General features: G+C 31.4%; 9 protein-coding genes and 2 long non-coding RNA genes across 21 annotated transcripts; 7 read left to right on the top strand and 4 right to left on the bottom strand.

Annotated features, from left to right (window-relative positions):
- Positions 1-6,127: 6,127 nt before the first annotated feature.
- LOC126683066 (uncharacterized) lies at positions 6,128-6,939 on the bottom strand. The gene is made up of 2 exons (XR_007641594.2): positions 6,600-6,939; positions 6,128-6,416 (listed from the first exon to the last, which is right to left on the bottom strand). It is a non-coding gene; the product is annotated as an uncharacterized LOC126683066 (long non-coding RNA).
- An 8,792-nt stretch (positions 6,940-15,731) lies between these two features.
- LOC130015579 (uncharacterized) lies at positions 15,732-16,581 on the top strand. Its single transcript, XM_056105977.1, has one exon. It carries the CDS (start codon positions 15,876-15,878, stop codon positions 16,119-16,121), a length of 246 nt encoding a protein of 81 aa, XP_055961952.1. The 5' UTR covers positions 15,732-15,875; the 3' UTR covers positions 16,122-16,581.
- A 6,506-nt stretch (positions 16,582-23,087) lies between these two features.
- On the top strand, positions 23,088-24,003 carry LOC126683091 (uncharacterized). Its single transcript, XM_050378924.2, has one exon. The coding sequence runs from the start codon at positions 23,230-23,232 to the stop codon at positions 23,494-23,496; it is 267 nt and encodes an 88-aa protein (XP_050234881.2). The 5' UTR covers positions 23,088-23,229; the 3' UTR covers positions 23,497-24,003.
- A 6,566-nt stretch (positions 24,004-30,569) lies between these two features.
- Positions 30,570-34,439, bottom strand: LOC126679807 (DEAD-box ATP-dependent RNA helicase 1). Its single transcript, XM_050374791.2, has 9 exons — positions 34,276-34,439; positions 33,952-34,186; positions 33,599-33,859; positions 32,980-33,137; positions 32,465-32,642; positions 32,039-32,226; positions 31,688-31,892; positions 31,387-31,492; positions 30,570-30,871 (listed from the first exon to the last, which is right to left on the bottom strand). Exons 1-9 carry the CDS (start codon positions 34,395-34,397, stop codon positions 30,759-30,761), a joined length of 1,566 nt encoding a protein of 521 aa, XP_050230748.1. The 5' UTR covers positions 34,398-34,439; the 3' UTR covers positions 30,570-30,758.
- Positions 34,440-45,703: 11,264 nt separating this feature from the next.
- LOC126680898 (uncharacterized) lies at positions 45,704-57,264 on the top strand. Its single transcript, XM_050376166.2, has 22 exons — positions 45,704-46,597; positions 47,159-47,221; positions 47,477-47,548; positions 47,651-47,758; positions 47,905-47,985; positions 48,121-48,174; positions 48,250-48,375; positions 48,789-48,878; positions 48,993-49,112; positions 49,187-49,318; positions 49,650-49,766; positions 49,914-49,970; positions 50,058-50,132; positions 50,285-50,369; positions 50,572-50,582; positions 52,047-52,147; positions 52,454-52,661; positions 53,136-53,259; positions 53,634-53,980; positions 54,111-55,893; positions 56,163-56,416; positions 56,870-57,264. Exons 1-22 carry the CDS (start codon positions 46,397-46,399, stop codon positions 56,939-56,941), a joined length of 4,281 nt encoding a protein of 1,426 aa, XP_050232123.2. The 5' UTR covers positions 45,704-46,396; the 3' UTR covers positions 56,942-57,264.
- Positions 57,265-63,285: 6,021 nt separating this feature from the next.
- Positions 63,286-64,351, top strand: LOC126680900 (transcription termination factor MTEF1, chloroplastic). The gene has a single exon (XM_050376172.2). It carries the CDS (start codon positions 63,332-63,334, stop codon positions 64,232-64,234), a length of 903 nt encoding a protein of 300 aa, XP_050232129.1. The 5' UTR covers positions 63,286-63,331; the 3' UTR covers positions 64,235-64,351.
- Positions 64,352-65,112: 761 nt separating this feature from the next.
- On the bottom strand, positions 65,113-68,313 carry LOC126680896 (uncharacterized). Of its 2 annotated transcripts, none has more exons than XM_050376164.2 (6): positions 67,775-68,313; positions 66,180-66,747; positions 66,010-66,066; positions 65,738-65,836; positions 65,454-65,630; positions 65,113-65,250 (listed from the first exon to the last, which is right to left on the bottom strand). In XM_050376164.2, the coding sequence occupies exons 1-6, from the start codon at positions 68,269-68,271 to the stop codon at positions 65,206-65,208; spliced, it is 1,443 nt and encodes a 480-aa protein (XP_050232121.1). In that variant the 5' UTR covers positions 68,272-68,313; the 3' UTR covers positions 65,113-65,205. The 2 variants fall into 2 exon arrangements, with proteins under 2 accessions (XP_050232121.1, XP_050232122.1); XM_050376165.2 differs by having other exon boundaries at positions 66,180-66,738; positions 67,775-68,312.
- Positions 68,314-81,999: 13,686 nt separating this feature from the next.
- On the bottom strand, positions 82,000-85,023 carry LOC126680901 (uncharacterized). Its single transcript, XR_007641296.2, has 4 exons — positions 84,875-85,023; positions 84,701-84,776; positions 83,537-83,620; positions 82,000-82,304 (listed from the first exon to the last, which is right to left on the bottom strand). It is a non-coding gene; the product is annotated as an uncharacterized LOC126680901 (long non-coding RNA).
- A 20,669-nt stretch (positions 85,024-105,692) lies between these two features.
- On the top strand, positions 105,693-116,363 carry LOC126680899 (putative hydrolase C777.06c). 4 transcript variants are annotated; one of them, XM_050376168.2, is made up of 11 exons: positions 105,693-106,089; positions 106,178-106,319; positions 106,431-106,558; positions 107,584-107,731; positions 107,848-107,953; positions 108,162-108,220; positions 108,669-108,704; positions 108,775-108,884; positions 109,026-109,087; positions 109,192-109,229; positions 109,363-109,586. In XM_050376168.2, the coding sequence occupies exons 1-9, from the start codon at positions 105,875-105,877 to the stop codon at positions 109,081-109,083; spliced, it is 1,002 nt and encodes a 333-aa protein (XP_050232125.1). In that variant the 5' UTR covers positions 105,693-105,874; the 3' UTR covers positions 109,084-109,087; positions 109,192-109,229; positions 109,363-109,586. The 4 variants fall into 4 exon arrangements, with proteins under 4 accessions (XP_050232125.1, XP_050232126.1, XP_050232128.1 ...); XM_050376169.2 differs by having other exon boundaries at positions 109,310-109,586; XM_050376171.2 differs by lacking the exons at positions 109,192-109,229; positions 109,363-109,586 and adding an exon at positions 116,148-116,363.
- A 3,015-nt stretch (positions 116,364-119,378) lies between these two features.
- On the top strand, positions 119,379-121,726 carry LOC126682415 (uncharacterized). 2 transcript variants are annotated; one of them, XM_050378096.2, is made up of 3 exons: positions 119,379-119,657; positions 119,905-119,970; positions 121,159-121,726. In XM_050378096.2, the coding sequence occupies exons 1-3, from the start codon at positions 119,619-119,621 to the stop codon at positions 121,657-121,659; spliced, it is 606 nt and encodes a 201-aa protein (XP_050234053.1). In that variant the 5' UTR covers positions 119,379-119,618; the 3' UTR covers positions 121,660-121,726. The 2 variants fall into 2 exon arrangements, with proteins under 2 accessions (XP_050234053.1, XP_050234052.1); XM_050378095.2 differs by having other exon boundaries at positions 119,380-119,792.
- A 10,999-nt stretch (positions 121,727-132,725) lies between these two features.
- Positions 132,726-135,325, top strand: LOC126680317 (uncharacterized). Of its 6 annotated transcripts, XR_008790663.1 has the most exons (9): positions 132,726-132,840; positions 133,092-133,267; positions 133,466-133,634; positions 133,733-133,849; positions 133,943-134,046; positions 134,160-134,217; positions 134,534-134,570; positions 134,856-134,915; positions 135,039-135,325. XR_008790663.1 is itself a non-coding variant. In XM_056105672.1 (7 exons), the coding sequence occupies exons 1-4, from the start codon at positions 133,083-133,085 to the stop codon at positions 134,199-134,201; spliced, it is 438 nt and encodes a 145-aa protein (XP_055961647.1). In that variant the 5' UTR covers positions 132,854-133,082; the 3' UTR covers positions 134,202-134,217; positions 134,534-134,570; positions 134,856-134,915; positions 135,039-135,325. The 6 variants fall into 6 exon arrangements, 2 of the variants coding, with proteins under 2 accessions (XP_055961647.1, XP_050231378.1); XR_008790665.1 differs by lacking the exon at positions 132,726-132,840 and having other exon boundaries at positions 132,858-133,267; positions 133,953-134,046; XR_008790664.1 differs by lacking the exon at positions 132,726-132,840 and having other exon boundaries at positions 132,861-133,267; positions 133,496-133,634.
- The last annotated feature ends 8,553 nt before the right edge of the window (positions 135,326-143,878 follow it).

Below are 143,878 nucleotides of genomic sequence, written 5' to 3'. Positions count from 1 at the left end.
CAGGAGTAAAGGGTAGTATGAACTAAGTCAGGCATCCTACATTTGAGAAGAATTTTTGTACCAATCAGATCCTTCAATTTTGAGTCCATAGTTAGCCATCCTCCATTTGAAGAGATCAAAGAGAGTGGTTGGACTGATTTTTTTATTTTGTTGACGAGTAAGCCGAAACCCATGATTACTATTAAATTCCGGGATGTGGACTGCCTGCAAACCCACTTACCCCATAAATACGGGCTACAGTGGCAGCAATTCAAACTCAATCACTCCATTTTAAAAAAAGGTGTAGCTAGAGTTTCAATCCGCGATCTTGACGCCTAAGATTGCTGAGACTTATATCCATAGACCAAACCGTGCGGGCTCATAATGATATTCTCAGCCTATAAAAATTATAAGTCTCAAATTTGGGTCTTTATACCGCCACATTCATCTGTTTAGATGAGAGTTTATCACTTTTATAGTGAGCATAAGGCCATCTCGAGTGATACTCTTTATTTTAAATATAATCTTTTATAAAATAAAAAACATCTATAAAAAAATATTTTAAATTTTAATCCAATTAATTCTCTATTATTGACTCTTTATGTTAATTTATTTTTACAAAATAATAATAAAAAGAATATTAATATTAATATTAATTTATTATCATTTTTGGCATATTTATTTATTTAGTTTTTCTATTAAAAATAAATAATATTATATTTTAAAGAGAAAATTTTGAAATTTGACATTTTAGCTTTTAAAAAATGAAGTAGAGCGTGGAGTAATAAAGAGTTCATTAGACTTTTTATTTATTCTCAAACTTTTTAAATTAAGGAGTGTGACAATTTTAAAGAGTTTTTTGGAGATACTTTAAGAGAATAACAACCTATCAGACCTCCAATAAATGAAAATATATTATTTTATTTACATATTAAATTCCAACATTTCACGTTTGTGGCGAATTAATTCCATCTTTTAATATGCCGCATCACACATCCCAATTTTTCACGCTAAATTATGCATTATGTAGCCTATAATCATTTTCCATCAAAAATAAACTAAAATGTGCACAAAAATGGCGTCGTCTTATACAAAACAACGTCATAATATGCTACTCAACGCCAAAAATTGAAAGATTGGAGTGTGCGATGCGATGTTTTAAAAAATAAAATTAAATCGATATAAACGTGAAATGTTGGGATTTTAAATAAAAAGAACCCTATTTTAAAAAATATAACTATAAGTAAATGTATATTTTTCTTATATATTCTTATCAATGATTATCTTGTAATTCTTGTTCAAAGTAGTAATAGTTAATTCTAAACAATTAGGGATAAACAAGAATTTTTTAACTTAAAACATTACTAATAATGTTTAAAATGGAATATACAGAAAAGTTCCTCTTAAAATGAGGAGGGAGTAATTATAAATTTATAACTAAACTCCTAATGAAAATTAACTATGTACAAATTGTACAGACTAAATTAAGATTAAATTGCATAAAAGAACAACAATTCATGTAATTCAAAAGAAAAAAAATTGTTCTTCCAAATCATAAACAACTAAACCAACTATTTAACCAAAAATAGCAATTTAGACTTCCTTAAAGTATCCAAACTTCTTAACAAGACAAAAAATAAAAATTCTCCTTTTACCAAATATAAAAAAAAACTACTAGGTCAAATCTATGTTTTAACTATAAATACACCATTAATTTGTTACAAAACATTAGCAAGACTATAACTTCCATAACCTAATTTCCTTCCCTTGAAACCTTAATATAGCAATCTCTAATCCCATATATAAACACAATTACTCCTTAATTAATTCCATTCTCACCCCAAATAAACCATTCCTATCTCTCCAAAAATATAATATTCCATTGACAATTAATTAATTAATTAATATCTTCCACTTCTCTTCTTCACCAATACCTAATCAATTTTTTTTTCAAAGTTTAGGTATATAATTAAATTCATTAAAATGGTGAAGGGAGTGAGATATTTGAACAACTTTGGTGAAGTGGCACCATCATTACTCACATTTCATAAGAAATCTTCAAGCATTAATCCTAAGCTTGAGACCATTATTGAAGAATTAGATCAAAATTATGAGGGTAAATATTCTTATTTTCAAAATCTTGAAATTAATGTTGTTGCTCCAAAGAGGATTGTGTTTCTTCTTCCTCTTGTTTTGTCTATGGGAATGTATTTCTTGATCAACAAGGTTGTGGCTAGTGCATGAAGATTAATGGAAGTTTTATTGGTGATGATTATTTTTGTGTTTAATTAATAAGGAGATTACTGAAAATGGAGGAATAATATCTATTACTTGTTGAACAAGTCAATGAGTATAGGGCAGATTTTTAGGGTTCTTCCTGAGCATTTGTGCTTATTGTATTGATGTGAGGTGGAGTGGTTTGATAATTATTAAAAATATATTGGCAAATGATTTTGAGTTTTATAATATATTCGTTTTCTGTTTCTGCTGCCAGATATTAGTTCTCTTAATTATAATTTAAACTTCATTATGTTGCATTCAAGAATTGACATTTTCTGTCTAATTACTTTAAGTAATATTAATCAGAGATAAATTTATAAATTAATAAGGTTTCCTAATTTTGATGCTAAATTGATTATGAAATGGAACCAAATCCAAAGTAACATTAGAGTCTAATTTGATTATATTGACTTATTTAAAGGACATTTTTCATCAGATGATGCTCAACAAACACAAATAAGCACTAGAATTTTTATTGTACCATAAATGATGTTACAATAATGGATATATATATATATATATATATATATACACACACACACACACATATATAAATTAGACAAAATAAATTAATGAACAAAAGGCGCTTCATCCCCTCAACAATTGACATAAAAAATTAAAAAGGTCATTCTTAAACAAACCGAGTCTTAACAATTTAGAAGTTTGAAAAATCGTATCAGAAGGCACTCCCCTATCTCACCTTCTTGCGTAAAACACACTCTCCATTATAAAAATGAAAAAAAATGTTCAAAACTCTTCAAATTTATTTTATTCTTTAAATTAGCAATTAATAATTTTTAAATATCAATTTATCCCTTATATTTTTTTAAATTAAAAAATCATATCAATAATTAAATAAAAAAATAGAGTATTTTTTACTTTAACTATTAAAACCAAAAGACTATTAATTCATCTAATTCTTGCCTCCGCACCTTCTTCTCCGTGAGTTCTCCACGCCGCTGTTGCCGCCATCACACCTTTTCCGTCATTTCTTTACGCCACGACCATCACATCACCACTGCTGCAGTAGAAGTAGATGGAGTGGCAAACAACAGTGGCTGTAGAGGCAACGATAATGGATGGAATGGCGGCGGCGGGACTTAGGTGGTTTAGGATTAATTAGGTTTAGAGTCAGGGTTAATTAGGTTTATTTTAAATTTAATTATGGTTAATTAGAGTTTAAGAGTTATAATTATAGTTTCAATTAGAATTTTAATTAGGTTTTTTATTAAGGTTAATCGAGATCAATTGTGATTAATTATAGTCAATTAGATTAAATTAAGTATCTCATCCTCTCTCTTTCTTTTTCATCAGAGGGGTGAAATTGATCTGATTCTGCTAATTTATAGTTTAAAATGATCCGGTTCACTTGAATATGATTCATTTGATTTTTTATGCCAAGTTGAGGAGGTGAATTGATCCTTTGTTTCTAATTAATATATCCACAACTATGATGAAATTTATAAGGGATAATTACTATTTACCCTCTAGTAGTACGTCATAATTATTAGTTCTTTCATGAGTTTTAAAAAATCAACTGCTTACTCCTTGAAGTTTGATTAGATTAATTACTAGTCCTTACGTCAGATAAACGGTCCTTTTAGTAAAATTAAAAATTCAATTTTACTTAAACTTATTTTTTTTTTATAATTATAATCATAAAGTTGTAAAAACGTTCCAAATAAATTTTTATTGTTTGTTTATACTGATTTGATAAAATATTTATATAATTATTATATATATTTAATAAAATTCAAAATTAAATATTATTATTTTTTAAAAATGAATCAGACATAATATATTTTATCTCAATTCTATTTACAATTTATATTGTACAATTTTTTATGATATGACTTGATTTTGAATAATACAAATTTAAAATTTTGAACTAAAAAAATAAATTAAATTCTAAATTTTTTAATGAAGTAAATTACATTAAATCTAATCAATTTTTCAATATTATTAAATTTATTTTGATAAAAAAGCATTTTTAACCTTATTTTAATTAATTAAAATATTTATAAAAATCATAGTTTGATAAGTAATTAAAAATTATTTTAAAAAAGTATTTAAATTATTTTAGTTGTTTTATGGACTTTTTTAAAAGAAAAATAAGTTTAGGGGTCAAATTGAACTTTGTTTTTAATAATCAGATTTTTTGACTAAGTCAAATAACGATGTTAAGTAACAGAAGGGGATATTAGTTAATTTAATCAAACGTCAAGGGATAAACAATTGAATTTTTAAAAATTATAGGAGAACTAATAATTTCTAATATCATGGGATAAATAATAGTTATCCTAATTTCTAATTATATATTGAATAAAGAAATTCGACAATTTAGTCCAATTATTTTACGTTTTGAGTCAATAATATATATATATATATATATATATATATATATATATATATATATATATATATATATATATATATATATATATATATATATATATATATATATATATATATATATCAAAAGAAGAATCTAAGTTATAAAAAAAAATATAGTTCAACATTTTCAGTTATTTTTATAATAAACCAATTCCTTTTGGAGAAAATATCATAATTAAATTATTTTATAATAATATAAAAATTTAGAAAGAGTCATAAAAATGGATAGAAAAGTCTATAAAAAGTGTGAATTTGTTTCTTCAATTATGAACTGATGTATAATAATAATAAATTAGGGACTGATACAAAAACTTATCCGATATATATTGTCAATTTCATTATAGTCATGGATATGTTGATTCTTTTTTCAAACAACGGATCACTTTACCCTCTCAATTTTATATAAAATATCAAAAAAATTTAAAACTGGAAAATCAGATTACTTTTATCTTAAATTTGGCAAAAACGGCACAAAAACACTCCTATACTGACGTGGCACCTTAATTGAAATGTGGGTTTTTAATTAATCATAATTTAATCTAATTAATTATAATTTTATCTAATTAATCACAATTAAAATCTAATTAATTTAGGGGTCTTTTTGAACTTTTTTAAAAAAATATTTCAATTTTTTTTAATTTCCGATGAGGAGGAGCTCTCTCTGCTGGAAAAGGGGAGCTGCTACTCCTCAAAGGAGCTGCAGCTCCGGTCTGTTCCATTTTTTTTAAAAAATTAAAAAAAAAATATTTTTTTATTAAAATTTAAACTTGAAGGTTTATTTGTTATATATACAAAATTTGTGGGTTAATTTTTTATTTAAAATTTTTTAAATTAAAGAATTTTTTTAATTATTAGGTATTATTTTAAAATGTGAAAAAATAAGATCATTTTAAATCTTTTTCCATCAAAAACCACTTAGGGTAAAAAAAATACCATTAAAAAGGAGAGCGTGTCTCACTCTTTTGGATGAGAGTGTGTCTCCCTCTCTTGGATGAGAGTAAAAAGGGGATTTTCAACCCAGTTTTGCCAAGTACAAACTAAAAGTGATCATTTTTCCCTATTTTTAACGTTTTTGATACTTTGTTCTAAATTAAGAGGGTACTGTGATCCTTTGTTCATTCTTTTTCTATAAAATTATTCTGTTCAATTTTTTTTATTTGTATATGTGTAATTTTTTATTATAATAGAAAAAAATAAATTAAGAGCTACATATATAATCAAAACTATATAAATAAATATACTTTGGATTGAGATTTGCATTTGAATATTTGTCAATTAATAACATTATGATGGACATCTTATGTCCTTCAACCTAACAAATATTTCCTTCTTTGGGTGTGTTAAAATATGTAACAAACAATTTATTTAAGAGATATAAACAATTGATAAGTATATCATTACTAGTTTATTATACACCAACACATTGGTTGTATATTTAATTAAATACTTTGAAGAAAGAAAAAAAAGGACAATCTTAATCAAATTTGTCATCGCCTTTCCTCATTTTCAAATTGCTACAATATTAATCAATCCTATCAATAAATGGTTCATAATAATATACAATGAACTTTGCTGACCAAACAATTTCTCGAGAATACGGACAGACAATATTAGAAATCGCGCAATCTTCGTGAGTCACACATCATATTATGAATAGATGGTTCATAATTCTACACGATGAACTTTGTTCACTAACAATTTCTCGAGAATGCGGGCATATAATATTAGAAATCGCGCAGTCTTCGTAAATCCCCATTGCTACTCTATAATTGTAAAAGCAGAAATGTGAGATAAAATGAATTCCCATATTTGGATGAATCATAGGGAAACAAATTAATTTTACATTAATGATCAATAAAATGACATATAGTAAAGAATTAGGAACATATTCTATGCACCAAAAAGTAAGAAACAAAAGATAGAACAATAGGAATGAAGAAGATGACCCTTTTTGGTAGAATTTCAAATCTTCTTGTAAATTTTTCAGATCCCTCTTCAACAATTGTTTCCAATTTAGGACAACTTGAACATCTATGTCTTGATATGAGCATGGCTGGTGCAGTTTCTTGCATGTATCTTATTTCCTTCACCATTTTTCTTTATTTTTGCTCACAATTTAATTTCTTTCTCTTTTTTGGTTGATGATTCTAGATTTGCTCAAAATTTTGGAATTGAAATTATGAAATGATTTAATTGAAGGGTTTATGATTTGTTTTTGTAATATTTGAATGTATGTAGGGATGAAGAAGGGGAGATTTATTCAACGTTTATATTATGAATTTTGAAAAAGTCTTTACTTAAATTTAGAATCTAGAAAACAGAATTTTCTATTGAAACTTCTATTTTTATTGGATACAAGTCACATTTTAAATGTAGAGGATACAAACACTATTTTTGAGGTAATTCAATAAAAATAGACAATTAAGTATAGATTTTTGCTAAGAATATATGCATACATCAACCAACAATTTTCTAATTCTTTTAAGGGTTTGGTTTCTTTTAAAGGAGTTGTCAATTAGTTGCAATTTCTTTTTATTACAATGAAAAAAATAAGGTATTGATCGAAAATTTATTATTTAAATAATATGAACTCAACAACATTATTTCTGTACAGACCATTATAAATATTTAATTTACACTAAAATTGAAACTCAAAACTTCAAAATTTTAAAAGATTTAAATAACTAAAAATTAAGTTATATATATATTCCGAGGTTATTCGAAAATAAAAGCATATTTTTTACTTTTTATAGCGATTTAAGCACAATTTATAGAGATAGGTAAATAATGGCTAACTTTTTACTTTTTTTGGTATATAATATTTACCGCTTTGAAAAAAATAGCTCATAACACTAGTCGCTTTATGATATTAAGAAATATTTATTGCTATTTTTCAAGTTTAACCTCTATTAATAAGACTAAAAGGAATAGTCAAATATAAAAATAGTACTAATTAAAATCAATAGTTTAATCAAACCGTATATAGAAATAAAATATATTTATTATTTTTTTTATCTATGTGAAATAGTCCAGAGTGATAAATATAATGAACTGGAAAAAACACTTTTTTGGTAATTTATAATTCAAAGTAAAAAATTTGTTGCCAAAATGATGTTGTTTTTGATAGTTTTTATAGAATTAAATGACGTCGTCGAATAATGATGTTACGCTGTAAAATGCTAAATTTGAAAAAAATTGTCTTTTGACTTTTCAAATTTTACAAGTCACGTTTAATTTTTTTATTTTAATTATTGGAGAGAGAAAAATATTTGTTACAAAATTAAAATCATGATCTTAACAGTATATTATTGATAAGTTATGCTTAATTAATTAGAAATATTATTGATTAGTAGGTTGGAATATTTAATTATATATAGGTGAGAATATAATAATTCAAAAATTAATATTAATTAATAGGTGGTATAACTTTTACACTAATAAATTCATATATATTAACATTTCTTAACAATACAAGATTATCTTTAATATTGTTATTCAAGTGTAACCGTGAATGGATATTTGATTGTCACTTGAAATGGAAACTCCTCCTTTAACCGAATATTCTCAGATAATTGTGAGCTGAAGTATTAATAGCAGTACGGATATCATAACATACATAAGAAATAAAATGCCAAAATAATTTTAGAAAATTCAAAAGGAGTGTATTTGTGCTGTGGAAAAATATGAACTTCGTGCTAAAATGTTTTTCCAGAAGCATTGACCAACATATGAAATGACATTTTTCAATCATAATCATTTTTATATTTTTCTTCGTGGATTCTTTAATCATTTTTTTTACAAAATACTGTTATATATTTCATGGATATATTACAGAAGTAAATCTGAATTGTTATTAATAAAATATTATTTTTGATATTATTTTAATCAAAATTAATTTATAGTTTGAATAATCAGTAATTGAAAAATATAAATATAAATTTCAGTTTCTCTTTTTATTTTTATTTTAGTGTCTTTTTTTTAATATAATATATGAATAAACTATACTTTTGCTTTTTTATTAATAAAATATTCACTATTATCCAAATAAATAATACAATTTATATATCTTAAACAATAGAGAAGAAATAGTCCAATTTCAAATTAATAAATTTAAACAAATTATTTTCTTTACTAAATTGTATTTGTAGAACTTATTATATATACTGCTATTACTTTTTTTTTCTTTTTTAAAACAATGTTTTATGTACAAGTACATCATCGTCCAAATAAAAACTTCTGCTGAGATGGACACCATGCATTGTCTAGAGAGAATTAAAATCCCCTCTCCTACGAATTATGAATTTTCTTTTTCTAGAAAAGGACGATGATGATAAGGTTTGGATAAACAATATATCCACGAATGACATAGACCATCTTGTCCTTTTCATTGGAAGAATAATAGTATTATCGCCGACCAATTCAGAATATAAAATAATCACATCTCTATTTAATAAAATTTTAATTTCTAAATATATTTAATATATAATTTTAATAACTTGACTGATTAAAATTATTAGATGTACAAAAGTTCTGTTAAATAGATGACCTAACATACATAATCTACTCGAGTTTTACATAAATAATCTCAAGAAAAATTCAATGAACATTGACACAATATAATTTGCAAAATATATCACCTAATCAATAAAATCCATAAACATAAAACAAACTTTTTCAAAAAAAAACCATGAGCTTAATTAGATAAATATTTCATGGATTTTGATACTTAAGCACATGACCCCAAGGTGTGAGTATTACACGACGATGAAGGCATGCGATATTGCACGAAACAACTAGTAGAAAACAGAGACGATGAAGATGAAAAATTCAAATTACGGCTCGTGGTCTCCATGCATTTTTCTTCTTCATCATCTTCTTCTTCTTCTTCGTTAATGGTTTCCAAGTTTATCCGAATATGTAGTTTAGTGATTCGGGTAAACCGGACCGGTGCAACTGCAGAGAATGGTGACTTGTGAGAGGGTTTGGGATGATGAATGTTGGGTTGAATAGAGGTTTTTGGATCAGTTGATTCATTTCTTGCCATATTTTCTTCTCTTTCTTTTAATTTCCTCTACTAAGTAGCATTCAACAATTTTTGCATCTTCGCCAAATTTAGGGTGTAAATAATATATATAGTACACATATGGTGCATCTTATTTCTGATTTATTTAATATTGGATTTTCTTTTTCTAGAAAATGGATGATCATAATAACTATAATGCCCTTAGGTTTTCTTTTATCACAATATTGCCATGTATCCATAGTGTTTCGGCCTTTACAAAAATAAAATTTCAAACTTTTTTTTAATCGTAAAATAAGAGATTCAGTATTCTTAAAATTAAACAATACATATGTATGTTCATAATACTAAAATTAATAGTAATGTAATGCAACAGTTGTGTAATGTCATTCGTATTACAAACAAATGGGATGTTTGATAAATTCATACATAAATATATATAGATGAACAAAATCAATAATCAAAAGTGATAACATAACATCTCGAACATAACTACAAATCTTATAGAAGATTATAAGGCCAACAAGTCAAACCCGATAAATATACTAGAGAAAGACATGCCAAACAAGTTCATAAGATTGAGATAGAATCAACTCGATCCGATAAGCAAATGTAGCCATCTAAGATGGGAATAGGTCGGAGAAAAGCAGAAGCCTTCGAATGAGGAAACGTACGACAAAGTTCATAACCGAATTAGGATAAGTAAGTATGTAAACTAGCTCCCATAAGGACTTGAGACTGTTTTTTTTCTTTCAAATTTAGGTAATTTTATCTTCTTTATTTAATATTTAAAAATATAGAATAGTAAAATGCACATTTGAGCTACTGAGGAATACCTTGGACCAAAACCGAACAAGAAGATTGGAGGAGACCATATAATTCTTTCATATAAAAATGTTCCTCACATCACACACATTTGCTGCATTTTCCAAAAATATAACAGAATCATTTAACTTTGCATTAGCATAGTGATCAGTGAGAAAATTTTATTGTACATGTCAAAAGATCACATATAAACCAACAGAGTTGGTCCAAGTGATAAACAGATTGGTATCGCTTAAGTAAGGTCTCGGGTTCAATACTTGTGTGCAGAAAATCTCCGCTAGCAGACTCACTCACCATGTCAGGTGCGCGACGCGGTTCGGATCCGGATTAGTTAGGGCGAAGTCTCGAAAACACGGAAAGAACTCCGTCCGTTGAGAAACTTAATAATCGGTAAAATAATTAGTTGTATTGGAACTAAGAAAGATGCAATTGAATACGAAGGATCTATTGAACAAAAATTGAATAATCCTAAAAAATTAAGGATACACATGTAATATGATTCATGGTTCAATTTAGCATACCTCACGCTGACGAGACGAATACATAAAGAGTGTGAAGAGAAGCAAACAAAGCTAAAATGCAAAAAAAGTTCATAGTTCTTGAGTTTATCCTTCCATCTACATCAATTATTAAAGAAAAAAAAGGTTTTTCCTACCCTGTACGGCAGGCTTCAGTGTCAGATGTAAGCCGACCAGCTTTTAAACTACAGCAAAAATTCATAATATGATTATCTTGATAATGTGTAATTCAGAATTGCATACATGCAAATGATCAGTAATTGTATTGAATCAATGTTATATACTCGTTCGCTGTAGTTAAAAAAATTGTTTCGCCCTCACATAACAATTCTAAACAGTAATATTTTTATGGGATAATTTCATAAAGAAAACCATGACGTTTATACGAAATTTTATTTTAATCATAATCTTTAAAAGTTGCCATATAAAGCCATAATCATTCTTTTTTTTCTTTCAAGTCTATCATTTCAGTCATGTATTTTTGTTGGCTAATTTTCTTCACTAAACAATTAATGAAAAATCCAAATTATAAATCGACATCAAATATTATCATCTTTCAATTAGAATATATAGGATTAGTAACTTTTAGCTAGAAAAATACACAAAATATTATTTTGGTAATACATTTGGAACAAAATAAAAAATTGTGCCTTTACATGCAGTGACGGATACAGAATTTTTTTTCAGGGGGGTCTAAATTAACAAAATGATTTTTTTTAAAGGAAAAGCGATATAAAAGTAATAATCTTTTATTTTCTAAAATTGCCGCATAACAACTTTATACATCTTTTATTATGTAAGCAACCAAACAATCATTTAATAGTTCTTGTAATATTTTTAATTTAATCATTTTAATGGTTTTACATTTTGTATTTAAATATGATATACTGTATTCTAATTATCTAAAAGAATTAAACGAAAATCATCTTAATTTGTTGAACCAGTTAAATTGTAAATCTTACTTGATTCTTACAAATAGTTGTTTAATACAGTATATCTAGTATTATCTCAAATTGGACCGGTCAATTTGATTCATAAAATACTGTCAGAAATAATGTTTGAAAAGTTGGACTAAAATAACAGTTCAATCAAAATAAACTTTAAAGTTAATAAAATTTTATATTAAAACTAGTAAAAATTAAAAAAAAAAAGTTATTGAAATTATACTAGTAAAAATTAAAAAAAAATAGTTATTGAAATTACTTATATTTATTTATTTAGTATATTATTGTTCTTGATAATATTTTAACAACAATATGGAAATATATAATTTAATATATGAAGATAGCATGTGAATAAGTAAAACATTAGTTTCTTATTTTGAATTGTGGCTTTAATATATTTGGCATATAGTAAATTTTAATGGTATAATGGGTTTCATAGTTTGTGAAATGATCTATGTAAAGTATTACTAATATGTAGTAGTAAAAAAAAACTCAAATTCCAGGGGGGTCCAATGTCCCCCTTGGTCCAAGAGTGTGTCCGTCACTGTTTACATGACAACTTTTAAAAGTCGTGATTAAAATAAAATTTCATGTAAAGGTCGTGATTTTTTATGGAATTAACCGTATGCATAATTGTTCTAAACAGAGCCAAAACATAAGTGATAAATAGCTAACGAAAATAATTTAGTTTCTTTGACTTTTAATTTAGCTGGTGTTATGATCACACTAAATATATACATTACATAGTGAATTTTTTTTTTTTAAAGAAATTATAGAATGACTAGACTAGTCCATATAGATTTTGCATGGGACTCAAATGATTTATGAATAGATAGATCGTAATTAGAGACGGTGGATTAGTTAGCTATGTTCAGCAACTGATGCAAATTTATTAATTAGATTATGATAGCGGGGCCATGAGTTTGACGGTGCAACAAAAAGTCTGGTTTACTTTATGGATTAAATGCAACATTTAGAGATACCTTTTTCTAGGTCACTTTCCCCTTTTAGGTTGTGTTCGTTAGTTCGTTAAAAGGGGTGAGATTGTCTAAAACATAAATGTTACCACAAATAGTTATTGTATAACTAATATTAGGGACTGAACCGACGAACAAAATTGATAGTCACTCCTCCGATCACTAGTTACGGAACAAACAAAGATTGTCTCCGGTTTATTTCCTTATATTTTGTCTTAATCGTTTCACCCCATCGTCTTTTCACCTTTCTAATTGCCCGCTAAATTTACGTTTTAGTTTCATCACTCACTAGTAGGATACTACATTTTATTGAAATTAGTTTGCGTTATCGATCTTCAATTACTGGACTCCTAAACAAGATGTACAATCTTAAATCTTCGAACCACCTAGCTTGATGTTTCACTTAAGAGATTGGGTGCTCGAATAGACCGCAATCTCCATTACTCGTTCTTCATGATGGGTCAGTCACACCAAAAATACACGCTAAATGCGAGCAATCTATGAACAGACTATTATCTCTTCAGATGACTATAAATTTGATAGGACCATAAAAGTTAACATGCAATATATTTGATTTAGCCTGTATATAATAGATGAACACTATGTGTCTAAAACACATAACTCAGTCAAGGATCGACAAGAAAATAACAATTACGACATGAATTTGTTATTTATGATCGACAAACACAATTCGAAGAAGAAGAAAATAAAAGTAACATGCTTGTACAGATTTATGCCATCAAAGCAAACTTTTTGAATTTATGAAACCCTAATACAAACCCGTAGTCACTTTAAAGAGTCCTTATCGAACATTAATTCACATCGCTTTCTATTAGTTTTTATGAATAGATGCCCATGTGAGAAAATAATTTGTAATGTTGAAAGAACGTATAAAGTTTGTCAAAAAGTGTAATAAAATTGCATCTGAACTTTTGAATTGGCATGGATAAGAGGGCATTGAAATTCCGGGTTTGTCTCAGCAAAGACAAATTCAAATATATGAAATGAACCGTAGAATAATGATATGAGGGTAATGGCTCATCATCCGTATCAATGAGGGCCATAGTCCCTTTATATGCATGTGATTTTCGTAGGTCCATCAATGACCATGAGCATGCAGTACGTTTCAGACCTTCCTTGACTTACGTACCCAGTGCAAAATTGATTAACTGAACTGCAAGTTAGATTGAGCTTGCCTAGGAGTGTAAATGAGTGAGTCCGCAAGCTCGAGCTTAAATGAGCTTGAGTGTGTTAAACAAGCTCAAACTTGAATGAGCTTAAATTGTCAATTTCGAGTCGAGTTCGAATAAGCTTAAATTCTCAATTTCGAGTCGAGTTTGAATAAGTTTACATTCTCAAGTTCAAGTTTGAATGAGTTTAAATTCCCAAAACCGAGTCGACCTCAAATGAACTTATATTCTCAAGTTCGAGCTTAAATTCTCAAATCCTACTTCGAGTAAGCTTGAATTTTCAAATCCGAGTCAAGCTAAAATGACCTTAAATTCTCAAGTTCAAGTCCAAATGAGTTATTAAGTACAAGTAGTGCTCAAATAAGTTTAAATTCTCAACTTCGAGCTCTAGTTCGAATAACATCCGAGCTATTCGAACCTAACTCGAATAAACTCGAGGTCAATTAAAGACAATAAAATTATATTAGAAAAATTGTATCCGATGTGTATAAAAATATTCACTATAAATTAATCAAAAAAAATATTCACTATAAAATATAAATTTAAGATATAAAAAGCCAAAAATAAATAATTAATTTTGTACAAGAGACTTGTTTTGGGTCGCCTACTTCATCACTAGTCTCTTTATCTGATACTCGAGCTCGCATTGATAATAAATTCGAGCGTCTCGAGTTCAAGCATGACTCGAATTTTTTCGAATCAGTAACTCACGAGTGACTCAACTCTTTAACGCCCTCCTAAAATTGCATGAGTCCAATTCTACGCAAAATTGATACTCAAGAATTAAATTTAACCTCTAAATGTGCATCCTAAAACTCCATAAACTAAGATTTCAAATTCAAGTCTCTACATAATTCGAGTATGATTCGAATTTTTTCGAATCGATCTTGAATTACTCACGAGTGGGCCAGCTCTTTAACACCCCCTAAAATTGCACGAGTTCAATTCATAAACACGGAGTTGATACTCAAGAATTAAATTTAACCTCTAATTGTGCATCCTAAGACTCCATAGACTAAGATTTCAAATTCAAGTCTTTACATGTCCCTCCCCAAGATCAAATAAAACCCTTACATTATAATACTCCAAAGCATTTAAAACTCCAAGTATAATCCTAATTTAACATAAAAAAGATCAAAAATATTGACATCCATCATAAAACCTATGGTACTTATTTCAAGGAGCCAAGTTTCCAGGCAGCCAAACATGACCCTTAATTCCCTGAAGAGACAGGAAAGTCTGAAGAAATTTCCAGTTAGAATCTACGTTTATATCAGACTAGAACCCTACTTCTTCTTGAGTCCTAACTCATAGGTAACTAATTCTAAAATTAAAAAAGAATTTTTATTTCAATATACAGATGGCAAGAAACTGGCTAATCCTATCAATCAAGTAAAAAGTGCAAAATTGGAAGCTATTGGTAAAAACAAAAACCATATCTTTTTAGATAACTCAATTTCCACACAAAATGTGACACATAAGTCATAACAGAGACATGGACCCAATACTAAGTTATCTTCTAATTAATATCAAAAGTGGGGGTGACGGCATTAATTGATGAAAATTTCATTTCATTCAAAACTCTATTGATTAAGACTGCAAACTTATTTTTAGCCTTAAATTACCCTTATAAATTTCACCCAAGTTTCAGTTCATTCTCATCCTCAAATCAAGTCTCTTTTAATACACTACTTCATCAAATTCTTCCTTATTTCTTCCATTTACAATATACAAAAATACTTCTAAAAATGGCGAATTCACGCATCGCAAAGTTCATTACGGAGGTTGCACCACCGCAATACATTAGTGTCATGAGGCATAGAGCATCAAAGGTGATGGATACAATTAAGGAGGAGGAGAGAGATGTTACCTCAAGCAACTCTCTTTCTTCTTTTCCTACTTCCGCCGACACTAGTGCTGCGGCGGCGGCTTCTGCTGCCAACTCCAAGTACTTTTCCAAAAGGATTCAAAGATCTTTTAGTTTCTATCTTTGAGAACTGAATACTATTTTTGATTTCTAGATATTTGCATCTTTTTTTGTCACTATTTAATCTCGTGGCGTTTCAAGAAACAGAATATAGAGCAGTTTCTACACTCGCTTGTGAAATTCATGTCGCTGATTTGCTGCACCCTTTGATCATTCCAATAGCGGATTGTTTCACCAAGCATCTGCCATGTTTTACACTCCTTTACGATCTGTATGCTCCAGCTTGAAGGGGCGTAAATCGTTATCATTATCCTACTTAAGATAACAAATTTTCACTCTGGTGCACCTAAACGGTTACTTTTAATACCGTTTTGCATGCTATATGCTCAGTTCAAGAACATACAGTGAGCATGTGCAACTTGCACCTTTGATGGCTTTAGTAGTATAAATAAGTACGGTTTCTTATTTTCTTTGTAATCAAGATTTCATTTTCAATAATAAAATCATTCTACTTGCTCTTAACCTAATATATATGTATGGCACTTTTATAAAAAATTAATTGTTCAAATCTCCACGACCATATTTGTTTATTTAGGTGAAAATGTATCACCTATAAGAGTTAATTTTAGGATATTTTTTAGATTGTCTAAACATACCGCAAATAGTCATAGTATATTAATAGTTGTATAACTAATATAAGAACCGAACCAAGGGACAAATGGGTAGTCATTGTAGTCATTCCTCCAATCGCTAGTTATCGATTGTGTTTAGTTTTTTTATTGATTTTTCAATCGTTTCACCTCATTCATTTTCTTCGGTCATTAGCCTTTTTTTTCTCTTACGTCTCTCCCTTATTTTATTTGTTAGTTGCACAGCTCATCGGTAGGACACACCATTTTAAATGAATTAATTAAAATCTAAAATAGTAAATGTTACTGATCTCCTATAACCATGCCCCGAGTAAGTTAGGCAATATTGGATCTCCAAATCATCTAGCTCACCGTTTCACCCAGAGATCATGCGCTTGAACAGCCGACGATCCCCATTACTCATTCTTCTAGGACGTGGGATCATAGACCACTAACACATTAAATGTGAGCAATCGATGGACAGACGGTTGAGGTATGAATAACAGGAAGCAACTCAAGAGAAAAATTAATGCATTGCTCACTTATTCCTTGCAAACGAACCTATCTGACTTTCCTGTCAGAGAGATTTTCAGACAACACCTGCATGGATCCTTCTAACTGTTTTCATTATGCAGGAGTTCGCCTATCGGAGGAACATTCAAAGTTCCAGAGTTAACTGTATACACAGATTTGGGAAATTTAAATTCAATTTTATGTTCTCATAATCTCTTAGACCAAATTTTATCTTTCAGAGAAAATAATGCGTTCATTGTCTTTTTCAAAACATTATGGCTATGTTTTATTCATGAAATGACATAACATGTAATAAAATAACTATATTACGAGGAATGAAATAACTATTTTATGAGCAGTGGTTATTATATAAAATTATGTAATAGCAATTTCATGTAATAACTACTACATAAACCAGAAATAGCTATTTTATGCGGAATAGATATTCTATTCCGGACTTATTCCATGAACAAAAAGAAGCCTATGAGGAAAGGGATGTGAAATACAATCACAGGTTAACCTAATACGTCCGTCAAAGATTAGAAAGAAAGTAAGAAAGCATACGTCTAATATCCATGTTTAAAGCTGCAGATAAGCAAATAACTATAAAGCATGAATTTGTTATTTATGATTGACAAACACAATACAAAGAAGGGAAAAAAGTAACATGCATGTACAGATTTATGCCATCCAAGCAAACTTTTTGAATTTATGAAACCCGAATACAAACACGTAGTCACTTTAAGGAGTCCTTATCTAACATTAATAATTTAATACACACATTGTTTTCTTTTAGTTTTTATCGATGAATGCCCATGTGAGAAAATAATTCCTATTGTTGAAAGAGCAAATAAAGTTTCTGAAAAAGTTAAATAAAATTGCAACTGAACTTTTGAATTGGCATGGATAAGAGGGCATTGAAATTTCTAGGCTTGTCTCAGCAGAGACAAATTCAAATATATGAAATCAATAATATAATGATATGAGTGTAATGGCTTATCATCCGTATCCATGATGAATCTACATCTTTTGAAGTCAATTTATGCATTTGATTTCGTCGGTCCATCACTGATCATAAGCATGCAGTAGGTTTAGAAATTGTAAGTTAGCTTGAGCTTGCCTAGGAGTTCAAATGAGCCGAGTCGCCTGGCTCGAGCTCAAACGTGTTATATAGTTCGAGCTCAAAGGGTCTTAAATTTTCAAATTTGAGCTCAAGCTAGAACGACGTCCGAGCTACTCGAGCTCAAATTGAATAGACTCGAATTCGATAAAAGATAAAACAATTCTTTAAAAAATTATCAGATTTAAAAGTTCTTCCCCCTATAAATATAAAATTCAATAAATTAAGATGATGTAGACCTAATTTTAAGGTATAAAAAGCCGAAATTAGATTATTATATTATATATAAGAGGCTCGTGGCCCTAGTCTCTTTATCTGATACTCGAATGTTTACGAGTTGATCTCGAGTAATTATGGTGTACTCCAACCCATTTAGTCTATGAAGAAATTTCCAGTTAGAATCAGTCTTCATATCAGGCAAGAACGCTACTTCTCCTTGAGTCCTAACTCATAGGTAACTAATTATAAAATTAAAAAAGAACTTAAATTTCAATAGACAGATGGCAAGATACTGGCTAATCATATCAAGCAAAGAAAAGTGCAAAATTGGAAGCTATTAATAAAAACAAAAACCATATCTTTTGAGATAACTCAATTTTCCACACAAATTGTGACACATAAGTCATAACAGAGACATGGACCCACTATGAAGTTATCTGCTGAGATAATTATGGAAGCAACAAGGTTCTGCAATTAATATAAAAAGTGGGGGTGACGGCACTAATTGATAAAAATATAATTTGACTCAAACTCTCTTGATTAAGACTGGAAACTTAATAGCCTAAAAATACCCCTATAAATCCCACCCATAATTTCAGTTCATTCTCATCCTCAAACCAAATCTTTATCTACTAAACTTCTTCATCATCATCTTCCTATCAATCTTCTAATTTCCAAATACAAAATACTTCTAAAAATGGCAAATTCACGCATCGCGAAGTTCATAACGGAGGTTGCACCGCCCCAGTACATTAGTGTCATGAGGCATAGAGCATCAAAGATGATGGATACAATTAATGAGGAGGAGAGAGATGTTACCTCAAGCAATTCTTTTTCTTCTTCTCCTGGAACACCTACTTCCGCCAGCACTAGTGATGCTGCAGTGGCGGCAGCCTCTGCTGCTGTAAACTCCGCGTATTTTTCCAGAAGGATTCAAAGATCTTTTTCTATCTTCGAGAACTGAAAACTATTTTCGGATTCTGGATGGTTCTTCTTTCTTTTTGTCACTATTTAATCTCCTAACGTTCCAAGAATCAAATCATCATTTCCTGTTTCAGTTCAAAAGCAGAATATAGAGCACTTCCTACACTCACTTGTGAAATTCAGTGGCTCTCTGACTTGCTTACTGATTCGCTGCACCCTTTGTTCGCTCCAATAGCGAATTGTTTCACCAAGCCTCTGCTACGTTTTATCCTTTACGATCTGTATGCTCCAGCTTGAAGGGGGGTAACACAGATGATTAGTCCTTGTTAACATCCTAGTCAGTCGGCATATAGCAAACTTTCTTTCTTTCTATTACACCTAAACGGTTACTTTTAAAACCGTTTTGCATGTTATATGCTCAGCTCAGTTGATTTTATTGATGGCTTCACTCGTATAAATACATAGCTTGTTTGTTTTCTTCTTTGTAATCAAGATTTTCTTGTCCATCAATATAATCATCAATATATATTTGTGGCACTTCTATTAAATATCTTTTTTCTACTTCTACGAATTATAAAAATATGGCAGTTTGAATCCACATAACAACAATAGACTCTCTAATAATTAATATACATGGTGGATTAAAATAATTACTAGAATAATTAATTTATTAAATTTATAGAAAAAAAATTACAAGCAATTCATATTTATCGACCTAATATTAATATTATTGTGACATGTGTGTAATTTTAAGAAAGGAATATAATAAATAATAAACAATAATTTAGCCACTGACAATAAAATTACTCATTTATTTACACTAAGCTCTGCCAACTTGACAAATAAAAAAACTTACTTTTAACATTATACGAAAAAAAATGTGAAAATCACTTTAGTTATAACCATATAATTTATAAATAATTGGTGAATAATAATTAATTTATTTATATAATTTCTTTTTAAAAAAAACTCCAATAATTAATATTTATATAGAATTTATTTTTAATTTCTTTAATTATTAAATAATAGAATTATTAATTATCCTATGATTGGTTCCTGAAATTTTATTAACTATTAGAATTATTAATTTATTGAATATTAAATATAAAAGACTCAACTGTATATTTATTTATTTAGGTGAAAATTATCACTTTTACAAAAATTAGAAGAATTTTTTCTTTAAAAGGTTTATAAGAGTCAATTTTAGAATATTTTGAGATTGTTTAAAACATAAATGTTACCACAAATGGTTATAATATGTTTACAACTGTATAACTAAAATCAGGGACTGAACCAAGAGACCAAAGGGTATTCATTCTTCCAATCGCTAGTTATCGATAATCTTTAGTTTTTTTGTTTTCAAATCGTTTCACCTCATCCATTTTCTTCGGTCTTTATTTTTTCTCCTTATCTCTCTCCCTTATATTAATTTTTAGTTCCACCGCTCATCAGTAGGACACTCCGTTTTATATAAATTAACTAAAATCTAAACTAGTATATATTGATGATCTCCTATTATCACACCCCAAAGCGAGTTAGGCAATCTTGGATCTCGTTTCACCCAAGAGATTAGACGCTTAAACAGATCACGAAATTCATTACTCATTCTTCAAGACGTGGGATCATGGACCGCTCATTCCAAAAAACATACTACTACATTTGAGCAATCCATGAACAAACTGTTACCTCACCAGAGGACATTAAACAACAGGAAGCAACTCAGGTGAAAAATTAATGCATTTCTAAATGTTGAATACCAAATCTTTACATTATTCACTATTCCTTACAAAAGAACCTATTTGACTTTCCTATAGAAGAGATTTTCAGAGAACACCAGCATGGACCCTTCTAACCATTTTCATTGTGCAGGAGTTCGCCTATCGGGGGTATATTCAAAGTTTCAGAGTTAACAGTATACATAGATATTGAATTAATTTTACGTTCTCAATAATCTCTACACCAAATTTTGCCTTTTAGAGAAAAATATGACATTCGTTGTCTTTTTCAAATCATAATGAGGAAAGGGATGTGAGAAAAACAATCACGGGTTAACCTAAGATGTCCGGCAAAGACTAGAAAGAAAGTACGAAAGCAGACATCTATTTTCCATTTATAAAGCTGCAGATAAGCAAATAACTATGAAGCATGAATTTGTTATTTATGATTGACAAACACAATAGGAAAAAGAAAAAAAACAGTAACATGCATGTATAGATTTAGGCCATCAAAGCAATCTTTTTGAATTAATTAAACCCTAATGGCTAATACAAACACGCAGTCACTTTAAAGAGTCCTTATCTAACATTTATACACACATTGCTATCTGTTAGTTTTTATGGATGAATGCCCATGTGAGAAAATAATTCCTAATGTTGAAAGAACAGATAAAGTTTCTCAAAAAGTATAATAAATTGCATCTGAACTTTTGAATTGGCATGGATAAGAGGGTACTCAAATTTCTGGGTTTGTCTCAGCAAAGACAAATTCAAATATATCAAATGAATATTATAACGATACGAGTGTAATAGCTCATCATACATATCCATGAGGCATCACATATTTAAATCACGCCATGGATTCTTTATATGCATGTGATTTCATAGGTCTATCACCGATCATGAGCATGCAGTGTGTTTTAGACCTTCCAAGAATTACCTAGGGGTGTAAACAAGCCGAGTCGGTCCCGAATTACGACAAATTCAAGCTCGAATGAGCTTAAATTTTCAAGTCAGAACTCGAGTACAAACAAACCTGAGCTACTCCTATTCGAACTCGACTCAAATAAGCTCGAGTTTAATAGAAGACAAACAATTATTGAAAAAAATACAAAATATGAAATTCAACCGATTAAGACGATATAGTATAAAGATAAAAAGTCAGATAAATTAGTATTTTATGTGTAAGAGACTCTTTTAAATTCGTTTAAGCTAGTTTAGGTTCACAAATCTCACGGATCTCTTTATCTGATACTCGAGCTTGACTTGAATTTTTTGACCCGATCTCGAGTTTATTTCGAGTCGGTCTCGAATAATTTGCGAGTAGCCTAATTGTTTACACCCTTAAACTTACCTGAGTTCAATTCATAGACACAAAATTGATACTTGGGAATTTAATTAACTTATGATTGTTCATCATGAAACTCAATAACATCTCCCTTCCCGGGATCAATAAGACTCTAAAATTATAATTGTATAAAGCATTTAAACTCTATTATCATCCTAATTTAATTTCAAAAATTACTGACATCAATCATAAAGAGCCAAGTTTCCAGGCAGCCAAACATGACCTCCTACTTCCTTGAAGGGACGGGAAAGTTTATGAAGAAATTTCCAGTTAGAATCAGTCATCATATCAGGCTACAATGCTACTTTTGCTTGAGTCCTAACTCCTAGGTAACTAATTAGAATATTAAAAAGAATTTTTATTTCAATAGACAGATGGCAAGGTACTGGCCAATCCTATCAAGCAAAGAAAAGTGCAAAATTGGAGGCTACTGGTTACAACAAAAACCATATCTTTTGAGATAACTCAATTTCCCACACAAATTGTGACACATAGCAGAGAAATGGACCCACTACGAAGTTATCTGTTAAGACAATCATGGAAGCAATAAAGTTCTGCAAACTTAATTTTAGCCTAAAAATACCCCTATAAAACTCACCCAAGTTTCAGTTCATTCTCATCCTCAAACCAAGTCTTTCTTTACTACACTTCTTCTTCTTCTGCTTCCTATATTTCTTCAATTTACCAAATACCAAATACTGCTAAAAATGGCAAATTTACGCATCGCAAAGTTCATTACAGAGGTTGCACCACCCCAGTACATTAGTGTCATGAGGCATAGAGCATCAAAGATGATGGATACAATTAATGAGGAGGAAAAAGATGTTACCTCAAACAATTGTTTTTCTTCTTCTCCTGGAACACCTACTTCCGCCAGCACTAGTGGTGCTGCGGGAGCAGCGTCTTCTGCCGCTGCTAACTCCCAGTACTTTTCCAGAAGGATTCATAGATCTTTTTCTATCTTTGAGAGCTGAATAATATTTTCGGTTTCTGGATATTGCATTTTTTTGTCACTATTTAGTCTCCTGCCATTCCAAGAATCAAACCATCGTCTCTCGTTTCAGTTCTAGAGCAGAATATAGAGCACTTGCTATAGTCACTTGTGAAATTTCAGCAGCTCTCTTACTTGCTTGCTGATTAGCAGCATATTTTCATCACTCCAGTTCAGGTTTATTGTGATGCAATTCTGCTATTCAACTTACATGTAACCTTGTCTCTCATGAGAGGTCGAAACATTGTGAGATTGATTGCCATGATGTTTGTGAGAGAAACGCTTCTAGGTTATTCCATCTTCTACCGACCATTACTGATCACCAAGGGCAATTGGTGACTAGCACAAGAATAGTGTTAAGTTATTTTCTTTTGTTTGTATTAGTTGTTTTTGTTGTTTTGCATAACAAATTAGCATTGTATATATGCTTGGTGTTGTGTAAAGAAAATAAATCAATCAATTAATATAAAATATCAATTTTTTCTATCAATTTTCTCTAACTTTCTCTACTCTTCTCCTTCTCTTACTATGTATTTTCTAACTTCTCTCTTATTTATTCCTCTACTTCTATTTTCTCATCCCCTTTACTTTTCTTGGCTGCCAAACAGCCGCAACTATCCCTCGTCATGTCCAATAATCCAGGTACATGACACCGACGAACAGACTGTTAAATCACTAGAGGACTATAAATAACAGAAACCAACTCAGGTGAAAGGTTAATCATTAATGCATTTTTAAATATTGAATTCTAAACCTTTACATTATTCACTTTATGACTTTACTATCAGAATGATTTTTTAGACAACACCTGCATGGATCCTTCTACCATTATAATTGTGCAGGAGTTCAACTATTGGAGATATATTAGAAGTTTTAGAGTTAACAGTATTCATAGATATGGAGATTTTTTATTCAATTTTATGTTTCCAGTGATCTCTTACACTAAATTTTGCTTTTTAGTGAAAAACATGCATTCATTGTTCTTTTTCAAAACATTATGAGGAAGGGATAGGCATATTCAATCGGTTCAGTTTTATTCAGACAGTTAGGTTAAAACCAAACCAAAATTTCTCAAATCGACCAAACTAAAGTCCCTCAAGCTCAAAACCGAAACCGAAAATATTCTTTAGCCGTACCCGAACCGACCATAAAAATTAAATCAATACCGAACAGAGCCGAAAACCAGAGTTTTTTTTTTTAATTCCGGTCGGTTCGCTTAAAACTGATACAAAAAAAACAAAGGAAAAAATCAAATATTTGGTTCGTTGACACTTCGGTTAATTTAGGTTTGCAAAGTTCAAAACCAAAATTGAACCTGGAAAAAATTGAAAATTGAAACTAAACCAAACTATGATCATCGGTTCGGTTGGTTCGACATTTTGCTCACCCCTAGGAAGGAATGTGAAATACAATCACAGGTTAACCTAATATGTCCTGCAAAGACTAGAAAGAAAGCAAGGAAACAGACATCTATTTACCATGTTCAAAGCTGCAGTTGAGTCCTTTGGTTTTTTTTTTTTTGCCAAAGGAGTCCTTTGGTTTAAGTTTGCTTTTATAGGTCGGCTACATATTGGTGGACAGCTATAGGAGCCGTTAAAAATGTGTAAGATTTTTTAATGAACAAAGGATCATTTTACCCCCTCATCTTGGAACAAAGTATCAAAAACGTCCAAATTAGCAAAACCGGATCACTTTTACCCTGAACTTGTCAAAACCAGTACAAAAACACCCCTACGCTGACGTGGCACCTTAAATGGAGAGTGAGTTTCTAATTAATCATTATTCATTCTAATTAATTATAATTAACTCCTAATTAAATTCTAATTAATCATAATTAAATCCCAATTAATCTAAGGACCCTTTTAGAAATTTTTACACAAAAAAAATTACTTTTTTTATTTCCGGCGAAGAGGAGCTCTTCCTCCTCGCCGGAGAAGAGGAGCTGCTGCTAAGAACGGTCTCTGTTCTTGCCAAGAACAGATCCACGCGATCTGTTCTTGCCCAAGAACAGATCGCAACATCTGTTCTAGCCTCTGTTCTTGACAGATTGTTGGATCTGTTCTTGAAGGGCTGCTGCTCCAGGCGAGGAGGAGCTCCTCCTCGCCTGAAAACGGTTTTTTTTTTTCCGAAAATGAATTTTTTTTATTCCGAAGGATTGATTTTAATTTTTAGTGTATAATTTTTTTTTACGGTTTTTGATTTTATGAAATTATTGATATCTATATAAATTAAAAAAAATTGTAAAAAAAATTAAAATTGAAGGGTTAATTTGTCATTTTAAGCTTATTATTGAAGGGGTGAAATTGTTTTTTTTAATTATTAGGTATTAATTTAAAATGTTTGAAAAAAATTAGGACCATTTTAAACTTTCTTTTATTTAAAACCACCTTAAAAGAAAAATCACCTTTGAAAACCGGAGAGTGTATCTCACTCTCTTAAGTGAGAGTGGGGAGGGGGTTTTTTGTACCAAATTTGACAAGTTCAGGGTAAAAGTGACTCTATTTTGCTAATTTGGACGTTTTTAATACTTTGCGCCAAGTTCAGAGGGTAAAGTGATCCTTTGTTCATTTTTTAATCTGTAATAGTTAGGTCCATAAATAAAATATGGATCAGGTCTAGATAAGAAATTTCCACATGCATATTTATCATCTTTTCTAGTGGAAAACACATGTTAAACAAAACCAAAAGCTGAATTAGCATTAAGATATCATCATAAAAAGATCAGCCGTGTCCTCCACTTTTTGCCAGCCAGAAAATATGCATATGAATACTCATCATATTGGCTCGAAGTAACAAAGCACGAACACGAAATTTGGAGTTGAAAAATTATTTTTGAAAAAAAAAAAAAGTTGAAATGTAAGATTAGAGAAGTTACCATGCAATAGAGATTATTATGACTAAATTTGTTTCAAGTTGTACATAATAGATGAAACAAGGTACTCTCCTAGGTGTCTAAAACACATATGTAGCTCAATCAAGATCGAAAAGTAAATAACTAATTGAGCATGAATTTGTTAATTATGAGCGACAAACACAACATGAAGAAGAAAAAGTAAAATGCATGTATAGATTTATGCCATCAAAATCTAACTTTTTGAATTTATGAAACCCTAATACAAACTTGTAGTCACTTTAAAGAGTCCTGATCTAAAATTAATACACACATTGCTTTCTGTTCTTGCCGCCCTATTGTCTTCTCTAATCCAACACAGCATCGCATATAGTTTTTACGGATATTTGCCCATGTGAGAAATAATTTCTAAGGTTATAAGAACAGATAAAGTTTCTCAAAAAGTTTAGTAAATAGCATCTGAACTTTTGAATTGGCATGGATAAGAGGGCATTGAAATTTCTGGGTTTGTCTCAGCAAATGTAAATTCTAATCAACCATACTACAGTTATATGAATGTACTGGGAAATCATCCGTATCCATGATGCATCAACATCATCTTTAAGTCGGGCATTGGTTTTCGTAGGTCCATCATTGATCATGAACACGCAGTATGTTTTAGACCTTCCTAGGTCTTACCCAATGTTATTAATTAAACTGCAAGTTAGACTGAGCTAGGGGTGTAAACAAGCCGAGCCAAAACTCGAGCTCGAACGGCGACTTGAATAAGCTCGAGTTCCATAAAAGACATAATTATTGAGAAAATTATCATATTTGATGTATTTAAAAAAAAACATAACAAAGTAAGAAAATTATTTTCCAAAAAAAAAACAGAGAGTATGAAATTCAGCCAATTAAGATGATATACACCTAAATTTAGTATAAAGTCAACAAATTAGTATTCTGTGTGCGTAAGAGATTCATTTAGACTCGTTTACAATCACAAGCCTCACAAGTTTCTTTACCTGACTCGAGCTCGAGATCGACTTGAATTTTATTAGTCGATCTCGAGTTTTTTTAGAATCAATCTCGAGTAGCTCGCGAGTAGCCCAAAACTTTAACACCCCCTAAAATTGCATGAATTCAATTCATAGACGCGGAATTGATACCTAAGAATTAAATTTAACCTCTTATTGTGCATCCTAAAACTCGACAGACTAAGATCTCAAATTCAAGTCTCTATGTCTCCCTCCCCAAGATCAAATAAAAATCTTACATTATAATTGTCCTGAGCATTTAAACTCTAATGTCATCCTAATTTTATAAAAAAAAATATTAAATATTGACACCAGCCCTAAAATCTGTGGTATTTATATCAAGGAGCCAATTTTCTAGGCAGCCAAACGTGACTCCATACTTCCCTGAAGAGACAGGAAAGTTTATGAAGAAATTTTCAGTTAGAATCAGTAGTCTTCATATGAGGCTAGAACGCTACTTCTCCTAGAGTCCTAACTCATAGGTAATTGATTAGAAAATTAAAAATTTCTACAGACAGATGGCAAGAAACTGGCTAATCCTATCAAAGCAAAGAAAAGCGCAAAATTGGAAGCTATTAACAAAAACAAAAACCATATCTTTTGAGATAACTCAATTTTCCACACAAATTGTGACACATAACAGAGACATGGACCCACTAATAAGACTATTATGGAAGCAATAAGGTTCTTCAATTAATATCAAAAGTGGGGGGCGGCACTAACTGATAAAAATATAATTTCACTCAACCCCCCTTGATTAAGACTGGAAACTTAATTTTAGCCTAAAAATACCCCTATAAATCTCACCCATAGTTTTCGTTTATTCTCATCCTCAATCCTCTACTGCAATTCTTCTTGTTCTTCCTATATTTCTTCTATTTACCATTATTCTAAATACTTCTAAAAATGGCAAATTCACGCATCGCAAAGTTCCTTACAGAGGTTGCGCCACCTCAATACATTAGTGTCATGAGGCATAGAGCATCAAAGATGCTAGATACAATTAATGAGGAGGAGAGAGATGTTACCTCAGGCAATTCTCTTCCTTCTTCTCCTGGAACACCTACTTCCGCCAGCACTAGTGCTGCGACGACGGCAGCGGCAGCCGCCACTGCTAACTCCAAGTATTTTTCCAAAAGGATTCAAAGATCTTTTTCTATCTTTGAGAACTGAATACTATTTTCAACTTCTTTGTAACTTGTTGAGAATGTATTTCGCATCCTATCCCTTCTGTTGTTTTTTGGTTAAGGGAAAAGAGATGAAATGGCTTTTGCTTCCAGCGTACTTTTAATCAGTTTTAATGATGTACATAGTAGAATATTTTCAGCAATAATCATAAAGCTACTTGAACTTTTGAAATATTTGGTTTGTCTATCTACCCACCGAAGCATTCCCTTGTTTTGCTTACAGGAACACTTCATAATGATTGAATGATCATCAGCATTTCACTGTAATTTGGAGTGTCATGTTGTACCTGATAGTTGCTTGCCAATTTTTCTATGCTTTTACTTGATTAGTCTAGTTTCCAAATTGTCTCATTGAGATTTTCTTCTTAATAAAAAAAAAGACAGCTGAGAATATAAAGTCTAGATTGCCCTAAAAAATATGGCCTATGTGACTACAGTGTTCCTATATAATAGCTTAATTTCAAGTAAAAGATAAAATCACGGAGGATTTGAATTATATCATACGGCTATCATGCAATATTGGTTGTTCTAGAAATTTGAGAAAAAAGCAAAATGGTTAATTTACAAGCAAAAAATTCTACAGTTCTTTTTTAATGTCATCTCTCAGATCCCATAGCTGTTTGCACAGCGGTAAAGAGACAGTTTGACCAATTCTTTTGGTACTTTATTCCTAATTTCAACAAAATTACGTACCTAATAAGCCTGGGTTTTTGACGGAAAGGTTCCTATTGGGAAAAAAATTCTCATATAGTCCCCCTGGGCAAAGAAATTCCAGGATAGTGTCTGGGCCCATTGAATCCGCACCATTGAATTGCGGATTTCCGCAATTCAATATTGCGGATTGGTTAATCAGATTGATTAACAACTTTAATCAATCTGATTAGCACCAATTATTGAATTGCGGATTGGTGCTCCCCAATCACTGGAAGAAAAAAAACTTTTAAATCGTTTTAAAAAAAAAAAACCTTATTACAAAAGAGTTGTTGTTTTCAACCTTTACGCTTAATAATTCGAAACTAAAAATATATTGAAATTTAAATACAAATTTTACAGTCTTAATAAACAAAAAACAATAAAACATAAAAATTATGAAAAAATTTATTAATAAAAAAGTTTACAACAATATAGTATAAAATACAATAAAACTAATCTCGAAATCGGCTCGGACACCGCATTCACACCCTCATGTCGTAACCCTGTTCAGTATGTCGGTGGCGCGAGCTATCAATCACTGCTGAAGGACGATGACAGTGACAAGGGCGATGGCGATGGCAATGGCTGAGACTATAACACAGTGACTGATAGCTCGCGCCACCGACGGACTGCGCAGGGTTACGACATGAGGGTGCAAATGCGGCGACCGAGCCGATTTCGAGATTAGTTTTATTGTATTTCACACTATATTGTTTTAAACTTTTTTATTAATAAAATTTTTCACAATTTTTTATGTTCTATTGTTTTTTGTTTATTACGACACTGTAAAATTTGTATTTAAATTTCAATATAGTTTTTAGTTACGAATTATTATGCGTGAAAATGGTGAAAACAAAAACTCTTTCGGAATAAGTGTTTTTTAAAACGATTTAAAAAAGAATATTTCATGTCAATGATTGGGCAATAATTGCCCAATCATTGACCTGGATTATCTCCCCAATGATTGGGGAGACAAAAGTACTCCCCAATCATTGGAGAGCGCCAATCCGCAATAAAATATTGCGGACTGAATATTGTAAATCAATATGATTAACCAATCCGCAATATTGAATTGCGGATTGGGTATGAATCCGCAATTCAATATTGCGAATTCAGTGGGCTTAGGCACTATCCTGTAATTTCTTTGCCCAGGGGGACTATACGGGAATTGTTTTCCCCAATAGGAACCCTTCCATCAAAAACCCTAATCAGCCTTTGGGGACTCTAAAATTTCAAATTATGATTCCTAAAGACCCGTCATTCACAAAATTAGAATCTTGCTAGACAGCTCATTTTAAGTATTTGATAATGGAGAAAAATAATGATGTGAAATATAACAATGATGGTACAAAAGAAGGATTTTACACTTGGATTATGTTATGACGAATTTCCTTGTCAAAATGATAAGTTTAGCTACTTCTAATCATCGTATATCCTCTAACTGACCTGAATACACCAAAAAGACTCTGAAATATAGAACCAAGATTGATGAATAAAGCTAGTCCTTGATTGATTTTTTCCTCTTCTCCTTGGCCTGCCTTTGAGATTTTAAACCAGATCTATGTTTCCTGGACGTTTCGGATTGAACTTTCTCTTTTAGTTTCTCCATCGCTGACACATCAAAAAAGGAACAAACAACTAAGTTTCTAGGTGCATCAAATAAGATTGGATTTTATTGAGCAGAAGTTTACATGGAATCCTTGTCCACGCAAAAAAAAAACTTCTTAAGGATATCCAAGTAAATTGTTTTAAAACTTGCATCTTAGAGTACCTTGTTTCTGAAATATGCCCTTATAATGTTAAAGGGAATCACAGAAGATACAAAAAAATAAGTGCCAAATCATCATTCAGAGTGTGGTATAATTGGTATCACCATATTAGGAATGTAACCAACCAATTTATTTGGGATGAGCTTAATTGATTTACATCGAAGATTTAACTAGTCGTTAAGTTCAGTACTAGCTAAATGGACTTGTAGAGTCTTCACATTGTTCAAACTCGTCTGAACTAAAAAATCTAAAGAGTATACATCAATCATCAATGTAATTTCATTTGTATCGAGCACAAAGCTATTAATATTTAATGCCATTATTAGCTTCATATGAAAAGAAGAGCCAAGAAATTACCAGACTCGTAGCTAGAGTGAAGAGACTCGATGGAATTAGAAGGAAGAGAATAAACTGGAAAAGATTCATTGTCAGCCTTCTGTAATAATTTCCTGAAATGCCTTACCTGCATAATTGAAAAGATAAAAAAAATTATAAACTGTTGATAGATGATTATCTAAACCACGAAAAGATGAGTATGTCTTTATTATTGATATTTTATGTTTGTCTTTTATTCATCCATTCTATGTTCGAATATCAAGCAAGAGAGAAAAGGACAAAGTACATGAGCCCATGCAGGTAGTAAACCTGAACATCATACCTCATCTTTATGCAACAATGTGAAACAGCGCCCAACCTGGCTTGCTCTCGCTGTACGGCCAGCCCGATGTATATATGTCTTTATGTAAGTAGGTTTATCATAGTTAATGACATTTCTCACCCCTTCAACATCCATCCCACGAGTCATTGCATCAGAAGAAACGAGTACCTGAATCTTTCCTTCCCGGAAGGCCTTCAAAGTCTTGCTGCAGCGTGTTACTTGCATTACATTCCAATTTATCAAGTAATTTGAAACAGCCTCAAGACCTTATTACTTTTTAATTCAGCAATATAAATGCCAATACATATTTAGCATAGGGTATCAAAACTATAAACAGAATAGATAATTTACCTTCTTACGGATTGATGTTGAAGACGGGAATACTCCTTGACCTTCACTTTTAAATCATCAAACAATTTTAACAAGGTGCAAAGCCGATGAGTCGACTCCACAGATGATGCAAAAACGATGCACTTCTCCCCTCCTAAATTTTGTAGCAGGGCAAGCAGGTATAGAGGTTTCAGGTTGGGCTCACAAATCTGCATTAAAGATGGGCAAATTTAATTTCAGCAGAGAGAAAATTCAATAATAGTGTTTTGGACACCATTCCTACTGGAAACTATGCTTTCTTTCAGAAGAGTGAAGCTTTAACCAATGGAAAATTGACACGGCTAAACATTAATTGATTTTAATCGAGGAATTTAACAGCCAATCTTGAAGTGTGTAACTTTTATCACGTCTATTTTTCATATAACAGGTATAATTTTAAAATCATACCACACTGTAGGATTCCAGTTTTTCAGGCAGCTCATAACGCCTTTGCCCGGTTGTTAGGAACAAAGGATGGTGCAAATCAAGTTGACCAAGCTTGCTTGGATCTTGGGTTAATGTAGCAGATAAAACCATCTTTGCAAGTCTTGGATAGGATTTCCCCTTAAACCCCCTTTCAACACCACTGAAACAAACAGGTACAATGGTAATTAGTAGATTATAAGCATAATAAGATTAATATTTGACATTATAAGAATGAAAATTTTAAAAGAACGGAGATGCAAAATATATTCAGGAATCTAATTAATGTGCCCTGTCCCAAAGATCATATCATAGCATCATTTCCAGCATCAGATCAGAAATTATTCAATTTAAACATCAATAGATAGCAAGTATAATTGAATTGACCAAAAAAGAAAGATGTTAATTGTTGTAAAACATAATGCATAATCATGTTTGTGGCACAAGCAAGAGATGTGAAAGTGCAGGAATGGAGGATGATAAACAGAAAGAGAACTCACCATCTCCTTATGGTTTTCAAAGGACCACCAAATGTAGGAGCTATGAAATTATAAGCATGAGGCAGGATACTTTCGTCAAGAGAACTGGTCATTTTGAGCACAGTAGGAAGCCAAGATTGGTATGCCTCTCTAAGCAAACGATCTGTTTCATCGACAACCTAAAATAGCTTAAAATAAGAAAATGTCTTTGCTACAAAACCAACATATACAAACAGAAGTTTACAAGATAAAATCTTAGGTTCTAGCATGCCTGTAACCAAATAAGTCATTTAATAGTTCAATTTCGTTTCCAGAATGAGTTGCACTGTGATCAATCACAGTGAAAATCAGAAGATTTATGATCAACTTGACATCAACATTCAATCCAAAGAAGAATTAGAACGTACAAAACCTACATATTCATAAGATCATGCAAGTTCAACATCCATCACGCAAACAGTTCCTCGTCAATGAGATTTTAACAAGTGAAAACCATATACCAAGGGAAATGCACAATATATCTACAAGTATTCTATTTACAAAGGAATTAGCTTCTGCAGAGTACACTATATCAAATTAAGATAAAGAGATGACCAAACTAATGCTAACAATAATCAGGTTAGAACATTCCGAAACTTACAAGATAACGAAGGTGCTCAAGCGTGAATCCCTTCGTGTTAGTAATATGATCCATTAGCCGCCCTGGTGTTGCAACCAAAATATCAACCGAACTAACTAACTCTTGCATGAGCATAAAATCATCCGGATCATAACAAATGCCAGCCTCAAGCTTAGGTCTCTTAATAAGCTCACTAATTTCACTAGCAATTGAAGATTGACCAACAGCTAAACCAACCGATAATCCCACAGCAGGTGCAAGTTCATCAAAAACTTGCTTAACCTATACAACACGCAACACACAAAAACTAAGCCACCTGCAATGCCTACTAATAATTGACTAATTAGCATGTCCAAAAACAAATGACCAGCTACCTGTAAAGCTAAATCGCGAGTCGGCAACACAATTAATGCGCGAAGACACTGGATAGAACGAGTCGAAAGTAATTGCAATATAGGTAAAGCGTAAGCTAAAGTTTTACCGCTTCCTGTAGGTGAATTTATGCAAAGGTCTCTTTCAAAATTACCAGGTCCAATTATTTCTTGCCAAACAGCTACTTGAACTGGAAATAATGATGTGAAATTCATCTGCTCTAAAGCTTCTTTTAATCTAAATAAAAGGCAAATAATTCAAATTATACTTTAATTTCATATATAAGCATTTGAACTATGAAAATGCGTTAGGTAAGTATGCAGTACCTGTGATCAAGGCACGGAATGAGATTAAGCGAGCATTCTTCGACTTGTTTAACGTCAACTGGACATCTCATCCATGGTAAAACTGGTATACTTCTTTTCAATGTTTTCGATTCGTCGTCCATTGTTGATTATTTCTGTTTGAAATCGCTAAACCCTGGTAATCAGTAAACCAATTAGGGTTTTAGATGAAGAAGATGAGAAGTTAGTGGGCTTTATTTGGGCCTACAAATCTGATTCTTGGGCTTAGATTCAGCCCAATCGATACCTCGTGTTTTGTTTGTTTGATGTAATTAGGGGTGTGCAAGAACTAACCAATTCGATTTGTCGAACTAAACTGAATCGAACTAAAATAGTAAATAATAGGGTTAATTTTATAAAAAAATTACGAACTTTACATAAATTTTCATTTTAATCACAACCTTTAAAAGTTGACATTTAAAGGCACGACCTTTTATTTTGTTTCAAATCTATCATCAAAATAAAATTCGGTGTATTTTTTCTAACGAAAAATTACTAATCCTACATACACTAGCCGAAAGATAATAATAATTGGTGTCGATTTATAATTTGGATCTTTATTTAATGGTTTAATGAAGAATTTAGTCAAAAAAAATACACTAAAATGATAGATTTGAAAAAATTTAAATGGCATGGTTTTATATGGAAAATTTTAAAGGTCGTGATTAAAATAAAATTTTGTGTAAAGGTCATAATTTTTTTATGTAATTAACCCCAAATAATATTTAGTTGTAGATTTGGTTCAATTTGATTTAGATTTTATATATTTGAACCGAATTAAAAGGCAAATATATTTTATATGTATGTGCATGCATACTCGTCTTTCTATATCAGGTTATCAGATTTAATCTGTAATTTACACTTATAACTGTTTTGATTTTGAGTTAATATAAATATGTTGATTTTTTAATTTTTATAATTTAAAAAAAAAGATGAAAAGGAATAGGTATTGAAATGGAACATAAGTTTATACTCCCGTAAATATAGGAAAATTGCAAAAATAGTCTAAAATCAACAAAAAAAGTAGAAATATTTTTTCTTAATGTTTATAATTCAATATTTTCATTTTATATTTAAAATAGTTCAATTTGTACACTCCATATCAAATTTGGAGATATTATCAAAAAATATTGAATATATGAATAATGCATCTTTGGAATATATGTTAATTTTAATATATTTTCACATAAAAAACTGAAAACATTAAGTTGAATTCAAAGCGCATTTTTTTAAAATTAAAAGATTTTTTAAGTGATTTTACAGTTTTTGCAAAAAAAAAATCTACTCCCTTTATCTCATAATAATTTTTATCTACTTTTAATTATAATTTGCTTATCAAAATTCTAATAGTCTTATGGCTTATTGATATACAAAATCGTGGATTTTAGCGTGTTTTGCTAATTTACGCGAATTTTATATTTTGAAAAATTAAACGTGAACTATTAGTTTTTGTAATTTTAGACACCGAGCAATTTTCTGTTTGAGAAATGCTGATGCGTACACCGGTATAACCATTGTTTCGGCGTCCACGTCATCATTTTTTTAAAAAAAATATTCAATGTTAAAATTGCAAAAAAATCAAAAAATGGTGTATTAATTTGCCTACATTAAAACTTAATGTTATATTTAAAAACCATGCTAAAATTCGTGATTTTTCACGTTATTGAGCCTAGTTTTATTCCAATTTTATATCAAATAAAAATTATGTGTTTTTAAATTTAAAAATCTTATAATAAATATATATATCATTATAATTAGGCTAAATCCATTCTGAAATTCTTGTACTATTATTTTTTATTTTACTCAAACTTTGACAATTTTTTTTGCATTTAAGTGATCTTATAACTATTTATATTGTATACATGTGGTCTTTTTAAGCATAAAACGACGACCTTTTTTGGAGTTTCATCTGCAAAAGAACCATAAAGGTACAAATTAAATAGTAAAATGATCACTTAAATGTACAAAATTTATCAAGAATTAAGTGAAATACAAACTAATAATATAGGAATTTTAGCTATCTAACTACGAAAATGTATTATGAAAAAAAAAATTATTTTATCAATGATTCAAAAATCATCCATTCATTAAATATGCTTAACAAACATCATTTTGTAACTTTAGTCCAAAATTCCTTAATAATTGTTTATGATTAGTCACTATTTAAACATAATCTAGTACGAGTAATTTTTTTAATTAAAAAGATTATCTAATATTAGTGCTATCATGATTGATAAAATCAAAGGTTATATGTTAATGATTTTTGGTATTATCGGCAGTTGCTACGTGTCGATTTTAAGTAACTATATATGGACATGGATTATCCACTCTAATCAATCAAGTGATTGTATTGTTATGCACAAATATTAGAATAATCAACTTAATATTGTAATCACCACACGTCACGTACAATAACTTTTATCTATCTGCTGGCATGTACTTGTTGGTTATATTAATTTATAAATTTGTTTATTAAAATAAAAATGAAAAATAGTTCTAAATTTCTCAAATCAAATTATAATAATCTAATCCTATTATTGATACAGCTACTTGCAATATTAAGACGGACGCTTCAGGATTAAAATCCTTTTAAGTTCATTTCAATTTAAATGAGTTAAGTTTACGATCTTCAACTTTTATTATAAAATATCAAAAAAAAAATGGTCAAGTTTTGTATGTTTATCTATATTATTTATTTTAAAGCAAATTACTTTAAAAAAAATTATATTTTTATAATTAGCAGTTTGATATCTTTTATTTGAAAATCAAATAATATAATACCTCACTTTCAATTCCTTCAATGATTGGGAGTTTTTATTAGTTCCGTTAATAATTTGATATTCACTTTCAAACAATTTGATATCTCACTTTCAATTATGTCAACGATCTGATACCTCATTTTTAATTCTGTTAACAATTTGATACCTATATTTAACAGAAGATTATAAGTCTTTGAAAAACTAAAAATAAAGTACCAAATCATTTGGTTTTCAAATAAAAAAATACTAAAATAGATTATGACAAATATGAAAAGTTTTAAAGTAATTTATTTTTATTTTATAATAAATGGAGTAAACTCATTGAAAATGACCCATCAAATTAAAATGAATATTAAAAAATTGCAATCCGACAATTTAACACTCCAGTTTTTACAATTGCTAATGACTTTATTAGCATTTTCTAAAAATCTTTTTGTTTTTCTTTTTACTATTTACTACATTATATAATTGTCTTTCTTTAACACAATCTATTATTTTTCTAACTCTTTTATTTTCCAACTCTTTGATTATATCATGATTAACTTTTCCTAAAATTTAATATTTTAAATCATTTTCATTTACTAATCTTTTTTTTGGATAAATTTCATTTACTAATCTTATTAACTCATTTATTCTACAATTTCATTTTATTTGAAAAATAAATTCATAATTCAATTTCTGTATCATTTATTTGACCTATATATACAACATGATATGATACATATTACTTTTTTCATAAAACTTATAATTTTTTAACTTTAAGAAATAAAATGTTTTCTTCTCTCATATGTGTGCATAATTTTAGACAAACTATAGATTTAAAACAACCCAAAAAATATAAAATCGTACATAAATCAGACAATTATAAAATACATAAAAGTTAATCTCTCCAGTTTTTTTTCATCTAGCCAAAATAATAACGTATTGAAAAAGTGTTATTTTTGTTTTAAATTATAAATATAAATACTTAATATAATTCTATTAGTTAATATTTGAGAGTTTTAACCATCAACAAAATATAATATAGATTTAAAAGATAATGATTAAGATCATTTTAAAATAATTAAAAACAAGTTATTGTCGATAAATACAATTGGCTTGGCTACATGAACAAATAAAAGAAATGAAGAAAGTAATATATAAAATCGTGACATAGAAAGATAGTCTATAATTTTTATAATATCTTGAGAAAAAATATAAATTAATCATCACAAAAATGAGTGGACTTCATTGATAAAATAAATACTAAAATACAAATATATATGTTCAATTTGTATGCATAGAATAAGCCAATAATTCTTTATTTCATTGATTGACATGCCGTATTAACACAATTAAAGTTTAGATGTGTTGACATTAATCATTAAACATAATTATATAAAATCAAAAAAAATTTAAAAATAATACTAGTATAGATTATGTTAAAAGAGGACAATCTCAGAATATAACAAAAAATTTAGCAAGGAGTATAATAAAAAAATCAAAATCATTAAGGACTAAGAAAAGAACTGGAGTGCAATTATCATTGGTTTAGTGCAAAATATCTTACATGTAATATTATTACTATAGTACTATGTTTATAGAGAAAATTATTAATATTATCTCTTATTCAGAGCTAGATATACTTTCGCCATGAAAAGTTTTGTACTTTTAGAAAGTATATTAATGTGAGGTTTTAAAATTAGAAATTTTTGATTTAAAATTTCATTCAAACACGTCTCAGGTTAATTTAACACATTAAAAAAGCATGACATGTTCTAGAAGACTATAAGTATACTTTTCAGAAAGATTTATGGTTCAAGGTAGCAAGAGAAGAAGATGAATTGTCATCAAAAGGTGACAAATTCAAACTTTTGGAATGACCAAATGCTAGCCATAGCAATTTCAATTACTCCCAGTATTTATAATTTTCGTGTTTTAAAATGTGAAAATTATATAATTAATATAATTTTTATGTTTGGACTATATATTAAAATCCATATATTTTGTTAAATATATGGATTTTAAATAAATAAAAATAAAAAATTACTGAATTTAAAAATTATATTGTTTAAAATAAACATAAAATTGATGAATATTTAGAAATATATTCAGAATAATTAAATATTAAAAATTATAAATTTAATTTTTTCCGCTTAAAATGTGGGATTATAAATGAAATATTATGAAGCATGAATGATTTTGAAAATTTATGAATTTTCACATTATTTTTTCATACGAAAACATGAATTTTAGTTAAATTTATAAATTGTGCAAAATCTTTATTCCTCCAAAATTCTCTAATCTAAAAAGTGCTCAAATAATTTTTATTTTCATTTTATAGATGGCTGAAAAATAGTCACCTCTTACTTTATACTAGTTTTGCATTACGTGCTATGCATGTGGCTCGTAACGTAACTCGTCAATGAACATATTAGTAAATTTATTATAATTATATCAATTTTTATTTATAATTAATATTAAATTAGTTAAAAAAAATTATAAAAGTAAATATAATATAGTTCGGTTATTTTTTTTCCATACTGAATTTATATTTCTTTTGGTTTTATAATAACCATAATTAAATAATTAACTTAATTTTATTAATAATATCTTTAAAAATAATAAGATAAAAATTTAAATAATAATATATTGACCAAATACAATATGTTAATTTTGTAATCAAATCAAATTAAAAGATAGGTATTCCTACTAATTTGGAGACAATTTAGTTATTTTTTACATACTAAAAATTAAATTGGAGATAATTTAGCTACCTATTCTAATTAGGACTAAATTGGAGATAATTTAGCTACCTATTCTAATTAGGACTTTAATTATAATAGTGATTAATTAAAAAACTAATTAGTTAATGACAATAAAACCTTTATTTAGTAGTAAACTGAAAAGGATTATTCAGTAAATTTGCATGCCCCCCCCCCATCCGTGCTTTTATATATAGTACTAGTTTTTCCCCACGTGCTACGCACGTGAGCGGCATTTATATGACCCGTTATTTATATATTAACTATTATTTAAATTATTTAACACGTGAGCGACATTTATATGACCCGTTATTTATATATTAACTATTACTTAAATTATTTAAATATTCACTATAGTTTGTATTGAATTATTATAAATTATTAAAATTGATATTATAGCACGAGATGATATTTACATGACCCGTTATATATAGTGAATATCACTTATATTGATAATTGTTATTTTAAAATTAGATTAGTAAATATAATATTTTAATTTCAATAGCCAACCTTTTCATTTAACTCCTTGTTATTGTTTTCTTTGCATTTAAGAGCATATAGATTCAAAATCAGCCAAATAAATAAGAAACAACATGAACTGAATTCAGCTCCTCCTATGTTTAGATAAATTTATAACTTTGGCTAATTCTTAACACATATTGCTCAAACCAAATTAATTCAACACCATAAATTAATTGGTCGATACAGAATCAATAACTAATTGTTATGGTGATATGATACTTAACAAACCTTAAAACACAGATCTTAATGTTCAAAGGTAATATGTATTGGAAGTGCAACAAAATCTACATGAAAACTCAGACTGAAGGTATAGTATGGGAAAAGAAATTGAATAATTCTAAAATGATAACAATAAATACTGATAAAAATTGAAAAAGGAATCGTATTACAGCATTAGCATCATCGAACTGAAGCAAACTAATAGAAAATCATGCGCTCACATCAATATCGATAACTCTGATAACACCATATACTATAATAAAAGCCACGAGCAATTTCTTTATTTTGCCATTTATAATTAGACTCCTACTTATATAACACTTCCACTGAATATTAAATTGTTATTTAGTTCAATTAGACTTCTATTTATGTTATACATATACTATGATAAAAGCCACGAGCAATTTCCTTATTTTGCCATTTATAATTAGACTCCTACTCATATAACAATTAAGACATCGACTGAATATTAAATTGTTATTTAGTTCAATTAGACTTTCTATTTATATTATAATTAGATTTGTACTATTAGACTTCTACAGAATTTAGTTAATTTTTATATTACAATTAGAGTTCTATTTATATTACAATTAAATTTGTACTTAACTTCGTAATTTTTTTAATTATTGAAGGCTAATGTTGTAAATTTGCCTGTCCCCCCTCACACTTATAGAATAGTTATAGATAGATAGATGTGCCAAACTGCCTTCTCTAGCCGCCTTCTCTTTTTTTTTTCTCTAACAAACCCTAGCCGTTTAGAGCTTTTTTTTTTTTTTTTCGGCAGCCGTCAATGGCTAATCTTTCTGTTGACAGTATCCACCCCTTTTGTTTATGTTATTTTAATTTCATATAATATAATAAATAGCCAAATTTTTTTCATTTTTCTGACGGATTAAAATTTATCACAAAGCGCAGTTCAATTATCAAGAAGCGAAGATAGATTGAAGATCTTTCAGTAATAAAATGGATTCGTCTATGAGCCATACTAGTTTTATTTATTTTTTATTATTTGTCTTTTTTATGAATGTTTTATTTTGTCCTTTCTTTATGAAAGGTTTGTCGTCCTTTCTCTGTGAAAGGTTTGTTGTCTCCTTTTTAGAAGGAGTTGTTGTCTCTTTTTTAGAAGGAGTTATATTAAGTGTTGATTAAATCGGATGCTGTGAGTTTGCGTGTGTTTGGAGAAGTTTGAATGAAGAGTGATTGAAAACTGCACTTAATTCGCGAAACAGTTAGTAATTTATTTTTATTTTCGTAAGTAAGGTCTGCGAATCAGGCAGCATGTTGTCTGTTCCATGTCAGATCATCGGGTTTAGTTTTCAAATTATCCCGAATTTCTTACAAATGTAACTGTTTCATATTCAATTTAATGAGATCCGATGAATTCAAAAGAAAAAATATGTGGCAAACTGATAGATCACCTTATTATCTTGATTTTTTAAATTATAGTCACTTCCTATTTTTAATAAACAGTTTCAAAAGTAAATGTTTTATTTATTTACTAGTAAATATAGATAGTTATTTCTAGACAAATTAATTGCTACATTTTCAACGTATAATAAATTGTATCAGTTTAATATAAATGTAAAATGTGTTAATAAAAAATTACTATTTAATATATTATTTAAATATTTTAAAAATATTTCAAAGTAAAACTAAAAAATAGATAAAATAATGAATTTTTATTATTTAATTAAATTTTTTAATTATCGTATTTATTTAGTTAATCTATTATTTTGAGAGCAAAGAGTATTTTTATTTGTAATTAGTGTATTTAAATTTAGCGAGACCTTCTCAAAAATCAAAATAAAATAAAATGGAGTCTTAAAGCATCTCCAAAAGACTCTCTAAAATTGTCAAACTCTTTAGTTTAAAGAGTTTGGCAATAAATTAAAACTCTAATGTGCTCTCTATTTTTTAAATTTAGAGAAGAGAGTGAAAATAGCTCTCCACATGTAGAGAGTCATTTTCACCTTCTACTTCAAATCTTAAAAGATCAATTTTAAATTTTAAAAAATAAGTTAGTTAGTTTTACTTTAAATATAATATTAATTATTTTTAACATAAAAATAAAAAAAATTAAAATTAAAAAAAATTTATATTATTAGTATATATTATTAGTATTATTTTTTGTAAAAATGAAATTAAATAAAAATATTATTATTAAAAAAATCATTGAATTAATGTAGCAATTAATTTATTTTATTTAATGGACCCTTTGACTCTTTCATATGTAGCAATTAATGTAGCAATGAATTTATATTATTATCTGTAAAAATTCAAAATTTAAAATTAAATATAGATAGCTCATTAGAGTAAAAATTAAAAATAGCACTCTCTAATTTAAAGATGCTCTTTATTTTACTAAAGATGATCTTTAAAATAAGGTTTAATGTCTTAAAAAATCCTGACCTTTCATCCCCTTTTCAATCCTACTCCGACGTTATAAATCTGTCAATCTTATCCTATTTTGCATTTTTTCATTTCAATTGTACCTTAAAACATAAAATTGACCTTTTTTTATTGGGCAAAAATTCACTAAACTGACATTTTTTGCATTAAATTAATTTTTTATATTAAATTGACCATTTTAAAAAAATATTGAACTTTTATCAAATAAATAAAGGTCAGTTTTATATTTTAGGGTACAATTAAAATGAAAAAATGCAAATTGGGATAAAATTATCAATCTTTTAACGTCAGGGTAAGATTAAAAAAGAGATAAAAGGTCGGATTTTTTTAAGACATAAAGCCTTAAAATAAATAGCATCATTGGAGATGCTTTTAGAAGGGTAATCAAGAAACATTGAAGCAATAATTGGTTTCCTATTACAGGGAATTATTGCACAAGGACGTGAGGTGTGTTTTGCCATAAATGGAAATATTCTCTATTAAGTCAACATCTGGACAATTAAGACACTCAATTATGAATTGGTGTAAGACAAAAAGAACCCTCAATTATTCTTAACAAATTACTCTAAACTCCTTCATATTAATTATAATTCACAGTTTGATGCCTCTTATTTGAAATTAAACGATTTAGTACTTTAGTTTTGATTTTATAAGTGAGAAGGCTTTTCTGTTAAATATAGGTACTAAATCGTTAACAAAATGAAATATGAGGTACTAAATCGTTAACAAAATGAAATATGAGGTACCAAATCGTTGGAAAATGAGCTGCCACATCGTTTATATAATTAGAACTGAGTTACTAAATAGTTTGAAAGTAAATTTCAAATTATTAACGGAACTAACAGAAGGGCCTTATAGTTTACAAAATCAAAACTTGGGTATTGAATCGTTTGATTTTTAAACAAACAGTATCAAACTGTGAATTACGACAAACGTGAGGGGTCTTAAAATAATTTGCTCTTATTCTTATAAAAGAGTACTACCCTAAGTTATATATTTTTAATCCATTTTTAATTTTCTATCAGATGTAGTATTTAATTATAATAATAGTTATATTTTTTCATATTTTTAATTGGCTTTAAATAACTGATCCGACTTAAACTCGAAACCGATACCTCAGAATTTGGAGAATTTCAGCTATTTGCATTAAGCTTCACTCATATATACTTTTAATTTATGTTAATTTATGATATAAAATTGAGATTTGTTTTTTCAAAATTCCTAAATATAAAACTACTGGTAAGTATACTTATTCTCCAAAAATGTAAACAAAATTATAAAACCAATTATAAAACACTCCCCATATTTAAAACTATTTATTTTAAATTTTATATTACATAGTTAAAACTCAAACCTATATATTTTCAACACTTTTAGAGGTTAGGCAACATTTAAGAGAAAAAAGAGAGAAAAAAATATCGTTAAAAAATGCAAGAGGTTATGCAACATTCGAGAAAAATAAAAAAATATCATTAAAAAAAGCAATATGTTGTTTAAAAATATAAATAGAAAATAATAAAAAAATCAATAAATGAATAAAAGTTCATTTTTTAATATATTTACAAGGATTCATTAGAGGTACATAAATATGTTATGTTTCCTTACAAATCGAAGTAAACTATCTAATTTTTTTAATGAATTTAAAGTTTTTGTAAAAAAATATACACGAAATTACATATTTTAAAATATTTGCTTTGTTGTTAAACTATTAATTAAATTAAAAACATATTTCGAATTCACTGATGTAATCTAATAATTTAGATCATATATATGTAGAAATACATAATATCTACATATTATCATCATTTGTACTAATATTAAGTAATAAAATTTGTTTTAATATATTTAATACAACAATGACTTAAAGATAATAAAAACATTTATTTAATATACTTTTTCAAAATTAGAATATTAACTTATTAAGTTAGAGACAAAAATTAATCATCTAAATAATATATTTTAAAAATTTGAATATAACATATATACATTTTTAATTATATTAATGAGATAAATCAACATATTACCAAATGTTTTCAAACATTGCATATTATAAATAATATTTTTTTCGAAAAACTATAAATAATATTTTAAAGATATAATAATTAATTATTTTAAGAACTTTATTGCAATCAACTATTCAAACAAAATATACTGTTAAATGTTGACTTCTCAAATTCCATATTCAACATATTTTTTTTTGTTTAAACTTCTTAATCAATTATTTAACATATGTTGTACTCTATTATTGACCCGAAAAAAATCAAAACTGCATTTGATTAAATATTAAAATATGACAAACATACCAATTTTCATTATAAATGTCCTAATATATGAAATTAAAACTATAATATTGATTGGATAAATTCTATCATTCTCTTTTTTTTTTTTTTTTTTTTAACAGAGATAGATTAATTTAAACTAACTACATCTAAGACATTACAAATATATACAAATTATACGCCATTCACGCCATCCACGCCGTGTTACGTTGAATACATCGCTTTACGAGACTCGCCATTGTGGCGGGACGATGCCGCATCCGTCGCTTCTAACGCTTGTAGCCTTCTCCATAAATCTTCAATAATCTTCATGTTCTTTGTCCACAAGGGGATTCGAACCCACGCCCCTTGAGACTTGATGCCTCACTCTTAACCAACTGAGCTAGAGATCATTGGCAAATTCTATCATTCTCAAATTCAAAATATTGGACCAATCATAATATTATTATCTATATAAGTATATAAAAAGCCGCCAAATAAAACCTCCCTCGCATAACAACTAAACCAAATCACAACGAATCAAACCCAAAGAAAAAAAACCCCGTCTCCGCCTCTGCTTAAACCTATGTAGATTTTGATTCTCCGATTCAATCCTCAATCTTTCTCGAGATCTCTGCTCTATCTAAGCTAAATTCAATACTTTTTTTAATCAATTTAAATTGAATACCAAGAACAGATTTTAATTTAATTTTGGGTTTTTTATAGCATGAAAATTAGTTTGTTGTTTGTATGAAATTTAATTGTTCTTTTTAATCAATTTAAATTGAATACCAAGTACAGATTTTAATTTAATTTTGGGTTTTTTTTATTATAGCATGAAAATTGTGTTCTTGTAAAAACCAATCAATTTTTTTGTTATACATGTCTGATCAAACTCTCAATTTTACCTACCCTTTATGCCTCAACGTATTTCCCTCGATTTTCTCGCGATTTCTAGCTAATTTAATTTAGGGGTTCTCTGTTCTCAACTTTTTTGCTTGGTTTAATTTCGAATTTAAACCTAAAAATGAATGTGACCAAGTCTCAGGTATGGCAGCCTTGTAAGAAGAAGAGGTTTTGACCGTTAAGGACCAAAAATAATTGAAGATTTTGGAAGTTTCTGGGAGGAATTGTGTAATTCTAGAGAGAGAAAGAGGGGGGAGGGGTTGAATTATAGTTTTTAGAGAGAGAAATGGCGTCGAGAGGAGGCGGAGGCGGTGCAGGGAGTAGTAACGGTGGTCGGACTCGGGTTGGGAGATATGAGTTAGGGAGGACGTTGGGGGAAGGTACGTTTGCGAAAGTGAAGTTTGCGAGGAATATTGAAACGGGTGAAAACGTTGCTATTAAGATTCTTGATAAAGAAAAAGTTCTTAAGCATAAAATGATCGGTCAGGTATGAGTTTTTTTATTATATTCATTGAATTTAACTGTCTATGATGCTGTTTCTAGGTAGCACGGATGCTTCGATAGATCAACATGTCCTGTTTCTAAATCGTTTCGGACATGAAACTTCGTTTTTGACGTAGAAAACCGTAAAATAACACTGTTTTGTTGTGTTTATGTCCAAGTGTTCTGTTTTCCCGTGTCCGTGCTAGCTAGATTCTCTTTGGTTGCCCAGAAAATTGATTTAATGGATGTGATTGAAATCGGAAAAATTGAGTCAACTTTTCCTGCTAGACATATATGTGTTCATGGTTTACATTTCTAAAATGTTTAAATATTTGGAACTACAATTTTGATTTTTGAAGTTTTGATTTTTGTGTATTTTGGTCAATTTAGACTCTTTTTGGGTTGACTTTGTTTTGATCTTTTTTTTTTTTGGTTCAATACAATAGCAAAGAATAAGAAGCTAATATTTGTTATGCTGAAAAGTCTGTACAATTAACGTTTAAGTTGCTGTGTTTTCAGCTTCATAATGCTGTTTGTGTTTTTTTTTTGGTTTGTTCTTTTGCAGATTAAACGAGAAATTTCGACCATGAAACTCATTAGACACCCAAACGTGATCCGTATGTATGAGGTTTGAATTTTATTTGCATTATTTCCACTTATTTGAATGATGCAGAAGCTAAAGCTTGTACTTGGATTTCTTAAATTTTCCCTTTATCCATTCCGTGGACCTCTGTTACCCGGACCTTTCATTTTGGGTCGCCGTACCCGGGTCGACCCGACACGACACGGCGTGGACCTGAATTTTTAGAGTGATAATTCAATATTGATAGCTTCTTCTGTTCTTTGGTTAAGTAACTAACTTTTATTGGTGTTTGTGTTGTAGGTGATGGCCAGCAAGACAAAAATATATATCGTTCTGGAATTTGTTACTGGTGGTGAACTTTTTGATAAAATTGTAAGTCGAATTTTCCTGAAATGATATGTTCAATTATTTTTTTATCAATGTTTAATTGCCTTATGTGTATATTTGATTCCTGTGTAATTTTTATGGAATCAGGCAAGTAGAGGGAGGCTGAAAGAGGATGAAGCAAGAAAGTATTTTCAGCAGCTTATTAATGCTGTAGATTACTGCCATAGTAGAGGCGTGTACCATAGAGATTTAAAGGTTAGAGGTTCATTATTGTTTGTATGCTTTTAACATTCAGACTTCTTTGAGGTTATGCGTGACGCGAGCCTTGTTTCGCTAAAAACGAGTAGGTTATTCTTTTCGATAAGATTAGAATGCTAATGTGTCGTTGAAAACTATCACAGCCTGAGAATTTGCTACTGGATGCCACTGGGGTTCTCAAAGTCTCAGATTTTGGACTAAGTGCATTACCTCAACAATTTCGAGTGAGTGCGACATTTCATGGTTTGAATACTTTGTAATTGACTTTATTCAATGTGTAACATCATATTGCAGATTGGCTGCACAATCGCTACACATATGTAATATCTTTAGTTTTTTATATTTGATCTGTCATATAGGAAGATGGTTTACTTCACACAACATGCGGAACACCAAATTATGTTGCTCCAGAGGTATTGGTTCTTCAAATTCGATATGTTTCCCTCACCAACAATCTTTTTTCTTATTATTGCGCTTTACATCTTTAGGTCATCAACAATAAAGGCTATGATGGAGCCAAGGCAGATTTATGGTCTTGTGGTGTGATACTCTTTGTCTTAATGGCTGGTTTCTTGCCTTTTGAAGAATCCAATCTTATGGCTCTCTACAAGAAGGTGACCAATCTAAATATTCTGAACCGAGTCAATATTTGTTTTAGGTGCAAATGGTTTATCTGGAATTTGGTGATCTTATACATGTTGCCTCAAAAACAAGAATAAGTTTGTTAACTTAAAATGTTATTTTGTTCCAAATGAACCAATTGCAAGCTAGTTACGCGCATCTCTTATAAACTGTAGCCTGTTATGGAATTTCTTTCAGCTGTATTTATCGAGCGCTAAGATTGGTATGTAAGTTCATAACAACAAGAGAGTAAATAACATGTTCATATTTAACACCCTGGTGTTGCAGAATGGGAGTTGTGCTAGTTTAGAGTTGTTGACCTTTGTGCCTGTGCACTGTCCTAAAAAATCATATCAGCGTGTTTTAAGTTGAAAGCTGGTTAAATAAGGTTCCTACATGATTGCAGATTTTTAAGGCCGACTTCACTTGTCCTCCATGGTTCTCTACCAGTGCAAAGAAACTAATAAAAAGAATTTTGGATCCTAATCCTCTGACGGTATGTTCTCACTGCCCACTTTTCCTTTATATTCCTTCACGTCATCAATACAAAGAATGTAGTGCAGCATCGTAAACCTTTGAATTCACAGCTTATGTTAATGTTTTGCAACAGCGCATTACTTTCGCTGAGGTTATTGAAAATGACTGGTTTAAAAAAGGATATAAGCCGCCTACTTTTGAACAAGCTGAAGTTAGCCTTGATGATGTGAACTCTATTTTTAATGAAACAGTGGTAAGATTTTTGCGATTGGGTTGTGCAGCATGCTATTTCCTTGTATATTAATAATTTTTTCTCTTGCTGGACAGGAGGGTGCAAACCTTGTCGTGGAGAGGCGAGAATCTTCTATTGGGCCAGTGGCACCTATAACTATGAATGCTTTTGAACTTATCTCTACATCGCAGGGTCTCAACCTTAGTAATCTTTTTGAGAAACAAATGGTATTATTTATCTGCTTTCCAGTCCCTGTTAAAATTTAAAGTTTAGGTGTATAATTTTTAAAAACTCTTAAAACGATGTCTCCGATTTCCATGAGAGATCTGATATCTGAAGCATGATACACTTTATTTCTGTTGGTTCTATGTACTTGTACACCGCAACCAAATCGTCCTCCCTCCTTAGTCTCATGGAAATGGTCATTGTTTTAAGTAGAAAAAGAGAAAACACTTTTTTCTTTCAAGGATGTTGCTCTTAATTCTATGCTTTATCAGCAGCATCTGTTGATTTTGGAGTTAATTTTGAATTAACGCAATCCTTTTCTCATTTAACCAGGGACTTGTGAAACGAGAAACAAGATTTACATCCAAAAGTTCTGCTAATGAGATAATCTCAAAGATTGAAGAGACTGCAATGCCTTTGGGTTTCCAAGTGAAGAAAAATAACTTTAAGGTGCTTGAAACCATTTATCAAATATTTCTTGTTAATGGATGTAAATGAGATCTGATTAAGGAGCAACTTAATATAATTGAAACTTGCCGTTTTATTGTTGATTAAGTACCAAAAAAATTCTGACGGAACTTCTATTTTCATTCTCAGATGAAGCTTCAAGGAGAGAAGACTGGACGCAAGGGTCATCTATCTATTGCAACCGAAGTAAGGATGAGGATAATGATTATAGGAAATGCTTCTTCTAGAGTTAATTTTTTTATTATTTACCAAGTTACGCAATCCTTTTTTCAGATCCTTGAGGTGGCTCCTTCTCTCTATATGGTTGAGCTTCGGAAATCAGGCGGAGATACTCTGGAATTTCACAAGGTATGTGGTTGAAAATTTAGAATTCCATGGAAATTAACTGAGATAGTTGGGATAAAATGCCAAATTGAAATATTTTTCATTTTCTTTTGAGCTGATAATAGTCTTTTATGATAATCTGCTCTAAATTTGATATCATTTGGTTTAATTGACAGTTTTACAAGAACCTGTCAGCTGGATTAAAAGATATTGTTTGGAAAACAGTTGATGAAGAGAAGGAAGGAGAAGTCGAGAGAAATGGTTAGTTTCTCTTGTCGCGGTGCCTTCTACAGTTGCTTTATAGTTTACGAAATATATATTATGTAGTCCACCTATAATCATCGGACGAATAACGATCACTTTTATCCAATGGTTAAATAGACAAAGTAACCATAGAATTCGCTATTGAATAGCGTAGGGATTTTATTTTACTTTCGTTTGATATTTGCATACTTCCGTTCAGGCGCTGCTGTGGTTCCAGTGTAGCCCGTGGCTTCCTTTTCGAGGGCGATTCAACTACAATATTTGATGATTGGAAGTAAATGTTATATCTAAGCTTGCAGTGTTTGATGATTGGAAGTAAATGTTATATCTAAGCTTGCAGTGTGTTGTAAAATGGATTGGTATTGTGATGATGTAAAACTTAATCACAGATATTTTGACTTAAGTTTGGTTGTAATTGAACAATGAATTTATGTCTTGATTGATACTTTCATAATTTTTTGTCTTGTTCATTCCTTTTGTCTGACTTCCTGGGAAAAATCATGAGGCAGAAGCTATTAATGTTAGTACTCCAGTCTATGTTTGTTCACCTATGCCCAACCATATACTGGACCCAAATTTGAAAGAATATTCAAAAAAATTTCTTTCAAAATTTTATTTTACATCAACTAACTTCTTCGTGATGGCTAGTCAGTAGTTATTGCCACATTTAGATAAAAAATATAGGCAAAAGGTACAAAAAAACCCTCGTAGTTTTTACAAAAGTATAAATCAGCCCTTTTACTTTTTTAGGGTATAATTAAGCCCTCTATGTTTTCAAATAGAACAAATAACCCCTTTCATCCAGCATCATTAGAAACACTTGTTAATGACTAATATGTCTCTCCTAATCATATAGGAAAAAAGTTCAAAAAGAATTTTAATGTTTAAAATATTTACCGAAAATTTGAGGGGGTAAGTGTTCCAAAAGTAAAGTAAAAGGGTTTATTTGTTCGATTTTAAAACAACAAGGGCTTAATTGTTCAATTTTAAAAACACGAGGGCTTAATTGTGCCTAAAAAAAGTAAAAGGGCTGATCTGTACTTTTGAAAAAAAGTCGAGGGTTTTTTTGTACCTTCAGCCAAAAATATATTATTTGACTAAAAAACTAAAATTCACTATTAATAGAATAAAGTGGTATACAAATATTATTTGTAAATAGAGTATTTTAAATAAATAAATGAATTAAACGCCTTTAAAGTTTGTTCAACTCTATTTCGATTAATTATTTATGACTCGACAATAAGATGAACGTTTACGTAGATAACATATTTTTTAATTCATACTATGTTATATTGCACATTAAGAATGTTCATGTCAGATTAGCATCAAGTGGGTTGTGATATCAAAACCCGACTAATGTGCGTCACATAATATTAATATGTGAACGGATTTATTAATTTTACGAAATGATTTTATTAACTATGTATATATTTAATGCATCATCATATTATCTAAAAATAATTAAAAAAAGTTAAATAAATATAGTGCAATAAATAAAATTAAGAATTTTAATATTAATAAATTAACCATAAAGGACTATAAAGGAGAGAAAAGAAAAGGTGAGGGACTGTTATTGCAAATTATCCCGATACGTACGTGTGAGAAAAACTCGCACGCTTTAATTATATGATTTGCTAATTTATTAATTTTATCGCTTCTTTACCGAATCTTTAGACTGTAGAGAAATTCAAAGGAAAAAAAAAGAAAAAAAAATTAAAAATGAGGGAAGAAGTTATCAGCTCCGGCGGGACCATGGATCCCACTCCGGCCGCCAGGTACGGATCAGTCGTCTCTCTATTTTCCAAACCCTAACCAGCTAACCCTAATTTTCCCTGAATGAACTCACTCTTAATTCTTGATCTCTAATTACTATTTTTGCCTTAGTTGCCAGACTGCTACACAATTCAACTTCCAAATTTTCCAAATTAGGGTTTCTCCAATTCTTCTCTGCATGCAATTCTGTGTTTGGGGCTTTTGTAATTCAGCTCAGTACACTAATCGTGAGCTGAAAAGAAAACACGACATTGGTTATTGATTGTATATTTTGTGCAATGCTTTATGTTGTATTGTTGTTTCTGCAGTTCTGCTGGAGCATCGTCGCCGGCGGTTCCGGGGAATGTTTCGAAAGCAACGGCTTCTTTATCTGGTATTGGCTCACAAGTGCCGTGGACCTCGATGAGCACTAGTGCTGGTGGATCGTCGAGGCCTTCTTGTAGGCCGTGGGAACGCGGGGATTTGTTGAGACGGTTGGCTACTTTTAAGCCTTCCAATTGGTCTGGGAAGCCTAAGGTAACTCCTGCATTGTAGTTCTTAGCGGACTTTTTTCAATATTGAACCTTGCAAATATACTTAGCTTTTGGTAGGTAGGTAACATAACCTTGAGGATAAATATCTAAATTAATAGGGTTTTAATAGAGAATTAATAAGTAGTTGGTAAGTGCTAGGCTAAGGGCAGACAGAACAGTTTGACTAGAGACCTGAAACAACTATATTGATAAAGGTTTTGTTGCATAATATATAAGGGTGTTAATTTAGTCCAGCCTTACTTTTGAAGATCTTAATTTGGAGTAAGTAGCATAACATACTTTTGCAAGCAAGACAGGACTTTACTATGTACAAAGGTTTTAACTTTAAGCATCAATTTTGAATCTAAGTAGATTCGAGTTTCAATTCCTGCTTAACAGTGCCTACATGTCTCATTGTGGTCATAGGCACTTGGGATAAGTTTTGGTCAACTGACCATCTGTTATTTGATTCTCGCAGATCTCAAGTTCATTGGCTTGTGCCCAAAGAGGTTGGATAAATACTGATGTCGATAAAATCGTCTGTGAGGCATGCGATGCCTGCCTGAGTTTTGTTTTGTTACCATCCTGGACTCAAGCTGAAGGTAAGTTGCGATGCTATTGGTGTTGCACAATTACGCATAATATTGTGCCTTATGACATGCACAACATTGATATAGAGAGATGTCGTATAGTTTTTTTTTTGATCCGGGGGAAAATGGGTAGGAGAAAAGAGAAGAGAGAAATTTTAATACATTAGAGGGGGGTCCTGAAATAGATCTAGTGAATAAATTGATGAAAAATTCTCACTTTATACAGCGCAAGAAAGTTAGATGAAGCAAGGGATGGTTGTTAATTGTAAATTGATGTTTCTAATTTTTAGGCATATTTTTTAAGGTTATCAAATCAACGTCTGTTGCTTATTTTTCTAGGATTCTTTACAGTTTTTGTTTTATTTTGGTTTTCTGGCATTTTGAAGTTGAAACTGCTGGTGAAGCCTTTGCCAAACAACTGGATGATGGCCACAAAGTCAGCTGTCACTGGAGAGGGAACAGCTGCCCAGAAAGTTTGGTGCAGTTCCCTCCAACTCCTCAGTCTGCTTTAATTGGTGGATACAAAGACAGAAGTGATGGACTCTCGCAGTTTCAATTTCTTCCTATAGTTGCTGCATCTGCAGTCGACAAGATGCGTGTTTCTCGGGGTTTAATGGTTGATCGCTTTTTATCTCAGTCCCATAATTTTACTTCTGTGGAAGGAGACTTCAAGTCAGAGGGCATACCAGAACTTGAAACCTCTAGAGATGGAGCCTTCTGTTTGTATTCACGTGTAAGACTTGTGGATGCCCTGTCTATTGTGTCCTCTGTGCTGAGTGATTATAACGTTTTGCCATTCAGATATCTGCTCCTGTTATTTCAATTATTTCTCTTTTCTCATCTTAAAATATTTCTTCGGACAGGCCCAAAAAGTTATAAGTTTGTGTGGATGGGAACCAAGATGGCTTCTAAACGTTCAAGACTGTGAAGAAAATTCAGCCCAATCAGCACGGAATGGTTCATTTGGCCCTGCTCAGGCTCAAATCCATCTTTCATATGATCCTAGTTCAAGCAAGAAATCATACTCTGCCTCAGGCAAAAAGGACACTGAAAAGAACAAACTGTTAGCTGTTGACTCGAGATGTGATTCCAGGTCGCCCTTGTTGGATTGCAGCTTATGTGGTGCTACTGTCAGAATACTGGATTTTACGACTGTTCCTCGACCTGCTCGTTTTACTCCCACCAACATTGATATTCCTGATGGAGGCAAAAAATTAGCATTGACACGTGGAGTAAGTGCAGCTAGTGGAATAAGTGGTTGGGTTGCTGCTGATGATACAGAGAAAGAACAAACAGAAGACCGCGAAGAAGTGGCAACAACAGACAAGGGAAAATTGCTGAAGAATGCTGACGTTGATTTAAATCTTACTATGGCAGGCGGCTTACCTTTTATTCATGCAGACAGGGCCGCAATACTTGAAAATGTTAATGATGTGGACATGGGGAGAGATTTGATGATTGGTCAACCTGCAGGCAGTGAGGTAGGCGATCGTGCTGCTTCATATGAATCACGAGGACCAAGTTCTCGGAAACGGAGCCTGGAAATAGGTGGCAGCTCGGATGATAGGGCTCACTTGGTAATTCAGCCTGCCGATAGTGTTGAAGGAATTGTTATCGATCGTGATGGTGAGGAAGTCACTGATGGGGGGCAATTTTCAGCTGGACCCTCAAAACGTGCTCGTGACTCGGATTTTTTTGATACACACTGTTCAGCTTATCACAGAGACTCATCTGGGGCTGGTCCTAGTCATTCAGTGGGTATTGACATTTTTGGGGATGGAAACAGAGGGAATTTATTTCGTCAAGGAAGTGATCGAGTTCTAGGAATCCCGTCAGCTAGGGGTTCAACACGTGCTTCTTCTGTCATTGCAATGGACACAGTCTGTCACAGTGCAGATGATAACTCTATGGACAGTGTTGAAAACCGCCCTGGAGATATTGATGATGTTCAATTCCCCTCATCTAGTACATATGGCAATCTGGACATGAATGAGGCTTCTGAGCTGAATTATAGCAATCAAGCCCAGCAAAGCATTTGTTTCAGACCTGCTGCTGAAATAGCTCGTGGGGAAATGGGTGTTAGTAGTACGAATGATGGTGAAGAAATTTTTAACGCAGAAACTACAACAGCTCAGGCTAGGGATGGTCTTAGTTTTGGCATTAGTGGAGGCAGCGTTGGCATGTGTGCTAGTCATGAAGCAGAAATCCATGGTGCTGATGTTTCTGTCCACAGAACATATAGTGTGGTTGGTGATGCGGAGCCCAGAATTGAAGATGTTGACAATCAAGGTCAGACTGGTGAATCTGCTCCTGGTCCTGGACTAATGGATGAGATTATTCCAGATGAAACAAGGGAAGATGCTCATGGTGATAGTCAGGAGCTGTTGTCTCGATCGGTGGAAAGGGCTGATAGTGGCTCAAAAATAGATGGTTCTATGAAGGCAGAATCTGTTGAAAGTGGTGAAAAGGTAAGTCAAAACTGCAAGTTTTCCCTGGATAACAATGCGCACCCGTCTCTTTCCTGCAATGCAAATATCGAATCTGGCTATCAAACAACCAAGACAGTTGTGAGCAAGGCTGGAAAATCATCCTCCACAAACAATTGTCCACGCGTGGAATCAGATTATGCACTTGCCAATGGCATAGGTGACTTCTGCTACCTTATTAATTTCTGGGCTATTTATGTTATTGTTCTGTCTTGGATTTCTTTGCCAAATATCCATGTGCATTGGATGACTTGTCATGAGTGGATATTTCATTTGTTTTTTGTTGCACCCACAATTCTTTTGTCCAGTGTCAATCACTGAAGAGTTGTTCTCTAAGATGGATTTTTTTAGATATTTCGAACTTTGAAGTTTTTCACACTCTCCCTACCCTGTATGGTTGATGAATAATCGCTATACTTGATTTCTTAGGGCCTCCAAAATACGAAAGCAATTATGAAGAGCCTCTTGAGTTTGATCCAATTATTCATCACAATCAGTTCTGTCCATGGGTGAATGGAAATGTTGCTGCTGCTGGTTGTACTAGTCGTGGTTCTAGCAATAATGCTGATACTGCTGCATTCTGCGGATGGCAATTGACATTGGAAGCTTTAGACGCAGTGCGTTCCTTGGGACATATTCCAATTCAAACAGTACAGTCCGAGTCCGCGGCATCATTATACAAGGTTAATTGTCTTTTTTCTTTAATTTATGTCTAATTATTGGAAATTGGAGTGTCTGCACAGATTTGTTGATACCTTCTACTATTGATGATACTATTATTACATTTTTGACATCTGGATCTCAGTACTTTTTCATCTTATCTTTCCCTATTTCATCCCCAGTTCTTCTCTTCACAATATCAAACAATTCAAAAAGTGCTTGTTTGGCACCAAACAGCGCCTACGTCTACTAATTGCATCTATTTAAATGTTGAGTGCAATTTTTTCGCTGATCTTAACAATTTGAAGCATATTAAAGGATTCCGATGTAACTATTTTGTGAAATTTTTGCTAGTCAATTCCTTCTCTTTATTGTTGACATTTTATTTATTTATATATCATGTCTAGAAGAGATTTGTATTATTGTATTTCTTACCTCTCTGGTGTAAGTATATATAAACTAATTTCATGGCGCAGGATGATCATCAAACTCCGTGTCGGAAGCTCCTTCGTGGGCATTCTATGAGCAGAAGCCACGGGCAGCATTGATGGTAAACAAGTAATTGCAAAGGTACCTGCAGTCAGTAATAATATAATTTCAACTCGTTAATTGCTGTGCTGGGTGAAACTGCATCAGTGTTGGAAGTAAATATTGGAATCCAAATCGTCCCTAGAGCTTCTGATGGTGAAAGCTGCAACAATTTTTTTTTTTAAATTATAAATTTTCCCTCTTGCAGTTGGATAATTTATGTGTGCCAAAAATTTGAGGTGCATCATAGTGTGTTAAATAGTTTGCTGTATTGTTATTCCTACTAGCTAACAGTCTAATAATGTGATGATGAACACAATTTAATCCAAGTCCTTTTGCTTTATGTTGCTCTAATTTGTTTTGGTTCTACTTTAAGTGTCAAAACCTTGACAATACTTGCGATTTGGAATTTTCAACTTAGATAGAGCTTTGAATTATTATTTTTTTCTTGCACTAATACCTGTTTTGTCATGCTTTATTAGTTTCTGGGTCCGAGTTGCTTGTTCTTGTTCTTCCAATTCATACTCATAAATTTTGAGTAACTTTTTAGCTTTGTGCTATTGAGCTTAAACAATGTGACAGAATGGTTGTTTTTTTTTTCTTTTTTTGCCCAAGAGTTATCTTCATAGAAAGCGACTACAAGAGTCTCGATTCTAGCCACTCAACTTGGGCTAGAGGGTTACAGCAAAAACTGACATTAGTTGACAATCCACATCATGCGCCACATCATGTGTCACCCAATTACAATTCCTTTTGACAAAAACAAAGGAAAAAACTCCTAAACTAGGACATAAACTGAGGCAGTCAGCTACAATAACTTGGCAATCCACTTCGACCTCAGCAAACCCATTCAGAGCATCAACAATGTACTTGGCATTAGAGCTGGCCATGGGCCGGGTCAGCCCGTGAATCGACCCGGTCAAATCCGGCCCAAAACCAGTCAAACCCGAAACCGGACTAAAACCGGCCCGGAACCGTAGAAATGGCGGTTCCGGGCCGGTTCCAAATTTGTTGAACCGTGAACCAGAGATTTCGGATCGGAACCGGCGGTTAAAGGGTCCAACCCGTTGATAAAAAATATATATTATATAGTTAAAATATATATTATATCTTTATCATATAATATATCTATTTTTGCAATAAAATATAGATTATATTTGTTTTAGTCAAATTTTCGGTTAATTTTTTATTTCAAAAAAAGAAAATCTTTATTATTTTATAATACTATCTCCGTAAGTTATTTTATTGTTAAATTACATTTTTTAGTAATTAAATTTTAATTTATTTTCAATTTTTTTTCTAAACCGTCCTAAACCGGAACCCTCCGGTTCCGAACCGTCATGGAATCGTCTCTTAGGCGGTTCCGGGCCGGTTCCACTTTTTCTTGAACCGCGACTCGGCGGTTCTGAACCGGAACCGCCGGGTTATGAACCGTGGCCACCTCTACTTGACATCCCCTTCAAACATTAAATTGTTGAGTTTAAGTCTGATAGCGAGGGCAATTGCAAGAATATATAAATGACTAAGCCGTGCCATAGGCCCATTCTCCCACTCCAAACGGGATGGGGCCAAGCCTTTAGGCAGTCTCAGACTTTTATTTTTTTGAAATTAGGTAAGCTCGTAAAAGTTCGGCCCAAGTCCGTATTTATAGAGTATAAGGGCCGGACTTGGTTACAAAATATGAAGCCCGAACCGGACTTACTTAAAAATTAGTAAAACCTTGACCCGGACCTGGCCCATGAACATATCTACTAAATAGGCTTCTCGCCAAAGCCACTTTTAAAATTGCTCATTCTCGCCAAAACCATTTTTGAAATTTTTCATTCTCGCCAGCCTTATTATCATTTTAATTCATATAGCTACCGCATTTAACCGTTGAAATTGCTCATTTTCGTCAAAAATCACAAACATCTCCTTCACTCCTCTCTTCCTTCTTTATAATAATTTTTTTAATTAAAAAAATGTCATATGAATATGATTGCAAAAATTGTATAAACTGTAAGAATATTACTTGCTGCTGTAGCATGTTCCTAGAAACTAGTTCATTAAATAATATAATCTTGATTCCAAGTTCTGTTTCATCTCTTCAGACTATAGTTTGTTTCTATCTTTGTTATCGATTCAAAGCCACAAGCCGCTCGAAAGAGACATTAGATACTTGCACTAGAAAATTTGAGTCTGAATTGCAATTTGCTTTGGATGAGCAACCTTCAATTTCTGTGACTTCGTATCGTGCGGCCGCTATCAAACCCTCAGAGCTAAATGGTGCCACCAATAAGTTGAACAAAATTGGGGAGGGAAGTTATGCCGGCGTTTACAAATTGTCCTTATGAGACGAAAGGGAGGTTGCAGTCAAACGCGCAAAAGCACCAGAAATACTCAACTCCGACACATTTCTTTCAGAATATCACATAAAAGTGATATGCAGAGCTAGACACTGTAATATAGTGAACTTGTTAGGTTACTGTCTGTAGGCTGGAGAAGGAATGCTGGTTTATGAGTACTTGCCATGTGGCTCACTTTATGATAACCTCCAGGGTGACGTTTCTCTTTTGGATTGGAAACTCCATCTTAGGATCGCTAAGCAGGCGGCGAAGGGACTGGCTTATCTACACAGATATAGTATAAAATATTCAATGTTTCACGGTAATTTGAAGAGTTCCAAGATATTGTTGGATGAAACGATGGGAGCAAGAATTGCAGATTTCAGAATAATTTATAATAGGAACCTAGAAAATAGTGAAGTAATCAAATCTGATATATACAACTTCGAAATTGTGCACCTAGAGATTCCAAATGGAAGAAAAGCATATGATACTAACTATACACCCCCGAGTATAGTTGAATGGGCAGTTCCTTTAATGACACAAAATACAAGAGCTGCTATTATCCTCCAAGGCTCGCTTCCTTTGCCAAGAATCTCGGAGACTTGCTTCAAATGGTTGACATTGCAAAATTGGCTCTCACGGAAGATTTTAATGATCGTTTATCGATGTCTGTTATAGCTGTTTTGCTGATAAAACTTGTCAAAGATCCCTAGGCTATATGATACCAACACTACTAGAAAACAGCGTTTTAGCGACGGATTTTAGTGACGGATCTAAAATCCGTCGCTATTTCGGTGATTAGCGACGGATCTAAAATCTGTCGCTAAACACCCAATTAAACTGGCGGGATTGATCCCGCCAACATTAGCGACGGATTTACCGTCGCTAAAGTTGGCGGGAGTCGTCCCGCCAATTGTTTTGATAAACTTTAGCGACGGATTTTAAAATCCGTCGCTAATTATTGGCGGGAATCCTCCCGCCTTTTATTTTCCACAATTAGCTCCGTCGCTAAATTTTATCATTTGGCGACGGAATTTAGTGATGGATTTCAAATCCGTCGCTAATTTGCACTGTCAAAAAAAAAATTAAAAGGTATTAAAATATTATTTAAGGTAGTATTTAATTAAAAATAATTTTAAAATTTTTGAATTAAATTTATATTATTTCAATATAACGTTTTTATTTATAAAATAATAATTAAACCTTATTTATGAAATAATAATTACAGATTATTTATTTATTTAAAGTATTTAAATATTTTAAAAAATTATTAATTATAAAAAAATTATTTTAGAATGCGGGATTAAATTATGGAAACAAATATTTGTTGTTTTTAGTTACATTTAAGTATAATATACATAAATATATAACATGAATATGAGCTGGTTACGGTGGAGTTACGCGCGGGAGAACTACAAGGTTAAAGAGTCTTGAGAGGGAGCAATGGAAGGATGGGTGACCTACTGGGAAGTTAGCAAAAATTGACAGGTGGATGCGGGTGGGTGAGTGATGGAGGCCGCGGATGAGTGATTAATTAAATAAAAACTTTATTTTACGATTTAATTTTAAATTTTTTTAAATTTTTTTAAAATTAGTGACAGATTAAAATCCGTCGCTAAATCCGTCGCTAATTAGCGACGGATTTAAAATTCCGTCGCTAAAACCGAGACCAAAATTCGTCGCAATTTTTTTTTTCCGTCGTTGTCAAACATTGCGACCAAAAATGTAGCGACAGACTGTTTCCGTCGCAAATCCGTCGCTAAATGTGTTTAGCGACGGATTTTGGTCATTTAGCGACGGAAAAATCCGTCGCTAAATGACTGTTTTCTAGTAGTGCAATGATCTGCACAAACCTTTTCAAGCTCTTGTCACTATATAGAAAGAAGTTTTTCCGGACGGTTGCTTGAATTGATTTCTCAGAGTTAAGAGTAAATGGTAAATTTGTCAATTTGATAGTATTATTTTATTTATTTTTATTATGTTAAATTGATGGTGAGTTTTTGTTTAAAGTGTTATTTTAAAGACCCAAAACTTGATTGTAGTTTTGTTTAATTGAACAATGTTGAATAATGATAACAATAGTTCCTGATCTGCTTGATCAATTGATAAATAGGTTGACATATTAAATTTGAATTTTTACGAATTCCACTATATTAAATTTAGAGGTGGAAAATGAGTGTTTTTGGGTGAGTTTGGGTGAACTTATTTAGGTTTGGGTAATTTTTGGTCATAATTTTTTTGAATAAGGTTTGGGTAATTTTGGGTTGGATTGGGTTACCAAAGCCCCAAAATTATAACTGCAACTTGAAATTAGAAATTTATAATCTAATACCTAAAATTAAAAGCCCAAAAATAACAAAAAATGAATTAGTTGAAATTCATATTCGGAATAAAAAATTCAAAATCAAAATATCAAATCAATTTTTTTTATTCGGTACTACTTTTGAATATTATTTTTGAAATTTAAAATTTATTTGGTATTTTGAAAAATTCAAATACTCTTAATTTGGAATGTGTCATTTTGACCCAATTTTTCCCATTGAATCATTCTTTAAAAAATATTTTTGCCCAAAATATTTTGGACTGAAATGGATAGGTAAAAATGAACCAATCCAAACTTTTTTTAAGTAAAAATGGGCTATATTTTTATAAGTGGATTGGGTTAAATGTTTGGAGTGCACAACTATTTGTCACCTTTATAAATAATAAAAACTCATTCCGTTCTAAGAACATCTCCACTCTAATACCAAAAATACCTCACAATGCTATAATTTAATATTTAGTATAAAAAACACATCTCCATTGCACTTCTATTTCATGTGCTAAATTTAGCTAAATTTTGTGCCAAATTTGTTAGAAAGTTTAGCATATGCCAAATTTTATTATGTCTAAATTATTTACAGATTTGCCATCAATAATGATAATCACTTAGAAAATCATAAATTTAGCATTTAGTTTAGCATTTTGCAATGGAACGAATTTCAATAATATGTGCTATATATAGCATTTTATCTTATTTTGTGCTAAAATAGCATAAAAAATACAACATGCAATGGAGATGCTCTAATAGAGTTGTCCATTTTGAGAAAAACATTTGTCCTAAAACATTTGTTCACTTTCAAAAAGTAACTAACTTTTTATACTCAATTTTTTTTATTATCTCTATTTAAAATTCACTAGTGATTAAATTGAAAATAAATTGTAAGTGAACCCTATATAAAATAGGAGTATAACAAAAAAGTAAATTTTTTTTTATAAAACCTATAAATAATAATTATTTTTCTTAAATTATGTGATAAAGGCAAAATAGACACCCCAATAAGAGAGAGTATCATTTAAGTGCTTTCAACTTCAGTGAGCATATACTAGTTAGCAGATATGGGAAATCTGACCACTGGGACCCAATTTCCTCTCAATTGAAAAATAAAAATAAAAATGGAAAAATTTATCACGAGGCTTCTATATTTTTAATTTTTTTATTTATCTAGTTATTTTTTTAATTTTTTATCTAGTCTTTAAACATAATTTATTTTGAACTTTTAAATTCTCTTTTTGAAAAAAAAACGGGTGTGCATTATACTCGTCGTGAAACGCGTGTGGAACCAAATTCAAATGTCCATCGAAATTGATATATTAAAAAAATGAGCCACGTCATCAAATTTGAAAAGAGAACAAATAAATAAAAATTAACAAGTACCATGAAATATTAAATACAGAAATTTAAAGATATAGTCAGATGACTAAAAAATATAAAGACTTTTTATCGTTTCCGACGTGGCAATTATAAATCTTTTAACGGCGATTGAGCCACACGCTCGCAATTCTGTCCATAAAAGGACCCATCAAATAAAAAACGAATAGTACATAGACCTATTAAATAACAAACATTAAAGAGGGGTCAAATAAACCAAAAATTAAAAACACAAGGGTCTTTCGATGGGTTAAACCAAAATAAAGAAAATCATTGCAATCCATTCATAGCCAATCAAAACTAAGAATTCCCATATCTTGATAAAACCCAAATAGGATAAACAAATATTACAAAAAATAAACATTTTCTTCTTCCTCAAACAACACTAAACAATGCCAGTTACAGCAGCAACAGCTTTACACTCAACTCTCTGTTTCTCATCCCAAACACCTTCAAATGCACACAACCCACTCACCAACTTATCAGCAAAGCCAACCAAAAGCCTCCTCCACAAGCACCCCCTCTACACCCCACTCCAAACCAACATAACCACCCAAATTCAAGAGAAAATCCTATGCCTAGAGATCATGGGAATCGACTCCGGCGAAGCGTTATCTCAAAACCCGCATCTCCATTCCGCTTCGCTCGATTCAATCCACGCAATCATCTCGTTTCTTCACTTGAAAGGCGTCCGACAAAGCGACTTGGCGCGAATATTCGGCATGTGCCCTCAACTCCTCACCTCCAACGTAAAATCTGACCTCACCCCAGTCTTTGATTTCTTGCAATACAATCTAAAGGTGCCCGAAAATAATTTTCGGAAAGTTGTTAATAAGAATCCAAGGCTGCTTATATGTAGCGTTAGAGACCAGCTTAAACCGTGTTTAAACTATCTTCAAAGACTTGGGTTTAAAGACTTAGGAAATTTAGCTTATCAAGATTCTATATTGTTGGTTTCTAATGTGGAGAACACATTGGTTCCTAAGCTTAAGTATTTGGAGAGTATTGGATTGTCTGAAGATGAGGCTATTGGTATGGTTTTGAGATGTCCTTCATTGTTTACTTTTAGTGTAGAGCATAATTTTAAGCCTAAGTTTGAGTATTTTGTTGAGGAAATGAAGAGGGATTTGGAGGAGTTGAAGGAGTTTCCTCAGTATTTTTCTTTTAGTTTGGAGAATAGGATTAAGCCAAGATATTTGGAGATTAGTGAGAGTAGAGTTGAGATGTCTTTGGCAGTTATGCTTAAGAGTACTGATGAAGAGTTTAAAGAGTTGCTTAGTGGAGGAGGTGGATAAGATTAGTTGTGAAATTTTTTTTAGGTTTATTTGTACTTTTTGTAATTGGCATTTTTTTGTCATTTGTAAATTTGGAATGTGATTTACTAATTTGTATAATGTATGCTTGAGTGGAAATTGTAAATGGCATGTAGATAAGAAGCTTATTGAAATAAGGTTTCTTTTTGAATGTCTAGTTTTGATCTCTACTTAAATAGATATTTTTTTGGTTTATGTTCCATGGAAACTTTGTAGTCCTATTGTTTAAAGAAATAAGATAAACTCCAACTCCGAAACTTTATATTTATATGTTCTCGAGAAAAAATCATTTCGCCGATTTTTGTTTCAACATTTTCCGTTTCGTCATATTTCATTTTCCGTGCTGACCGGGTGACGGAATAAGGCGGCCAGAAGCGACTCGCGGTCGAAGTCGTGCAAGTTAAAGTAAGAATGTCTAATATGCCAACTCGTGTTTATGACACTAGCAAATCTGATCATGAGTTTGGATACCCGTTCGTCCTACCCATGCCCAAGCCAAACGGGCCGGATTTAGACAATTATTTTTTTCTGTCTCAAGCCCGGCACGAGTCTCGGCCTGTAATAAATTTATTTTTACGGGCGGGCTTGGGTTCTTATAATTGTAAAATTTCTTGTATACGTTTGGAAAAATCCAGCCTGATCCCGTATAAATATGATGTACAAGCCGAACTGGGGGTATTACATTTGGGTTCTTCCGGACTCAGGCCGGACTTGAATATAAAAGAGTTAATCCCGGTTTGGCCCGACCCAAGCCTGCACATGCCAGGCCCTTGAACATGTCTAAACAATACTATCATTCTAATTTTCATATAGTTGAGCTTTTCCAGGACGGGGAAGGAAAAAAGTCTGCTATAAGAACATACAAAAAAATGTTGGAATATATAATCTGAAAAACTTTACAACAATTTCATCTTCACAAGTACAAAATCTGCTCCATTCTTCAAGAATTCCGGCTAGTTGAAGAAAACATCTTGAGAGATGAATGCAGCCCAAGCATCCTGTTGATAACAAAGTTGAGAATTATTTTTAATTTTATATCAAAATTCTGATTCTGATTTTGTTTTTTGTTTCTTTCAAATGAAACAAAGTTAATGAAATAAATTGGACTATTCTAATAAAATATCCCGACACAGTGGTACCACCAGGAGCGGTAAATACAAATTCTAAGAAATCGAAAAATTAGACAGTATCAGAAAATTACCTGAAGAATGGAAAAGGCCTTTTCTGCAACAAACTTTTGAGGGACTGTAGCTCCTCTTTGTTGCAATTTGTCTGGATGGAGACATAATCTTGCTTTCTGATATGCCTTCTTTACATTTGAACTTTCAATAATGCTTGTCAGAGGCACTGCATACCAACCGCTGTTGTCCCATAATATCTGTTTTTCATGCCACCAAAACATTGCATGTGTTAGAGATATTAAAACTAAAGTTAGAGACTTATTTAACATGGAACTTTAAGAGCTAGCTAAGTTAGTTGTCTTACATGATGCAAGGTCGAAAGCAGCGAGCGGATGTTGGTTTCTTTTCCGGCTGACCACAGCCGGATATCTTCATCCAATAAATCCATCTCGGTTTGTAATTTCTGCAGAAGGAAAACATAAATATATATCAAACTCTTACTCCTTTGATATTCTACTAAAATGGCAATGCTACCAAATGATGAAGCAATGGTTTAATCTTATAAGATCCAAAGCTAACCTAGATTTTAGTTATAAACATAGTATTGTTTCAACTTCCATAGCATTAAGAGCTTACATATTTTTCTGATTGTTCTGATTCTTCTTCACTTCTCCAATTCTTAAGTTCCTCTTCCTGCAAAAACACAAGGAATAAATACTATTAAGAACTAGTGATAACTCTATACCAATTGCAATTAAAAGCACACAAATTTCTTTTGTTCTTACTGTCAGAAAACAGTAATTTACCTTTGGAGATTGTGTGCTTCCGTGTGAGTCCACTTGTAACTCAGCAGAATCATCTTTCTTGTCCTGTCTCTCAAAACTATGTGATTGGAACTTCTCCTTTGCCCAAGCAATCGCTTCGTCGATCGAAATTGCTTCACTGGAAACTTCTCTATAATCAGAATTGATCTCAATAACATAAGAACTCATAACTTCATCTTCATCTTCATCCTCTTCCATTACTTCTTGTTGCATTGTACTACATCGGACACTGACACTTGCCTCGGGTTCTTGACAAAGTGAAGAGGCAGGAGATGCAGGGGAATTGAACTCTATATCATCCGCAGGTACTCTCATGCTTCGAAACGAATTTGGTTCGATACTAATTGTTTCCGGGGATGAAACTTGTCGCGAAACTTTAACATAGGAGCTTCTGAAATTGTCACTGTATTCGTTTTCCATGTAATAACTATCTTCAGGGTAGGAAGGTGCATTGCTTGGAAAAGATGGTGTTTTTTGTTTTCTGTTGTGTTCTTTAGGTCTCCCTGTGGTTGAGTTCCATCTACATGGCACATTGATTGGCCTGCAAGAACTTAAAAATTTAAGCTTTCTTCAATTTTCAGATACCAGGAAAATTAGGACAGTTTATGATTAGATAATGCAGAAGAATTGCAGACATAGTATGTAGCACGGACACGAATATTGAAAAACAACGACATTTGGACACTGATACGACAAAACTGTTGTTTTAAGATTTTCTACGTTAAAAATGAAATTTTGTGTTGGGAAGGCTAAATATTCAATATATTTTTGAAACGGAAAACATTGATTGAATGAAGTGTTTTACTAATTAAAAGTATCATTGAAATTTCTGAAAAAATAGTGTGTGTTGGGTTGTTAAAGGTGAAAAATTATTAGGAAACAATGAAATGGTTTGTGGAGCCATTAACTACCCTACAAAGCATGTGAAAAATAATAATGATGTTTAAAGATATTGCCCACCATAATTTAGTGGTAGGAACATTTATAATTTGATATTAAAATTTCAAGTTTGATTTTCCTTTTCTGTAGTAACAAAAAAGTTGCCTCCTAGCATTAACTTGCAAAAATTAATGATTCACTTTCATACCACCAACTAATATAATTAATATTGGATTCAATTTTATTTTTTTAGTATTAAATAATTGTTTTTAATTGTATGTCTATCTAAACAATTAAACAAAATAAAATTAATATCAAATTATTAATTACATTTGGTGGTGGTATGAAAAGATATTTAAATAAAATTATTGTTAAAATAATTGCGAGCTAAGTATAAATATAAATTTTAGTTAAAGTCTAGCTAACATAATAAATGAATAATAATAATAATTATTATTATTAGAGAAGAGAAGCGCTTTCAGAAAGAATTTGTTTAATGTTTATATCATTTGAGCTCTAATTTATTGGGAATATTTTTTATTCTCGTATTAAGAAATTCTTTCTTTTTTAAAAAAATTTAAAAATTAACGAGAAAAAAAAATTACAAGGGCAAGAATGTCAAATTGAAAAATCTCAATTGAAAAACAGTTATAAGAAAAAAAAAAGAACAGTTGCAGTTTACCGCTCTTTACTCATACCTGAGCTTGGAAGCAAAAGAAGACAATGCCGGATCATCGCCGGAAACAGGACGCCGGTGAGGGCTAAGCTCCTCGGAACTAAGAACAGACGAAGAATTAGACTTCGATTTAGCTTTAGAATTCGGTCTCGATCTCTCTCTAGACTTCCGTCCATCTTCCCAACCAAAAACATCACTATAAAACCCTTCGTTTTTGGCCGGAATCCTAAAAGCCGGCAAGCTCCGGCCAACTCCACACGTACTCTTCTCAATTCCGTTGGAAACAAACTCCAGCGGACGGAAAATCTGTTCGTAGAAAGAATCCGATGATGATCTAGTAAACTCGCCGGAGAATTTGCGTGAGAGAACTGTCCGTGGTGGTCCGCCAAAGACGTCGTCGAACTCGTCCGGGTATAGAGCTTCGACGGAGCGGCGCGTGGGATCGGGAACTGAGTCTTCCATGGAACGACGCCGTGGAAGCGTCGGCATTCCCATGCGCATTCTCCATGACTGGTCCATTTCTGTGGAGCTATAAAGAAGGAGAAGTATAATTCATATATTTTGAGGTGGTCTATATATACTCACATAAACTGTGCAATAAACAGAAATTATTTGGACAAATTGTTGGGTGAACAAAGTTAAAATTACTAATTAATCATGTTTTAAATAAAAAAAACAATTAATTAATAATTGATATGACCTTTATTAATTGATTATTTTAACTCAATTATGACATATTTCGACAAAGAAAAAAATACAGTCGACATTCTAATATTTAATATTTAATAATCTAATAATTCTTAATAAAATTAAATATATATATAGAATAAATTTACTACTCACTAATTATTTATATGATTCTAAAACAATTTTTTTTATTTATTAAGAATTAATAAACTTTTAGTGATTGTGAAGTTTATTAGTTAGATTTTTATAATTTAAAATTAATATTAGATCCATAATCTGAATTGCTTTAAATAAACTAATTTCATACTTCTTTGTTTGTTTCTTTACAATTTCACTATATTAAAAATATTAAATTATATATTATATAAATTTCAACCTTTTAAAAAAATTAAAATTGAAATTTAATACGCATATTTTAAAATTCATAAAACTATTTTGATAATTTATATTTAAATAATATCAATTTTTTTTTATTTTTCCGACAATAAAAATAGTAGTATTTTTGATTTTTTTTAAAGACGAAAAAATATAGTTATAATCTTATATGTTAAAATTGATTCATGTAAATTGTTTTCATCAATTTGATATTTGTTTTAAGCCCTATTGATAAATTAAATTCATATTTTTGCACATAGTTGCAATTTTATTTAAACCTTTTAATTTTTATAATAATAGCCTAATTCAACATTATTATTATTGCAGTCAATTATTTTTCAATGAACGAAGGATCACTTTATCCTCTAAACTTAGCGTAAAGTATCAAAAACGTCCAAATTAGCAAAATGGGGTCACATTTACCCTGAATTTGGCCAATTTGGTACACAAACACCCCTCCCCACTCTCACTTAAAAGAGTGAGATACACTCTCTGGTTTTCAAAAGTGTTTTTTTTCCAAGGTGGTTTGTAATAGAAAAAAGTTTAAAATGGCCCTAATTTTTTTAAAATATTTTAAATTAATACCTAATATTAAAAAAAAACAATTTCACCCCTTTAATATTAAGCTTAAAATGACAATTAACCCTCGAATTTTATTTTTTACAATTTTTTTAACTTATATAGATATTAATAATTTCATAAAATCAAAAACCGTAAAAAAAAATTTATACACTTAAAATTAAAATCGATCCCTCGGATTTTTTTCATTTTCGGATAAAAAAAATTCATTTTCAGGCGAGGAGGAGCTCCTCCTCGCCTGAGAAGATGAGATGTTGCTCCGGTGAGGAGTATCAGCTCCCCTTCAAAAACAGATCCAACGATCTGTTCTTGGGCAAGAACATATCGTTGGATCTATTCTAAGCACGAATCTGTTCTTGGTAAGAACAGATTCACGATCTGTTCTTGAAGGAGCTGTTGTTCCGATGAGCAGCAACTCCTCTTCTCCGGCAAAGAGGAAGAGCTCCTCCTCGCCGGAAATAAAAAAAATAATACTCCCTCCATTTTTTTAATTGTCACTTTAGACAAATGTATTTTTCTATCAATGGTTGTCTTTTTAGAAATTTAAGATAACATTAGCTATTATCTTTCAAATTTATCCCTTCCTAATAAATGATTATATGACTCAATTTACAAAAGCATTTATTATATAAGTAGGGTTATACTCCCTCCGTCCCACTTAAGAAGGGACATACCCCTTTTACACATAAATTAAGAAAATATTAATTACTCTTGGTTTTTCTTATTTTACCCCTATTAATTATTGTCTTGTAGTTTATGTCAAGAATATTAGCTTTAATTATAGAAAGAGAAAATAGGGGTATAAGAGAGAATTCTTTGTAAAATGGCACAAAATTCATGATTTGGCCTTCTTATGTGGGACAAAAAAAATTGAGATATGTCCCTTCTTAAACGGGACGGAGGGAGTATAAGTATTTATATCCATAGTTTAAGACAAAAACCCCACTTTCTTAATATGTACAATTTTAGCTAAATAGACAACTTAAAAAAATGGAGGGAGTATTTGTTTTTGAAAAAAATGTCTAAAAAGGTCCTTAGATTAATTATGATTAATTAGGATTTAATTAGGGGTTAATTATAATTAGTTAGAATAAATAATAGTTAATTAGAAATCCACTACCCATTTAAGGTGCCACGTCAGCGTAGGAGTGTTTTTTTAACGGTTTTGACAAGTTCAGAGTAAAAGTGATCCGATTTTGTTAATTTGGACGTTTTTGATACTTTATGCCAAGTTGAGGGGGTAAAGTGATCCTTTGTTCATTTTTCAATCAATATAATTTCTCAATTTTCACGTATATAGGTTATAATAAAAAATCAATTTGAAAAGAAGTACTTATAATGTTTAAAAGAATTTTAAATATGCGTTTTATGTTTTTTGTTTTTTTGGAAGGAAGAGATGATGAGATGGTGGTGGGAGGGGAAAATGATGATGAAAGTTGGCACTCCCATGTAGGGGTGTAAATGAACCGAGCCGAGCCGAGTTTTGAAGTGTTCATGTTCGGCTCGTTTAGCGAACAAGGTGTTCATGTTCGGTTCATGTTCAGTCGAGCTTTGAACATAGTGTTCATGTTCGGTTCGTTTAAATTTTATAGTGTTCATGTTCGGTTCGTGTTCAGCTCGTGTTCGTTCGTTTAGCCGCTAAACGAACAAGTTCGCGAACGAGCTCACGAACGAGCTCGATAAGTACTAAACGAGCTCGTTCACGAACAAGCTCGCGAACGAACTCGATAAGTACTAAACGAGCTCGTTCGTGAGCCCGCTCGTTTGGCGGATAAACGAACGAACACAAACTTTTAAACGAACAAACATGAATATGAGCTGAATAAATTAAGAACAATCTAATCGAACTCGTTCACGAATATGAGTTGAATGAATTAGAAACATAATTATACAAATTAATTTAAATATGAATTAGTTTGCGAACATCTAATCGAGTTTTTAAACGAGCTTGTTCGTGAACTAGATACGAGCTCGTTCACGAACTTGTTTACGAACTCTTAATCGAGCTCGTTCATGAGCTCGTTCATGAACTCTTATTCGAGCTGTTCGCGAACATAAACGAGCCGAACACCACTATGTTCATGTTCGGCTCGTTTATCTAAACGAACATTAAATCAAGTTCGAGCTCGGTTCGTTTAGAATACGAACGAACATGAACCGAGCTCTTATCGAGCCGAACACCGAGCTGCTCGCGAACGGCTCGGTTCATTTACACCCCTACTCCCATGCTTACCTGGAAAGTTGTTTTTGGATAGAGGAACAGATTTTAGTCCCCACTATAATTCTCTATTTACTTTTTCTTATCAGCACTTATTATTATTATTATTATTATTATTATTATTATTATTATTATTTCTTTTCTACATTAATAAAAATATTGAAGTCACATTTTTTATATTTAAATGATATAATTTTTGGGTTCCTAAAAAAATGTAATTTTTGACATTGGGTTATACACATATGGATGTATAATATGTATATTAACTCCAGTGGACGGTAGGTGTAAATTTATACTCTATGAATATACGATACATATGAGGCTAAACCAATTACAAAGTTTCTATACTATTAATTTTTATTTTACTTAATCTTTAATAAATATTTAACATTTAATTATGTGTTTTGTACATTCCTAGTTCTTTTATAGACGGAATTGATTGGCATGAAATAACAGTGTGCAAAATAAATAATTAGGAAACCACTAAATTACAAAATATTTGTTAAGAACAGAGTGAAAGAAAAGTTAACTTAAATATAAATGTTTTTTTTGGATAAATAACTTAAATATAAATGTTAAAAAAATATAATCTATTCAATAAAAAATTAATTTATAATAAAATAAGACACCTACTCTTATTTAATTTAGGATAACCTTTTTCCTTTTACATTTATTTTTTAAAAATATATTCTATCATAATTCATAATAATATTTATAATAATAAATTATTTAAATAATAAATCTTTGTCTACAGTTTAAGATAAAAAATAAAAGTGAATATGCCTATTAATTTAGACAGAGAAAGTAACATTTATTAATAAGTTTATTTACTTTTTATACCATTTCTTTGTTTGCTTGAAAATTAAGTGATAAAAATTGGAAAGTGAAAAGAATTGAAGGGTATTAGTGGGTTTTTCGTATTTGTTTGAAGGTTATTTTTGGGTGTGTGTCCAGCTCTTTTTATTTTGATTTTTACAATTAATTTAGGCGGTTGATAAATTTATTATAATCAGCATCAATTAATTTTCTAAATCTTGTGATATATTACTATAATGGGAAAATTAAAAAAAATCCAAAAAACAGATATTTTTTTTAAAAAAATACGTACTTTCTAAAAAAATTACATCAATACCTAAAACGTTTACAAATATATGAAATAATTTTTCAGTTTTTACGTACTGTACCAGAGATGTATCAAATATATATGAAACATGTATCAAAAATATATTTTTTATAATAAAAAAAAGTACGTAAATTATGTAAAGTTTTTCAATTTTTAGATAAAATTAAATTTTTTCAACTAAATATGTATTTTTATAAATTAAGTGATTTTTAGGATAGTTTTATAGTTATTCTTATTGTAATTGGTAGTCATCATTTTTTTTGAATCTCAAATAATTATGGAGATGATAACTTTTATTTACAATAGTTGACAACTGAATTAATTTTATAAATATATAGACTAAATTATACATACTGAATCAATTTTTAATATATATTAATACTTTTTTGATTATGATTAAAGAATTATAAAGTCCTTTAAAGAAATATGATTAAGTCTTAAAAGAAGTCAAGAAAGCATTTTTACGTCTTCTTCTTTCCCTTTCAACTTTTTTTGCAATATCTTTTGCAAATTATCTAAATTGATTTTTTCCTTCTTTTGTCGGATATGAAATCTTAATGGCATTCTTAAATTAATTATTTTATTTATTTCTTTCTTATCCGTCCATTTTGCTAATGATTCTAATCCCCCCTCTAATTTAATTTAAATTGTACATACAATCTTATAAATTGACGTGTCTTATATTGCTTCAAATCCCTTCCCAATGAACGCATAAACTAGTTAAATTACATCAGATGATCTGTTAAAAAAGTCTTTTAATTATAGAGATTGATAAATTTAATAATCTTTTATTTTTAAAATTCAAGAGTAATGACTTCATTCTCTATTATATATTTCATTCATGTTGTTTCAGTTTTTAGTATGAGTTCATTATGTTATTATACAGAATATCATTGGAATGATCTTAGCAAATAACAATTTGGTTAGCATTGATTACAAGTCATTTACAACATATAGGGACTGTCTAAATGATTGGAAAAATAATTAACTAAGGTTAATTATAGACTTAAAATTAAATAAAATCACCAATTATATAATATTTCGAAATTTCAATATATTTTTTTCAATTCAGATTATTTTGAAAAATTGATTAATCGGTTTTGATATAGAACACGAAAATTAAAATTTGACAAATGAGTTATTGACCAGTATTTTAAAATCGAACCAATGACAAATTGGTTCGGCCACCGATTTTTGGTTTGACAAGTATAATCAGTTTAGCCACCGATTCAAACAGTTAAGTAAAGTTTAGATGTGATTAATGATTTAGCCGATTGAACCGCCCATTGCAATCAAATCAATTTCTGATTCAACTGCCAGTTCAGTCATGATCAACCGATTCAGTCCGGTCGAATGTAATTTTTGATTTTTAAGGCCAGTTGGACCGGTTTTGATGTCCATATCAACCGGTGTCCATTATCAACATCTACCCATTGATTTTCAATAGGTGAATCAAACTACAAGAAAATAAAAATTTGGGTCTCCAATAATAAAAATCATATTAAAACTATAAAAATCTGTAGTTTATAAAATTATTTGCATATAGCTATTAATCATAAGTTTGGAGAGTAAATAAAAAGAAGAGTTTAATTAATGCATGAAACTTGGACAACCTTAATGCATATTGACTTGTATTGCATCCTCAAACACAAACAAATTATGAGATTAATTTATTAATTAGTAGAAAACTATGAACAAAAAGAATCATATTATATATAACACAAGACAAACAAAAAAAAACAAGACAAGTTGCTTAATTTTGCCTTGTATCAAGCCGCTAAAATCCGACTGCTCCATGCCATTTGTATTCACCTGTATTATTATTGACTCATGTCATTTGCTTATGTTCTCATATGAGTGCATTGTTACGCAACACTCATGAAAATATCCAAACCGTCCGCGTTCCGTCCGCGGAAAGTGGCGCCCTCTTGGCGCCACCTTTCCGCTAATATTTCCGACGGATGTTGACGACAGAATAATATTTATAGAGAATTTAGCGGTATATTCGTCAAAAACCAAATTTTGTTTTTCGTTTTATTCGGTAATTTTTGGTTAAATTATCGATGGAGTTTATAAAAAGAGGAAACGAGATATGGTTGATATCTTAGAAGGGGACAGGGCATGCCCTAAATTGATTAACAACAAAAACTTTTTGCCTCATACCTCTCTACTTTCCAACAAAGGTAAATCATCAATCTTTCTAACAAAGATTACGATCAATCAACGCACACTAGCTAGCTAATAATGGCTGTCAATAAAGAATAAAAAACAAGCATAGTGTATCTTATTAATGATTATTGTTGGGATTAATGTGTATAATTCTGACTGGATTAGTGCATGTTCGAGCTATAAGTCTATTATTTTAAAGAAATTAGTTTGAAACTCATTACGGAGAGCACTATAGCCGTGATGTATACCATGATGAAGTGAGAAACGTCCTTCAAAACATATCCCAATAAAATAAGCATTTGGAAGCCAATATGGCAGCGAATCGTAGTTGTAATTTAGCACAATACGTGATTCGCTAGCTATGTAAAATTGTTTGAATTCCGTAAAAATATGGACGTCAGAACAATGGTTATTCCGGTGTACGCATAGATATTTTTCTGACAGAAAATTGCCGATATTTAAAATTGCAAAAAACTGATAGTTCATGTATTAATTTGCCAAACTTAAAGTTTTGTGTTAAATTTGTAAAACACGCTAAATTTCGTGTTTTTTTTATGCTATTAGCCTTTAAATAATTTCTAATATGACTATGATAAAATTTAGAATTGAAAATTTTAATTGTACTAAAACTGTTGTCTTATAATAAATCAAAATGTATGATTATCTGATGTAATTTTAAAAAAAATTATTCAAGAAAACAAAACTGTCAAAGAGGATGATATATGAGGAGATTGACATTGAGTTGGATATGAGAGTTTTATTTGTAGAGAAAACTTGAATCGACATTCTCAGAGACTGATTCAAAAAAAAAGGTCAGCTCCGTATATACTAAAAAAATTATTTAAATTTTTATAAAATAATATTTTTCTAATTATCCTCAACGAGTTTTTATATCATGAAAATATCAGATAGTTATACTGTTATTAATATATATTCATTTTTTTGCCAAAATATATTCATTTCAATATATGAAGTTGAACAATCATTTAATTATTTATCAATCGTTTTAGATAAAACCTATCATAAGGTCTTTATATTTTTAAAAACGGTTTTACTTGGTTCCTGTACTAATGGAAAGTGCATCCCACTTCCACATTTTTTCTTAACATAAGGACTTCATAATACTGTTTTTTAAAATATTTGGAAAAAAGAAGAAGCTTAGAGATAAAGTAAAAAGAATGAAAAGTACATATATCTTATTACCATTTTATTTGTAAATCACTTTGTTTAATTCGAAAATCATTCTTTATCAATATAATTAATTATATAAATTAATTTATATGTCGAGTCAAATAAATAAAAAATTAATGAATTATTATATTTACTAGTAATTATTATCTTTTATAATATTTAAATATGATTCACACAAAAATTTAAGAAAAAAGTAAAAAAATGACCTTTTTTGCCACCGAAGCTCAAAAGCGACTTTAATGATTATTAAGGCGCAAAAAAGATCGCATGTAAGTTAGTATATTTTAATATCATTTTGGTTGAATAAGTTTAAAATGTTCTTGAGTAAATTTTGAGTTTTTCAATTGTAGTTGTCCAGTGAGGGTGCAAAACAAAGAAGGTGGATTAGCTATTATAATAGTAGTATTTACAAAAAAATTATGCAAGAGAAATAATATCAAGGGGGAAACTGTTAGCTAGGATTATGCTTATAGTACTTGTATTGGATTCACGTTCATGTTGTGAAGTCTGTTTGAAAGAAACTATCTCGAAACGTAACACAAGAGCTCCGATTGTGATACAGGCCGAGATAAAGCGAGAACGTCGTTCGTGTTTAATTACGGGCATGTCACGATGAAAAAAACACCTCCACGACCACGGGCAGTACCACGGCCATAATGCACCTCATGATGATGTGCTAAATTGATTTTTTTATGGTCTTTTTTTTTGACTCTGAAGTCCGATGTATAAAAGGCAGAATAGTTTTTCCTACCTTTATTTGATTTTTTTTTTGTTGAGTTGAATAAATCGGTTTATGATAATTGAATTTTGAACCTTAAAATGATCTCTAATTCTTTTTTTGTAACATTTATTTTGAATAAATATTCATTTCTTTATATGTGGAGGTAGATAATTGTCGGACGACGTAAAACTATGTTTTTTTTTATATATAACTTTTTAATGAATGTTTGATATACTTTTTTATTCATTTTTGATATATTCGTTACACCTAATCATCCAACATGAAATCATCCAACATGAACATTTCTTAGTATTTGAGGTATTGCGGTCCATATAACAGACCAAAGCAGTGTATAAATGATGCTTCGTGTGGTAGAAGAAGGGAACATGCTCAATTAAAATATTGATTAATTAATCAAGAAAACGGCAATTACTTTCTTTATGCTTCCTATTGCAGTTTAATTCAGGGCATGCATGTGTATCTGAGATTAAATTTGAAACAGGACTCATCCACCTGGCTTTCGCGCGTACCTTCAAATAAAAATCGGCACGTCAGGGCAGAAAAGTAAAATTTAAATGAACAAAATAAAATAGTTTAATACGTCGTTTGATTGTTGAACTTGTACTAATTTTACCTACTTGACCTCTAAATTTTTTGTTCAACTCATCAGACATGAAAAATACTTCTGTTATTTAACAAGTTGGAATCACTTTTCAACAACCGTTAAATTCAAAAATAAAATTAACAAGATTTAAATAATTAAAATTACAATAAATACGAGATAAAAAGTTGGAATAGTACATAACACTTTAGATGGGTTAATCAATTTAAAAAGGCTATTCATGTTTTTGTCCAATTATATACAGTGAAGGTACCATGTCCTATGTATACGATATTAATTAAATTAAAATTATTGAGCTAATCATTTTTAAAGAAACAAAAGGCAATAATGAAAGTTATGGGACTATATACATCATAGACCTAACTATAGCTTATATGTCTATAAAGTAGAATTATAGTGATATGGACATGAATTTGGACCGTTCTAACATTGATTTTAAGATTCATGTACACAGTACATAAAATGAAATTAAAAACATGCATATGAACCTTATAATATATAGTTGAATTCTTGTACATATGTTAAATGAACATGAACTTAATTTTGCTACTTTGAAAATATAAGATGGTTTAAGGAAGATTTGAAGTTAAGACATTAATAATCTGCCAAAAATCTGTACTGCTTCGAAGTTTCCCTGGTGAATAGTATCATGCATGGGAGCATAAATTATAGATATAACTATACAATGAACCTAAAAATTTATTAATTTTAACAATTATTGTTATATTGTGATGTTTTTTCCATTTGATTTGTCAAACTTTTTGAAGTGTTCACGGGAGTGGTGATTCATATTGTCATAATATTCATATTTCTATATATAATTGATTGAAATATTTCATTATTGTTGGACCTTGATGCTTGGTGTAATAAAATTAATGAAAAATAATAAGTCAAAAAATAAAATGAAAGAAATACATTATATTAATTACTTTTCATTCATGGTATAAAATTTTAAAATTGTCAATTTTAGCATATTTTTCAATTTAAAATTTCAATTATAGCAGTTGTTGAAATTAGAGTTTTACTAGTTTTGCTTTACGTGTTTCACACGTGACTCGTAGTGTGACTCGTCAAATTATTAATCATAATTTGAAATAGTAGCTAATTTGTAATAGTTTATCTTGTTATGCTGAGTTAATACCCAAATTTTATAATTATATTATATTTTAATAAAAATATAAAATAATATTTAAAATAGTAATTTATCGGGATAGTTTATCTTATTTTAAATTTTATATGATTAAAAATAATTAGAATAGTAATTATTAGATAGTTATAGTAGTATATTTTAATTAGTATTTTAGATAACTATCTTAACATATAAGTTTATTTTAATTAGTACTCTAACTTATCTTAAAATAGTAGTTTATTTTAGCTAGTACTCTAACTCTAATAATTATCTTAATCGTTTTTACTTAATAATTAAATTTTATAAAGTGAAAAGGATATTAACGTAAATGTGCATGTCCCCCCCCCCTCCTCCGTGCTTTAATACATAGTATAGATATAGATATAGATTACTGATTGAGAATTTTAAGACTTTGTAGTCATTATTAATTAAAATTAAATTAAATATACTTATTTCATTATCAAAGATAGAGTTCTATTTAAATGAAAAATTGAATTCTAATTGAAAGATAGTTAATAATATAATTTAAAATTGTATATCATTTACTAATTAAAAATATAATTAAAATATATTTATTTCATTATTAGAGATAGAGTTATATTTGAATAAGGAAATGAGTTCTATTTGAAAAATAAAATGGTACTATCCTATCTGAATAAGAAAATTGTAAACATACTGCTATAGTCATAAAGATATTTTTTAATTAAAAAAGTTCTAATAAGTTTAATATTAATTGTACATGAAAATATATTGGTATACTTATAATAAACACTAAGTAAATGTTATGAACGTTAATTAATTTTTAAAATTAATAAATGAAATATTATATTTATTTCTAAAAAAAAAATTTGACTAATTTGATATTGATTAAATAAATAAACTGATATAATTATAATAAATTTAATTAATAAATAAATAGACGAGTTACGTTACGAGTCACATGCATAGCATGTAATGCGAAGCTAGTAATAATAAAAAGACGTGTTCATGTCCGCCAACTAAAGATATTGGATAAAATAATTCAAATTTGTAATTGATAACATCTTTTTAAGATTTTGTACATTTCAAAAATATAAAATAATATAATATATATATAATGATATTTTGACAAAATAAAATATCTAATTATATATAACATTACACCAAACACAAAATTCAATTCATTTTATTTTATTTTATTTAAAATAAATTTCATACTTAATTTTATGATACCAACTCAAATATTTATTTAAAAACAAATACTACCAAAAATTATCCATTTTTTTAAAAAATTAAAAATCTATTTCAATTTGATAAATTCACTGAAAATTATCTCATTTTTTAAAATCGATTTAATTATATCTATTAGCATTGCCAAATTAACATAAAATATAAAATTATAATTTATCTGAACCGCGTTCCATCTCAATCGGCAACTTACTTCTTTTCAATTTTTTAAATACACATTCAATTTCAACGAAGGCACAATTAAATTAATTATAAAAAAAATTGAATAAACTTTTTACAAATCGGCCAAATTAGGTTAGATTTACAACTTTATAAAGGTCTGGATAGATAAAAGTAGAATAGGTTCGATTTGTGACACCATTAAGCCAAAATTTAACGAAAAGTCAAATTTATATGATTTGTCAAATGACTCTATCTACAGACAAAGAAATGACTTTAATTCTATGTCAAAAACTTGCTAATTCATAATAATATAATCAGATTTTCTAAAGTGTTATATAATAATAATAATAAGAAGAAGAAGAGGAAGTTTATTGGTGATATTTTTTCTCGAATTGTAATTCAAGTTTTCTCCAGATATTCAAAATATATTTTTATTCTTATAGAAAATGACCGATAGAGCCTATTCATTTATTTTTTTTCTTAACATACAAGACATCTTCTTCTTCTCCAGCAATGGTTTTCATAATTCAACTTATATTAGATAATCGCGCATCTTAATTTGCCAAAAGATAATTTTTTTTACAACTGAATTTTTAAGTTTTATTACTCTTTATATAAAAAAAATTAAATCAGAAATTTTAAATGAGAATTGCCATAATGATATCACTTTCTGTGAAATTTAGTTCATATAATTCAAAAGATTCGTAAGAACATTCTCCCATAAAAAAGAAAACTTTTGTATTTGACTCATTCAAATGTATGATTCCACATAATAATCCATTTAATCATACAAAAAAGTAAAGTTTAATTTTTTTAGCTCATTTACAAATTTAATATGTCAAAATATCCCTCTAATTCTGGAATCTCATATTGTGCAAAAGAAAAGAAATAATTGGAATGAACAAGAGTGCTGCAATACTTGGGCAATACATGGGTCGGCCATAAAGCAGACAGAAATTAAAGGGTTTATAATGTAGAAATATTTGTGCCGTTCAATTTAAGGTATACCCTTTACTTTTAGTGTTTATCCGATCCAACCGTTTCGCCACGTCATTTTTACATCAAGTCAATGAGTATTTGCGATAGAAAATCTTTTAATTATTACTTATTTTTTTATCATTTAATTTTTTACATGACTAACGCACAATTAATTTGTTATACGAATAACATGACGCAACAGTTGTGTGCAATAACTTTTTCTTTTATTTTATATCTTCAAAAACAAAAGCACAAAACAAATAGATCATCATTTTTGGGATTCTTTACAATTATAAGCATCAAGTGTGGAGCCAGAAAGAATTCTAAAGGGGGCCAAATTATATAAAACTTCAAAATTAATAACTATATTTATATAAATAAAAAAAGAATAAGGATATTTTTGAAGAAAAAAAATGTAGAGGGACCAATTACATAAAGGTTTAAGCTTAGTAATAATATTTTTGTGATAAATAAAAAAATTGAAGAGCCTTTTCGAGCCAAAAAAACATCTGTGAGGGGCCAAGGTATCCCTTGAGGACAACCTAGCTCCGTCCTTGAACATCACCGACATCTATTTATAATTTTGCTTTACACTACACTACTAACTATGTTTGGTTCATGGAATGAAATACCATGTAATAGAATAGCTATTTTATAAGAAATAAAATAACTATTCTTTATTTTTTAAGAGCAGAGTTTATTCCACAAAATCATAATATAACAATTCTATAAAATAACTATTCTATGAATCAACACAAAATAATTATATACGGAATAACTATTCTATTCCACACCTGTCCGGTGAGTAATATTTGGATCTTTTGCTAACCCGAAATTCTTCCGTTTGTCTGCCAGTATTAGTGCAACACCCTTGTTCAAAACCTTTAGTACCTTTCGAATAACATGGAAAATTAACTACAGTCACAATCCTGAAGTCCTCCGGTTCCACCACTTGCAGGGGTAGAGTGAGAGGAGGTAACAGAATTTGAGAATCAAAGAACCAAGACTATATTAAATTGGATTGTAAAATTACAAATCAAAGTCTAAGACTAAGATATTGAACTGTCACGACCCAAATTTATGAGTCGCGACCGGCGCTAGGGAATGGGAGTGGTAGCTCCGAAACCCGTAGCAAGCCTAAAATCCTGTGTAAATTTTTTGCAAATCAAATCATCTTTCATATATCAAAATACATGTGACCCCATTTTACAAAAATATCAGAGTTAAAATGCGCTAGATAAATACATAGACAAAAACATATAGACTACTGCGGACCGCTAGAATGAAAACATTCTTTAACTTCTTCTGAAAATGACTTCCGAGAATTTAAAACTTCGGAAGCTTGACTTTCCAAATCATATCATGCTATTCCTGAAAAATGGGAGGAGCAACGGGGTCAGTATAAAACTGAGTGAGTTCACCAAATTACACGCAATATCACATAAAGAGTTAAAATCCGTTGAAAACCCATTTTATATATCAAAAATAATCTTTTGACATCATATTGCGTATCTTCTTTACTTTCCTTCATAACTCTTTGTTTATTTCATAAACTTATAGTTTATAAGTATTTGTCGTCATTGATTTCTTATTATGATATTGATATTTTTCTTTCTCGTTTTGTTGCATTAGTTTTCGACCGAATCTTAAATCTAAGTTTATATTATCATGATTTTAAGTCGAACTAAATCATTGGCAAGTCTCTTGTGACTTGATCCTTATGGTTGGGTCCCGAGATAATTCAACCGAGTTACCCATAACCATATGGTACAGTCCCGAGATAATTCAACCGAGTTACTTGTACCATTTCTCAATCCCAAACGATCGATAGGAGTCCCGAGATAATTCAACCGAGTTACTCCTTAGACACGGGTCCCGAGATAGTTCAACCGAGTTTAACCTCGTGTCTGTACCCGGACTCTGCACCCTGCAGGTCTTTTAAACTTAACTATTGATTCATATAATTCATGTTGTCATTTAATAGGAAAGTTTATTCCGTATTGCTTCACGATCTTGTCTCGTACAATTTCTCGATGTATACTTACTTTTTATTTCGTATGAGTCCCAAGGACTATTATCGAGAATGGATGAGATACACTTCCTGGTATAATTTTACCGAGTTTAACCTTGTATCTTAGTTCTTATTATTGAGTGTACCATAGTACAATTCTCATTTTACGTTTACTAATTGATTTTGTATTTTTCGTTCTGTTATATTGATCCTTTATGGACCATGGCATGCACATTACAATCTACACGCATACATCTATCACACACGCACGTATGGGTATTTATTATGTTTGATAGTACATATCGGAATGTACTATATTTCCTTATTCATATTTGATTCGATACTTGTAATTTATTCGATGTTCGATTTCATATTGTATAGCTTTACCCTTCCCCGGTATTTAAATAAGTATATTCTCTTTGTTTATTTATGTTATTATGAAAATAACATAATACGATAAACATGTATTTCAAAACATATATACGTAGTACATTTGCAAACATATATTTCAAATATATAAATATTCATATAGCCTTTCGTATGAAAATACGCGGCTTTATGAATATTGACGAGTAATTTAAAGTGTACTCACCACTTGCTATCCAAATTCTTCAAATAAGCACAACGATATCTCAATCCGTTCGCCTCGAGCCGTATCGATAGTCACTCGTCCGGTCTACGCAAATATAATAATAGCAAGAATTAATAAAATTCAAGCTATATCTATTTTCTAAAAAGTTGGTTTTCTAGCCAACTTTAGCTATTAAAACCGCGTACTTAAAATAGTCCGACCCCTAAATAAAATCGACATTCTTAAAGTTTAGAACGTCGCCTAAAACTTTAGTTTAGGTCTCGGACCATGAAATACACCCGAAGGTGTCGAAAACAAGCTTCGAAGTTAATACTTTGGGCTGTCCAGAAAATGCAGGACAGCTCTGCGCGACGTAATATCCTGCCTTAAACGAGCAGTTTAGAGTCCGATTCAGCAAAATATTAAACTTAGACATTTATAGTTAACATCCTTAAGTTTCTGTACCAGCAAACGGAACCTAATTTGGAATCATACAACCCGAGATATTGCCTTTGCAATATCGCTGTTTGCAAGACATTTTATGCAAAACGTCAATTCAATTCGGAACTTAATACACAACAAGACTAACCTATTGATACCGAATTATAACCTCAACATAATTCAGACACCTCGATCAAGCCATCTCTTAACAACTTATTCAATTCATTTCAAACCATTTTTCTACTTGTCTATGCAAATATACGTATCGGCATAACCATCGTTGTGCATAGCACGGCTGCCTACACCGACTACAGCCAAAGATTTATTCAATTAACCTATCAAATGGCCATATTTTTCTCTGAAAATTTTATGGCACTTATATAACATATATTTCTAAGTGCATACCAAAAATTAGGCTAAACTAATGTGTTTAAGGTCCTCAAATAAGTAACTTACAGCAGCAGCCTTACACAATTTACAAACAGAGCACTAGGTGCTATTTAATTTTTATCTCAATATCGGAATTATGAAAAATTCTGAAATTTTTTATACACCGACTTAACTCATATACTCAGAACATATAAAAATTCCAGCTCAAACAAACATTTCTAAGTATTTCGAAAAATTCTATTTGTAGACAGCATCAATTCAACACCAAACCAGAAAATCCAACTTTAAACTTAACCAAAACTCCACTCAATTCAATCAATTCATTACCAAAAGTCTAAAATTATGAATTTATACCTTTGTTTGATGGTATAACCCTTTGGCTGAATGAATTCCTCCATGAACAACCATCAAAATTCCATAATCATAGCTCCTAATCATCATACATAACCAAACAACCATTTTCATCAAACTTTAACAAAAACCGAAATATTAAAACCTGAAACCCTAACTGTAATTTGAGTTTATTACCTCAAATTGAAGCTATAGATCTGTAGATAATCATTTTCTCGTTCCGTGGCCGCAAAAATCGCTCAATTCCGACGAGAAACGAAAAAGTTATGGGATTTGAAATTTTCCTTTCATGAAGAAGATGATCATCACGTTTTTGATTGCTGAAAATGAGGGATTTCTCATCTTAAATCATATGCCTTTGATATTTATATGTTGGAAAAGTATCTCTTTTAGTCCTTTAAGTTGCCACCTCCTTTCGCTTCAATTTCTAACTTTTCTTTCGTCCGATTTAGTCCACTAATCGCTTAATCATTCGATTCTCGATAAATTCCGTATTATTTATTTTCCAAATAAATAATATTAGTCTCATATCATATAATATCACTTTTCAATAATTTATTTTGGCAATTTTGGCCAAAAACGCTCAAATTTCTATTTTGAGCTAACTTGCACTTTTTCGTCCAATATTTCATTTTAATGACCATCGATAACAACTTTATCGATATTATTTTCTTATCTTGAGAAAATAGAGTAAAACACAACTTTCTCCGGAAGTTTGTGGTTAAAAGTCCACTTTAGTCCTTAAAGTGGCTAATTTGCACTTTAACCCTTATTCTTAACTAATCGTCATACTTTCTTCTAAAACGATTTCGTACACTTACGAAACTTGACGATCATTTATTAATAATATTTCACGGACCTTGACGTGAATATCATTAACTCTGGCTTTCCAACTTATTTTATCTTATTCCCTTTTTGTCCCGATTAAATCCAATTTATCGCATAATAATTTTCCATTTAAATTATTATCCTACGATAATTCCAATAGACCCTCTTCGGTCTAAGTCCTTATTATCCAATCCTAATCTGATTTTCTCGTTCTTAATCTTTACGATTATGCCTCGTGGCACTACACATAATACCTCAAAAATTTAGGTTATTACAATCTTCCCCCCTTATAAAAATTCGTCCTCGAATTTTCATAATCTTCTTATACTACTTAACCAATCTTTATTCAAACCTTATCATTCGCTTCCTTCCACACTTCCGCTGCGATACTCTGATTAATTATTCACCAACTGTTGACTTTACAGTTAGGTTTATACAGTCATTCATCCAATACTGTTTTTTTTAGGTGAAAGTGTCTCGATATACTTATCGAGTAACTTCTTATGCTAACCATCATAACCATCTTATTACTACTTGATTCATAATTATTATGAATCAATTCTTTTTATTCGACCTTTTTGAACAACATATGTTTGTTCGTAGGGTTCTTATCCCCCTGACGTAACTAACTTCTATGTTCGATTTCCTCGTCCTAGAGGTAAACGTGCTTCGAGTTTAAACGTGGCCGCTATCACTTTACATGTTTGTAAAGTAGCGTCGTTGTTCTTGTATTTAATATACAAGACCGCCTTAGAGATTTGCAATTCAAATCTCGATACATTGTGATTCGCATTACACTACTCGTCGTTCTATATACTTGTCGTGTTACATACGTATGTTTTCATATAGGCCTAACAAGATGATCAGTCTTGTTCTATGCCTCTATATACAGAGTCACTGTCTGAGCTTACTTACGTTGGAAAACTCATCCGTTTAAAATCACAATACTTTTCATTTCTCAAATCATGTCATAATTATGCGCCGGTGTGATGACTTCTCTCATCACAAGAGTTGCAATGACACTCCTCTTTTCATTTCCAGACAAGCACAATGTATATGATGCATGGCCTATTAATGAATGCAATATGGATGTAGTGATGCAATTCTATTCGTGTTAATGCGATATTTTTATGATTCGTGTCCGGGCACAATTATGTCTTTTCAAAACATTTCATTTTGATCAAATACTTTTATTTTTCATAAAACAGGGTTTACGTAAGTTGCTCTCGACATAAGACTCTGCACTATCTATTAATTATCTTTCTATCGTTCGCAACTATTTACATTCTTTACACATGTAAAGATGTAACTCTTTTCCCCTGATTCTGACGTCGTTCGAAAGACACGTCCTAAACGTTTGTGTTTACACTAGGCTAGCTCAAAAGGTCTGATCACTTTCGAGCTTCTAGTGTTTGGACTTCATGATGTTTATCTCGATATATGGTTGTGTCTAACTAGAAGTCGTCGCGACAAACTCCGTCTTTTAGGAAAAAGATTGTTTCGTGTTTCCCGTGATATCAAACTACTCGGGATGTGGGCATTCCTTCACGTGGTAACCTTGTTGTCCACATCGAAGACATACGTATGTCCTAGCTTGACAGCTAGTCGAGCATCTCCTATCACATAACGAGAAACTTGCATAGTTTGAACTTCCTTGTTCCGATGACAAACTAATAGCGCTAGCCCTTTTGGCTGCCTTCCCTTATCTATCTTTCCTATAAATCCGACTATGTCTAGAAAATCTAGCGCATTGCTTGATACGTTAATCTCCTTTGGATACCACTTCATGTATGCCAATATCTAATCTCTATTTGTGTTTCTCTTTTCTTGTTGATACTGTCTTTGTATCAACTACGTCATTATTAGCATACAATTTCTTATATCACTTACTTCTGCTGTCAACTAATTACTATCATCGCTGGGTAATTACAGCACTCCTGGTGCCTGTACATTCCCACTTTGTCTACTCTAGATCTCTTTTAACCTCCGCCTTATTTGCGATCTTTACTTGCCGAATGGACTGGGTATATTCGCCTTCCTAGTTCGGGTCTCATATACTTGCTATGTTGTAGGACACGCTCGAGTAGTTCTTCATTTCGCCATACTATATATATGGAATCCTGATGAATTCCTTAAAATATAGTATACGCCAGCCAGCGCAATTAAACGTCGTACGCGTAGGCTGAACCTTAGGAACTATCTCATTCCTTTAGGCCTTCTATGGATACGTTCGTTCTTTAAGTCCCATGAGTATTTCGCCCATTTTAGACTTAATAATCTCAGAATCATGTACTCGCGTCGTACATATTCTATGCGTGTCACTATCGTAGCTATAAACGACCTATGTTAGCCGAATCTAAAGAAAATCGATGTTCCCTAGATTTTCCTTGGCTACGTCGCCTATCTTATGTCTTGCGAGCATTTCGCTCAGCATAGACTTAGCAAACTTTGCATCATTGAATCATAAGAAACTATTTCTATTCATAACAATCGATTACAATATATAAATTTCATGTATCGTATAAATTATCACAGGCTTACATACCTGTGGGCATATCACTCTCCTGAGTGATAACGTTTTGCAGCGCGTCGCATATCTCATCAATCATATATCATCTAATCAATTAATTCAATCATAGTCCATAACTATATTCTTAATCATATGAGTCTCGAGAGTATATAACTTTTCGCAGACTATAGATACTCGAAAGCGTATTGCTTACTCGAGCAAACACAAACATATATTGTGCTCGCGCACACATCTAACTCGACTCCTAATAGCACATAAGGGGGAGGACGTTTTTGTAAAACTTTTGAAAAATCGATGAAAATATTGATAACGTTCAAAAGACATGACTAGAAATCCCTATAATCCGCAGTAGTTCCTAGGTATTGACTGACTCGTAGCGATACTTCGATCACAAAAGAACAATGGCCTAGGAACACTAAACCATTGCTCTGATACCACCTTTGTCACGATCCAAATTTATGAGTCGCGACCGGCGCTAGAGAATGGGAGTGGTAGCTCCGAAACCCGTAGCAAGCCTAAAATCCTGTGTAAATTTTTTGCAAATCAAATCATCTTTCATATATCAAAATACATGTGACCCCATTTTACAAAAATATCAGAGTTAAAATGCGCTAGATAAATACATAGACAAAAACATATAGACTACTGCGGACCGCTAGAATGAAAACATTCTTTAACTTCTTCTGAAAATGACTTCCGAGAATTTAAAACTTCGGAAGCTTGACTTTCCAAATCATATCATGCTATTCCTGAAAAATGGGAGGAGCAACGGGGTCAGTATAAAACTGAGTGAGTTCACCAAATTACACGCAATATCACATAAAGAGTTAAAATCCGTTGAAAACCCATTTTATATATCAAAAATAATCTTTTGACATCATATTGCGTATCTTCTTTACTTTCCTTCATAACTCTTTGTTTATTTCATAAACTTATAGTTTATAAGTATTTGTCGTCATTGATTTCTTATTATGATATTGATATTTTTCTTTCTCGTTTTGTTGCATTAGTTTTCGACCGAATCTTAAATCTAAGTTTATATTATCATGATTTTAAGTCGAACTAAATCATTGGCAAGTCTCTTGTGACTTGATCCTTATGGTTGGGTCCCGAGATAATTCAACCGAGTTACCCATAACCATATGGTACAGTCCCGAGATAATTCAACCGAGTTACTTGTACCATTTCTCAATCCCAAACGATCGATAGGAGTCCCGAGATAATTCAACCGAGTTACTCCTTAGACACGGGTCCCGAGATAGTTCAACCGAGTTTAACCTCGTGTCTGTACCCGGACTCTGCACCCTGCAGGTCTTTTAAACTTAACTATTGATTCATATAATTCATGTTGTCATTTAATAGGAAAGTTTATTCCGTATTGCTTCACGATCTTGTCTCGTACAATTTCTCGATGTATACTTACTTTTTATTTCGTATGAGTCCCAAGGACTATTATCGAGAATGGATGAGATACACTTCCTGGTATAATTTTACCGAGTTTAACCTTGTATCTTAGTTCTTATTATTGAGTGTACCATAGTACAATTCTCATTTTACGTTTACTAATTGATTTTGTATTTTTCGTTCTGTTATATTGATCCTTTATGGACCATGGCATGCACATTACAATCTACACGCATACATCTATCACACACGCACGTATGGGTATTTATTATGTTTGATAGTACATATCGGAATGTACTATATTTCCTTATTCATATTTGATTCGATACTTGTAATTTATTCGATGTTCGATTTCATATTGTATAGCTTTACCCTTCCCCGGTATTTAAATAAGTATATTCTCTTTGTTTATTTATGTTATTATGAAAATAACATAATACGATAAACATGTATTTCAAAACATATATACGTAGTACATTTGCAAACATATATTTCAAATATATAAATATTCATATAGCCTTTCGTATGAAAATACGCGGCTTTATGAATATTGACGAGTAATTTAAAGTGTACTCACCACTTGCTATCCAAATTCTTCAAATAAGCACAACGATATCTCAATCCGTTCGCCTCGAGCCGTATCGATAGTCACTCGTCCGGTCTACGCAAATATAATAATAGCAAGAATTAATAAAATTCAAGCTATATCTATTTTCTAAAAAGTTGGTTTTCTAGCCAACTTTAGCTATTAAAACCGCGTACTTAAAATAGTCCGACCCCTAAATAAAATCGACATTCTTAAAGTTTAGAACGTCGCCTAAAACTTTAGTTTAGGTCTCGGACCATGAAATACACCCGAAGGTGTCGAAAACAAGCTTCGAAGTTAATACTTTGGGCTGTCCAGAAAATGCAGGACAGCTCTGCGCGACGTAATATCCTGCCTTAAACGAGCAGTTTAGAGTCCGATTCAGCAAAATATTAAACTTAGACATTTATAGTTAACATCCTTAAGTTTCTGTACCAGCAAACGGAACCTAATTTGGAATCATACAACCCGAGATATTGCCTTTGCAATATCGCTGTTTGCAAGACATTTTATGCAAAACGTCAATTCAATTCGGAACTTAATACACAACAAGACTAACCTATTGATACCGAATTATAACCTCAACATAATTCAGACACCTCGATCAAGCCATCTCTTAACAAATTATTCAATTCATTTCAAACCATTTTTCTACTTGTCTATGCAAATATATGTATCGGCATAACCATCGTTGTGCATAGCACGGCTGCCTACACCGACTACAGCCAAAGATTTATTCAATTAACCTATCAAATGGCCATATTTTTCTCTGAAAATTTTATGGCACTTATATAACATATATTTCTAAGTGCATACCAAAAATTAGGCTAAACTAATGTGTTTAAGGTCCTCAAATAAGTAACTTACAGCAGCAGCCTTACACAATTTACAAACAGAGCACTAGGTGCTATTTAATTTTTATCTCAATATCAGAATTATGAAAAATTCTGAAATTTTTTATACACCGACTTAACTCATATACTCAGAACATATAAAAATTCCAGCTCAAACAAACATTTCTAAGTATTTCGAAAAATTCTAGTTGTAGACAGCATCAATTCAACACCAAACCAGAAAATCCAACTTTAAACTTAACCAAAACTCCACTCAATTCAATCAATTCATTACCAAAAGTCTAAAATTATGAATTTATATCTTTGTTTGATGGTATAACCCTTTGGCTGAATGAATTCCTCCATGAACAACCATCAAAATTCCATAATCATAGCTCCTAATCATCATACATAACCAAACAACCATTTTCATCAAACTTTAACAAAAACCGAAATATTAAAACCTGAAACGCTAACTGTAATTTGAGTTTATTACCTCAAATTGAAGCTATAGATCTGTAGATAATCATTTTCTCGTTCCGTGGCCGCAAGAATCGCTCAATTCCGACGAGAAACGAAAAAGTTATGGGATTTGAAATTTTCCTTTCATGAAAAAGATGATCATCACGTTTTTGATTGCTGAAAATGAGGGGTTTCTCATCTTAAATCATATGCCTTTGATATTTATATGTTGGCAAAGTATCTCTTTTAGTCCTTTAAGTTGCCACCTCCTTTCGCTTCAATTTCTAACTTTTCTTTCGTCCGATTTAGTCCACTAATCGCTTAATCATTCGATTCTCGATAAATTCCGTATTATTTATTTTCCAAATAAATAATATTAGTCTCATATCATATAATATCACTTTTCAATAATTTATTTTGGCAATTTTGGCCAAAACGCTCAAATTTCTATTTTGAGCTAACTTGCACTTTTTCGTCCAATATTTCATTTTAATGACCATCGATAACAACTTTATCGATATTATTTTCTTATCTTGAGAAAATAGAGTAAAACACAACTTTCTCCGGAAGTTTGTGGTTAAAAGTCCACTTTAGTCCTTAAAGTGGCTAATTTGCACTTTAACCCTTATTCTTAACTAATCGTCAAACTTTCTTCTAAAACGATTTCGTACACTTACGAAACTTGACGATCATTTATTAATAATATTTCACGGACCTTGACGTGAATATCATTAACTCTGGCTTTCCAACTTATTTTATCTTATTCCCTTTTTGTCCCGATTAAATCCAATTTATCGCATAATAATTTTCCATTTAAATTATTATCCTACGATGATTCCAATAGACCCTCTTCGGTCTAAGTCCTTATTATCCAATCCTAATCTGATTTTCTCGTTCTTAATCTTTACGATTATGCCTCGTGGCACTACACATAATACCTCAAAAATTTAGGTTATTACAGAACTCTATTTATACACATCATATGAGCTCTACATGAGCTGTAACCAGCTGTAATACAGCTGTAATACAGCTAAAATCCAGCTGTAAAATAGCTGGAAATGACATGGCAGCAGCACACTTTCAAGAGGTGGAGGCTTGCTTCATCAGTCTTGGAGCAGCAGTTAGCTATATACTCTAATATCCCCCCTCAAGCTGGGCATATATCAATTATGTTCAGCTTGAAGTAGCCTTGCAGCAACACCAGTTTATAGCAATGGCTTGGAGCAGCAGTAGTAGCGGTTTGCAACAATTTTAGCATTGTTTGCAGCAGCAGTCACATGACAAGGCACAATTCAAATCAGCCAATAAAAGATGAAAGTTGCAAGCATAATTGTTGCTACAAATCATCGTGCTCCAGCTCAATGGCTCTTCACATATAATCTAATGTCTTCCATAAGATGCAGCTCAATGAAGATTCGCTTCCATATTTTTCACTATCTCACATGCAACATTTTCTTTAATACAAGAGTGCCTTGGGCACTATCAATTTCCATCATCAGTTTTATTGCAATAACCTGTTCCAAAACTTGCAAGAAATGTGCTCTCCAAAAACCATAACAGGGAGTGCATAAGCAATTGATTGAGTAATTTTATCAAACAGAATATGTGCGTATCTGAAAAACACATTTGACTCCAAAAATAGAAGAATTCGAAACTAAAAAACTGTATGAACTTCTATAGAAACGATATAAGAATCCATTTGTGAGAAAAGAAGATTAGGAACTAAAGAATCAAAAAGAAGTTGAATGACAGAAAATCAAATCAAAACAGGAACAGAATATCAGAATATGAAGAGAAATTGATGAGAAGAACTTGGAATTGAAATTGCAATTGAAACTTGAAATCATTGATAACAATGATTCGAAAGAGAGTTTGAATTTTCAGCACTATAGCTATAAACTGAAATGAAACTTGAACTTTGAAATTGAACTGATAATGAATTGAAACTTATCAAAATTGATAAAAAAGAACCTGAAATTGAAGCTGAAAATCATCGATAGCAATGATAAGAACCTGAAATCGAACATTGAGTCACCGATAGCGATGCTCGTAAACTGAAATTCAATCCGGACCGCTGGGACTGGACATCCAGTTCGGTACAACGGAGAAGAAGCTGAAATCGATAAATCTGAAATCACGGAACTGCTGGGACTGGACATCCAGTTCAGTTAACCGGAGAAGTAACACTTAATCTGAAACGCGGCGGCAACACCGGTGGCAACGCCATCTCCCGGGCTCGGACCCGCTCTGATACCATAACAGAATTTGAGAATCAAATAACCAAGACTATATTAAATTGGATTGTAAAATTACAAATCAAAGTCTAAGACTAAGATATTGAACTCTATTTATACACATCATATGAGCTCTACATGAGCTGTAACCAGCTGTAATACAGCTGTAATATAGCTAGAATCCAGCTGTAAAATAGCTGGAAATGACATGGCAGCAGCACACTTTCAAGAGGAGGAGGCTTGCTTCATCAGTCTTGGAGCAGCAGTTAGCTATATACTCTAATAGGAGGGCCGGGCAGCCGCTCCCATATCTCACCTTCTACTATTTCTTGCTGATCTTTTTTTTTCTAGTGCTCTTTTTTTATATTTCCGTCTTTTTTATATTATTTAAAATATATTTAAGCCGGAAATTACAAGTAATTTCCAATCGATCAAATATGACGTTATAAAAATATCAATACATTGATAAGAAATATCTATACTTGAGTAAGTAATATTTTAAATCCAAGCAGTTCAAATTATAGACCAAACAATACGAATTTCGAATTGAATAAAAGGTATCTAATTTTTTGGAGAACCAAATACTAAACTTAAAACCAACTTGATACGAGCGATTTATCAACAAAAAGTAAAGAAACATAAAAACAAAAATCATTAAAAAGTGTTTCTGAATTAAAATCAATTTCACAGTCATTTCAGTGTCCGAATCAGTTTCAGGGGTTTTGAGTAGGCCTAATACCATAATTTAGATACACAAGGAACATAGAAGTGACAATGCAGTGATATTATATAGAACTCCAGCCATCAGCCATGTGCTTCTCAGGTGGCTCAGTGTAGACCCTGCCGACTTGCCTTCCAAAATATTTAATTTTTTTTTTTGGATAAATATCATATGCTTGAATTTTAAGATATTTTGTTTACGGATTTTGAAATTACCACTTCAACTAATTCAGACCGAGTTGGATATGACTCGTTAAAATTATTTGAGTTAGTCCAATACCTATACTTGTAAACCAAAAAACGAAAAAAAATATATAGTAAGACTTTGTTATCATGAAGCATGCTTAGCTTACACTTTATGCAAAGCCTTTAATTGTGTAGCAAGATATATAGACATCATAATTAAAGGAATTAAGGGTGAATTTGATGCCTGAATTTATAATTCGGGATTAAATTACTCACTCTCAACTATTTTAATCAATTAAGAAACTATTTTTTATTTTAAATCAATTATGAATATATTTTTTATCAGTCAATTATGAATAAAAATATACAATATAAGTAAATTCAAAAAAAGACCCAATTTTATGCTTAAATCACCTAAAAACAGAGAGTAATTGATTGAAAATAGAGATTATTGTCCTTAAATGATTAAAATGTGATCAAATATACTAATTCCTCACTTTTAATTCTAATAACCATTTAGTCCCTCCGTTTATTTTTATTGTTAGTCAACCAAGTCAAAGAATTTTGGGTAAATTAATTTTAAATTTGAGGAACGAAATTGTAGAAAAAAATAAAAAAGGGGGCCAATTGTTTTCTTTTTTTAGTCTTTTGACTTGGTGTACTAACACCAAAAATGAATTGAAAGACCAAATTATTAACGAAAACAAAAGTAACGAATCAAATCGTTTATTTTTAAATAAAAGAGATTTTTTTGAATCGAAATAAAGGAGATTAAAATCGAATTATAATACATGCGACGGGATTTCAGGGTAATTTGCTCAAGAAAATACTACTCCCTCTGTCCCAATACAGTTGTCCACTTTGAGAAAATTTTTGGAGGAAATTAAGCCCAGCACCACTAAAGGCCTAATTAATCTCACTGATACGGCCCTGTTTGTTTCATTGCAACACTTACTTTTTCTTCTTTAAATTTTACGACTTTTCTTTTCTAATTTTTTTTCTTCGAGAAATCAGCTCCTCATTCGCCTAAAAGAAATCAATTAATCAACAACAACAATGAGATTGGGCGGAAATTATTGTTTGGGTATCATCATAATCATCGGGAATGTCGTCGATGAACTCCGTCGAGATTACTGCTTCGTGTCGATGAATTTATTTGTTGTTCTCTTGCAATTTTTTCTTTTGTTGATCAATTAGTGTGATCTATAATTTCTTCGGCATTTTGAAAGAACAATTCAATCAATGTAACCTATAATTTGTTGTTGAGTGTACAGTGGGATAAGGTTGAAGATAAGTAACAGTGAATTCACTTGTAGTGGCTGGTTCTGTTGCTCTTTTAATCTTTTTTTTAATGACCCTTTCTTCTAAATTGTTGTTTGATTGTTGTGAAATTTGCTGGAGATTCTGCTAAGGTTCAGGATATGGAACAGAGGTCTCTTGGCCCACCGGATGCTATGGTTACTGGCCTCCAGGTTTTCCCTTGTCATGATGATCCTCGAACTGGATTCTACCGCAAATCAATTGTTTGAAGATACTTTTCCGATGGATTTTTCCTTTGGTATGTATAGATTAAGACTTACAGTTCATGAGGTTATAAATACAATACTGCTGTAGTTCCGGCAGTTGATCATTAATTATCTCAAAAAAAAATAGAAAGGCGTAGATATTGAAGTTGAGGAAGAGTTTGCTGCTTGTGAGACAGAAACAAAATTAGAAGCTTGTGTTAACAAATCGTTTGAGGATGTGTTCAAGTCAAAGATAATAAGCAGATTATATCTTATGAAATAGCGCGAGCTGCAGAACTCGAAGAGCAACAAGAGTCGGTGTGGCATGAAGCGGTAACTGCATTAGAGAATAGAAAGCACCACTCTGGTTGGAACAACTATGACATAAATAAAGTGTAAAATGATTATTTGCTTGTATAATAATAGTTGGGTTCATCAAAAAGAGTGTTTATTTATCATTTTCCTTTCTAGAAGTACAACACTTGAAGATAAGTATCTATTTCTGATGTTACTTTATCTAGTGCTTTTATTGTTGCTTATAGTAATGATTTACTAAATAATTTATAACAGTTCACTAAAGGGTTACTAATTTTTTTTTTTTAAAAAAATTTCAGCAAATTTTGAAGATAGCTTCTCATTATAAAGTTCCTGATGTCAAGCCAATATCATTTGTCATGGCAAAAAAAAGAGAAACTTGTGAAGGGATTGAATCCACTTGATGACAAGTTTGGTGAAAGTATTATTTCTACTAATCAACAGCGGGAGTGTATTGCATTTCTTTTGTATCAATATAGGAACATGAAGATGGCTGAAAATATTGAGAGTGACAAAGAGGTTGAAGTTAAGAAGACGAACGGAAGCGAGAAAGGCAAAATGCATAAAAAAATTTAAAACTTGTGATTGTCTAGTATATGGATTTTCAATTTTAGTTGTTTGTTTGGATTATTTTGTTGTATAGGATTGTTTTCTAAACCTATGAATATTGACTGTTATTTTTGTTTAGTTTTATAAATTTAGTATCTATTTAGTACATTGTTAGTTAACTGGTAGTAAACTATACTTTAGTATATGCTTCTTACTTGTTGAGTATCGTTTTATTATGCATCAAGCATACTTGGTGCAGGACATCATTTTATGCGCTAGTTACTTGTTAATTTTACATATTTATTATTTTTTGCTTACAATTGTGGACATGCTGACATATTATATGGTTTTGTTTCTTAGGATGCCACCTACTAATCAAGTGTCTTTCTTTTAAATGAAACTCTTCATTCCAATGATACTACAACATAGAGATTCGAATTGGAAGAAAATTCAAATCAAAGTAAACTGATTTTTTTTCAAACTGATAGTTAGTAAACTGTTAGTAAACTAACTTAACATTTTTAGTAGACTATTAATAAATTTGTTTTTAAGTGAATTGAATCAATTGATAGTAAACTTATTTTTATTGTAAAATAAAAGTAATAAAGTTGAAACTAATTTAGTACATTTTTATAATCCTGTTGGTAAACTGATAGTAAATTAAGTAATAATTCATTTTAATATTTTATAATTTTAAAATAAAAAATAGTAATTTAGTTTTTAAGTAAACCGATAATAAACTGTTAGTAAATTTTTAGTAAGCCGATAATAGACTGTTAGTAAATTAAGTAATGACTTTTTTTTGTATATCAATAGTAAACCGATAGTTGATTGTTAGTAAATTTTTAGTAAACCGATAGTTAAATATTAGTAAACTGATTGTAAAATTAACAATGAACTTTTTTTATATATTGATAGTAAACCGATAGTTGACTATTATTATTATTATTATTATTATTATTATTATTATCATTATTATTAAAAATCAAGAAATTTTAAAAAGTAAAATGAATTCATAAATGATAACCTACGAAATAGTTACTAAATGATTAGCAATAAATAACACAAAAATAAGCAATCATTAACAAAAAGTTTTATTGGTCAAATTTGGGTATAAAATGTATTTTTATTGTTGATGGATTATTTAGTTGGTTACCAATGGGTGACCATTTAGTAAATTATAGTAAATCTATTATTAAATTTATTATGAAAGTGTAAGTAATCTATTGGTATATCATTAGTAACTCTTTAGTATGTTATTAGTAAGCTTAGTGTCCTGCAATTTAATTATCAATGCATGCTCATCTTGGTTAATGGTTACTAAATTTCACCAATAAGTAATATATTATGTATTATTGCACATTTAATATTAAACAAACAAAAATTTTCAAAAAAGTTTAGTAATAGGTTTCTTAACATTCACTAATAGTAAATCAAATTGTGTAAGGATATTTTTACTATTTTTTGATAAAATTTACTAGCAGGTTATCAAGTGAAAACTAATAAGTATCCCAAAATTCACCAACAATAACACTTTTGTATCAATATACTATGAAAATATGTGTACTATTGAAATACCCAAAATTTTCAAAAAAACTTTACTAATAGGTTTCCTAATATTCACCGATAATAAAACAATTTAAATCTTGATAGTATTGTTTTACGTTTGTTAATAGGTTACTAAAAATTTACTAAATGGCTACCAAATATTTTTACCGATAGGTTACACTTTCAACTATTAGATAATTCAAAAATAATTAATAAATATCCATAAAATTTTCTAATAGATTTCTAAAAGTTAACCAATGAAATTACACTAATTTGGTAGGTAACACATGCGTGTCCTATATTTAAGCATTAGTGTAATTCACTCCACTATAAATGATGTGTTATTCATTTGAATTCTAATAATATGAAAATTTACATTTTTCATTTTTGATGCTATTATTAGAATTTACTAAGCAATCATTAACAAGAAGATATAAATATGGAATGAAGAAAAAAGAAAGTGCGAGAGAAGTTATTATTAGCAGTGCTTGAAATGTTCAGTGTGACCTTTCATCAAACACTTTCCTATATTCTAATTTTTGTAACAGCCTATAGTGTTTCTCTGCTATAAAATTGAACTCTTCTTTTTTTTTTTGATAGGAAAGATCGAACTTTATTAATTAAACGATAATCAAAACAAGTTCGTTGACAGGGAAAGGAACATTCCCGTCAGAGATACAATCTTTTCCAATAAAGACACCCCATTTGGCTAACGCATGTGCAACTTGGTTGCATTGTCTTCGAACGTGTTTGAACCGTGCATTACGGTCTTCGACCAACGCCCTACAATCGTCTATAATCAATTGAACTGAGTCTATAGCGCTGTGGGGCTGATGAATTCTGTTGATAACAGAAGCTGCATCTGACTCGCAGTATAAGCATTCACCAGGGATTTCTGCTGCAACTTGGATACCAAACAGGACTGCTTGTGCTTCAGCAGCTTCCACATCTACCACTCCTCTTAATTGCTTCACCCCCCACCTGATAACATCCCCATTTGAACTCCTACACACCGCGCTCACCACCGAAGCTTGGTTCCTTAACGAAACAGCAGCGTCAGTATTCAATTTAATAGAGTTCAGTGGTGGAGGTTCCCATTCCAACGTGGAAACCGACCTGAGAACCTTAGAGATACGGTCTGAGCCTGCCTTATTTCCATGCATGCACGTAACACCTTTGAATAACACCTCAGGAGCATGTCGTCTATTACCAAAGACAATGTTATTCCTATCAGTCCAGATTGTCCATAAGCTCAAAATAAAGAGCTGAAGCTCATCGTCCTTGAGGGAGCTGAAAATCTGAGATAGCCAATCTGTCAGGTTGCTGCATTTAAAACTGTCTACACGCATGTTAAGTGGGGATAACAACCACAGGCCCCTAACCTCATCGCAGTCCTTGAGGGCATGCAGCTGAGATTCCTCCTTGACTCCGCATCTCGGGCACAGATTGGATAACTCGGGTAATCTCCGTGAAAGCTTTTCGTTGCATGGAAGAGCTTCGTGAAGGATTCGCCATAAGAAGTGGCGAATCTTAGGCTGAACGGGGCAGCGCCAAACTTTGTTCCACAAGCCATTGTCCGCATTATTGGAAGAAGAAGCAGTATTTCTACCCATAATTTTACAAGCTTGGTAATATCCGGATTTAACCGAATAAAAACCATTTTTATTTAGTGGCCAGAACAACTTATCTGGTGGCAAATTCCTGCTGATTGGAAGCTTCAAGATGTTAGTGACATCAGCCGAACAAAAATATTCATTAAGCTTTGCAGCATCCCAAAACCCGTCATTTGTCAAGAAGAAGCTAACTTTGCAACCCTCTGGAACGTTGGACGCACCCAACGGCTTCATGTAAGGAGCCGAAGTAATCCAGTTATCTTTGGTAGCATCAACGAACTCGCCATTGCCTATCCTCCATGCAAGACCTGAGTCGAGAACCCGTTTACCTTCCATAATGCTCTGCCACAAAAAGCTCGCTCCCCTTCTAGCCTTAGCATCCAGAAACTCCCTTCTAGGAAAATACTTGGCTTTTAACACCCTAGCACAAAGGGAATATGGATGTTGAATGAGTTTCCAGGCTTGTTTTGCTAGCATCGCCAGATTGAAAGCCCGGAGATTCCGAAATCCCAGCCCACCCTCCTTTTTCGGCTTACAGATAGCGTTCCAACTGACCCAAGCAATTTTCTTTTGATCGTCAGTCCCGCTCCACCAAAACTTGGATATGATACCTCTCATTTCATTACAAAAAGAGATAGGGAGCGCAAAACAACTCATAATATAGGTCGGTATCGATTGAGCAATCGATTTTATGAGAACTTCTCGCCCCGCTTTCGATAAAAATCTCTCTTTCCACCCAAGGATTCTCTTATGAAGCCGATCTCTGAGAAAGGCAAAAATAGGCTTCTTAGAGCGGCCAATCAATGTAGGCATGCCAAGATACTGCTTAAAACGATCCACCACTCTGAACCCCAACAAATCTGACAACGCGACAATGTTGTCCTGAGCAACTTTTGAACTGAAAAACATCTCAGACTTGTCGATATTGACAGTCTGACCAGAAGCTTGCTCGTAGGTATTAATAATGTCTTTCAAAGCCTGTCCCTCCCTCATAGTCGCTTTGATAAATAGGACGCTGTCGTCAGCAAAAAGCAAGTGGCTAATGCGAGGACCACCTCTGCAGGCCTTACCTCCTGAAATAACCTTATTCCGGACTCCCTTCCTAATGAGCGACGAAAAGCCCTCCGAGCACAGAAGGAATAGATAGGGGGAGAGGGGATCGCCTTGACGGAGACCCCGCTGAGGAAAAAGGAGGCCAAACGGCGCACCGTTTATCAGAAAAGTAAAAGAGACTGATGACACGCAAGCCATAACGAGTTTAATGAAATGAGAAGGAAAACCCATTTTCATCATAACTCGTTCAATAAAGCTCCACTCTACTCTGTCGTAGGCTTTGCTCATATCCAACTTAAGAGCAACCGAACCCGATCGGCCCTGTGACCGCTTAGCCATAGAATGAAAAATCTCAAAAGCAATCATAGCATTGTCAGTAATAAGTCTACCTGGAACGAACGCACTTTGTGACTCATCAATAACATCTGCGAGAACCCTTTTAAGTCTGTTAGCGATGACCTTTGCCATTAATTTGTAAATAACATTACATAAACTGATCGGGCGAAGATCTTTCAATGTCTCCGGGGCTGCAGTTTTCGGGATCAACGTTAAAAATGTGTGGTTTGCCCGATCTGGCATAACTCCAGTAGATAGAAAATTAAGAACACAATTTATCACATCACGACCAACTACGTGCCAATAGGAATTGTAGAATAGAACAGGCATTCCGTCAGGACCCGGAGCCTTCAATGATCCCATTTGTTTTAGTGCTGCTACAACTTCCTCTTCTTTATACGCCTGTTGGAGTTCGTCTACTTGTTCGGTAGTTAGGGCTGAATCAATGCAATCGATAACACTTTCTTGATTAATGGGATCCGACGTAGTGAATAGGTGCTTATAATAAGCTTCAATCACAGCGTGAATTTCTGCTCCGTATTTCCAATCTCCATTGTCATCCCGAATCCGTTGAATGAGGTTGTTTTTTTTACGATTAGACGCTTTATTATGAAAAAATTTTGTATTTCGGTCTCCTTCTCGTAACCAGTCAGCCCGAGATCGTTGCTTCCACATAATCTCTTCCTTATTAAGAATGTCATCAAGCTCCGCTGAAATTGCCGCCTCCCTCTCTAAATCACTCTGATTATCGCTGTTTTGGATCAGTAGCAGCTCGGCCATTTTATCCTTTTTTTGCTTATTTATGTTGCCAAAATTAGAACAAGCCCACGCCTTCAAGTTAGCTCCACAGTCCTCCACCCTTGTCATAAAATCAGCCGGCCACCTGCTCTCACTATTCCAAGCTGAATACACAACCTCGTCAAAAAGATCATGTGTCATCCACATTTGCTCAAAGCGAAATACCCTAGCGATTTTGCCACCGATCGAGGTGTTTGTAGACCCGGATGTATTCAACAATATTGGGCAATGATCTGACTTGTAGCGCGAAAGGTGAGACACTCGCCACCCCGGATACCCATCCTGCCAACTCTGGTTAGCCAGAAAACGATCAAGCCTTATCTGAATAAGCTCACTACCCCTTCTTCTATTAGACCACGTGAATTTGCTCCCGGAGAAACCCAAGTCTTCCAATCCGCACTCATCAATTGCTTCCTTAAACTTGTCCATATGCCCATGTTCGCTGCTTCTCCCGCCATCTTTTTCAGAATGAAATAAATGGAGGTTAAAGTCTCTGAAGAGAATTTGAGCTTGAGAAGCAACCTCACGACATTGCTTAATAAGCTCACAGGTCCGAGACTTATTATTGGATTCAGGCCATCCATAAACACCAACTCCCTTCCAAGAGAAATTGCCTGAAACATCATTCACAACAAAACCAATATAATTTGGAGAGAAATTAACAACTCTGACATCAACATGTTTTCTCCAAAAGAGCGCTAATCCTCCTCTCCTACCATCAGCATCAACAATAAAATTATAAAAGGCATCAAAACTACTACTAATACTACTAAACTCGCTTTGAACTAACTTAGTCTCAATTAAAAATAAAATGTCGGGGGAATTATTCTTCACAAATAATTTAAGAGCTCTAACCGTCCAAGGATTCCCCAATCCTTGGAGGTTCCAACTCATGATTTTCATTGCGTCCGGCGAGACTGAACGTCAGTCTCCGCCGATATCTCAATATTTTCGAACCGATCCAAAAACCCATCTCTAGCTTTCTTTGAGAAAAGGTTATTTGCATCCTCACCATGTGCCAAACTGCGAACTCTCTTTGATGTGCCCTTCTTGCTAGTGCCTCCTGTTTCTAGAGTAATCCCATATCTAACCCCTTTGCTACGGGTCCAGGACCCTTCCTTTCCAGCTTGTTTCAGCTGAGGTCGGTTAAACGTAGTGCCAGCAGTTTCAATATTTAAGCTGTTAGCCTCTTCATTGTTAGCCTGCTGAATGGAAACCTCGACCAATCCATCCCCATTCTCAACTTGGTTCACCTGCCCCATCTGGCCAGATACCAAATTGTTAATCCGCGTACCAGCATGTTCCTCTAAATGTGACCCAACACCATCATTCGCCTCAACTACATCTTCACCTTGCTGACTAAGGTTAAGAGCACGTCTAGCACCTGATGAATTACCATGCATATTAGATGGCGAATCAGATGTAGACTGCCCCTCCATATCTCTGTGTCGTAGATTTGTAGAATTCTTGCTACCCATCAAGCTACGTTTACGGGGAGTAGCTCGTAAAACGGGGCCATATGGCCAGTCAGACACTTCTATCTCTTCAGGTTTCACCTCGCAATCAGCCACAAGATGGTCTAGCATACCACACCAGTAACAGAAATTCTGGATGCGTTCGTATTTGAACGGGATCCAACATTGCTCACCAAGAGGGTTAATGATTTTAGTTCCTCTAGTAATTGGTTTAGAAACGTCCAGATTAACACGTACTCTACCATATCGGTTACATTCCCCACTCTCACCATCAACCTCCAATATTCTTCCTATCTTCGACCCTATCTTAGTAACGGCAGCCTTACCTCTACAATTCATCGGTAAGTTATATATCCTTACCCATGCCGGGCAATGTGTTAAAATCACATTATTAGGTTGCATATTCCCTGACAGAGGTTCAAAAAGGATTAGTTGCTTGTCAAAATTCCACGGAGCTTCACGTAAAATTCTGTTCTTATCAGTCTTTGAAAAAAATTCGCAAACGAACAAGTCTTCGCCAATATCCCGAAGAATAAAACCTCTCGCCAATCTCCAGGCACTCATCAACGCGTTCTTCATATGAGTCAGATTATATGGTTTCTGCGTTAATAGTTTCCCTACAAGGCTCAGCTCAGCCTTCTCATCAGCAAGATCATCGACAACATCCTCTAGCGTAATTGTTGCTTGCTCATCTTCCGTTAAACGCAGCTGAGAACAAGCTGCAATCAAACCTTCTTCCATCCCACCACACACAAACAGACCAGCAGTACCAAAAACCAGAAACGAAAGGAGACGCACAGCAGATAGGCGTAATCGGATCGAGAAACCGATGGAAAAACCTTCAGATAGAAGAAAAAAACCCTAACCCTAAAAAAATAGGGTAGAGAGAAAACTCCACGTGAAAACCGGGAGAGAATTTTTTATATTCTTTAAATTGAACTCTTCTTACATTTTCATGATTGTATTGAAAGCTAAGAAAACAAAATAAATTGCAAACTACCCAACAAACTATCAAATTGAACAATAAAAAACAACCAAGAGAAACAAATCAGTTAAAATTCAAAAACTACAAAATTAAAAATAATACCAATATACATCAGTGACATCAACAACACCAAACCCATAATCATCACCACCCAATCTCAGCAGCTGTGGCAGCGCAGTCGTCGGGAATTAGTAAGTAATCTGAGTTTCTAATGGCGTCTGAGTTTCTAATCGGCGGAAATGTCTAATTGTCTCAACATGCTTTATAAAAACATTCTTAGTATTTAATTCCTCCACTGCAACAACAAATTAGTAAATCAACCTAATCCCTAAATCACAAATTCGCGACTCTTTTAATTCTATAATCATGAATTATCAGAATTAAAATAATCAAATGAAAGTGTTCGGTGGTATGTACCTTTTAATTCAGCATCAGTAACAAAAAGTTTCTGCAAATCTAAAGGCGCTGGCTTCAATGGTCTTTCAATGATTTCTAGCGCGCGACAGCCATAGACATTTCTGGGTAAATGCATAAATCGTATTTTTTGCAATTAATTTTGGTCAATCCGTAAAAATCAAGTAGTTTTAGTCAATAGGTGCTCTTGAGAATATTTATATGTTTTAAGGGTTTTTGTCTAAAAAACTCAATTTTTTGTCCCAAAACTCTTGTCCACTTTCAAAAAGTAACTAAATTTTACATTTAATTTTTTTATATTACCCTTATTCAAAATCCACTAATGAATAAAGTGAAATAAATTGCATGTGGACTCTATATTAAATAGGGGTATTATAAGAAAAGTAAATAAAATTTTATATAACCTATACATAATAATTGCTTTTATTAAACTGTGTGATAAAGGCAAAGTGTACAACTCTATTGGGACAGAACAATCAATCTGTTTATTAACTTTTAATAAAAATTGCTTTTAATTAAAGTTAATAAAAATTGCTTTTAATTAAAGTTAATAAAAATTGATCACTATTTTATTAACTTTAATACTGTAGTGATCAATTTTTATTTTCAATGAGAATCAAAAGTACCATCGATTAACAAACCGCCACGTGCAGGGACGGAACAATCAATCAGAACGTCCGTCTCCGTCACCAGCCGCTAAAAAACCGTTAATTTTCGCGGGTTTTCCATGTAAAACAATGTCCGTACCATCGTAAACTCGAATATTCCTGTTTCTCTCACGTTTCCCCTCTCTCTGACTCTCCATGGGCTCTCATACTCTCCTAAACGACGTCGTTGAGAACGGCAACATCATGGCCAATCATCACGAATCCGATGACAGATCCGCCGTCATTTTTCTCGGCACCGGATGCTCCAGCGCCGTTCCCAACGCAATGTGCTTGATCCAGCCGTCCGATCCGCATTGTCACGTTTGCTTCCAGTCCCTCTCCATTCCACCGGAGCAAAACCCTAACTACAGGTTCAATAAGATCTCTATTGATTTATTTTAATTTAGTTTCAACTGCATTTCAATTAATTGATTATTTGAAATTTGATTATAATTATAGGTGCAATACATCTCTGCTCATAGATTTTCATAGCGAGAGTAATGATTCTAAACACAGCTATATATTGATTGATGTTGGAAAGACATTCAGAGAGCAAGTTCTTAGATGGTTTACTTTCCACAAGATTCCTCAAGTTGATTCCGTAAGTTCGTTTTTCGGTAGTTAATTCGTAGAATTTGGAATAGCCGGTTGTCGTTGATGGATTATGATGCATTTATGTACTGATTTATTGTTTTTCGATTAAAAATTGCAGATTATTTTAACACATGAACATGCTGATGCAGTTCTTGGTCTTGATGATGTGCGTGCTGTTCAACCGTTTAGTCCTACTAATGATATTGATCCGACTTCTATTTACTTAAGTCAGGCTGCCATGGATAGGTACTTTTCCTTTCCTGCTTATCCAGCTAATGCACTATAAACTTTATATGTTTTTGTAATGTTACAGTGTAAGCGTAAGACAGTCACAGAAATGTGATGCTTTATTATGCCTGTGGTTTTTTTTCGGTATATAGCAAGGTTTTTTGAGTTTATTAGCAATTAGAGTACCAAATATATACAAAATGTGGTTACTCTAATTATAGTTATGTTTTCTTTGTAAAGATTTCCGTTTTTTGTTAGTGATGATAAATGATCCAAGACAAAGATTTAAGTGTATATAATTTTTGATAATTTATTGGTCGATTGTTTAAGATAAGCATTAGGATGATTCTCAAAAGAATGTCAAGGGAATTGATATATGTCCTACAAGCTTCAATTTTTTTTAACTTATTTGAACTATGAAGAATCAAAGAATTTGGATTTTTTCCGCTGAATAAAAATTTGTATCATTAGTTGGAGTTTGTTTTAAATCAATATGATGCAATTGAAGATATGCTCTTGTTACTGGTTAGGAAGTGCTGAAGGAGTTGTAGTTATTGTTTTCTTTTTCTTTGAGTGTCCACCTAGGATTTATTAATTGTTGCTGCGACATAGCAAAACTCAAAGAAATTTGCAAGGAGGATAAAAATCCTGTTTTTGGTATTTGTAGAAAAATGTATATGCCAAGAATTGTGGCTTATTGTTTCTGTTAGCTTGATGAGACATCTCTTTGCTTCATTATTAGTCACTTTATCTTTTACATGAATATGTCATCCTCAATCATCAACTTTAAAGTATTCATTTTAATGATGCCTCATTCACTGCAATTATGCATAAAACTACTGTTAAACACAATCTGAATACTAACACTACACCTGCAGTGTAAAGATACTGCCAGACTCGGCTACTTTCGTGATAATTATTAGGTTTTGTGGAAAAGCAAAGTGATACCTTATGTAGACTTTTATTTTAACTTTTTGGTGAGCTTACAGCAGTTTCACTTAATAAGAGTTTTGATATTGGATTATGTTTTGTCTTTAAAACAGTATTGCCGTGAAATTTCCATACCTAATAAAGAAAAAGTTGAAGGAAGGTCAAGAAATAAGACGGGTATCACAGATAGACTGGAAGATAATAGAGGAAGACTGCAAGAGACCATTTGTTGCTTCAGGATTAAAATTTGTGCCTTTGCCAGTTACGTGCTCTAAATCTTTCTTAAATATATATCATATGATAAATGCAGACACATTCATATAAGCACATTTTACTTCCACAGTCCTTTGTTATTTTAAGTCTATTCACTAATACAGGTGATGCATGGGGAAGATTATATTTCCTTGGGTTTTCTTTTTGGTGAAAAAAGTAGAGTAGCTTACATATCTGATGTTTCACGCTTCCCTGAAAGTACAGAGTATGGTGAGTTCTATGTAAATCATCTTTCTTGTTATATTAATAATTGATGCACATTATGAGGCTCTTAGTACCTGAGAGTTGAACATTATTTGGTTCACCTTCTTAAATGGACAAATAACTATTGTTTGTGGATGTGTTAAACAGACTATTTTCAGCTAGATTTATATCTATCTTTATTTAAGTTCATTTAGAAAATTCTTGATTGTTTCAGTAATTTCAAAAGCTGGTGCTGGGCAACTGGATCTTCTCATCTTGGACACTTTGTACAAGGTTAGTCACCAAAACATGTTTTATGCATGTTTGCACACCTCTTAATAGTTTTATAATTACCAAGAAGTGCAATGATTGAGATCCAATGAACTTACATGCTTGCTCATCCATATCTATGCATGCTAGCATTGGAAGCAAGTTATGCAATATGCCTGAAAATGAGTGTCTGCATAGATGCGTGCGTTTCCATAAATTAGCCACTAGCTATGAATATGTAAATGAAGAAGAATTGTTGCTAGATGTCCAATAAATGAGGTGGCTCAACTAGTTTGTACCATTCATTTATGCTACTTTTTTCTACTTATGGAAATCTCATTCCCTATTTCCTCCTTTTGTCAATGATACACGTAGCTAGGCTTTCGAGACTTGTTTCTGTTTTATGCTTTAGTCTTTTGATAATTTCTATGAGTTAGTAGTTGATGATGTCCTCCTTGCCTCCTCTCTGCAGACCGGTTCCCATAATACTCACTTCTGCTTTCCTCAGGTTCGTTTGTAGACCCCTATCGCGTATTTTTTTTGGGAATATACTGTTACTGACGTTTCTACTAATGCAGACCCTTGAAGCTGTGAAGAGATTATGTCCTAAGAGAGCCCTTTTAATTGGAATGACACATGAGTTTGATCATCACAAGGACAATGATTTCCTAAGAGAATGGTCCAATAGGTACGTCAGTACTTAATTTGACAATCATGGCTTGTTGATGAAATATTGAAATTGCAGTCCGAGTCATAATTGACATCCTTCTAGAAGTTGAACCAAACATCAGTTCGATAAAGAATCTTATGCTAATTGTTTGCGTTGCAGGGAAGGAATACCAGTGCAGCTTGCGCATGATGGAATGAGAGTTCCTATAGATTTATGATAAGGTAAGTATAGTTTTGTGATAAGAGTATGCATTTTTTACTCATCAAATAGAACATTCCGTTGTCAATAAATAAGAACGTTTATTAAATCATATCATAAGTTACAGATGTTAGGAATGCATTTCTGCCACCCTTCAAATCTGAGGTGAGAATACATATAAGTAACTCTATGATTGTACCATTCCACTTCTCCAATCACTAAAATGTTTTCTGTTGCGTTGCCAGTAGCATCGAGGCAAATATGAAATGTGAACTGGTTTTGCCACTCCTATATGCAGGTTGAGATAGGAGCTATCAGTTGTCGCGCTATAACAGGAGAAGTAAACGAAGCTGAAATTATTTATAGCTTTAGCAGCTAACTATGCGACAGCCGAAACTTTTTTTTTTTTGAAATGGAAACAGAAAGCATATAGAAGGGGGAATCATATGAAACTTGTGCTTGCACAAATTACAACCTTTACTTAATATTTACCCCCATTTTATAAAAAATATTGTGTGCAAATATTTACCCTTTTCCTCCACACACACATATATATATCCTCGTCAAAAACAAATCAGATAGTACTAGATACTACCCAATCTAACCGTGCCTTTAGAACCATCCATGTCTTATACAAAATTCAGACATGGATTTTCTAAATTACATGAGAAAAGCAAAACCCTCAGCCAACCCAGACATGGGCCCTCCTGACATGACCCTTAGTCAATCAAGGCTCAATTCAAGTTTTGTTTATGAATGGAATATAGGTGGCCTTCCTGCATACAAATCCTTAGTCTTCTCTAACATATGACTATGGCGGCCAATGCTTACAAAACCCAAACAAATGTTCAAGACAAAGCCATTCTTGAACTTCTCATAGCAGGATTCTCAGGACAACTATCTAATCCAGGAGCAACATCTAGACATTCTTAATGACATACGAGTTACTGAGAAAGGAACCCCTATCCTAAATGAATAGGGAAATCTTTTTCAAGATGCAGTGTCCACCTTGATCATTATGATATTTTTACATTTTATTGGAGATCCACATAACTCCTATCCAATCTTAGATGTAGGAAGCTGAGTGATTTCCAATATTCCAAAAACACCCTCCTAACTAAAGTTATCCTTAAGGAAGATTTCAATCAGCTTTTCTGGAAAGAAAAATTTCTAGTAGGCCTCACAACCCTTCTCAGCATTAAGGTCGGAGACCTCATCAAACAAAAGTTTGGTAAACCAATACTTTAACATGCTCACTTATAAATAGTTGGTCAGCTTAACCCAATAGGTAGGATTACAAAACAAGTCCTGATGCCTCCTAAAAAGAGTAAGGACAAAAAAAAAACCCATTACAATTACCCTCTACAGACACCACATCAAAATCAATCAAATCTTTGATTGATATGGTCGTAGAAGGAGACAATGAAAGTAAATTGCAACGAAGTTCTTTTTCAAGTAGTCAACCTAGTTCTTCGGCTATCCAAATCGCCAGAAATATTACTGCATTGTAAAATCTTACATCACAGCCAACATAGGCAGGAACATCAGGTATAGCATCTGAACTGATTTCTACAAACAAAGAGAAGGGAATTACATTGCAAAACACCGCTTCTCAAAAAATTCACAAAGCGACTCATCACAATCTTTTTAGATTATTTTTAGTCAGCAAGACACAAAATCAGCTTCTTAATATTTTTTAAAAACAAATCTTGAAACTTACTAATCATAGAGGATAATTTTTTCCATAAAAATCCCCTCCTGGCAGTAAAAAATGTTTTTCCAAAGAGTTGGTATTTCATGAGATTTATAAAAACCTAAGTCTTACTACCAAGCCATTTTGAAAGTGACAAAGTCAGCCGCTTTCAAATATTTTATTTTGCAGACAAGATTTGCCAAGACCTTGCATTTTCAACCTGCAAAATAAAAAGAATCTTGTCTCCAAGTCAATAGGGTTATGATTTAGCAAAACCGAGATATTTTCCGATTTCTTTCTAAACTAACTTAACACATTACAAATTATATAATTATTAGGACTACTAGTAGACCTGGTTAAATTCATTTCTTATGCAAAATTTTGGGGGAAGCCATTCTTGGCTAATCTATTTTGATGAGAAACCCAATTACAATTGTTCCAAATTAGTTTTCGCAATGGTGTGATTATTTTTTTGGCCATTATGGAAATTCTCATTCCCCCAGCCCGAAATGCATATAACTATTTTTACACCACTTACAAACAAACAGACCAATAAAAAAGACTTTTCAGCCTTTTTCACTTACGTTCAACAAAAATTACACCTTGGGTTCTGGCTTACTACTACAACTACAACATAAAACCCAATGGTCTTGCCATTTTGATTCGAAAATTCAAAGTCAAATGGTGGGACAAGTATAAGACCATCAACAAATGTTCCATATATGTGGTTTATAACCAGTTAGTCAAGAGAGCACATGTCTAGAGCATTACAAATTCAGCAACCTCCACATTTGTTTTTCCAAAAGTCTCTTGCCTAGAATCTCCTAGCCCAAAACAAAAGTAAAGAAGAATACTTTACAATCATGCATCAACTACTTGGTACTAGGCCCAGTTCGTCTATATTTGCACAATAAGACGCTGACTTCGAACCTATTATAAATTTAGGTGACGATATGATTGCTTTAATATTTTCTCATGTTTCCAAAAGGAAATAGGCTCTACCATTTGTATGTATATTTTGTTATTATTGTTATTGTTATTATAAAAAAAAAGATGACAAAACACAAAAGACAAGAAGGGACAACACCCACATAGAGCAGCAGACGATCCACATGAAATACAACCTTCTCATTTATAAACATAATTCAAGCACATGGCAACAGCCCCATCAGCCAGTTACCCACACTCAATTATTCAGTCCACTACAAGAAAGGTTTTAGACAACTAACACTCAAGACAAGAGGCTCCTTGCCAGCTACCATACATTATAAACTTTCAAATTGAAGCACATGGCTCTCGACCACATGCTTTAAATAATAGAGGAACATCTTATACGATCTAAGGTCACGAAACTCTATTAAAAAGTGAGGAAAACCTTAATTGAGACATACCTTCGAGAGAAATATAAACAAAGAGAATTGTGAATGGCCTTTTGGATTGTTTAATATTCATTCATTTGGAATTACATATTCAAAATATCTAAACTAATTCTTAATCCAAACCCTCTGAAATTGTATCTCGTTTTTTACAATTACTTACTTAATATTTGTACTTTACAATTGATAAGAAGTAACTTGATTTACAATCTGATTTTTATAGAAAACTGTAAAAGTACATTTATAAATCTTGAATATGAGTAAGCTTTATGATTTAATTTTAAAATCCATGCTTTTGTTTTAAACAATTTTAGAGCCCTCACTCCCTAGAAGTGAATGTGGTTCAACATCCAGAGCCCTCTTTATGTGTCAATATCACATGTTTTAGTCTTTTGTGGACTCAAAGAATAAGAATATCATCTCGCCACTCACATTCATAGAAAGTAGCCCAGGGCAAACAATCTCCTTTTTTTATCATATAAAGTATTGTATCTATTGCAACCTAAAAGCATGTATCAAACTTTTAATGACAATCACCGTGTTCACTCGTGCTTTGTGGTTCTTTCACTCCTTTAATCAGAGGCCAAATTTTTTCGGTCGTGTGGGTGAAAGGAAAGGTTGTTGAAGAGGTTACGAATTCGGAGTAGAGCAAGTACCTCTAGAAAGATTGATTCCTTAAATACTCAGTTGCCTTATAATTTTCCTTTTTAAGTAAACCAACCGCGTTCACCGGAAAATGCAATTAGAGAAAGACAATTAGCATTACCTTTCGTTATAAATAGGGTTATATAGATTATACAATCTACTACGATTCCCTTAATCCTTTAACATAACACTAACATTATTTAAAACAAAAGCATGAATTGTAAAACTGGAGTATAAAGCTTACTCATATTGAAGATTTGTAAATGTGTTCTTACAGTTTTCCGTAAAATCAGATTGTAAAACAAACTACTTCTTATCAATTGTAAAGTACAAATATTAAGTAAACATTGTAAAAAAAAAACGAGATATAATTTCAGAGGGTTTAGATTAAAAATTGGTCTAGATCTTTTGAATATGTAACTCCAAAGGAATGAAAACTAAACAATCCAAAAGCCTATTCGCAATTCTCTTTGTTTCTCTCTCTCTCTCTCTCTCTCTCTCTCTCTCGAAGGTGTGTCACAACTAAGGCTTTCCTCATTTTTTTTATAGAGTTTTGTGGCATTGGATCTTGTAAGATGTTCCTCCATTATTGAAAACATGTGGTCCAGAGCCATATGCATCAATATGGAAGTTTGTAAGCTATGGTAGCTAGCAGAGACCTTCTTATCTTGAGTGGTAGTTAAAACCTTTTTTGTAGTATACTGAATAACTGAGTGTAGGTGGCTGGCTGATGGGGTCGATGCCATGTGCTTCAATTTTGTTTGTAAATGAGAAGGCTGCATTCCATATGGATCGTCTGGTGCTCCATGTGGGTGTTGTCCTTTCTTGTCTTTTGTGTTATATTGTTTTGTACTTTGTTTATAATAACAATAAAATATACATATAAATAGTAGAGCATATTTTCTTTTGGAAACAGGAGAAAAAAATAACAAAACAATCATCCTTGTTGTGTCACTAAATTTATGATAGGTTCGGATTTTGAGTCTGATTGTGCAAATGCAGACGATCTAGGCCTAGTCTCAAATAGTAGTTATATGATTGTAAAGTATTCTTCTTCATTTTTGGCTTGGGTAAGGAAAGTATAGGCATGAGACTTTTGGGCCAAAAATATAGAAGTTGCTGGATTTGTAATGGGCTGGAAATGTGATATCTTGATTAACCAGTTATGAACCGCATATGTGGAACATTTGTTAATAGACTTGTACTTGACCCACCATTTGGCTTTGAATCTTCGAGTCAAAATGGTAAGACCATTGGGCTCTATGTTGTAGTCGAAGTACCAAGCCAAAATCCAAAGTAGAATTTTTTTTGAACAGAATTGAAAAAGGCTAAAAAGTTTTTTTTCTTGGTTTGTTGGGTTATATATAGTGTAAAAATAGTTATGTGCATTATGGGCTTGGGAAATGAGAATTTCCAGAATGACCCAAAAATAATCTCATCATTGCAAAAACTAGTTTGGAACAATTGTAATTGGATTTTTCTCATCAAAATAGATTAGCCAAGAGTGGTTTCCCTATAAAATTTGAACAAAAAATGAATTCAATCAGGTCTACTAGTAGTTCTAATAATTGTAAAATTCGTAACGTGTTTGGGTAGTTTGAAAAAAAAAACTAAGAAAGATTTCAGATTTGCTAAATTCCGACTTCATTGACTTGGAGACGAGATTTTTTATATTTGCAGGTTGAAAATACAGGGTCTTATAACACCTTTTCGATCCTACCCTGACGTTAAAAACTTGTCAATTTTACTCTATTTCGCATTTTATTGTTCAATTGTACCCTGAAATATTAAATTGACGTCTTTTTCATTTTGAAAAATTTTCAAAAACATTCTCCATGTATAGCATATATTAATTGTACATGTTTAAAATTTATTTAGTTTTAGTTAAATTAATTAAGAATTTAAATTAGTTTTAATTTGATTATGGATTTTAGTTAGTTTTTAAAAATAAAGGACTTAGTTGTACTTTTTTAAATGAAAATGAATTACTTTTATCTTTAAACATGGTTAATTGAAGGGTTAATTACATATAAAATCACCACCTTTACACGAATTTTCAAAAATAACACGACCTTTAAAACGTGTCAATTCAGGGCATGACCTTTCATTTTTTTTCAAAAACAACGTGGGCACGTTTTTTGATAAAATTTTGCTGAAAGTGCCACGTGTCACGCCACGTCAGCAAAAATGCCAATAAAAATGTGTCCGTGTTATTTTTGAAAAAAAAAAAACGAAAGGTGGTGCCCTGAATTTCCATGTTTTAAAGGTCGTGTTATTTTTGCAATTTCGTGTAAAGGTGGTGATTTTATATGTAATTAACTCTTAATTGAATGATTTCATCATTTAAGTAAAAAGATTGACAAAAATTAAAAAATTGGGTTCAATTGAAACGATAAAATGCAAAATAGGGTAAAATTGACAAAGTTTTCAATGTTAGGATAGGATCGAAAAGGGGATAAAAGGTCGGAGCTTTTTAAGAAATTATGCCAATTTTTTAAAAGCGGCTGACTTTGTCACTTCCAAAATTGCTTGATAGTAGGATTGGAGTTTGTAAATTCCATGGTTTAAAATATCATACCTTTAAAAAAACGTTTTGTACTTCCATAAGGGAGTTTTATGGAAAATTTCATCCTTGGTTAATACGTTTTGAAGACTTCTAAAAAAAATATTGAGAAACTGATTTGCGTCTTGCTGACTTAAAACAATCTGATAAGATTGTGTTGAGTCGATTTGTAAATATTTTGAGAAGCGTTGTTTTGAAATGAAATTACCTTCTCTTTATTAGAAATAGGTTCAGATGTTATACCTGATGTTTCTGTCGGTGCTGGCTAAGATGTAAGATTTTGTAATGCTAGTAATATTTATGGCGATTTGAAAAGAGATGTCATCAAATTTTGGATAGCCGAAGAACTAGGCTGAATACTTGAAGAACAATTTTGTTGTAATTTACTTTCATTGTCTCTTTCTATGACCATATCAATTCAAGATCTGATTGGTTTTGATGTGGTGTATGTAGAAGGTATTTGAAAGGGTTTATTGTCATTGCTCTTTATGGGAGGCGTTAGGACCTGTTTTGTAAGAACTCTCTAGTTAGAATGTGAGGGATGAAATTTATATCTTCTTTGATATATTCTATATCATAATAAAAAATACTCAAAATAATTTGTCAACGAGCAAACATTTGTTTAGAAGTTATATTTTGGATTTTCTTTTGTAAAACGTTTTTTAGATTTACAATTAATTCGTAATAATTTTTTTTATTAGTACGCTTTGCAATTCTGAATGCATTTGGCAATGGAAATAATAAGTGTTTTGAAATTCCTTCATAACCTAAATCTAATGCATCAATTTCAACAATTTTAAGTGCAGCTGGATCAGCAATATGCAAGCATGGAATGCATGATACTTATACTATCCTAATGTGTTGGTTTTGACCATGGCGCCAGATTTTTTTTTTTAACCTATCATGCAATTACTTAGCAAGACGATTAATATATGATCAAAAATCTAGAACAAAATTCAGACTTCCTAATAACTTTTGTAATGTGTTTTATCTAGTATCTAATTTGGAAATTTATATGCAAATTGTCATGATTGTCAATTGGGTTAACAGTTCCTTGAAAAATATAAGGATCCAATAATCTAACAAGTGTTTAGAAAAGTGATTTTTGGTCTTAGAGACCAATAAATCATTTTTCTTTGTAACATAAAAAAATATCTCTAGATGTTTGAAATGTTGTTCTATTGAATTTGAGAATATTAGAATATCATTAATGTAAACAATACAAAATTTGAAAACTGGATTAAAAATGTCATTCATGATCCTTTAAAACTCAGATGGCGCATTTTTTTTATTACAAATGGCTTGACATTCCATTCAAATTGTTTAAATGGGATCGTAAATGTGGTTTTGTAACGATGCTTCGAGTCATTTTGTATTTGCCAAAATTCTGATTTCATATCAGGCCCAAATGCCTCCTAAAAAGAGCATGGACCAAAAATCTGTTACAATTACTCTCTACAGATACCAAATCAAAACCAATCAATTCTTGAATTGATATGGTCGTAGAAGGAGACAATGAAAATATATTACAACATAGTTCTTCTTCAAGTACTCAGTCTAGTTCTTCGACTATTCAAAATTGGATGGCATCTCTTTTCAAGTCGTCAGAAATATTACTGGCATTACATAATCTTACATCCTAGCCAGCACTGGAAGGAACATCAAAGATAACATCTAAACCCATTTCTACAAAAAAAAAAAAAAGAATTTCATTGCAAAACATCGCTTTAAAAAAAATGCAAAGCGACTCTACACAATTTTCTCAAATTGTTCTTAAGTCAGCGATATATATATATGAAAAAGTTGAAAGTGAGAATGGAATGAATACAATCTTCCTGGGTAGGATTTGAGCCTACGGTCAATCACTTAACATCCAACCGTTCTACCACCAAGTAATTGACGAACGACAGGAGATTAGATCTCATAAAGTTCAATTTTCATTCTCAACTTATTGACCAATATGAACTCGAAGTTTCCTTTTTAACTTCCGGAATTTCTTGGTTTCATGCCGGGCCAACCTAATGAGATGGGGACTTTTTGGACATATCTTTGGATATTGCGAAGTCTTTTTAAGATGTTGTTTGTATATTTTTTATCTTTCAGAATCCCTTTCCTTGACAATTTAGCATTGATTGTTCAATTACATGTCTGTTAATCTATTTATATTTGTATTTTCAAAGAGGACATGGTCAAGTAGCAGCAACAAACGAGACTCTCTTTCTACTTTCTACTTGTAACCATGTCGCAAGAAGGTGATTTTTGCCCTTGTAGTCAAAATCACCTTCCCATCCCTTAAATCTTCTACCTTATATGAAATAAAAGATTTTTATTATTTGTTATCAGATTTTTCTTTTTTTTTCTTTCTGACTTTTGTACCTTTGGTGGGTGTTACTCTTCTCCATTGATGAAGCTTATGGTAGACATTGTTTAGTTTTAGTTTTAAGATCAGTTTACTGATTTGAAATTTTACAACAAGAATTATGTCCTTAGATTTGTTATAAATTTAAAGAATTTATTGTAATTTTTTTAGATCTGTAAATTTTTATACCAATTATATCTAGATCTAGCATAGAGTTAGTTCTTTTAGGGTCAATGTGGGCGACTCTTTAGGTAGCAGAAAAGTCCACTTTGTTGTATTTATCTAGTCCGATGTCGTGGTTAGATTTGAGACTCTTAGTAGTTGATTTGAAACTTGTTAATAGTCGATTTGAAACTTGTTAATGGTCGATTTGAAATTTTTTATAGTCGATTTCATCATCAATGATATATTATTTCTGAAAAAAAAAATTATTTTATTTTTTAAAGTGCGTAAGCGCCTGACTTGGGATTTTTCTGATATAAACAAAGCTCAATTGCGTGTCAAAATGGAATGTGTAAGTCTTGGTCTTGCATATCAGACTATGGGGCTACCTTGGAGATAACGTACGAATACAAAAATTTTAAAGGACTATACCAGAATTTACATTGGAACCTTCTAACAAAATTTATTTTAAATGTTCGAATTGAATATTTTAGCCAAATAAAATTGAATTTCTTCATCTCTATTCCTACTCAATTATAGTATTGTCAAATTTGTATTTTATCCATATGATTAAACCAATACTTGGTTTGGTACAAATTTATAATCTCTAGAATATGTTAGGTTATCATCTGTTCTCTTCTTCTACCCCCATACCATGGGTTTGACTAAATTCTATACTTTAATGGTCTCAAAAGTAAGCAATTTCTTTTTTTATCATCGTTTTCTTTTTCAATTAAAATTAACCGAAAGGCGCCTATATTTTACATTTTTCTGAAATCTTGAGAATTTTTTTATTTATTATTTGGCAATAATTGATGTTTTCAATCAAAACATTGTTATGCATCGATATATTAGACATTGTCGATAAAGATACACCAGCATCAAAGTCTCATGCTCAATTTTAATATAAAAAAAAATATCTAAAACAATCAAAAATGCAAAACAAAAAAATTTATGTCATAGACAACAATTCAAAATGTACTAGAAGTTATATATAATTACGATAATTTGCAATTTCACCAAGTAAGTAGATGTAAATCTTCCATTATTTCCTAGTCTTTAAAAAACAACACCACAAGTTAAAATTTAAACCTGAAAGTTTCAGTTTCAAAATTCGACTCCACGAAAGATTGAGCAAAAAGTAGTGGACTGACCTTTTTTTTTACGTGCGCTAATTGATGCATTTATAAATGAGCTGAAGAGTAAATATTTTTTTAGCAGTGGCAAAAAAATTCAAGAATCGTCTAATTTTTCTACAGCATAACTAAACTAAAAGTTTATAATAAAATATTGATGAATTAAAGAAGACGTGTATTATTATACACAGATATATACAGAACAATTCAAAGATAAACTTTTTATGCATATCTAGACTCTAGTTTTATGCATATTTAAATTCAATAAATTTAATAACAAAACAGTTAATAAATTAATCATTTAGGAAGTAATAACAATAAAAAAAACTACTATGCATATTATGTTGTAATTGAGACATCTAGAAACAGTCAAAGCACAGGACAAATATTGGAGATGTCCATTTCCAAAGTCTTGGAATATCCATCTATTCTTATGGTTTTCTTCTCCTTGATTTTAAAATCATTTATATGACCATTTCAAATAAATTCAATTTTGAAACCTTATAACCTGAATCAAATTAAAAATCAAAATCATATTTTCCATCGAATCGAAAGTTTCGAGCACCCTTTTAAATCTATTTCTTGATTGATTTTAGAAGAATCAAAATTTTAAAAAAAAGATGGCATGTTTTATACCTTTTAACAATAGGAATTTAGATGTAAGTTTTTTTGTGTTCAAGCCAACTGTAGTGTTAGTTGATGAGGTTGTTGAGTCTCTTAAGCTGTTTTCTGTTAGCACTCAGAGTCTTGGTTGTGTTCAGACTTCTATTTTCAAGAGCATCCATGGAAATATGGTAATTATTTCTTAATTATACTCTTTTTATCTTAATTAAAGTTACTAATTCATAGTATAATAATATTAATTAACTGAAATATATCTTTATATTGGTTTAGTTTTAATTTCAGATTATATGGTATGGAGCATGGATGAAGAAATCTAGTGAAAACAAAGATTTGTTGACTGCTGCCCTTGTAAGTGCGATCACTCTATTTCTATTATTTTTTTTTTGAGAAAACTCTATTTGATTCATAACAATTTCTTTAAATTAGTTCATTTTAATATTTTTTGTTGAATGACTAATTTGAGTTTAAATATTTAAAGCTCCTTGAAATTGAGAATATATGGCTACAACTGAAATAAAATCTTTCTAATCATGTCATAATTAAGAAAAGTAAGTTTTGGTTAGTAATGATGAAACAGTAGATATTTAGATTTTTTTTTTTGGATCATTAGACCTACAATTTAAGATGGATATTAAATTTGGGGTCACTCAATTCTGATTTTATTACAAACTCAGTAAAAAAATTTAATTAATTTATTTATTTATTTATGATCATTTGAAATTAATTTCTGTTAAATTCGAATGTTAGCAAATGATTTACGGGCTTATACGGACTCGAATAGGACTTGTGTGGACTTGCTATGGCCTCGGACTGGACTGGACTTGAATCTTAAAACTGATTTCAAGCTCGGTCCAAATTGAGCGGACTGAGCAGAAATATAGGCCCATTAACGGGTCTGCACATCAGTGCACAACTGGCATGCTTCCATTGGAAATTTCATTTGGTAATACTATGTTGTCAGTTACATAAATCAATTTGAGGTGATCATAAGTATTCATTTTACAATCAACTCAAAGTTCTGAACTACAAACTTTTTTTTTTACTATTCGATCTCAGACTTTTGATTTTTATTCGATCGCTCTTTATTTAAGTCTTTAGTGTGCTTGTTGTGCGAAAATTTTGAGCATTGGTTCTTTACCACTTCTTGTGGCCTATAATATACATATTTTTCATCAAAAAAAATTAGGAGTCTCATGATATTTAACCAAAATTTTCTTCTCTAGCTAATTTGTTGACCAACATATCAACAAAAGGTTACTATAGCAAATTGCGTCAAAAATTGCTTTTGTGGCACTGACAATTTATATGATTATCAGACGTGTTTTTTTTGCTATATATGTTGTTTTTGGCCTTAATTGTTATAGAAATCTCTCATTGATGTAAAAAATGAAAGTTCAATTAGCCATAAGTAACAAATAAAATGACGGTAATTGTTTTATAAACGTCTTATAATTCAGTAACTGTACTGTAACCCTAATTTTGTATCATAAGAGAAAGTAAGCATCCCATAATTTAAATTTAATTTTTCATCTTCAGTTATCAATGTTAACAAGCGTATCAAGCATGGCGATTCTAACCGAACACGGATTCTTCGATGCATACGCCGGAGAATCAAGAGACGGCTCAATGTCCGCAAAATTTTCAACAGGAGATACAATCTCAATGAACATAATAACAGCAAAATCTAGCAACAACTTAGATGACATTTCTTATGCAAATTTAGCACTTTTTAAATCAAGATTCATGAAGATGGAAGGTGCACTTTCTGGAGTTTGCTTGAATTGCCAAACCATGCCAACATTAGCATGTTTCTATGTCTGGAAATCTCTCCAATTTTGCTATTCATGGATTATAAATTCTGACCATCGGAGGACAATGCTACCATATCTTGAGCGTTTTGATCTTGATGTTAAGTATGATATTTTTAGGGTTGTTTTTGTTAGTTGTGATAGTTTATTACTAAGTTGTCAACATCTTGATTGTAATGATCAGATGTTACAAAATGGAGAGAAAGAACAGGCAATTATTCAAGATTGAGACAACATGTATACATGATTGTTTTGTATACAAAGTATACCTAATGTAAACAGATATTATTTAATCATGGTTCTATGCAGTACGAAAATGGAGAAACGGGAATCGTCGAACCAAAAATGGAAAACGATATTTTTTATGAGAATGTGTTACAATTTACCACTATAGAGATTTAGAGTTTTGTAATGATGTTCAAAAATGAAGACGAAATTCCAGAATGAAAATATTGAAGAGGGAATTGTCGAAATAGAAATGGGAAAATTATATTTTTTGGAAAAATATATCAAAAATATAGAATTTTTGATTTTCAAACAAATTTATAAACAGTAGATACCAAAATATATAACTCGTGAAATTCCCGTTTAACGTAATTATGTTTAGTCGGAAATAACGAACATAAACTCAGATTGAACTAGTTTAATTTTCATTACTTGGCAGCTTCTTTCTGGCATTTTATGTTAGTTAAGCATCCTTGAGACAAATTAAGCAAAAGTTTTAAGTGGATGATCATCAGTCTTGCCCTACATTGACAATAATTACTAACTCAGATTTTTTTAGCAACAACTTTAAATCCTTCCAAAAGGCTATACATCATCATTGACCAAATTTAAAAGCTAACAAAACCCATTGATTGAGCAAGAGAAAAGTGAATTTGCTTTCAAAGATTGGAGGGAAAGTAACAGATAATATTCAGAGCAATGGACCCATTTATGATTTATGAGACAAATCTAAAAGATTGTATATTGTGCCCTCTAGCAATAGTCCAACCTCATGTTTTTGAACGAATCATGACTTTGTATTCTATTTTTAATTGGGTTTGGAAAAAATACCGACCGACCAAATTAACCGATTGAATTGATGATTTTTTATCAGTTCGGTAGGCTGAGTTTGGTCGGTCAGATTTTGATTAAAAATGGCGGTGTTTGATTCGGTTTGAACTTTAAAATATTCAAATTAACCGAACCGACCAATAATTTATTAAAAAAACATTATTTTTATTATTATTATCTTATATTTTTGTTAGGTTAGGATAACCGACTAATATAATACAATAACCAAATTAACCAAACCGATTAAAATATATTAAATAAATTATAATTTTTATTGTTATCTTATATTTTTGTCGGTTTTAACAAAAGCATCTGAATTACTGACCTATTTGGTTGATTTGGTTTTGAATTTTTTTATTTATTTCAGTTTCGGTTATAACTTGTTATTTTGTTGGTTTGTTTTGAACATTCGGTCGATCGGCTAATCCAGTTCAAAGATTTTAGTTCGGTTTTAATGGTTTACAAAAATCTAACCAAATATAGTAATCAAGCCAAACTGATATTCAATCCGATATAATTTAGTTTTACATTATATAAAAGTTATTTTTTTGGTTAGGTTCAACGGTTCAAGATTACATTTACACCTTAAAAAGTTGTAGTTAAATTTTAGCATAAACCGATCGAAAAAAATCAGTTGAACCAAATATAAATTCGATTCGTTTCCGATTTAAATAAAAAATGAATTCTCAGTTCAATTTAAACGAAATGCACATCCCCTTATTCTTTCTAATTGCATGTCCCACATTTCTTTTTCCTTTTAATTAGGGTTGAATATTGAAGGAACAAAATTGAAAATCTGAAAGAAATTTGTTGTTTTTTTTTCATGAAGACCCACATCACATGTGTTACCCTGGTCTTCAATTTCTTTGATAGCTATTAAATGTTTGAATTCCTTTTAGATGGACATAATGAGATCAATTATGTGGTGGAGAAGGAAAAAATTTAAATAATTTGATCCATCCATGCAAGAAAATGGGGCATCAGAAAAGAAAATTAAAGGAATTTTAACTTGTTCAAATTAAAGAGACCAATTTCTGGACCTAAATTAGAAAATGACATATTGTAGCAAATGGAAATTATTGCTAGAATGGAGACAATTTTGTGGAGAAGAGAAAGTTGTATATTAATACATACTAGGTCGATGCCCGCGTGTTGCACGATAATATTATTTTATATTATATTTTTTAAATAGTTTACTTTAATTTGGACATAAAACTGTATGTACCGTGTAGAAGTAATTTAATATGATATAAAATATCATTTGTTTTTGGTGTAATAGTTTGATGCCGTTGTAACTTGTAATAAAAGAAATTTAAAATAGTTAATTAAAATAAGATTTAATTTATGAATATAATTTTGTTGAAAGTAAAAAATTACAAAAATATTCTTCGATTTCATATTATTATATTATGGAAAAGACATAACTTGATTTATGTTATTTTCTTTGATTATATCTTAAATTAGTTTATCTGAATAAAAGAACAATACACATAACTAATACTAAATTTAACGTAAAAATTAAAGTTTAATCCTTTATAGGTAGATATATGTAGACTAATAAAATAAATTTTTTCTCATAAGAGTAATCAATCTAATTAAATATTCCATACTACAAATACATATAATACTTCCCTATTGAAGGTAAAAGAATATAATAAAATATGTTACATAGCTACCAGGGATCGATGGATGCGTCTCCTGTCATTGATAATGTAATTGCCTCGTATATCCGTTACAATTTTAACTGATCCTGAGACTTATCAATTAATTCAAAAGCAAACTTACAAGACTTGCAATAAGAGAAAAAGTTGATTTAATCATTTTCTATTTGGGAAATCGGATTATAGTGTAAGTATACTTGATAAATAAAAGCATGATTAAAACTAATGGAAGCATAAAACATATCTATTTCGATAGTAAGATAACAAAAAATTAGAAATAGACCTGTTATTTTTATTTCCAACAAGATAAGTAATATATTATTTTAGCCTAAACTCGTTTCTTTGAATTGGAGCATGTTGAATGCAAATGACAATTGTTATATATATTTTTAAAATGAAACTTGCTGATTGAGATCTCTCTATATAAGAGAAAATAAAATTGTAGGGGTGTGTTTATTTAAGATTGTTTATAAGAGAAATGAGAAGATTTGGTGGTTTTTGATTCTTGTAACATTTATTTAAAGTAATAAATGGTGTTAATTGCTACACTGTTTCTTGAAGTAATAGATGGAGTTTCTCTGAGGGAAAATGAAAAGTTAAAAAGTAAAACAAATGTTTAAAACTCTGTAAAAAATGAAAAGTTGTAACAATTAGTGTACACATGTTTGAAGCATATGAGACCACATAGCAAAATTGTGTTAAAACCATTTTGGAAGCTCAAGGTTATACTGCTATACTATAGATATAGATATAAATTCATACCAATGAGCTATAGCTCAAATGGTATAAGCGCTGAGCAGTAAATTGCTAGGTTGTAGGTTCGATTCCTTGCACAAACGCTCCCTCTCCCCAAATTATCAAAAAAAAAAGTTATATATTCTTTTTTTTTCTTTTCTTGGATTCTCTATTCCACCAAATAATATATAAAATTAATTATTTTTATTATTATTTTATATTCATTCCTTTTCAACCAAATCAACCTTTATATATTGTTTCGTTTCAGTTTACCAAACTTGAGATCGGATGCGTTTACTAAATGGTGTCAGGAATTTTTTTGATTGATATTTTACAGAGGTTTTGTTAATACAATTGCTGAAATATACTGAAATTCGACGAGGTTGAGTCGCGAACTATATCGCTTTGTTTTAGATGTTTTGCGGCACAGTTCGGTGGTGATAAGATTAATATCAACCGCGGCGTTTTTAGGATTAAACAGCCGGAATACTGTTATCACTGCACTGTGATAGCCGCTCTTAAACACTTTTCTATATTGCTCGTTCTTGACATTGTATTTTTCTCTATATTATAGCAAATAAAAATAGTAGTATTATAGGAAAAAGATGAAGGAGATGTTATGCAAAACATTAAATACATACAAAAATATTTTGCATGTTTATTGTAGTCAAAAACATATTAAAATTCCAATGGAATTCCAGCATTCAATTCATACAATTCCAAATGCAATTGTTGGAATTCTGACGTCCAGTTCATGGAATTCCAGCTGCAGTGTAGTTGATGTAATTCCATCAAATTTGAAACTCTATCACAAAATAATTGAAAGAAATTAAGGGACTATTACATAATAAATAAAGTAAAACTATTATGTAAGATTTATTATAATTATATCTCAACATTTATGTTTTACTTTTTAAATGCAAATAGTTATATCACTTACCAATTGCAACCAAAACATAAACATAATTTTAGTCATAATAATATTTAATGAAGTCAAATTGGACTTTAAAAAATTAGTCACAGTTAACGACGCATAGATTTAAATATAAAAAATGGAACATAAAACATGGGACACAAAATCAAAAATCTAAAAACCTTTTTTTGCTCTCTAAAAAAACCCTAACCGCCAATAGTTTTTTCTTATTTCTTCTCCATCTGCCGTCAATGGTATGGTTTTCTTTATTGACGATAACCATACATTTATTTATGTTATTTTAATTTCATAAAATATAATAAATAGCGATTCTTTTTTATTTTTTCTTGATGGATTAAAATCTATCAACGAAGCGCAATTCAATTACCAAAAAGCGAAGATAGATTGAAAATCTTTCAATAACAAAATAGAATTGTTTATGAGCTATACTAATTGTATTTTTTTCATTGTTTGTCCTTTTTCTTAATGTTTTATTTTGTCTTTTCTTTATGAAAGATTTGTTGTCATTTTTTATGAAAAATTTGTTATCTTTTTTTTATAAAGGAGTTATCAAGTGATGATTGAATAGAATGCCGTGAGTTTGTGATCTCTTAACTGCATTAGCCTTGAAAAAAAACATGTATCAACCCCTTTGGCAAAACGTGCAAGTGGTACTTAGTGAAACTAAAAATTATGTATTGAAAATTTATTTTAGATTTTAAAAACTGAATATACTAGATATTGAAATTTTTAATGTTGATATTTAATAATTTTCATCGTCGAAAACATTAAATTTTTATAAATAAATTTTAGTTTTAATTTTATAATTTCATAATACATTTTTAAACCAAATATAAATTGTACAGTACTAATTCTTTTGATACTATAGAGAAATCCGTGAAGCGGTGCCAACTTATTCTAGAGAGAGAAAACTTATTCTAGAGAGAAAAAGTCTGATTTTTTTCGATTTCGAGCACACGGGACGGTGATTTTCGGCTTTTAGCTGGATATCATTTCTCGTTTCTTTCAACGTTTTATTGTTTGTTTGAATAAATTACTCCGTTTTTTGGAGTTTTGATGTGTTTCTGTGTGTTTTCTTCGTATTTTTTCTAAATCCTTGGTTCGTTCAAGAATTCTCAGTGTTTGTTCAAGTTTCAGCTTTACGTTCTTGAAGATTCAAGACTTTATTTTCATCGTTCGAAGTAGGTCAAACTCATATAGAGGTCCTTATACTTTACACTTTTTTCTGTAGGTCCTTATACTTTATTTTTGTATTATTTGGTCTCTCTACTTACCTATTTTTGATTTTCAGGTCCTTTGTGAGTTTTTTTCCAGTCCCTCAATTTTTGTTTCCTTCAGCCACACAAAAAGATCGGAAAAAACTCATAAAGGACCTAAAAATCAAAAATAGGTACGTAGAAGTACCAAATAATACAAAAATGAAATATAAGGACCTACGGAAAAAATGTATAAAGTACAGGGACCTCTATATGGGTTAAGTCTTCGAAATATCTTAACAGCAGAACAAGTGGTTAATAGAAGTTATGAGCTATGATTGGTGCCAAGGAATTTCTCATACTGAAATTCATCTTGTTTTTAGTTATATGTCAAATTTATATTTTTAAATTTTTATTTTTGTTTCGTTTCTTTTTGATTTACAATGTACTTCGATGATGTAATATGTCAATCTATTTATATTATTATTTTTTGACAAAAAAAAAATTATACAATACTGTTATCATAATAGAATATTTACATATAATTATAAGTAGGCCTAATTACCTAAAAAACCTTCACCTTGTAACATTTATTCGTTTATACCCTCATCTAGAAAAAACTTCATTTATACCTTTTTTTTAATTTTTCATTTTCATCTCTACCATAAAGAGCTAATTTGACCTCTTTTTATTTGGAAAAATATTCAAAATGATCCTTTATATTTAGCTTATATTCTATTAAATATTAATATTAATAATTATTTATAATGTTTTCATCCTTTAATTAATTTAATTGTTAAAAATTTAAATTTTACGGTAGAGATGAAAATGAAAAATTAAAAAAAGGGTACAAATGAACTTTTTCTTATGTGAGGGTATAAACGAAAAAATGTTATAAATTGGGATTTTTTTAAGTAATTAGTCATATAAGTATAATAATAGATAATTTTGATAAAAATTATATTAAAAAGTTTCAATTGTAATTATCGAATTATTTATAAACACCACCTAATTCTTCTAACTAATTTATCCTGTATAAAACAAAATAAAAGAACAATCCAGTAGCCAGTAGGTGGCGCCGTCATATATTGCCATGAGGGGAATGTGGTCAAAGAAGTTGGCTAGTCAATGTGTTCACATTTTTGGTCAAAAATCCAAATTAAAACCCATCTCCATTCCTTATATTCATTACATTACAATCACAATTGGAACAATACATGTGATCATATTTCATTCAATTAATGACAAAAATATTAATAATGCGTATAAGAATGTTTTTGGACATACATTTTGATCTTCCCTAGAAAATAAATTTATTTAAAAATTTAGTTTTTAATCCTATTAACATATTTAATTAAAAAATCGAATTCGTTACCGTTCTCTAATGAAAAGGAGCCCTCGAAAGCAATTATTAATGCAACAATTGTGGGAGGACCTCACTTTTATCAAGGTCATTGGGTTATGGATAATATTACTTAATTAAGCTAATTTGTTTATAAAAAAGAATTTGGGTTTGTCGCCCTAAAAAGCATTTCGTATAGTTTATAATTTATGAACAAAAGATCAATTCGCCATCTCAACTTACCACGAAATATTAAATAAATTATTTTTGAGTAAATTGGACCAAATAAACATACAACTTGTCATTTTCATATTGAATTCACTCCTCTAACGAAAAAAAGAGAATAAAATTACTAAATTATATTCTAATTAACCCTGGCGCACATGCATGGTGACACATGACGCACAGGTAATACATGACGCTCATTGCACAGTAACACGTGGTAAAAGACATGCCTACAAATAAAAGTCAGAAACATTTAAAACATGTTTTCTTGTTTCGTCAGTATCTTTCAATTCTGACATCAAAAATCAATATGCTTTATGTCAAATCGAAACTATCGACGTACTCTTTGACTCCACCATATTTATTTTTCAAAATTGGCCCGAAATATATATCAGAATTTCGATGAAAAATTATGCTAAAAAGGACGTGTTCTGTTCGTCGTGCTTTGACCAATTTTCTTGCCGTTCTCGTTAAAATTCTTATCTCGGAAATCATTTGGTTAAAGTTTTTGAAAGTTTGAGGATCGAAGTCTAAGGATTTGTAGCATTCCGAGAAGACAGAATCCGAACTTTCAAAAGTCTGTATCACTGTAAAAGGAGAGCACGATCTGCGAGTTCTACTTTACTCTTAATTATTAATGTTATGATTATTTTATATATATATACGGAATGTGTAGAATGGATATATTATATATGCTTTTTAAAAGCCAATGCAGTTCTGACGAAACGAATTTACCTATTAGAAAAAAGTAGGACTGTGTATATTACTAATAACAATGTAAGTGAATGGCTTAATTACTTAAAAACCACCCACCTTGTAACTTTTTTTCATTTATACCATGACCTAGGAAAATTTTCAATTGTACCCTATTTTTGATTTTTATGTTTCATCTCTACCCTAACGAGTTAAATTGACCTATTTTCTTTTGAAAAGAAGTTTAAATTAGTCCTTCATTTTTAACCTGTATTCTAATAAAACGTTAATATTAATCATTTATGTATCTTGTTTTTAATATTTTCATTCTTAAATTAATTAAATTATCAAAAAATTTAATTTTGGGGTACAAATGACACATAAAAATCGAAAATAGGGTACAATTGAAAATTTTTCTAGGTCATGGTATAAATGAAAAAAAGTTACAAGGTGGGTGGTTTTTAAGTAATTAGGCCTAAGTGAATAGATAGTGTTATACTTGGTATACATTTGTTTGCAATTGCAAGTGTGTGTTGATTTGAGATGTAAATGTGCTTATAAATCATACTCGAAATGTTTATGTGAGTGATATTTTGGTTATAAAAATCATGTCATGCTTATATTTGGATATTCAATGAGAATTTAGAATAGTCGTTGGTTGTCTAAAATGGTGATTCGGTTCAACGACGTGAGAATGAGTTATTGGTTTTCTAAAGGGAGAGTCGGGCCAATAACGTAAACTTGGTTGCCTATATTGACAATTTGGGCCAACATTGTGAATTCAATTATTGGTTACCTAAAGGGTGATTCGGGCCAATAACGTAATATTAGTTGCCTATATGGCGATTTGAGCCACATCATGATAATTCAGTTATTAGTGTCTAAATGGCAATCCGGGCCTATAATAGTATGTTGGTTGCTTAAATGGCGATTGTGGGAAATATGTAAATTACATATATAATTGAATATTCTTATAAAAGTTTGATTTTGGTTGGAATTGATGTGAACACGTTTGGCTTAAATTTACCATTGGATTGTAATGTTGTTTATGATTATTGCTTACGTTGAATGGATAATTGTTTGAGTATCCCCGATCTAGACAAATAACTGTAGTGGTTCCTCATTCCCACGGTTAACCCATGGATCGAAAGATTATGAATAAATGTGATTTGAGGTGATAATTATGAATCAAGAATTAGGGTTTCGTCTGGTAATATATATGGTTATACGTATTACTTATTTTGTTAATTTTTATTAGTAAATGTAAAAATTCACCAGTTTTAACTAACATTTTAAAGTTGCACTATTTTCAGGTATTGTTCACGTCTTTGAGGTTGACTTCCGACTTTGTTGTTCACGGAAGATATTTTTAGAATCTTAAAGTATGTATAGTCTTCTTGCTTCTAACAGATTTTTAGTAGCAGTAGTAGTATATTAGCAGTCTGTCATCTTGACAACTATGTATATTTGGATGATATTTATCGTTTTTACTTATATGTAAATTGGGCATGTTTTCTAATATCGGTATAAGGCTGGTGCTTACATGAAGTTATTTTCCATGCTAAATAAAGTATGATTTGGCAAACAGGGCGTGCTAAGTGAATTTAAGAAAAATATATGCACGAATCGGAAAAATTGATGTCATCCATTGGTAATGAGGCATGTGTAATAAAGAAAATGAATTCAGATTGTTTTGCATGCATAATGTGATAACGATTAACGAAAGAGAAAAAAAACTGAATATGGCTAAATTTGCCATAACATGTTATGTATATGTGTGTGGAATCGATAAATCGTTAGGCTTGCTATGGATTCCGGAGCAACCACTCATGTTCCCGAGTGACCGATGCGACTCATGAATTTAGTGATAGCTGCGGTGTCCATCCTTATCAGAAGGCGACTAGAACAACAACAAAAACAGCTTCTCCGACAACAACAACAACAAATTCTCCATAGAGCCGTTGCAGTTGACGAAGACCGGTGATGAAGTGAAGGTAGTGACATGGTGAAGGCAAGGAAGAAGAAGACGGGGTGGCGGCTGGGCGTATTTTTCGGTTTAGAATTTGAACATTTTTAGGATTTAGGATTAAAAATTTGAAGGGCAATAATAGTCCTTAAATTTTTTATTAAAAGTGAAATTAACTTTTATTTTAAAAAATATATAAATTGTAGTTAAAATTTGAAAATAATTAAGTATCAATTTAATAAATGAGTAAAATATTAGGATTGTTTTAAACTTTTTATCATTTTGTTTTGATTACATTCATATATTTAGATGTTTGCAACTTGATTTTTGTCTTTAGATATGTTATGGATCTATGGCATTTTCTTATTGTAATTATTTAAATCTATATTTTTGTATATTCATTTGGCTGATTCTAGTAGATTTAGTTTTTGGGTTTATTGGGTGTGTTGGACCTAGGCTGAAGAAGAACCGAACCAAACTGAAAAACTAAACCGAGCCGAAAATTGTTGTTTGATTCGGTTTTTCGGTGAAAATTGTTTGGTTTGGTATCAGATTTTGAAAACTTTAGAGTTCGGTGAACGGTTTGGGAGGTCGTGAAACCGAAATAACCGAAAACAAGTGTAACGGCAATTTTAGAATGTCAGGGTGCAATGTTGCCTTTTAATTTATGTATAAAAAGCATTTGTCTTTTTCTAAACGAAACGAAAGTGGTAATTTATGACAAATTTATAGTAACTTTTAAATCATTAAAAATATAAAGTGATAAACTCCATTTGTCCTGTTTAAGAAGAATATATTTTAGTTTTACATGTTTCATCTAAGAAGTTATCCATGAAACTCTATTTAAAATTTGGGGATCTCTGAAATTGAGTTGTTTCTTTTGGCGATGAGCTACAAGCTCCCTTGCAGTCCAAGCAAACCTTTTTGTCAGGAACATCACTCGAAGTATGCAACTCGGAGAAAAAAGAGATAATCCACATGCTTTTACACTGTTCTGTTAAAAGTTTTTAAGAGGTTCCCTCGGTCGAAAGCAGCTTCTTCCATCTCTTTCGCTATAATCTCGAAGAAGTGGCTCCTTCCCTCTATTAACAAATTAACGAGTAATTGCGATAATTCTTTTTTACAGCAAAATGCAGCTGTGAACAACAGCTTTTGTTTATAGGAACCACATAAATGACCTAATTTTTGACAATGCTACTAGATATTACAAGAAGTTTGGCCTAACAGTCGAGGCCTTTGCTTTTTGGGATGTAACAATCAATTTAAACTAGCAACATATAGATTGTGAATTTGACTTTTCAATTGGTATATATATGTTATTATAACCGCCATTATAAGATTATCTCGTGGAGTATCTAGCTGATTGTAGAAGAGATTAAAACTTTAGCTAATTCAATTTAATTTTGTAAAGTTATTCATATTAATAGAATTCAAAGCACTGATTGAGTTAGTAAAGATAGCTCAATTTTTGTCTAATGAGGAATCACTACACCAAAAACAGCTTTTAGCAGCGAAATTGATGAGACAGTTTTATAAAGCGTCTCTGAGAATGCGTGTTTGTAAATCTGACGACGGTTGTTGGGATGGTTATTAGTTGCGCAGGTACATTCATTAATTAAATACGCTTAGAAACTGATTTTACCTAATCTATCCGATCGTTCTCCAGATCTAATTCTTTTCTCCTCTTCTATTTCCTTAGAAAAACTGATTTAACCTAATCTATCTGATTGTTCTACAAAGCCAAATTTCTGTTTTAAGTTTTTGATAATTGATTTTTGATTTTGCAACCACCAGTGAGGAAATTATTTTGTGTGTTTGTGATATCTAATTAATTCAAATTTTTGATGAAACAGAGTGAAGGTTCAGTCGTAGTCGCCGCCGCCGCCGACAAAGATGCAGTTACAGTCACAGTCGCCGCTCCGCCGCCGCCGCCGCCGCAGCAGCAAATGGAAGTAGGTCCTCAGCATGTCGTGGTGTGCCGGATTCCTCACCCTGTTCAGAAACTCTCTTTGCATTCAATGCAGCTAACGTAAGTTAACTGACGGCATATTTTCCTCTCTTCTCTTTCTTAGTTTCAAATTTCTCTTTAAAGCTTATTTTCAATTTCAGTCAATTTTTCTTTTAGGTTTTGATACTTGCAGTTCATATTTTAGGTTTTTTTTTCTCTCTGAATTGCTTATTTATTTTTAGTAGCTTGATTTTGATTTTGATTTTGTAATCACTTCAGCTCAAAAGAAATTTGAACAAACTGTGTTAGGGAAAAAGAGTGCCGATCCGAAGGGGTACCCGTTCCCATTCATCAACCGCCGTCGGAAACCCTAAAAATTGTGGAATCTTCCCGCTGGTAATCAAAGCGCCGATCCGAAGTCTACACTAATTTTACCGAAGAAACAATTGTATGTGATTGAAATTGTGTGCATTTATCTTTTGATTTGTTTTATTAACAATTATTTTATTTTTGAGCTGCTTTAATTTTTTACTTTTATAACATCAGGAATTATGTAGATGTTTCTAACTTTTCGTGGAATGAGAAAAGGACGGGACAAGGAGAATCATCCATTCTTAGTAGATCCTACCTGTACCCTTTGAGTGGGGATACTGATTCTGCAGGGTATGTTTAGAAATCAATATCTAGTTTTCTCCTTTCATTTTATAATTTTTTAAGATCACTAATACTTTTGGTTATGGCATTTGACTTTACTAGTTCTGAGCAGTAAAATCATCAGTGTATCTGAAGATATAAAGACTGGATGTACGATTGTGCTGTCAAAATATCTAGTGGAAATTGGCGAGCCACATAATCCCAAGGTTATATTTCAATTAAAACTCTTGTTTGATCGATTACTTATTTGTTACTCGTTTCATGAAGAAATTGATGTTTATTATTGTTTTTCCGGATCTTGAACTGGTTTTATGAGCAGATATTACTGCTTTCAGTGACCGCCATGCTGGGTATTAGGTGATTCAGTTGACAATGTGGTAAGTTTCTCATCAATTTGAAAGAGCTAATGTTTTTTTCTTCTTTTTTTCCCAATTTTGTTTTGATCTTATATATTGTACTGCTATTTCAATGCGTGTCTGTATTACAAATAAATAAAAATGCATGAAAAACATCACATGTCTCCTTTTGGATCTTCAAAACCTCATTTATCATGTTTCCAGAGTCCCTTAAAGTAATACTAGTTGGGGTTACCAAATCAATATTCCAATTGACTTGGGTTTAGGAGAGAAGTGTGAGTTGTGACATTCTATTGAAAGTAACACTGGTTGCAATTGATGATTTCTTGTATTGCAGATACCCGACTCTTCTAATTCATGTTCAAATCTTTCTGGTAAGTAATTCTTCCGTGACTTCACAGAATCAATTATCTTTTCAGTAAAGTAATACTAGCTGGACTATGAAATTGCATTGGTGTTGGATAATAATAAAACAGAGTGATTGTGCAATACACAATACCATTGGGAATTATGAAAATATTCTAACTAAGTACAATATTTTAAATTATTATGGAAATTGCGCCTCTACTTTGGTGTTTATGTCATCCAAATTTGACTTAAAACTGAACTTAAAAATTTCAAATTTGTTAATTGATTTACTTGCTAAATCTTGTTAAAAGGTTCTTCGAGATGGAAGGTGGAATGAGCAGGGTGTCGCGGTTTTAGTTCCTAGTGACATTGTTAGTATGAAACTTGGAGATATTGTTCCAACTGATTCTCTTTTGTTATAAATAATATTTGAGTTTTTTTATGTAGTTGTTTCTCAGAGATAATTAATTTATTTAATTTTTTCGTAAATGTAGGATATGATGTTGCTAAGGATAAATGGAGAATCGGAGAAGGCTATGGACCAAAGACTACAAGATATGAAGCATGTTTATTTTTTATAAATTTAGACAAGACACTGTATTAATTTCTACTTCAACTTACACATTACAGTTAAGGGTATGAATTAAGTAGAAGTTTCATTGAGGGTGGGAAATAGACATTAAAATTGCAAGTTTATGTAATTCTTTTTATTATTGATATTTTACCTTTTAAGCATTGTATATTGATTATGATTTTGAAATAAATTAATTATATTCAGTAATTTTCATATTCTAAATAATGTTTTTTTATAAAAATTTATCTGCTCATAGGGTCGGTTTTAACTGCCCCTATAAATAAAAAAAGCAAGATGTGTAAAGCTGTTTCCACAGTTTTTTTGCTCGTAGGGGCGGTTGTAACCGCCCCTAGAAACCGCCGCAACGTAAAAACTTTCCCCGGCGGTAGCTCAAACCGTCTCTATTTTATAGCTACGGCTAAAAAGACGACGCACATGTGACGGTTGAAAAAAATGTCTCTACTTTTTATAGAGATGGTTAAAACCGCCCCTAGAGGCAATTAAAACCGTCTCTATAGGCAAGATTTGGTGTAGTGAATGATATATACACCCACATTTAGTAACTGATTTTACTTGGATGAGGGTTGGGGTCCATGTATCCCACCCTTTTGTGGAAAAAATTAACAACGATAATATATTAATTTATTATTTTATATAATTTAAATTTTAAATATATATATACTCTCATATAAAATGTCTGAATCCGCCCCCACTATGTCATGATCTTAATATGATCAAATTTCTCTTCCCATCAATGAATTATGACTTAATATATAGTTTGACCTCTGAATTTGTATCCTTTTATCCATTTAATTTTTAAAGTTAACGTTTTATCTATCGAATCTCTAAACAAGAATTCTATTTGACCCCTGAATTGAAAAAATAAGTAAATCCGTATACGCAGTATTTTAGAATGTTTTAAGTGCTAGGTAGACACGGAGATGTTCAATATCTACTTATTTATCTAGTCAAATGCTTATTTAAAAATTTCGAGGATTTGATAGGTGAAATGCCAACTTTAGGGGTTAGATGAATAAAAGTATACAAATTCACGGTTAAAATCGTACGCCATTGGAGGAGATTTTGGCCAAGATGGATAAACCATGACCAAAGTCTCCTCCAATCCCTTAAATCTTATCTCCTTCCTTCCTTATGTTATGTTGTTTTTTCTTAGTTTTTTCAGTTTTTTTGTCCCTCTTTAGCTATCCTGAAAAGAGCTCTTCATAATTTTTATGGGTACAAATTTCTTCTATATTTAGTTTTTTCAATATTTTTCGACGTCCCTCCCAGCGGTTTCTGGCCTTTTTGGTGTTTATCCCTGCAATTTTTGGCGTTTCTCGACGTCCATTCCAGCGGTTTCTGGCAAGTCCGGCGTTTCTAGCGTTTTTTTGATGTCTTCCTCAGTATGCCTGGTATACTTTGCGAATTAGGAATAAATTTTACAGATTAATATGGTTATAAATTTTGTCTTTAAATTTGTTAGATCTATGACTTATTGTTGTAATTGTTCTAAATCTGTAATTTTTACGCTTTAAATATTTTTAAATTTTTGGGTGGCTTATAGAAGCTAAAAATTCCTTAGAAGGTGATTGTATTGTCTAAGAGCATCCACAATGGACTCTCTATTTGTTTAAAACTCTTTATTATAAAGAGCAGAACTATAAAGGGAAAAGTTGAAAAATACTTGATTTTATTAAAATAATCTCAAAAATACTTATGTTCGTTTTTATTTGCGGACAATACTTACAAAAGAAAATAAATTGCACCTAGCACTTGATTTAATAAAAACATTAGATCTAACACTTAAAATCTTATTTCTCTAAACCCTAAACCCTAAACTATACTAAACCCTAAACCCTAAATCATGCTAAAGCCTAAACCCTAAACCCTAAACTCCAAACTCTAAACCCTAAAACATGCTAAACCCTAAACCCTAAACTCCAAACTCTAAACCCTAAATCATGCTAAACCCTAAATCCTAAATCATGCTAAACCCTATATCCTAAATCTTAAATCCTAAACCCTAAATCATGCTAAACCCTAACCCTAAAATCATAAACTCTAAACCCCTAAAATCCTAAAATCTAAATTCTAAATCTTAAAAAAATGAAGTTAAATGTTGGATGAATAAAAAAAAATGAAGTTAAATGTTGGACGAAATAAAAATGTTGGGTTAAGTGTTGGATGAAATAAAAAGGTAAAATCAAGTGCTGGATGAAATAAAAAGGTGAAATCAAGTGCTGGATGAAATAAAAAGGTGAAATTAAGTGTTGACAGAAAAAAAAAGATGCTCAAGTATTTTTGGAATTATTTTTGATAATCAAGTGCTGAGTCTAATTTCCTCAACTATAAAATACTACTCCAATGGGCTCTTTATTTTGGAATATAAAAATAAAGAGTCAATTTGGCTCTCCACTTGTAGAGAGTCAAACAAACTCTCTATTTTTTAAAAATTCAACGTGGCAATTATCTCCACTACCTCCTTAATTTTCGATATAAAAGATTCTCTTGTATTTTCTATTTTTCCCATCGTCTTCAAAATACAATCTTCATATTCTACTCTTTCTGTTTCTTTACTCATTAGCATTAATTAACTTGAACTTCATCTATCAGAGATGGAAATCTGCTGTTAAATTATTGCCTGTTTATTTAGTAATAAGATCATGACTAACTAATTTCTAATAGACGGTGGGTTTCCAGCCAATCTATGAAAGGGACTTGTGCCAGTTCTTATTTGAAGATTTGAGTATATTGACGATTACCTTAATATTTAATTATGATATCAATTTGACCATAAATTATGAAATTATTAGAAATTTCTGCAAATTTATATGATATTGTATGATATGTTTAGGTGGTACTGATCATAATTTAGTATTATTGATTTTTTGACTACTATTTGACAGTGCTTCACCAATTAAATTCATCTTCTCATGCTGGATAAAGTTTGTCAGCATTTGTTTCTTGTTGAAAGTTGACCAACTGTATTAAACTGAGTGTTAATATATATGCCATTCTAGATTTTTAAACAGACACCAAAGAATTTTGCCAATTTAACTCTTCATTGAAGAAAATTGTATGAACAGTTTGCTGGTTTCCTTCATGGCTTTTGTGTTTTTTGAGCTCTCAAATTTATTTGAAACTCTTAAAATATTTGATCTGATTTTATTTGAAGATCTCAAAAATTGGATGATGACGAGATATGAGAAGAAAATAAATCTATGACCGCATATTTCTCTTAAAAAAAAGGAAAAGTAAAAAATAAAAGTCAAAAAATTATAATGAATAAAAAAATAGAGAGTTTATTGAAGACAACTAATTTTTGTGCTCTTTATTATTATAGATGCTCTTTATTTATTGAAAGATGCTCTTTAAAATAAAGAGCACCATTGGAGATGCTCTAATACAATAGATACGGCTAGAATTGAGATTTTCATAGTTGATTTATCAATAAAAAATTAATCTTTCCGATAAAATAAATGAATAGTCTTCTAAGTTGGAACAAAACAAAAAAGACATAAAATGATTAGAAACACTACACCTTTTTGGAACGTGGTGCAATTTGTTCATGGAATCCTAGGGAGTTCATATTATTATTATTATTATTATTATTATTATTATTATTATTATTATTATTATTATTATCATTATTATTATTATTATTATTATTATTATTATGTGGCCTCTTTCTTCTTTTTCAATAGCAAACAAATTGGCATTGAGTTTTGCAACCTATAAATAAAAAAAGGTTTGCAGGATTAGCCTTCTATTTTGTCTAGCTAGGGTTCATTGGCATTAGGTCTCTTTAGAAATTCTGAGTATATTTTATAATTGTACCTTCTATTTAATCATTTCACACCCAAGTTACAATAAAATTCTGTTTCTCGAAATGGAACAAGAATGCCAAAAAAAAAAAATAACGGATGATGAAAAAATATTATCGCTGGATGTTGAAAAATATACTATTTCAAAATAATGTTTCATATTACTATTTTTACAGTGTAAAAAATATAACTAATATTTAAAATTGATATAAACATCTTTTTATTGTTTTTATTATATTTCTTTAAACATTACTACTATTCACTTTATTGAAATAATAATAATAAATATTAAAATTTAAATTATAATAATAACATTTAATTGTACGAAAAATTACTAATTTTGACGTCTTTTATTTATTTAACATGAACTTTTAATTTTGACAATATCAGATATGAACTTTCATATTTTTGCAATTCGAGACACCGAATTTCCGAGTACAAGCGAGTTATGTGGATAACAGAGCGTGCCACGTGGGAACCGTCTTCTCCACCTAATAAATGTACAATTTTGGTTTAATTGTATAAAAATCACCAACTTTAGCATATTTTGTATATTTAATATGAATTTTTAATTTTGACAATATCGGACATCAACTTTTATATTTTTACAATTCGAGATACCGAGGGTTGTTTGTGGTTGTTGAATTGTCATAGCCATTCGAATGCAAATGCATGTAGTGCTTGTTAATATAGCATTGTAGCCTATTTAAGGTTTATTTTTGTCATTATGCTTGATACAATGCAGCATTTTATCCATTTGATTAGCGTTAGTGAGATGAATGAACATAGATTGCAAGTTTACTCCGCATTTTAATTGTTTTATAGTAACATTTTACAGTACTCGATAGGTATTATTTGACAACTAAAGTTGAGAAATGAAATTATAGCAATTTAACACAATTTTAACAAGGTCTAAATGCGCTAAAATCACAAATTTTTATTTATTTAGCATATTTAGCATAAATTTTTAATTTTGGTAAAAAAATACACAAACTTTCCAAATTTTACAATTAAGATACCAACACCGTTTTATATGTAAAACGACACCATTTTAAATGTATAACGACACCATTTTTAAAGAAAACGCAAATATGGCCTTAATTGTAAAAATTGAAAAGTTCGTGTATTTTTTTGCCAAAATTAAAATTTATGTTAAATATGTAAAACACATTAAAGTTGGTGATTTTTGATGTATTTAAGCTTTTTACCAATTGAAGTTGAGAAACATAAAATGAAACAAGATATATTACTACTCAAGATATTCAAACGTAAATGGTTATACATCGCAAACCAAATAACATCTCATCCATGGTCGAAGTGCGTATTTGCTCGAAACGGACGACTCATCCTGCAAAAAATCCACGATGAAATATTCAAAGCTCATGAAGGAGCTGGTAAAATATCGAGAAAAATAATGTTGCAAGGCTATTATTGGCCAACAATAAAAAAAAGGCCAAAGCGTTAGTGAAAAAATACGATAGATGCCAAAGATATAACAACATCAGTCATCGACCAGCCTGGGGGTGTGCAGTATTCGGTTAAAATCAAATTAACCGACCGAATCAAACCAAAATTTTAATTCGGTTCAGTTTTTGGTTAATTCGGTTCGATTTCAGTTTTCAGTTTTACAAAGTTTGGTTAATTTGGTTCGGTTCGGTTTTGGCTATGGAATTTCTAAATTAATCGAACCGACCAAAATAACCGAATTATATATATTTTTAGTGTTATTTTTGTAATTTTTAAAAAAAGTTAAAGTAATTTTGTAGTTTTTAGGATTTAGTTACTAAAGCCTCTGAAATTATACATTACTTATAAATTAGTATTAAAATTGTTATATTTATTATTTATTTTATTTTTTAATAATTAATTTTAATAAAATTTGGTTGTTTCAGTTAACCCAAATAACCGACTGAACCGAAATATTATTTCGGTTCGGTTTTGTTTTGGTTACAATATAATTCGGTTCGGTTTTGAAAATTTCTAACATTTCGGGTTTGGTTAATTCGGTTTCGGTTCGGTACGATGACAGAACCGGCCGATGCACACCCCTATACCAACTACACAGCAGGGTTCCTTGGAAATTCTTGGGCCATTTGCCATGTGGGGGATGGACATAGTGAGAACTTTCCCAACAGGCAAAAATCAGGAGAAAAAAATCCTCATTGTCGCAATCGACCACTTCATAAAGTGAGTTAAGGTACATGCAATATCAAATATAACCACAACAACAATAAGAGTTCAACTCCAAAATAAATTTCATTAATAAGGGAAAAACAAAGGCCTTGATCGACCGAATTACAAGCAAAAAAGAAAGAAGAAAAATTAGTTGCTCTGTCCAAGATGAGCGTCGACTTTCTTTTTATCCAGCTTCGCCTTCACGACCTTGGTCAAGTCCGCAGGGTTAAGTTGGCTAACACCGGAAAGTTCGACATTGGAGTTTGCTCGCAAAGCCTCGCCCCAATAGCCAAACGATACACCGACATCAAACCAAAATAACAAGATCGATCCAGTATCAGCATGCTGGCGACGAAGATTATCGGCTTGCGCCCTGAGAGAATCCCTCCCTGGCGAAAGCAAAGATGAAAAGGCTATAAAGACTCAATCTCATCTGAAATAGTCTTGACTCGAGCATTCAATCTAGCAATTTCTTTCTCCCGAGATAAATTGGAAGATTGAAGTTGCGACTTAAGAGCCTCGCGCTCATTCAAGGAATTCTAAGGACTCGTTTTCTCGGACTCCCAAGCAGCAAAGTCTTCCTTCAGTTTCTTAAAATCATCAAGGGCCCTGTTACAACGTTTCTCCAATACGATGATCGCCTGGACCGTCTGAAAGCAGCAATAATAAAGTTAAAAGATGAAAAGGAATAAATAATCATCAAGGAGACTTGAATCAAATCCTCGCCATGCACGCGATTAGTGGACACTTCGCTCCGAATAGACAAATTTTCCATAAAGGCATGGAGGACTTCAAAGTTGGAAAGCTTCGGAGGATTTTTCCTCTCCATTCATCAAGCCAAGTTCGACACCCTTTTTGAAGGAGAAGAAAAAGATTCTTTTTGGGACTTCTTCTCTTTCTTGTGCCTCTTGGAAGTTGGTGGATCCGCCATACAACCAGAAGACGGACGCTTCGGATCAGAGGCCACAAGCCCATCCTGATCAATTCCCGAAGCCTTTTCTGGAACCTTCAAAACCAGAGCAAGTTCACAATTTTCAACCGTTATATCTTCCTAAAACGTAAGAGAAGTGGAAGCAGGAGGATCAGAAACGAAAGAGAAATACTGCTCACTTTGCCCATAAAGACTGACATATCCACTACAAAGCCATTAAGAAGGTCATCAAGAAACGTAGTCATCTTATAAATAAAGAAATAAATAAACAAAGTTAGAAAAATACCTCTAGGATTAACATGAAGACCAGCCAAAGGCGGAACCCAGTGATTTAAAAAATTCTCTATCAATACAATCCGACAATAGGGCTTCGGCAAAGTCGGATTCTTCTTGAGTCATATCAGGAAGAGACGGAAGGGATGCTTTTTCATCCGGAAATCCCCGAGAAAGAGTAGAATAAGAATCATGCTTAATGAGGAATTTTTTTGAAGTTCACTTCTTCAAAGAACTAGGGAGAACAAATAAAGAACGACTAGGCCTACTGCCTATAAAAATAAACTCCTCATTTTTTCGATGAGAGAAAGAATAAAAATAATTAAAGAGACTCAAATAAGGAACTCGGTTATGAGCCTTGCAAGACTCAAGAAAAGAAATAACAATTCGAACATCATTAGAATGAAGCTGTCCGGGTGAAATACATAAGTTCAGACAAATGTTTAGAAGAAAAGGCTCAAGAGGAAATCTTAAACCAGCGAGGAAGTGTTCCTAAAAAAGACAAGCTTTTCAGGTGAATTAGAAAAATGGTTCGCCCTGAATTTTGTAACAGGTTTTAAAATCTTGGAGGCTTCCGGAAAATCGTATTCAGAAGCCATCTCTATGATTCAGTTAGGCGAAAGGAAACTCGGAGTATGTTCCACGTCATCCCGAGCACCCCGAACCTTTTCGACTTCATCAAACATTTTAAATTTTTTAATTCTAATTCGGGAAATAAGAGAAGAATGAAGATTTAAAATTAAAAGGATCAAAAACATTAAAGTTTGACGAAAGAAGAGAAGAACAAATTGAGAACACAGAAATCAAAAATTTACAATTCTCAAAAAATCCAAACAAAAGATGGAAATGCCTGAAAATTAAGTATGCAGGGTCGAAGAAGAGATATAAAGCAACTTGAAAACGAGAAATCTTGAATATTTCTAAAACAGAAAAGCTTGGAAAATAAGAATCTTGAAAAAAATGAATTTTACAGAGAAGATTGGAAAGAGGAAGAAGAAGAAGAAGAAGAAGAAGAAGAAATATATAGGCATTCACGAATTCGAAAGCTAACAATGATGATGGTTGAGAAATCGAAGGGTTGAAACCCTACACCTCATAACGGATGAATGACACGTGCCAAACAAAGCGACATTTGGTTCAGATCCAAAGACATTGGCAAAGACGTGTGGAAAAAAAAACCAAAAATCAAGAGAAATCAATAGATCTGAATGGCAAGGAAAATGACCCGCTCATGAGACAAAATGACTCGCAAAATAAAAGCTAATATTAAGCAAGGCATAAATACAAAAACTTCAGCTCACTTGCCGATGGGGCTAATGATGGAAACCGAACTCCATAATATAATGAACCGAGTCGTATATGATTCGCTCTCTGAAGCAAATCCAAGGACTCACTCAAGGTTAACGGTGTCCGAGACTTAGAGGACTCGCTGTGATCAAAGATTACTAATGAGGATTCGCCCGAATCCCTAGCAAGGCCGAATCCTTCAGGATTTAGTAAAATTCTGAGTCATGTCCAAAGCGCGTCGTTAGAGGATCTGATTACAAGAAAACAGTG

Source organism: Mercurialis annua, linkage group LG5 (genome assembly GCF_937616625.2).
Source record: "Mercurialis annua linkage group LG5, ddMerAnnu1.2, whole genome shotgun sequence".
In the NCBI taxonomy this organism is placed as follows: Eukaryota; Viridiplantae; Streptophyta; class Magnoliopsida; order Malpighiales; family Euphorbiaceae; genus Mercurialis; species Mercurialis annua.
Note: the sequence above shows the minus strand (reverse complement) of the source record. Positions and strands in the feature narration are given on the sequence as shown.

Bases quoted from the DNA above. Each gene is read 5' to 3' on its own strand.
- LOC130015579 (XM_056105977.1), top strand. From the start codon at position 15,876: ATGGCGAATTCACGCATCGCAAAGTTCATTACGGAGGTTGCACCACCG.
- LOC126683091 (XM_050378924.2), top strand. From the start codon at position 23,230: ATGGCAAATTTACGCATCGCAAAGTTCATTACAGAGGTTGCACCACCC.
- LOC126679807 (XM_050374791.2), bottom strand. From the start codon at position 34,397: ATGGACGACGAATCGAAAACATTGAAAAGAAGTATACCAGTTTTACCA. The intron at 33,138-33,598 runs GTAAGTTTCGGA...AAGCTATTTTAG, and splicing joins TTGAGCACCTTCGTTATCTT to GTTGTCGATGAAACAGATCG. The intron at 32,227-32,464 runs GTATGATTTTAA...TCTTTAATGCAG, and splicing joins AACTGGAATCCTACAGTGTG to ATTTGTGAGCCCAACCTGAA.
- LOC126680898 (XM_050376166.2), top strand. From the start codon at position 46,397: ATGGCGTCGAGAGGAGGCGGAGGCGGTGCAGGGAGTAGTAACGGTGGT. The intron at 47,222-47,476 runs GTTTGAATTTTA...TTTGTGTTGTAG, and splicing joins ACGTGATCCGTATGTATGAG to GTGATGGCCAGCAAGACAAA. The intron at 49,319-49,649 runs GTATTATTTATC...TCATTTAACCAG, and splicing joins ATCTTTTTGAGAAACAAATG to GGACTTGTGAAACGAGAAAC.
- LOC126680900 (XM_050376172.2), top strand. From the start codon at position 63,332: ATGCCAGTTACAGCAGCAACAGCTTTACACTCAACTCTCTGTTTCTCA.
- LOC126680896 (XM_050376164.2), bottom strand. From the start codon at position 68,271: ATGGACCAGTCATGGAGAATGCGCATGGGAATGCCGACGCTTCCACGG. The intron at 66,067-66,179 runs GTAAATTACTGT...GTGTTTTTGCAG, and splicing joins GAAGCACACAATCTCCAAAG to GAAGAGGAACTTAAGAATTG. The intron at 65,251-65,453 runs GTAATTTTCTGA...TGTTATCAACAG, and splicing joins AGGCCTTTTCCATTCTTCAG to GATGCTTGGGCTGCATTCAT.
- LOC126680899 (XM_050376171.2), top strand. From the start codon at position 105,875: ATGGGCTCTCATACTCTCCTAAACGACGTCGTTGAGAACGGCAACATC. The intron at 106,559-107,583 runs GTACTTTTCCTT...TCTTTAAAACAG, and splicing joins AGTCAGGCTGCCATGGATAG to TATTGCCGTGAAATTTCCAT. The intron at 107,954-108,161 runs GTGAGTTCTATG...TGATTGTTTCAG, and splicing joins CCCTGAAAGTACAGAGTATG to TAATTTCAAAAGCTGGTGCT.
- LOC126682415 (XM_050378095.2), top strand. From the start codon at position 119,619: ATGGCATGTTTTATACCTTTTAACAATAGGAATTTAGATGTAAGTTTT. The intron at 119,793-119,904 runs GTAATTATTTCT...TTTTAATTTCAG, and splicing joins AGAGCATCCATGGAAATATG to ATTATATGGTATGGAGCATG. The intron at 119,971-121,158 runs GTAAGTGCGATC...TTTCATCTTCAG, and splicing joins ATTTGTTGACTGCTGCCCTT to TTATCAATGTTAACAAGCGT.
- LOC126680317 (XM_050375421.2), top strand. From the start codon at position 133,083: ATGAAACAGAGTGAAGGTTCAGTCGTAGTCGCCGCCGCCGCCGACAAA. The intron at 133,268-133,732 runs GTAAGTTAACTG...TTATAACATCAG, and splicing joins TTGCATTCAATGCAGCTAAC to GAATTATGTAGATGTTTCTA. The intron at 134,047-134,159 runs GTTATATTTCAA...TTTTATGAGCAG, and splicing joins GCGAGCCACATAATCCCAAG to ATATTACTGCTTTCAGTGAC.